The sequence below is a fragment of the Dreissena polymorpha genome, chromosome 6, assembly GCF_020536995.1.
Source record: "Dreissena polymorpha isolate Duluth1 chromosome 6, UMN_Dpol_1.0, whole genome shotgun sequence".
NCBI lineage: Eukaryota > Metazoa > Mollusca > Bivalvia > Myida > Dreissenidae > Dreissena > Dreissena polymorpha.
Genome location: NC_068360.1, coordinates 76,041,030 through 76,162,546, shown reverse-complemented (window position 1 = coordinate 76,162,546; position 121,517 = coordinate 76,041,030). Strand labels below are relative to the sequence as shown.

At 36.3% G+C, this 121,517-nt stretch overlaps 2 protein-coding genes across 6 annotated transcripts; one reads left to right on the top strand and one right to left on the bottom strand.

Moving 5' to 3' along the window:
- Window positions 1–509: 509 nt before the first annotated feature.
- On the top strand, window positions 510–82,956 carry LOC127833605 (retinoblastoma-associated protein-like). Of its 4 annotated transcripts, none has more exons than XM_052358961.1 (27): window positions 510–644; window positions 10,359–10,532; window positions 11,018–11,104; window positions 14,471–14,602; window positions 16,077–16,115; window positions 18,188–18,258; window positions 20,093–20,203; window positions 21,554–21,651; window positions 23,557–23,625; window positions 31,628–31,708; window positions 34,169–34,197; window positions 38,031–38,172; window positions 39,926–40,099; window positions 42,162–42,279; window positions 47,980–48,131; window positions 49,231–49,281; window positions 55,341–55,456; window positions 56,078–56,262; window positions 58,107–58,171; window positions 61,451–61,528; window positions 62,474–62,578; window positions 63,866–63,979; window positions 64,703–64,767; window positions 72,445–72,568; window positions 73,893–74,017; window positions 80,990–81,100; window positions 82,819–82,956. In XM_052358961.1, exons 1-27 carry the CDS (start codon window positions 622–624, stop codon window positions 82,847–82,849), a joined length of 2,670 nt encoding a protein of 889 aa, XP_052214921.1. In that variant the 5' UTR covers window positions 510–621; the 3' UTR covers window positions 82,850–82,956. The 4 variants fall into 4 exon arrangements, with proteins under 4 accessions (XP_052214921.1, XP_052214920.1, XP_052214919.1 ...); XM_052358960.1 differs by lacking the exon at window positions 31,628–31,708 and adding an exon at window positions 30,152–30,232; XM_052358959.1 differs by lacking the exon at window positions 31,628–31,708 and adding an exon at window positions 27,365–27,445.
- A 7,604-nt stretch (window positions 82,957–90,560) lies between these two features.
- Window positions 90,561–120,172, bottom strand: LOC127833604 (uncharacterized). Of its 2 annotated transcripts, XM_052358955.1 has the most exons (6): window positions 119,727–120,172; window positions 114,838–115,357; window positions 114,457–114,615; window positions 111,333–111,822; window positions 106,926–108,665; window positions 90,561–93,786 (listed from the first exon to the last, which is right to left on the bottom strand). In XM_052358955.1, exons 2-6 carry the CDS (start codon window positions 115,351–115,353, stop codon window positions 92,720–92,722), a joined length of 3,972 nt encoding a protein of 1,323 aa, XP_052214915.1. In that variant the 5' UTR covers window positions 115,354–115,357; window positions 119,727–120,172; the 3' UTR covers window positions 90,561–92,719. The 2 variants fall into 2 exon arrangements, with proteins under 2 accessions (XP_052214915.1, XP_052214916.1); XM_052358956.1 differs by lacking the exon at window positions 106,926–108,665 and having other exon boundaries at window positions 119,727–120,171.
- Between the last annotated feature and the right edge of the window lie 1,345 nt (window positions 120,173–121,517).

Genomic DNA, 121,517 nt, shown 5'->3' with positions numbered 1-121,517 from the left:
CACTGACCCCTGGAGTAAAAGTCTAACGCTCATACAATGAGTGATGTATTTTATACTTGATATAACCAATCCTCGTAGTGTCACAAAATATAACGACAACAACAGAACTCTCCAAATTATTCATTCGTTTCGCGTTGCAACGCTTTCTACTTTGCAGGTTTTTACATCGTCAAAAGATGCATATAATGGATATTTTAGAGCATGGTAAATGTTCACTACTACTGTTCCCTCACAAATATCATAACTACAACGAAAATTTGCGAATCTTAAACAATTATTTTTATTTTGTCAATTTACCAAAACGTGAAAAGGTCTCTTTAATTTAGTCCAATACTCCATCTGCAATAAATGTTGATAAAGCAAGATTCGGTCAGCATTTCACCTTGCATAGTTATTAAAAGTAGTTTTCTTAAATAATATCACTAATGAGAAAATTACATTTGCATTTTATACAACGATCTTTTAAAAGATGGTTTTCAAGGCAGATCGTTATGTTTTTTATGGTGTATCGAGAACAATCCCAAACCTTAGAGTTGCATGTAACCTTATTTTCGCGGGAACGTAATTTCCGCTTAGCTTGTTTGTAAACAAATAATTAAAAATAAATTCCACTAACAGAAAATGGGCGAAAAGGAAAAGGAAGAGTAAGTAATGTTTAGTTTGTTGTTTTAATTCTTTCAATTTATATTGTTAAACTGTTTAATTTTACAAAGTCAGAATGTAATATGTTTTCGCGAGAAAATCATTGTCTTTGTCAAACCTAGACACAATTGAGCATGATTTGGTTATTGCCATCAGCATTATTTAAGGAAAAGTAGTTTTCATGCATTCATTATTTTATTTAATCATGTATTTTCGTGGTCCTTTTTATCATATTTAGACATTATACAAATCTACAAATGCATAAACCATTTCAGTGAGTGAGTGACTCGCACTAATTTAATCAAATACTATCTATCTTTAAATACTGCCAGACTCCCCTCTGAGTACTACTGGCAGGTAATTGTGATATATAAAAAAATGTCAACAACAAAAAGTGTCATACCAACTTTAATTAATTGGGAAGACCCTTAAAAATGGTCTTTCAGCTGTTCATCTACCCAGGCAGATATTTTCTTAATGGGAAATAACGGTCCATACAATAACCAAAAAAGCACCGAAAAGCACTCAATTTCTCTCTATATATATGCAATATATCGTTTTTAGTGTGTGTTAACAAGTTTAATTAGTAATAAATGGTTACATGAGTGTATGTTTATACTACATTGTGCCCAAAATGGTAAATATCGGCAATTACCAACCGAAAAGCACTGCATGTGAAGACCAAAAAGCACTCAATTTCTCGCTATATATATGAATATTTGCGTTCCTATTGTGTGTAAACGGATTAAATTAGTTATAAATGGTCATATTTCATGCATATTTATACTACCTTGGGTTTATTATGAGGTATTAATGTCCAAAATTGGATAAATATCGGCAATATACCGACCGAAAAGCACTTCATGTGAAGACCGAAAAGCACTCAATTTCTCGCTATATATATAATATTTGCGTTCCTATTGTGTGTAAACGGTTTAAATTAGTTATAAATGGTTATATTTCATGCATATTTATACTACCTTGTGTTTATTATGAGGTATTAATGCCCAAAATTGGATTAATATCGGCAATATACCGACCAAAAAGCACTTCATGTGAAGACCAAAAAGCACTCAATTTCTCGCTATATATATATATAATATTGCGTTCCTATTGTGTGTAAACGGTTTAAATTAGTTATAAATGGTTATATTTCATGCATATTTATACTACCTTGTGTTTATTATGAGGTATTAATGCCCAAAATTGGATAAATATCGGCAATATACCGTCCAAAAAGCACTTCATGTGAAGACCGAAAAGCACTTAATTTCTCGCTATATATATATATAATATTTGCGTTCCTATTGTGTGTAAACGGTTTAAATTAGTTATAAATGGTTATATTTCATGCATATTTACACTACCTTGTGTTTATTATGAGGTATTAATGCCCAAAATTGGATAAATATCGGCAATATACCGACCGAAAAGCACTTCATGTGAAGACCGAAAAGCACTCAATTTCTCGCTATATATATAATATTTGCGTTCCTATTGTGTGTAAACGGTTTAAATTAGTTATAAATGGTTATATTTCATGCATATTTATACTACCTTGTGTTTATTATGAGGTATTAATGCCCAAAATTGGATAAATATCGGCAATATACCGACCGAAAAGCATATCATGTGAAGACCGAAAAGCACTCAATTTCTCGCTATATATATAATATTTGCGTTCCTATTGTGTGTAAACGGTGTAAATTAGTTATAAATGGTCATATTTCATGCATATTTATACTACCTTGTGTTTATAATGAGATATTAATGCCCAAAATTGGATAAATATCAGCAATATACCGACCGAAAAGCACTTCATGTGAAGACCGAAAAGCACTCCCGCGACAGCAGAGAATCACCGAAAAGCACTCAAGTTCTCTATATATACATGAAAGTTAACTATAAGGGCTGATTTTAATGGATTGAAAGATGTACATATTTATTTAGTCAATAATGACTTCATTAAATAAAAAGTTTAAATATAAAGCTCATTACTATTTTTGGTGGCCACCGAAAAGCACTCCCGCGACAGCACAGAATCACCGAAAAGCACTCAATTTCTCTATATATAAACGAAACTAAGCTATAAGTGCCGTTTATAATGGATTGAAAAGATGTACATATTAAGTTAGTCAATAATTACTTCGTTAAATATTGATTTAAGTTTTAAGATAAAGCACAAGCACTCAATTTCTCTCTATATTTAATATAATCAATGATGACTTCGTTAAATATTGATTTAAGTTTAAAAATAAAGCACTATATATATGTGAGGCGCGTTCTCATAAAAGTGGGCTTAATGCATGTGCGTAAAGTATCGTCACTGATTAGCCTGTGCAGTCCACACTGCTAATAAGAGACGACACTTTTCGCCCAAACGTGATTTTCGGTGAGGAGTGACTTCCTTGAAACTAAAAATACCATAAAAGCGGAAAGTGTCGTCCCTGATTAGCCTGTACGGACTGCGTAGGCTAATCTGGGATGACATTTTACGAACATGCATTAAGCTCCTTTTTCTTCCCAGAACACGACTCATATATACATGAGGTAGTTTGCCAACATAATGAATATGTTGCCCAGCTCTTGCCACGTGGAGGCCACCTCTTGTAAGAGCCGAATTTTGAAAAAAAAGGCTGAAATATTCCCAAATATTTATGCAAGAAATAAAAAAAAATAACCGGAAATAGTCTCATTTGTATAAACAAGAAATTAAATATTTGCAGCTGTTATTTTATATAAATAAATCAAGCACGTACACTTAAAAAAAAAATATATTTCTTTATTTAATGCTGAATTTTGCAAAATTAACGAGATTTATATATAACAATGTTATATTACTTCTTTATGGTTGAGTAAAAAAAAAACACAAAACAACATGTATAACATATAATATTTGTACATAATTTATAAAAAAGAAAAATAATGATGCACATGATATTTTATAATGTTGTTAAGTGCGCGTGCCATTGAACGTTGAGTTACGGGGGAGATGCGTATTAAATTACACATAATTAAAAGCTGATACTATTCTGTCAGCTTGATTTATAAATCATGTTCCATCACGCCAATATATCCATTGTTTCATGAAATTGTAACGCCATCAGACCCGAATGTATACACCATTTATTCCAAGCAGGTAAATAACAATTACTATAATAAAACAGGGGAAGTCTACACTGTGTATTTGCAACCTGCTGTGATGATCTTATCAGTTCAATACACAGGAACATGGCTACTGTACTGGAATTGGATTTACAGCCAAAATAACTGTTTTCATTTCAGTCTACACTGTGTATTAGCAACCTGCTGTGGTGATCTTATCTTATCATCTCAATTCACAGGAACATGGCTACTGTACTGGAAATATCGGATTTACAGCCAAAATAACTTTCATTTATTGCTGAAGTGGTGTGCACTTACAATTGATCCACCTCACCGTTGCACTTTTTTTATTAAATAAATTAATTTACTGAGTCGGCGCTAATATGTGAAGGTGGAAATTAAGAAATAAGATCTATTTTCGCATGACACTGAATACACATGATACATGGATAAAATATCAATAAGACACATTTGAATCTTTCATTTCTCCAAAAAATTAGCACGTAGTCACATATATATAAGATAGATTAAAGACCAGAAAACAATAAAAGTAAGACACATTTGCATCTTTCATATCTTAAAAAAACAACATGTAAATCTAAAGCAATACATTTATTACTGGCACTAGCTATTCTAAAAGTCGGCGGACAACATAAGTTCAAAGAAGGAACCACAATTAAATACGATCCATTTTCGAATGATACTGATTGTATAGCAAGTAGTCACATATTAATTCTAGCTTGCATTAGTTAAAATTATTTTAATTTTGTTAATTAAGTTCAAATAATCTGTTCTTTAGAGATTAAAAGGGTTTAAAGACGGCGCTAATAAAGTGTGAATGTGCCCGTGCCTTTGAACGTTGAGTTAAGCGAGAGGTGCGAATGCAATTACACATAATTAAAAACAGATACTATTGTGCCAGCACGTTGAGTGAATACTGCATAAGCGAGAGGTGTGGATTAAATCTTACAAACTGATATTATTATGTCAGCTTGAATTGTGCTGACATCTTTAACTCAACAGTATCAACTAATATAAATAAGAACAGCACAATCTAACTGGCAGAATATTTTTCTACAATGGCTAAAGTAGTATTGTTCGGCAATAGTTACATCAAACATCTATGTTGCTTTTGCGACGAGAGAAAAGGACTACACGTGCCTTATAATGTAATGTAATGTAAAATGGTACGGTCAAGGCGGTTTGAGAACGGACAGAATGAACACAGATCTGTACGGCAAGATGTTAAAGGAAAAAGGGGACATCGTCATCGTAGCTGTCGGCGGTAATGACATTACCCCTACATCACAACCCAAAGAGATAGTGAGAAGAATCACCGAAATCGTTAATGACATATCACGAAATGGATGTGAGCACGTGTACATCACAGAAATACTGACACGTGGAAATTTCTCAAAAAGTCCGGGCTTGCAGAAAATAGTCTTCGACAGACAGAGAATCAAAATAAACAAGTGCCTAGCCAAAACATTTAAGAACAATCAGGGCTTTTCATCCTTATATAACAGAGGCCGATATTCGGCTCCTTCCCAATTCTAAAAAGCCTTATTTTTTCCCAACTCTGGCTGAAAGACTTCCCAAAAAAAACGATTGAAATTCCCCTGAAAATCAAAAAAATAAACACAGCGGATAGTGTTTTGTAGCCAAGTTACTATTCGGTATAGTTTTACTGGTCTTGTAGATGATTGTAATTTCATTGAAAGCTTCCACGAGCGATAAACAAAGATGAAGGTTTATTTTGCGTAATTGTTGTCTGGTATCGATTTTTTCGCTACCAGTTCAGTTCAGGTATTTCCCCACTACCGCTAAGCCGAATTTTAATTGTATTTGTGTACCAGTCTAGAACAGAATATTGCGTAGTACGGGTTTTATTGTCGGTTTTTGCACGAGGGCCGCAAGGGAGGTCACCAGTGTCATCGCTGAATTTTAGAGATAACTTTTAGTTTACTGTTCAAAAACTGCTGTTACCTGTTGAAAAGTTTATCTGTTTGAAAATATAGCTGGCCAATCTTTGAAAAGAACATTTCCAGGTCATTAATTCATAACAAAAATAAAGTTAAAACCATTATTGTGACTGTTTAAAATTGATTAAATGATTTACCTGTGATGAAATGCTTTAAAAGTTTTTTTCCCAAAATGGCCATTTATCGCGCTTAAATTTCCCAATTTGCAAGGCTAGGGCTTCTTCCCAATTTCCAGATGAAAAGCCCTGACAATTTACTAAAATTTCCTGATATTAAATTCCCTGCCGACTATGCCAAAGATCAGGTTCATTTGGAGAGCCGTTCCCCGGGAAACAACGGCATGCGCAAATATCAGTGTCGACTACAAAGACTCTCCTAATGTAGTGTCAAACGCTAAATTCCATTACAATTTTGTTTATGTAATATTGGTGATATATGTATTATTATTATTTTTATTATAACATGTATTAAATCTTTGATCTAACGCATTGTCTTATTTTATTTTTTGTTTTGTTTTTTGAAAACAGTAATAGGAATTAACAACTTATCGTTCTAATGCACTTACCCTTGTCAGCGACCCTTCTGCATCATAATACGTTCCTCTGAATGCACAATATTTACACAAATAATTCAAATTTCTGTCTGACCAAGATTTATATTCTTCAGTATTTAAATTAGTACACTGGCGATGAAGCCAATTTTTGCAATTGCTACACTGAATAGTATCCTCATTGCACTCTAACGTGCATTCAATGCACGGAAATTCAGACATTTGTAAGCTATCCTGACCGAAAAACACAATTTACAATATCAAGTGGTGAGGACATGTTAAAATATGGGTATATATATACATTGCGTATAAGGGTCTGGCCCCATACTCAGGCGTGTTAAGTTACCAGCGTACACTCGATACTCGCGCAATGAATGGTTTTAATGGAACGATTAAAATCGCTATTATTAATACAAAGCACATTAACTAAAAGTCATGCTGCAATTTCTATTTAAGAGTTTCACGTCAAGTAGAAATACTTAAAACATATACACTAATTTACGTATAAGATGATAAACACCATGAAGTGCTTTTCGGTTGATACATTGCCGATATATTTATAACTTGCTACCAGTTTTTAGCTCACCTGAGCGATAGCTCGGGGTGAGCTATTGTGATCACTCAGCGTCCGGCGTCCGTCCGTCCGTCCATCTGTCTGTCTGTAAACAATTTGTAAACATCTTCTTCTACTAAACCATTGAGCCAATTTCAACTTAATTTCATGTGGAGCATCCCTAGGTCATGGGACAAAAGAATTGTTTAAAAAAATTTGATCACATAACCAAGATGGCCGCCATGACCATATATGGTAAAAACCTTAAAAAATCTTCTTGTCAGAAACCGCTCATCAGATTTTCAAAAAATTTCACAGGGATGACCTTTGAAGTCTCCCCTGAAAAAGTTGTTCAAAGAAATTTGATTCGTCAAAAAACATGGCCGCAGGAGCTCGTTGAACTTTGCATGTTTATTCGTTTTTGCCTATTTTGTGAAAACTTTCAAAAATCTTCCACATTTTTTGTCTGATCCTTTCCAAATGTGCACAGTGTCTTTATATCAATGAGGACACGAACCCTACAAAAAATGAGCATTATTGGTCCATGAAGTACAGAATTACCTCCCCTTGAATTGAGAAAATGGTGTTTATGCAATAAAGTCCAAATTTTTCATCCAATTCTTTCCAAACTTGTAAGGATTTAGCATGGTTCAAAATAGGGAAACAACTACGGTTTATGCATGTTCTTTTTATTACAGATTTGCCTCCCTTTAATTCATTCAAAATCTCATTTTACAGCAGAGATTCCAAATCTGATCTGTAAATGAGCCCCATATTTACTGCCAGTGCTAGGTTACCTTTTCCCATTTGATCATTCTTAAGTATTGGTCTTGTATCTGGGTTGGGATTTTATTTGGGTCATCTGGGGTCAAAAACTAGGTCACTAGGTCAAATAATAGAAAAACCTTGTGTAGACAATAGAGATCACAGTTTTCATCCAACCTTTATGAAATTTGGTCAGAATTCTTGATGAAATCTGGGTGGGATTGTATTTGGGTCATCTGGGGTAAAAATCTAGGTCAAATAAATAGAAAAACTTTGTGTTGACAATAGAGGTCACAGTTTTCATCCAATATTTATGAACTGTGGTCAGAATGTTTATCTTGATGAAATCTGGATTGGGATTGTATTTGGGTCATCTAGAGTCAGGAACTAGGTCACTAAGTCAAATCATAGAAAAACATTGTGTAGACAATAGAGGTCATAGTTTTCATCTGATCTTAATGAGTCAGGTGAGCGATTCAGGGCCATCATGGCCCTCTTGTTTATAAAAAATATATATTATATTCGATATTTAACATGACTGTCTCAGTCCTCTAAACCGAAATGATCCGTAAAATAAAATAGTGTCTTTGTGTCGTATGAACAAATCTGCACTAAAACTAAGATTAGATTCACATCGTACATCGAATAATTAATTGAGCACATGTAATTCAACAAAACTGTAAATTAATTCACACGAGCCGCACTGTTCGGACATGAATGAAAGGCGCCGATCATAACACAACTTCTCATCATTATCTGGAATATAATTAATTGAAGGTGCGAAAATCTATTTCCAAACTGCTTTGTGCTGATTAAAGAAGCGTACCGGCCGTTCGTTCACAAGTTGTTAATGATGACTTCAGACCTTAAAATTAAGTTTTAATATGAACAGACATTGACTAAATAAATATGTACATCTTTTCAATCCATTAAAATCGGCCCTTATAGTTAACTTTCATGTATATATAGAGAACTTGAGTGCTTTTCGGTGATTCTCTGCTGTCGCGGGAGTGCTTTTCGGTCAGTATATTGCCGATATTTAACCAATTTTGGGCATTAATACCTCATAATAAACACAAGGTAGTATAAATATGCATGCAATATAACCATTTATAACTAATTTAAACCGTTTACACACAATAGGAACGCAAATATTATATATATATAGCGAGAAATTGAGTGCTTTTCGGTCTTCACATGAAGTGCTTTTCGGTCGGTACATTGTTATATTGCCGATATTTATCAAATTTTGGGCATTAATACCTCATAATAAACACAAGGTAGTATAAATATGCATGAAAAATAACCATTTATAACTAATTCAATCCGTTTACACACAATAGAAACGCAAATATTCATATATATAGCGAGAAATTGAGTGCTTTTCGGTCTTCACATGAAGTGCTTTTCGGTCGGTATATTGCCGATATTTATCCAATTTCGGGCATTAATACCTCATTATAAACACAAGGTAGTATAAATATGCATGAAATATGACCATTTATAACTAATTTAAACCGTTTACACACAATAGGAACGCAAATATTATATATATAGCAAGAAATTGAGTGCTTTTTGGTCTTCACATGAAGTGCTTTTCGGTCGGTATATTGCCGATATTAATCCAATTTTGGGCATTAATACCTCATAATAAACACAAGGTAGTATAAATATGCATGAAATATAACCATTTATAACTAATTTAAACCGTTTACACACAATAGGAACGCAAATATTATATATATATATAGCGAGAAATTGAGTGCTTTTCGGTCTTCACATGAAGTGCTTTTCGGTCGGTATATTGCTGATATTTATCCAATTTTGGGCATTAATACCTCATAATAAACACAAGGTAGTATAATATGCATGAAATATGACCATTTATAACTAATTTAATCTGTTTACACACAATTGAAACGCAAATATTCATATATATAGCGAGAAATTGAGTGCTTTTCGGTCTTCACATGAAGTGCTTTTCGGTCGGTATATTGCCGATATTAATCCAATTTTGGGCATTAATACCTCATAATAAACACAAGGTAGTATAAATATGCATGAAATATAACCATTTATAACTAATTTAAACCGTTTACACACAATAGTAACGCAAATATTATATATATAGCGAGAAATTGAGTGCTTTTCGGTCTTCACATGAAGTGCTTTTCGGTCGGTATATTGCCGATATTTATCCAATTTTGGGCATTAATACCTCATAATAAACCCAAGGTTGTATAAATATGCATGAAATATAACCATTTATAACTAATTTAATCCGTTTACACACAATAGAAACGCAAATATTCATATATATAGCGAGAAATTGAGTGCTTTTCGGTCTTCACATGAAGTGCTTTTCGGTCGGTAATTGCCGATATTTACCATTTTGGGCACAATGTAGTATAAACATACAATCATATAACCATTTATTACTAATTAAACTCGTTAACACACACTATAAACGATATATTGCATATATAGAGAGAGAAATTGAGTGCTTTTCGGTGCTTTTCGGTGCTATTCGGTGCTTTTCGGTTATTGTATGGAAATAGCTAGCTCACAAACATGTATGAGATGAATTTATGCTTTAACTGATGATTTGCTAATAATTAAAGCTGAAAATAAGTCTTGTTAAGGGACGTGTGAATGTTTAGAAGAAAGTAGTGTGAATTCTAAGAAATATAAATAAACAGCAGATAGACATTAGAAATAAAGATAAAAAACCAGATAAGAACCATGTTATTTCACTTTCTAGTTCATCACTACTTGGAAAGTACTGTGTGGACCTTGATGTACCAGCGTCCATTAAATCAAAGGCGTTACAGTTGTGGAAAGAAGTAAAAGATGTTAGTAGTGAGCATGACAGTGGAAGTGTTCAAGCACTTCAATGGATCCCAGTTGTAATATATGTTGCTGCAATAGAATCCAGGTAACGCAATATGAGAAAATTGGGCTTTTAAGCAAAAGTCCAGATAAGGCGGAAAGTGTCGTCATTGATAAGCCTGTGCAGACTGCACAGGCTGATCTGGTTCAATGTTTTATGCTTATGCATTAAGCTCAGTTGTCCCATAACAAGGCTCATGTTATCAGTTGATGTTGTAAAACTGTGCCAAATACTTGTTACAACTTAAACACAGATTTAAATGACAATATAAATATATATAAGTGAACTTCATTGAAGTATAATTTAACACAATAATAACAGAGACAACACTTTTTGCGTTTATGGAATTAATAAAAAAATGTCTATTTTAAACCAAAATCCAGTCTACACGGACATTGTCTTTCCTGATTAGCCTGTGCACTCTTAGCCTGTGCAGAGTGCACAGGATAATCTGAGAGCACTTTACACCCATGAATGAAGCCCCAATATCTCAGAACTGGCTCATATACGTGTCAATGTTGTGTTTGCAGTCAGCCCTATGGCCCAGAGGATCCTCACAGTGATAAATCCAGTCCATGTTGCAGTCTTGGGGCTATACTGAAGGCCTCAGATCTCAAGTAAGTACTGAGCCCAGTATCATGAACTTTCTCTTTTTAGCTCAACTCAGATGAGAATTGAGCAGGGAAACAGATAAGATTTCTTGTCAATAAGTATTTACTACAAGCTTTTTGTAACAATTAGTTTTTTCCCTAAAAACGATTTGTCAATTAGTTGTTTTACAATTTGATAAAAACTGACATATATTTGTGGATCAGATGAGCGCTTTATTTTCGGCATTAATAATTATCAGCAATTCTTATTCGTTCATTATAAATTCACAGTGTCAATGGTTGTTAGTAAATATAAGTATTAATTATATATTGACAAATGGATGATGATGAGTCATTTTGTTTCAACCAGTTTCTACACTCCTACTTTTTAGTCTCAGAACACACTCATATTGCGAAACCCTCTTCATCAACAACAAACCAGTGGAAATCACGATGTTATCAGTTTTTCAGACACGGAATTGCCTCAGTGTTTTGAGCCGAATATTACAGTATTTCTGTCACCACCTGCACTATTAAATCTGATAGTATACTATTCACAATGTCTTTTTTCGCTGGTTCGGGTTGCATAACGAATTGCTAAATGTTGCATAACAGCAAACATTTTCCCAAACTTTTTGCGACGGAAGTAACTTTTTGTGTAGACACCACCCCGAACTGGTGTCTTTATAAACTTACTATGAACCACACGCAAGGTTAAAATATTCTAATTTAAATTATACACGGAATGGAGGATAAGGTAAAACTAAAACGACCACAAATTGAATGCAATTCGTTTGTCCATTAACATTATCATTTTCAGTACGATTGATTTTTTATGCTCCCCATATATATATGGGAAGCATATAGTTGCCAGTTTGGGGTTCCTTACTTCTGTCACACTTTTGTTACCGTTTCCAATAGCGCCTTCAATATTTTCAGGGGTTTTTTTTACTAAGAAAGTGACGCCGATATTCGGCGTCTTCCCCTACCAGAATTTTTCCCCTTAAAATACAATTTCCCCACCAAAAATATCATTTTTCACCAAAATATAATATTTTCTCTCCAAGAAATGTTTATTTTTCCTTGGGGCATTCGACAATTATCCAATTTGCACCATGTACAACGAATTCGCGCTCTCTCTCTCCAGACGAACACACAACATCTGGGAATCCCAGTTATTCTAAATATAGCTCTTAAATAACGTCATGTAAACTGGGCAACTAATTGTAATAATCATGTGACTATTTTACTGGATACGGGTCTTGCGCGAGAAGGGTGTTTCGTCAATTAATTACCGGAAACCAGTCGAATTTTCATCCGGGCTATGTGCAAGCCGAGGTATAAACGTGAAAACAGAAAAAAATGTCGCACAATTAGCGTTCTTACACAAACAAAATAAAACATTCGAACTCGGAAGATACTGAACGCATCGAGGCATTTTTTAAGAAAGAATCATCGAAAACCGTTATAACCCAGCAGGATTCCGAGGTAATCAACATCGAACATTGTGAAAGTGAAAGTAGACAATCGGCAGCTGCCGCTCCTTTCCCTTCCAATACTGTAGCAAATCAAGATCGTCAACCCATTCATCATGAAATTGAAATCACAAAATTGACATCGTCCCCCGGCCCCAGTACAAAAATATAGTTGAAAACATTTCCCATTATTAGATCTAAACCTGCAACTTTATTAAGGACTTTGACTTTAATACCTGTTAAATGTGTTTAAGAACAAAAAGGACAGAGACAAGTCTCTTTTGATGAGTTATAGACATTGAAATGAACAGTTTTTATTTTTTCCCCTAATATCTCTCTTTCGCACTCTTTTTTTCCCCTTTCACCCAGCGTCCAGCGTCTTCCCCTTTCTCTTAAAAAAACCCCTGATTTTACTGATCTCTTACATATTTGGCGTGTAGGTACCTTGCATGGACCTCTACCTTTTGACGATGTTTGAGGTCACTGGGGTCAAGGTCACTGAGGCTAATAATAGATTTTTCCGTCACAATTTTGTAACAGTTTCTCATAGCACCTTCAATATTTTTTGCGATCTCTTACATATTTGGCATGTAGGTACCTTTCATGGACCTCTACCTTTTGATTAGGTCACTGGGGTCAAGGTCACCAAGGATAATATTAGATTTTTCTGTCACAATTTTGTTACAGTTTCTCATAGTGCTTTTCATATTTTACCGTTCTCTTACATATTTGGCATGTAGGTACCTTGCATGGACAACTACCTTTTGATGAGGTTTGAGGTCATTGGGGTCAAGGTCACCAAGGCTAAAAATATATTTTTCTGTCTGCATGGACCTCTACCTTTTGATGAGGTTTGAGGTCATTGGGGTCAAGGTCACCGAGGCTAATAATAGATTTCCTCAAGGTCACAATTTGGTTACAGTTTCTCATAGCACCTTCAATATTTGATCGGTCTCTTATATATTTGGGATGTAGGTACCTTGCATGGACCTCTACCTTTTTGATGAGGCTTCAGGTCACTGGGGTCAAGGTCACTGAGGCTAATAATAGATTTTCTCAAGGCCACACTTTTTTCCACACAATTAAACCATATATCGACAAAGCATCATTGGGGAGCATCCATCAGTTTTACTGATATCCTTGTTTATTACAATTCGTCTTCTGTCAAATAAAAATCGTAAAAATGATATAACGAAGCATATCTATTGCCCTGATAGAGTTTCACTCAGCAGAGTACTGAGAACGGCGGTCAAATCTCAGCTATGAGAATATGCACATATTCTTCCTCAAGGCAGACTTAAGAATCAACACAAATTAGGTGAACACAAAATTGAGCATGATTATTTGGATGCAATACAGGACATCTCAGATGAAACCAACCTTTTGCACTTTCAAGTACATTTGCAGAGGCTAAGGTTTAACACCTAATCTGTTCTTGGAAAATACACAGACATACTTTTTTTTTCTTTTTTTTTCACATACAAAAGTGACATACTGCAGACAAATATGCTTACTAACCTTGCTAGCAATTGACTTTACACATTTTTAACATAACATACAGTAGTTTTCATTAAAATTAATAAGTGTGGTTTTAAAAAAGTCGAACCATGGCGAATTCTGGATGGGGTTGACGGTCGTGTGTCGCTTCCGTCCGTCTGTGAATCCTTTACCACTCAGATACGCATTTGGACTGGTTTGTAGTCCCTATTTTTTTTAATTAAATTAAAGACTATTCTTAATAATTTCAAGTTTTAAAGGTTGCATTTCCAATCCTTAGATGCTTACGAGTAGCAAACAGCTGAAAACTTGAACAGACCGAAGTTACTCGCAGTCTGTAGTGTTTTTCTGCTGGTTGCATATAGCTGTTTTTTCTTTGCTTCTGGGTAAGGACTTATCTGTCTTTGAAATATGTTTGCAGTTTTATAAAGTTTTCGGAGTTGATGAGGCAGTTCCGTGACCGAGTTGATCTCAGCGAGGTGGTTCGACAACACTTCAGCAGTGTTGAGAAGAGATACTGTATTATCTCTCCACTATTCCACAGGTTTGACAGGTATGATTTTAGAGATACTGCATTATCTCTCCTCTTTTCCACAGGTTTGACAGGTATGATTTTAGAGATACTGTATTAACTCTCCACTATTCCACAGGTTTGACAGGTATGATTTTAGAGATACTGTATTATCTCTCCACTAAACCACAGGTTTGACAGGTATGATTTTTGAGATACTGTATTATTAGCTATTCCACAAGTTTATATGTAATCTTTTAGAGATACTGTATTATCTCTCAACTATTTCACAAGTTGAACAGGTAATATTTCAGAGATACTGTTTTATCTCTCCATTGCTCCACTGGTTTGACAGGTATGATTTTAGAGATACTTTATTTTCTCTGAACTATTCTACAGGTTTGACAGGTATAATTTTAGAGATACTGTTTTATCTCTCCGCTATTCCACAGGTTTGAAAGGTATGATTTTAGAGATACTGTTTTATCTCTGAGCTATTCAACAGGTTTGACAGGTATGATTTTAAAGAAACTGTTTTATCTCTCAGCTATTCAACAGGTTTGACAGGTCTGATTTTAGAGATACTGTTTTATCCCTCCGCTATCAGGGATTTTTTTGCCCCAAATTAACGCTGATATTCGGCTGCAACAACGATTTTAATTTGCTGTAAATAATGTGATCCTTGCAAAAAAAGGGGAATGGTGATGCCCTGATAAGGCAGGGTGGTCCCAAGGGGTAACAGGGTCAGTGTTTCTTTTGTTTAAATTCAGCGATGTTATTCGGCCCCATTCCCAGTGGAAAAAAGTATATTTTCTGTCCAATTAAGACCTACAATGTAACAATTCCCAATTGAAGTTGTATTTTTAATTTTTTTTTTTTTAATCTAAAGGTTGAGTTCATTCCCCATCCAGCTCTACAAGTATAAGTTGAACCTTAGCAAATATAATATTGTAAACACATTTATTTTAATTTTTGAAGCATTATTACCAAAACAACAATAACACTAATTACCCAATTATAGTCAAAACGCGACAATTTTTCTCAATCCAAAGGGACCTGACCCCATCCACATTATGGTGAAAAAACACTGTTGGGGCACTCTTACATTAAGGCCTAGCGAAAACACTGGTATTGCATCAGAATTCCTCTAGTTTGGTATATTTTTTTAGTAGGATAATCTGAGTGCCATGATGTGTATGATGTTAATAGACACTGTTATGAAACACATCAGATCTAACCCAGCAAAAACATTTGTCGTTTCCATCAAAATAGTGATGGGGAAACAAGGCTTAATGCATGCACAAAGTGTCCTTTCAGATAAGCCTGTGCAGACTGCAGGGCCAACATTTTCCGCTTCGACTGGATTTTGTTTAGAAGATGCTTCTTATAGCCAAAATTTCTATAAAAGTCGAAAGGATCTTCCCTTTGGAGTTCACAGGCTTTTGGGAGACACTACGCACATGCATTGCGCCCTGTTTTCCCAGAGGCTTATTAGAATGTTGTTTTTCACTTTCAGAGAATGGGGCACTGTGTTCAGAGAAGAAGACCAGGAACAGTAGGATGAATTTATTTCCTCTTTATGTCTTAGTTGTGAACAGATTATTTTTATGCCCTCCTTCGGACGGACGGACGGATAGTGATCGGACCGTCTGTCCGTCTTTCCGTCACACTTTGCGTTTAGGTTTCGCGTTAAGGTTTCGAAAAATGCTCATAACTTCTATGTACCTTCACATAGCAACTTGATATTTGGCATGCATGTGTATTTCATGGAGCTGCCCATTTTGAGTGGTGAAAGGTCAAGGTCATCCTTCAAGGTCAAAGGTAAAAAAAACATGTATCAAAGGGGCGCAGTAGGGGGCATTGTGTTCCTGACAAACACATCTCTTGTTTTAAATGCAAACACATACATTTAGTAATCAAATTTTTTGGAACAAGTTTTACATTAATAAACTTGCAAGAAAAAAAGATAAACCTTTTGCCTTTCCCAGGATTGAGCTGGGACTTAAGGTGTGGAAAGTTTTTAATTGTTACAGCATATTTTAAACAAAATGCTTTTTTTTTCAAACTTATTGATGAAATATCTTACTTTATTTTTATTTTTTATTTTTATCATTAAATTAATGTTTATCCCATATGAACATTAATTATTTTTTTTTAGAGATTGGAGTGTTGTTTTACTTGTTTGAAAAGTTGTTTGGCAACTTATGCCTGGCGAAGTTTTTAATCATAAGGTGACGGAAGAAAAATACTAGCTTTACTAAATTTTGTTTCATGTATACATTATAATGTCAGACCTTCAAAATCCAAATCTCTGTCCCAATATAAATGAAGACTACACTGTCAAGAAAATCCAGCATTTTTTTGTAAATATTTTCTATACTCCTAAATTTGCCCATAAAAAAGTCATATTTTCCTGTAATTTGATTGAAACTGGTTGACAACCTAAAAACTAGGTCACTAACTCAAATTTAAGAGGAAGCTTGTGAACACTATAGAGGTCACATGCAGGCTTGGCGATATTGCCTGTCTGCCGGTCCTGACCGGCAGATTTCCATTTGGTCTGACAGGTTTAACAAGAATGTCGGTCCTGGAGACCGGCAAAATGCTAAATGTATGAAAACAAATCAATTTTTTTTAAAGTTGAAAATTCGAAGAGCAAACCCCTAACTACATCATGAAAATGAAATCGCTCATTGTTTTGATGTTTGCAATAAGTCTGTTACGTGCAATTAGCTTATCCAAATGGTTACACAACACCTACTTTAAACTCGGTCGCAAAATCGGCGACTGCGTTCTAACAAAAAAGATCTTGATAGCTTTGACATATTTTTCGAATAGATAAGGACATTAAAATATTAATTTCTTTATGAAGCATGGCTTTAAAAAGGTTGTTTATTATTAATTATAAACATTGTTCTAGTGATATATTTATAACATCCACTTGTCATAGGTCTCCAAAAATGTTATCATTTTACATTGTACAAGTTAGTGTCTGTTAACCGCAATTTTATTTTCAATACTTTTTCTTACTTTAGTTTATGTTGTTATCATGCCTAAATGGATATCATTGGACAGTTAAATATAGTTTGACCAATTAAATGCCCTGTTACATATTTCGTTGGATGGACAACATCCAATATGTTGTTTTTATGTTGTTTTGTTCGGTCCGGCTAAATTTTCTCCAGACCGGCACATTTTCTGAAATGCCTGTATGTATGAACGGCAGATTTTTTCCAATTTTGACAAGCCTGCACATTTATTGCACAATCTTCTTTAAACTTCATTAAACAAATTTTCTTTACGGAGCTGTATTTTTTTTATCCTGCTCAGAATTTTTTTTGCGAGTAAAGTCAAGATATAGAATGAATAGAAGTATGAAATAAACGTTCACTTTCTTGCTGATATGGCTGGAAAGTGAGCGTCATTAAAATTATTTTAAAAAGTAATAAAGGGTATGACAATTCCGAAAAATACATGTCTCAGCATGGACGTCGCCATCTTGACTATCACATGATTACCTCCTCTGATTTAGCCATTTTTACTTTGCTTCTGAGCTGGAAAGGGTTAACATGATGGCAGATAAAAATGCAGCACATTAGATTGAAAATATGTTATTATATATTTTAGGTCTGTAGATGAAACAGAAACTGTGCAGGATCCAAAGAAGCTGTGTTGGCTGCTATTCTTAAATGCAAAAGGTACATAAAATCAGTGTTCCAGCAAGGCCTAAATGGAACGGCACCCTCCCTGCCCTCCAAAATCCCGGCCATCCCTTTTGAGGACCTGCCCTTGTATTTATAAAAATAAGGGAAGTAATACATTTTTTTTGGAGACATTAGAACTTATAAATCTCTTATTACATTGTTATTAATTTATACCTCGTTGTAGACATTTTATTTGCATGGTTGAATAACAATGGAAATAATGTGTTCTAACAATTATTTATTATATAAAAATTAATATGCAACAGGTAGCATTCCAGATACAACCACATGCTGGAAAGTGCCCGCTTGACAAAAGACTGCACGCTCGAAAGTGTCCTTTTGACAAAAGACTGCACGCTCAAAAGTGCCCTTTTGACAAAAATAGCCCCCTCCCCTTTCCCCCATGCCCTTTTCAAATGCTAGCTGGAGCACTGTATAATATTAACCTGATGTTATACAAAACTACAGTAAAATGTTGTTAATAATGCGCTATCAGATTCTATGCGCCCCTAATTCTTTTTAGACAAAAATATGGAAAAAGCATGTGGTTAATAAATTTACCTTTAGGTTAAAAATCTGTTTTGTGTAGCTTTGCAGTTATTTTCATATAAGACATTTTATCAGATTGAAAAAAATCATGTCATCTTTGAAGTCATCTTTGCTCATCTGAGGACAATGTGCTCGTGGTAAGCTTTTGTGGTGCCTTCTGTCACTCATTTTTCATAACTTTTCAGGGCTATATCTCAGAATCTATGTAAGATTTCAACATGAAACTTCATGGGTTTATAGATATCAATGAGGAGAAGTGAAATGCAAGAGAACCATAACTCTACACTTTCCTAAATAAGAGTTTAAGCCCTTTTTGGTTTATTTTGTATGATGTAACTTTTCAGGGCTATATCTTAGATTATGTACGAGATTCCATCATGAAACTTCATGGGTATGTAGATATTAATGAGGATAATGGCAATCCATAAAAACAGTAACCTTAGACTTTGATATTTTACAATTTTAATCTTTTTCTGATCATTCAGTGAGGAAATGGTAGTAATACTGAAGCTTGGAAACAAATGGCTTAACCCTTTCAGTGCTGGAACCGAATTTTGAAGGCCTTTGCAAACAGTTTGGATCCAGATGAGACGCCACAGAACGTGGCGTCTCATCAGGATCCAAACTGTTTGCTATTCTGATAATATTCTTTGAAAAAAATCGAACAAAATGCTTATTTTAGAAATTCAGCAGACGACATTTTAGCACATAACAAATTTCCCAGCATGTAAAGGGTTAATGCATAAAGTGTTGTTCCAGATTAGCCTTTGTAATCCCCACATTCTAATCAGGGAAGACACTTTCCCCACATTCTAATCAGGGAAGACACTTTCCCCACATTCTAATCAGGGAAGACACTTTCCCCACATTCTAATCAAGGAAGACACTTTCCCCACATTCTTATCAGGGAAGACACTTTCCCCACATTCTAATCAGGGAAGACACTTTCCCCACATTCTAATCAGGGAAGACACTTTCCCCACATTCTAATCAGGGAAGACACTTTCCCCACATTCTAATCAGGGAAGACACTTTCCGCCTTAACAGGATTTTTGTTATGATGAGACCTTCTTTAAACGAAAATTCCATAAAAACGCAAAGTGTCGAATCTGATAAGCCTGTGCAGACGACACTTTACACTCATGGATTAAGCCCAGATTTCCCAGGCAGGGGCTCCCTAACTGTGGTCAATCCTTCCTCCCCTAGCTGTGGTCAATCCTTCCTCCTATTCCCTCAGAAAATATGTCTACTTACCTTTGACCATTGCCATCATTTTCAGATGACATACTGTCTGGAACAGAGGAGTTGATACAGACCTACCACCTGTTGTTGTGCTGTCTGGAGTTTATACTGAGAGATTCACCCGCCTTCTTGTTACACCCACCCTTTGGTAAAGAAACCTTATAGAGAAGTGTATTAAATTTGCATTTATGCCAATTGAAAGCAGCTGCATTGAGTTAATGATTTTCGTCTTTTTGTGTGCATTTAATACACATGAAAATTTAGACAAAATTCACTTTGAATAGATTTTTGTCCCTGAATTTTGTCAGCATTAATACACTAAAATGCATTACAAATGTAAAACTCCTTGTGAAAAATACACTTTACTATAAAATAAGTACGCTTCAGTGCATAATAAGTGTGTTTAAAGTATATTTTCAAGTCTATCAACACTTTTCGGTAAAAGATTTAGAAAAAGTACCAAAAAGAAAATAGACATGTGTAATGAATTTTCTGTCCATGCGCATGTTGTCTTTATTAAATATGGGGCATTGCTTTGTTTAATGCACATGTTACATACTGTTTTGGAGAAGGAAAGAGAAAGTTACTGTACACTGTACATATACTAAGTACTCTGATACTAATTGTTCAGTAAAGTGCTATCCATTTCATTTAAAAAATCTTATAAACATATTTGAATTTTTATTTGAATTAATTGAATTGTTTAAATGTAATAATTTGAAATATTTGTTACCACTTACTAATTTTTAACCTTTTACCACTTAGATACATATTTTTAACCGTTTTCCAGTTTGATACGTATTTTTAACCCTTTACCAATTAGATATGTATTTTTAGGCATTTGTAGTCCCTGAGAAAGCTAAAATTAATTAAAGACCTTTTTTACTAGATTCAAGTTTAAAAAGCTTCATTTCTAACCCTTAGATACTGATGAGCAGCTAACAGCATAAAACCTGAACAGAATGCGAGTTACATGCAAGCTGTTCTGGTTTTATGCTGTTGCACATAGCCATTTTCACTTTGCTTCTGAGTGGGAAAGGGTTAACCCTTTGCATGCTGGGAAATTTGTCGTCTGCTAAAATGTCGTCTGCTGAATTTCTAAAATTAGCATTTTCTTCAATTTTTTTTTAAAGAATACTATCAGAATGGCAAACAGTTTGGATCCTGATAAGACGCCACGTTCTGTGGCGTCTCATCTGGATCCAAACTGTTTGCAAAGGCCTTCAAAATTCTGTTCCAGCACTGAAAGGGTTAAAGTGAAAGCCCATATCAGCCTTTGCCGTCTGCACATGCTTATCAGAGACAACACTTTTGCTTAAATGGAATTTTTCTTTTTAGTTTAAAGTCTTCAAAATAAAAATCCAGTCTATTTGCAAAGTGTAGTACCAGATAAGCCTGTGCTGACTGTGCAGGTTAATTTGATATGACACTTCACGCACATCAATAAAAGCTGGTTTTCCCTGGGCGTGTCTCAAACGTGAGATAACATGTATTTCAGACTCATTGAAGCTTGAGCACAGTGCCATAGGAGGGAGCTCTCCAAGTCTCAACTTTGTGCAGAGGCTGGCAGAGAAATTCCACACAAGTTTAGACGAGGTAAGCTAGCAGTTATTAGTAAACATGCTTTTGTAAGGCATGATGTGAAACCATGCAGACACTAATTTTTTTTTACAAATCTTAGAAGAACTGCAGAAAATAATGTTTGAGTATGGTTTTAGAAAACACAGTGAATGATAGAATGTAAGCATATTTTTACAATAAAACACTGTAATAATCATATTTTTGTAGAAGTTAATTACATTAAAATGCCTGCAAGCGACAAGTTTGCTCTAATTTTAACGCGAGTATGACTATTATTAGGGGGGAAACTTTATTTGACGTCAAAATTTGAATGTTCACTATGGTTTAAAATTAGCAGTTGCATTAATGTACATGTCAATATTCACATGTGTAATTGTGTAATACACATCAGTTTTGACATGGCTGCTGACATCAGTATTCACATGATGTCTCAATCAGTTTTTATGCTCCCAAAGGAGGGCATATAGTGATCGGACTGTCCGTCCGTCTGTCCGTCACACTTTGCGTTTAGGTTTAAAAAAATGCTCATAACTTCAATGTCGCTTCAGATAGCAATTTCATATTTGGCATGCATGTGTATATGGACAAGGCCTTTCCATACGCACACAAACTTTGAACCCTGTGACCTTGACCTTGAACTTAGGGTCCGCGTTTAGGTTTCGAAATCTGCGTTTAGGTTTTGAAAAAAGCTCATAACTTCTATTTATATCTGGGCATAAGTTATCCTATGGTGACAGCTCTCGTTAAATGGGTGTTCACATTAGTAGTCACTTGGGTGTTTAGCAAACACATTTTCATTGTTTTCACACCAATACTCACACTGGTGTTCACAACAGTGTTCACATGGATCCTCACATTAATATTCACAGCACTGATGTTCACATCACTATTTTCATGGGTGTTCACATCAGTGTTTACTTGTCTGTTCACATCAGTGTTTACTTAGATGTTCACATACATGTTTACTTGCATCTTCACATTAGTGTTTACTTGGCTATTTACATCAGTGTTAAAGTTGGTGTTCACATCAGTGTTAAAGATGGTGTTCACATCAGTGTTTACTTTGCATGTTTACAACAGTGTTAACTTGGGTGTTTACATCAGTGTTTACTTGGGTGGTCACAACAGTGTTAACTTTGATATTCACATCAGTGTTCACATATAGCGTAAAATTGGATCTTCACATCAGTATTTACTGGCCAATTCACATCAGTGTTTACTTGCATGTTCACATCAGTGTTTACTTGCATGTTCACATCAGTCTTTACTTGGCTATTCACATCAGTATTACTTGGGTGTTTGCATCAGTGTTTACTTGTGTGTTCACATAATTGTTTACTGGTATGTTTACATCAGTGTTTACATGGATATTCACACCAGTATTTAATTGTGTGTTCACATCAGTGATTAACTTTAGTGTTCATATCAGTCAGTGTTTTTTTCTCCACCATTTTGGGAATGGGGCCGGGTCCCTTTGGATTGGAAAAATTTGCGGTGTTTTGACCAAAATTGGGAAATGATTGTTGTTTTGCTACAAAGTGCTTTCAAATTTATTACCAATTACGGAACCCAAATTTGAATGAAGAAAAACACACTGTCCTTGTTTTACTTGAGTGTTCACATCAGTGTTTACTTGTATGTTCACATCAGTGTTTTTTGCTTTTTCACATCAGTAATTATGTGAGTGTTCACATCAGTGATTTATTGTGTGTTCACGTCAGTGTTTACTTGAGTGTTCACATCAGTTATTACTTGAGTGTTCTCATCAGTGTTTACTTGTGTGTTCACATCACTATTTTTTATGGGTCCACATCATTTTTTACTTGCATCTTCAGATCAGTGTTTACTTGTGTGTTCACATTTGTACTCACACCTCTGATGTTTGCATCTGTGTTCATGCCAGTACGTTACATGATTCAGCTGCAGGCTATGCAGACTACCACCCAGACCTACTTTGAGAGTTTGAAGGCAGCAAATGGAAACCTGGATGTAAGTACAAGAGTGCAGTTCACTGGATACTGTAATATTGTAATTAATTTGTAGACACTGAATTAGACGTAGTCTTTTAAGCACAATAGTTTGCTTCCTAATTGCACTAATTTTTATGCTCCCCCAAAATTTTTGGGGGGAGCATATAGTCGCCGCTTCGTCTGTCCGTGCGTGTGTCAGTCCGTGCACAATTTTTGTTCGGGCTATTTCTCAGCAATTAATGACCGGAATTCAATAAAACTTCACTACCAAAAGGAGATGTGCATGTTATCAGCCGGTTCTGGTCGGATGATTTTTTCGGAGTTATGACCCTTTGAAATTTTCTATAAACTGTACATATAGTGCAATTCTTGTCCCCCCAACTACTGACTGGAATTTAATGAAGCTTTATGGGAAGCTTAACTACCTTGAGGGGATGCGCATTAGGGCTGTCACGATACGCTGTGAGCGTACCGCGGTATATCGTGGTACGGCAACACTGTATCGCGGTACGTACCGCGATATTTTACAGAATATGTATCTGTGAAGAAAACAGCAGAATAACAAGTTTTACAAACTTTATTAAAATCAATAATCAGAAAACACTGGTATCATAGTATGACTAGAAACTGTAAAAGAAACTGTAATAAACTTGATAGAAGTAGTCATTGTTATTATTCGAGTCTTTTTCTAAAATGTCCGCCATGTTGTTTACAATAGCTGTGACTACGATCTGTGTAAATCGAACGCTTCAAGGGCATGTTCAAAATGCGGAGTCAGCGGGCCCAGTATTGAAAATCCGTAGCGTTCTGACTCTTCCTCGACTTATTCAGAATCTTAAGATAACATGATTCGAAAGTGCCATGCTTTGAACGATCGATATACTAAAGTTCGAAAATGAGAAATAGAATAAACATCTTTTGGATAATAATGAACTTATTTGCAAAGGAAATCTGTCCCTAATTCCAAAAAAGGTACGGACCCATACATCGCCGTATTTTAAACGTGAAAGTTAAACATCTACAAGTGGAATCGCTTGCTTGACCTGAATATTAACGGATTATTTATTTAGCCCTTTTGAATCGCTTCTACTTTTTTCAAAATGATATCTATATCAAAATAATTATGTAATGTATTTATATCTGTGCTAATATAATAATATTAAAAAAACCGGTGCGGCAACGCCGTACCGCGGTGCGATTTTTTTCACGACATGCACCGCGATATACCGGTATACCGGTGAATCGTGACAGCCCTAATGCGCATGTTATTTGTGGGTTCTGGTTAGATGATTTATTTAGAGAGTTATGGCCCTTTGACATTTTTAAGTTGCTAAACCATCCATTGTCCAAAGTTATGCCCTTCAAGCTGTTTCCTTTTATCTGAATATGTATGGCAATATTGTGACAAAAAAAACTTTGGGGAGCATCACCCGTCTCCGACAAAACCAGTATCTCAGTCGACAGAAAGAGTCCGGCAGCCTTGATGAGTTATTGTATCTTCAGCAGGAGGCCACACTTATGCCTAACTAGTTACTGTATCATTCAATTCAGGTCACATACCTAGAGAACCAGTATTTCAGTCGACAGAAAGAGTCCGGCAGCCTGGATGAGTTATTGTATCTTCAGCACGAGGCCACACTCATACCTAACTAGTTACTGTATCATTCAATTCAGGTCACGTACCTAGAGAACCAGTATTTCAGTCGACAGAAAGAGTCCGGCAGCCTGGATGAGTTATTGTATCTTCAGCACGAGGCCACACTCATACCTAACTAGTTTCTGTATCATTCAATTCAGGTCACGTACCTAGAGAACCAGTATCTCAGTCGACAGAAAGAGTCCGGCAGCCTGGATGAGTTATTGTATCTTCAGCACGAGGCCACACTCATACCTAACTAGTTACTGTATCATTCAATTCAGGTCACGTACCTAGAGAACCAGTATCTCAGTCGACAGAAAGAGTCCGGCAGCCTGGATGAGTTATTGTATCTTCAGCACGAGGCCACACTCATACCTTACTAGTTACTGTATCATTCAATTCAGGTCACGTACCTAGAGAACCAGTATTTCAGTCAACAGAAAGAGTCCGGCAGCCTGGATGAGTTATTGTATCTTCAGCACGAGGCCACACTTATGCCTTACTAGTTACTGTATCATTCAATTCAGGTCACGTACCTAGAGAACCAGTATCTCAGTCGACAGAAAGAGTCCGGCAGCCTGCATGAGTTATTGTATCTTCAGCAGGAGGCCACACTCATGCCTAACTAGTTACTGTATCATTCAATTCAGGTCACGTACCTAGAGAACCAGTATCTCAGTCGACAGAAAGAGTCCGGCAGCCTGGATGAGTTATTGTATCTTCAGCACGAGGCCACACTCATACCTTACTAGTTACTGTATCATTCAATTCAGGTCACGTACCTAGAGAACCAGTATCTCAGTCGACAGAAAGAGTCTGGGGGCCTGGATGAGTTATTGTATCTTCAGCACGAGGCCACACTTATGCCTAACTAGTTACTGTATCATTCAATTCAGGTCACATACCTAGAGAACCAGTATCTCAGTCGACAGAAAGAGTCCGGCAGCCTTGATGAGTTATTGTATCTTCAGCACGAGGCCACACTTATGCCTAACTAGTTACTGTATCATTCAATTCAGGTCACGTACCTAGAGAACCAGTATCTCAGTCGACAGAAAGAGTCCGGCAGCCTGGATGAGTTATTGTATCTTCAGCACGAGGCCACACTCATACCTAACTAGTTACTGTATCATTCAATTCAGGTCACATACCTAGAGAACCAGTATCTCAGTCAACAGAAAGAGTCCGGCAGCCTGGATGAGTTATTGTATCTTCAGCACGAGGCCACACTCATACCTAACTAGTTACTGTATCATTCAATTCAGGTCACATACCTAGAGAACCAGTATCTCAGTCAACAGAAAGAGTCCGGCAGCCTGGATGAGTTATTGTATCTTCAGCACGAGGCCACACTCATACCTAACTAGTTACTGTATCATTCAATTCAGGTCAAGTACCTAGAGAACCAGTATCTCAGTCGACAGAAAGAGTCCGGCAGCCTGGATGAGTTATTGTATCTTCAGCACGAGGCCACACTTATGCCTAACTAGTTACTGTATCATTCAATTCAGGTCACATACCTGGAGAACCAGTATCTCAGTCGACAGAAAGAGTCCGGCAGCCTGGATGAGTTATTGTATCTTCAGCACGAGGCCACACTCATACCTTACTAGTTACTGTATCATTCAATTCAGGTCACGTATCTTGAGAACCAGTATCTCAGTTGACAGAAAGAGTCTGGCAGCCTGGATGAGTTATTGTATCTTCAGCACGAGGCCACACTTATGCCTAACTAGTTACTGTATCATTCAATTCAGGTCACATACCTAGAGAACCAGTATCTCAGTCGACAGAAAGAGTCTGGCAGCCTGGATGAGTTATTGTATCTTCAGCACGAGGCCACACTCATGCCTAACTAGTTACTGTATCATTCAATTCAGGTCACATACCTGGAGAACCAGTATCTCAGTCGACAGAAAGAGTCCGGCAGCCTGGATGAGTTATTGTATCTTCAGCACGAGGCCACACTCATACCTAACTAGTTACTGTATCATTCAATTCAGGTCACGTACCTAGAGAACCAGTATCTCAGTCGACAGAAAGAGTCCGGCAGCCTGGATGAGTTATTGTATCTTCAGCACGAGGCCACACTTACTAGTTACTGTATCATTCAATTCAGGTCACATACCTAGAGAACCAGTATCTCAGTCGACAGAAAGAGTCTGGCAGCCTGGATGAGTTATTGTATCTTCAGCACGAGGCCACACTCATACCTAACTAGTTACTGTATCATTCAATTCAGGTCACGTACCTAGAGAACCAGTATCTCAGTCAACAGAAAGAGTCCGGCAGCCTGGATGAGTTATTGTATCTTCAGCACGAGGCCACACTCAAACCTAACTAGTTACTGTATCATTCAATTCAGGTCACATACCTAGAGAACCAGTATAACACAGAGGTTGTAAAATTCCGGAATAATCCGGAAATCCGGATTTGGAGGCTCCCGGACCAGTTTTGAGATCGGCGTAAATCCGAGGAGTTTTTTTCAGGGGGTTGAGGGGGGTTTGGGTGCAAAAAAAGTCTCTGTACAAAGTATTTTGGTGACGATCCGCGAAAATCCGGGTACTTGCGATTAAGCCGGACCGTGTCGAATTCGGCAGAAACGTAAAAGTCCGGCTGCCAATCGTTTGCATCATTTACTATTCGTATGATACCGTATGTCTTAAAGCAATAAATTGATTGGCCAGTTATTTCCGGAGCTTCTTTTGTTTAAAAGTATTCTGCTAAATCAAGTGCAAAAAAGAACAACGAAAATCTTGTGTGTATGTGGTTAAATAGTACAAATAATCACGGACGATTTGCCTAATGCACGAATTTTCTCGGGGTTTGTTGTTTGCGGAAATCAAAACTAACTACGCATGGTGCGCATGGATTTCCAAACCTATTTTTAGGAACGCCGTAAATGGCTTGGGATTCCAAACATCGGCTTTCAAATGCAATTGTGTTTATCTTTTTCTTTACTTTTCAGTCACAAATAACATCGTTGGTGTTTTCAGTCACGCAGAAAACTACTAAAATTATATAGATCTAGCTTCCGTATATATATATTTTATATTTTGCAACATACATTTTCAACAATCTTTTGCTTTACGTCAATTCACATTTTTGTTACGGTTCAGGTGTTGTTTACAGTACTGTTAGCAGACGAGAAATGTCTAGTTTATTTAGCTTCGGCTTTACAAGTAACTGTAAGTCAAACATTGGCACAAATCTACATTTAGACTTAGATTAGACTTAATTTGCTGTTATCATTTTGTTAAATTAGCAAAAATAAAAAAAGGTTTTGTGGTGTATCATTTTGATCTTTATAAAAAAAGAGGTTTACAGTTAATGTGATATTTTATGTTTAGGCAAGTGGCTTTTCGTTGAGGGCAAGTAGATTTTCTAAGTACTAAGTTGGTTTTTAGGTTAATGTTGAGCCCTGTAAGTGACAACATGGAAAAAAAGGCTTCTAATGACCAAAGCAAGGTCAAGTTTTAGTCTGTCAGTCAATACATTTACCTTAACAATAAAACACAATTTGACATAACAAGGATGCACTTTTTAAGTCCTCAAAGGCTCAAAATTATTTTGCTTCGGGGGGCTACGCCACCCTGAACCCCCTACAAGGGGTTCCATCCCTAGACCCCGCCGGGGCTTGCAGCCCCTGGACCCCGGCTGATTTTCAGGATTGGGACTTCAAGTCCATTACAAACCCTGATAACAGTCGACAGAAAGAGTCCGGCAGCCTGGATGAGTTATTGTATCTTCAGCACGAGGCCACACTCATACCTAACTAGTTACTGTATCATTCAATTCAGGTCACATACCTAGAGAACCAGTATCTCAGTCGACAGAAAGAGTCCGGCAGCCTGGATGAGTTATTGTATCTTCAGCACGAGGCCACACTTATGCCTTACTAGTTACTGTATCATTCAATTCAGGTCACGTACATAGAGAACCAGTATCTCAGTCGACAGAAAGAGTCCGGCAGCCTGCATGAGTTATTGTATCTTCAGCACGAGGCCACACTCATACCTAACTAGTTACTGTATCATTCAATTCAGGTCACGTACCTAGAGAACCAGTATCTCAGTCAACAGAAAGAGTCCGGCAGCCTGGATGAGTTATTGTATCTTCAGCACGAGGCCACACTCATACCTAACTAGTTACTGTATCATTCAATTCAGGTCACGTACCTAGAGAACCAGTATTTCAGTCGACAGAAAGAGTCCGGCAGCCTGGATGAGTTATTGTATGTTCAGCACGAGGCCACACTCATACCTAACTAGTTACTGTATCATTCAATTCAGGTCACGTACCTAGAGAACCAGTATTTCAGTTGACAGAAAGAGTCCGGCAGCCTGGATGAGTTATTGTATCTTCAGCACGAGGCCACACTCATACCTAACTAGTTACTGTATCATTCAATTCAGGTCACGTACCTAGAGAACCAGTATCTCAGTCGACAGAAAGAGTCCAGCAGCCTGGATGAGTTATTGTATCTTCAGCACGAGGCCACACTCATACCTAACTAGTTACTGTATCATTCAATTCAGGTCACGTACCTAGAGAACCAGTATCTCAGTCGACAGAAAGAGTCTGGGGGCCTGGATGAGTTATTGTATCTTCAGCACGAGGCCACACTTATGCCTTACTAGTTACTGTATCATTCAATTCAGGTCACGTACCTAGAGAACCAGTATCTCAGTCGACAGAAAGAGTCCGGCAGCCTGGATGAGTTATTGTATCTTCAGCACAAGCCACACTCATACCTAACTAGTTACTGTATCATTCAATTCAGGTCACGTACCTAGAGAACCAGTATTTCAGTCGACAGAAAGAGTCCGGCAGCCTGGATGAGTTATTGTATCTTCAGCACGAGGCCACACTCATACCTAACTAGTTACTGTATCATTCAATTCAGGTCACATACCTAGAGAACCAGTATCTCAGTCGACAGAAAGAGTCTGGCAGCCTGGATGAGTTATTGTATCTTCAGCACGAGGCCACACTCATACCTAACTAGTTACTGTATCATTCAATTCAGGTCACGTACCTAGAGAACCAGTATCTCAGTCGACAGAAAGAGTCCGGCAGCCTGGATGAGTTATTGTATCTTCAGCACGAGGCCACACTCATAACTAACTAGTTACTGTATCATTCAATTCAGGTCACGTACCTAGAGAACCAGTATCTCAGTCGACAGAAAGAGTCCGGCAGCCTGGTTGAGTTATTGTATGTTCAGCACGAGGCCACACTTATGCCTTACTAGTTACTGTATCATTCAATTCAGGTCACGTACCTAGAGAACCAGTATCTCAGTCGACAGAAAGAGTCCGGCAGCCTGGATGAGTTATTGTATCTTCAGCACGAGGCCACACTCATACCTAACTAGTTACTGTATCATTCAATTCAGGTCACATACCTAGAGAACCGGTATCTCAGTCGACAGAAAGAGTCCGGGGGCCTGGATGAGTTATTGTATCTTCAGCACGAGGCCACACTCATGCCTAACTAGTTACTGTATCATTCAATTCAGGTCACATACCTAGAGAACCAGTATCTCAGTCGACAGAAAGAGTCCGGCAGCCTGGATGAGTTATTGTATCTTCAGCACGAGGCCACACTCATACCTTACTAGTTACTGTATCATTCAATTCAGGTCACATACCTAGAGAACCAGTATCTCAGTTGACAGAAAGAGTCTGGCAGCCTGGATGAGTTATTGTATCTTCAACACGAGTCCACACTCATACCTAACTAGTTACTGTATCATTCAATTCAGGTCACATACCTAGAGAACCAGTATCTCAGTCAACAGAAAGAGTCCGGCAGCCTGGATGAGTTATTGTATCTTCAGCACGAGGCCACACTCATATCTAACTAGTTACTGTATCATTCAATTCAGGTCACATACCTGGAGAACCAGTATCTCAGTCGACAGAAAGAGTCCGGCAGCCTGGATGAGTTATTGTATCTTCAGCACGAAGCCACACTTATGCCTAACTAGTTACTGTATCATTCAATTCAGGTCACATACCTGGAGAACCAGTATCTCAGTCAACAGAAAGAGTCCGGCAGCCTGGATGAGTTATTGTATCTTCAGTACGAGGCCACACTTATGCCTAACTAGTTACTGTATCATTCAATTCAGGTCACATACCTAGAGAACCGGTATCTCAGTCGACAGAAAGAGTCCGGCAGCCTGGATGAGTTATTGTATCTTCAGCACGAGGCCACACTCATACCTTACTAGTTACTGTATCATTCAATTCAGGTCACGTACCTAGAGAACCAGTATTTCAGTCGACAGAAAGAGTCCGGCAGCCTGGATGAGTTATTGTATCTTCAGCACGAGGCCACACTCATGCCTAACTAGTTACTGTATCATTCAATTCAGGTCACATACCTAGAGAACCAGTATCTCAGTCGACAGAAAGAGTCTGGCAGCCTGGATGAGTTATTGTATCTTCAGCACGAGGCCACACTCATACCTTACTAGTTACTGTATCATTCAATTCAGGTCACGTACCTAGAGAACCAGTATCTCAGTCGACAGAAAGAGTCCGGCAGCCTGGATGAGTTATTGTATCTTCAGCACGAGGCCACACTCATAACTAACTAGTTACTGTATCATTCAATTCAGGTCACGTACCTAGAGAACCAGTATCTCAGTCGACAGAAAGAGTCCGGCAGCCTGGTTGAGTTATTGTATGTTCAGCACGAGGCCACACTTATGCCTTACTAGTTACTGTATCATTCAATTCAGGTCACGTACCTAGAGAACCAGTATCTCAGTCGACAGAAAGAGTCCGGCAGCCTGGATGAGTTATTGTATCTTCAGCACGAGGCCACACTCATACCTAACTAGTTACTGTATCATTCAATTCAGGTCACATACCTAGAGAACCGGTATCTCAGTCGACAGAAAGAGTCCGGGGGCCTGGATGAGTTATTGTATCTTCAGCACGAGGCCACACTCATGCCTAACTAGTTACTGTATCATTCAATTCAGGTCACATACCTAGAGAACCAGTATCTCAGTCGACAGAAAGAGTCCGGCAGCCTGGATGAGTTATTGTATCTTCAGCACGAGGCCACACTCATACCTTACTAGTTACTGTATCATTCAATTCAGGTCACATACCTAGAGAACCAGTATCTCAGTTGACAGAAAGAGTCTGGCAGCCTGGATGAGTTATTGTATCTTCAACACGAGTCCACACTCATACCTAACTAGTTACTGTATCATTCAATTCAGGTCACATACCTAGAGAACCAGTATCTCAGTCAACAGAAAGAGTCCGGCAGCCTGGATGAGTTATTGTATCTTCAGCACGAGGCCACACTCATATCTAACTAGTTACTGTATCATTCAATTCAGGTCACATACCTGGAGAACCAGTATCTCAGTCGACAGAAAGAGTCCGGCAGCCTGGATGAGTTATTGTATCTTCAGCACGAAGCCACACTTATGCCTAACTAGTTACTGTATCATTCAATTCAGGTCACATACCTGGAGAACCAGTATCTCAGTCAACAGAAAGAGTCCGGCAGCCTGGATGAGTTATTGTATCTTCAGTACGAGGCCACACTTATGCCTAACTAGTTACTGTATCATTCAATTCAGGTCACATACCTAGAGAACCGGTATCTCAGTCGACAGAAAGAGTCCGGGGGCCTGGATGAGTTATTGTATCTTCAGCACGAGGCCACACTCATACCTTACTAGTTACTGTATCATTCAATTCAGGTCACATACCTAGAGAACCAGTATCTCAGTCGACAGAAAGAGTCCGGCAGCCTGGATGAGTTATTGTATCTTCAGCACGAGGCCACACTCATGCCTAACTAGTTACTGTATCATTCAATTCAGGTCACATACCTAGAGAACCAGTATCTCAGTCGACAGAAAGAGTCCGGCAGCCTGGATGAGTTATTGTATCTTCAGCACGAGGCCACACTCATACCTTACTAGTTACTGTATCATTCAATTCAGGTCACATACCTAGAGAACCAGTATCTCAGTTGACAGAAAGAGTCTGGCAGCCTGGATGAGTTATTGTATCTTCAACACGAGGCCACACTCATACCTTACTAGTTACTGTATCATTCAATTCAGGTCACGTATCTTGAGAACCAGTATCTCAGTTGACAGAAAGAGTCTGGCAGCCTGGATGAGTTATTGTATCTTCAGCACGAGGCCACACTTATGCCTAACTAGTTACTGTATCATTCAATTCAGGTCACATACCTAGAGAACCAGTATCTCAGTCGACAGAAAGAGTCCGGCAGCCTGGATGAGTTATTGTATCTTCAGCACGAGGCCACACTCATACCTAACTAGTTACTGTATCATTCAATTCAGGTCACGTACCTAGAGAACCAGTATCTCAGTCGACAGAAAGAGTCCGGCAGCCTGGATGAGTTATTGTATCTTCAGCACGAGGCCACACTCATACCTAACTAGTTTCTGTATCATTCAATTCAGGTCACATACCTAGAGAACCAGTATCTCAGTCAACAGAAAGAGTCCGGCAGCCTGGATGAGTTATTGTATCTTCAGCACGAGGCCACACTCAAACCTAACTAGTTACTGTATCATTCAATTCAGGTCACATACCTAGAGAACCAGTATCTCAGTCAACAGAAAGAGTCCGGGGGCCTGGATGAGTTATTGTATCTTCAGCACGAGGCCACACTCATACCTTACTAGTTACTGTATCATTCAATTCAGGTCACGTACCTAGAGAACCAGTATCTCAGTCAACAGAAAGAGTCCGGCAGCCTGGATGAGTTATTGTATCTTCAGCACGAGGCCACACTCATACCTAACTAGTTACTGTATCATTCAATTCAGGTCACGTATCTTGAGAACCAGTATCTCAGTCGACAGAAAGAGTCCGGGGGCCTGGATGAGTTATTGTATCTTCAGCACGAGGCCACACTCATGCCTAACAATTTTCAACGGTAGGGATGCCTTGTTGGTTTTGGGTATACACATTTGTTTTTCAATAAATTGTTTATTATCCTGACATAAAATATTATTATGCCCCCCTTCGAACGAAGAGGGGGTATATTGTTTTGCACATGTCTGTCCGTCCACCAGCACATGTCGGTCCGTCTGTCCACCAAAAATCCGACTTTAAGTACTGTTACGACACTTGTGTGCAGTCAGTATACAATACAATAATTGTTTCAATAATGAAGGAACTGATACAGCGTAACGGTAACGATACAGCGTGTTTACATTATATTTTATTAAGAGGAAATGTCAATGCCAAATAATTCGCGAGATACCCCTGTACTTTAGTTGAAATTCATAACGAAACTTTTAATGGAAATTAAATGATCTCCATATTGTACCCGCTAGGAAATTTTTATTTACAAATGAATACACCCACGCCAATTTTCACGCGCTTTTTTATCTGGACAAAGAAATTCATTTATTTAATGTAGAATTTGTAACCTAAAATAGCTGTACCCGACGCGTGCAAACTGTGTCAGGTGATTTACGTATGTTGCACTACAACGGTCCTGATAGGGAGCTTATTTCATCATATCTTTGAATAGAACCATATGCCGAAATTCATTTGACACTTTCGAAAATTTCAAACGTTTGTGTTTATGACTCTTATCATCTATATTACCCACCCATAATTTGGTTTTAAAAATAAAAATAAATCGGACATATATGGGATTATCGATTAACAATCGATTAATCCAATTATTAATTTACAATGCAAACTAATTAGCAGGTGTTAACCGCGTTCACACCGTTGAAATTCATATTCATTTTTGGTTTCGTTACCATTTTGAAGAATCCGCTATTGTTTTGATTTATTTAATGTTCGGCGTCCTTGGATATTTAATGACATCAAAAACGTTGTCGCTATTACTCATTGTTGCTGTTAACAAAGAATTTCAAATTGCGAAATGACGTTGCATCATGTGCGCCAACTATCCAACCGGCTCTCATTATATTATAAGCAGACGACAAATGTTGATTCTGATTGGATGATTAAAATACACTGTTACTGTTTACAATCGACATTACCGCAAGTGATCGGTGACTGATTAGATAATTGATTGCACTTTGTTATCGGATTATAAGCAATACACAGTGTACAAACACATGGTCAGCGTGTTTATTCTATGTATGTCTGTCAATAAACCGAGCTACCGCTCTTATAGATTTATAGTAGCCCGGCGGGCGTCAGCTGGAAAATTTCAGTAGCCCGATGATAAATTTCGGTAGCCCCCGGGCTCCGGTCAATGGATTTGTCGGACACTGCTGGGTATATGACGCAATCTGCAATCAACATATTGTATTGCGATACGATTTTCAGCATACCGGTACGAAAATTCTACAAAAATGCATCCACATTTTGTCCAAAAAAGACATTCGAAATAATGATATCAAGGTAAACAAAACAAATGGGGGTTTACAAAAAATAAATTGTTACATAAAAATAGCATTCTAAAAACTCTTTTATACGGAGTAGCGCTGTTAAATAAACGTCCGCAAGATCTGCTTTTGCATGTCATACTGTCAAATTTAAGATGAAGCTTGTGGAAATGTGAAAAAAAGTTGGTATCGTACACTGCAACCAGACTTTTTAGAACATTTTGGTTACTTGGCAATTTAAGTGATAACTGAATCACTGAAGCGTGCTGTGTAATGACCTATAGATGTTACGTTTCAACGTTATCGAATCGACCAGTACGGAATTGTTATTTAATAAGATGGGCGGAGTTATGGCATTGACATAGCCACTATAAACTAATTTCCCAAGAAACAACGATTTTGATTGGCCAAAAAAGTAGATAAGAGTAACTTCCCTTTACGGTCGCTATGCTACTTGAAAGACCGATTTAGAAAGTGAGTTGCAGATTCCGAGAAAAATGGATGCTTCGAACGAAAAAGGAAAGTCGAAGCAACAGAAATTAACACAATTCTTAAGAAAAGAAAGCGGACAGAAAAATGTAAGTTCAGGAAATGACCAAATGTTAGGTTCGCGATCGGAGGCTGTCTTAAAAAGTGCGAATGCAGAATCGGAAACGTCTTATCTAACCAGTGTATATTAACAGTTTAAATTAGTTTCAAAGTTCTACAGTTAACTACATTTTGGAATTTATTTCTTTAATTTTTATGAACTGACAAGTAAGGGTATCAAGTTTAAACGTTTAAACGGTCGCGTTTCGAGTTTTGCGCAAAAACGTTTACCAAAACAGTAAACGTTTAAACGACAGTCAATATCACTATAATAAATATTGGTTTGCAAATAACGTCGCCGACTAGCCGTACGAAGTTTATCGATGACGAACTGTGAAATCCGGGTACTTGCGGTAAATCCGGGCTACCGAATTCGGCAGTAATTTACTTCTTATTGGTTAGCGGATGGCACAGACATGAACGGAAAAACTAAGGGAAAATCTTCGCTACTTTCCGAAAATCTTACAACTTGGCAATGAGTGCATATGCCACCATCTTGAAATATTTTAAATGATTGATTAGCAAAGTAAAACACTGCGGTAGCATGTTAAAAAGAAATAGTTTAACCAAATTATATATTGATTACGTTTTTGCTTGTTAACTGGTTTTTCATTTTCTGCGGTCAAACGATATGCACATTGTATTTCATGTGCAAAGTACGTGCATTTTTTTCGGAGTGTCTTTTTCGGAAACAGTATTTTTCATCGCTTTTACATTCTGTTTGACGTTCTTTAAATTGTTTTTATAGAATGACGAATACACATGTGGTGATACTGATGGTCTGTTTTATAATATTGTATGGTTTTAATATGACGTCATTGCGCGAATGGGATATGCACTGAATAGTACTCCCAGAAATAATTACGATTTTCAGTTTGGAAATGCGATGTTACAGGTGCTTTTTAAACGGACATAGGGATACCGTTTAAACGGTAACGTTTCGTTTATTTCATTTCGTTTAAACGTTTAGAAAAATCTGTAAACGTGATACCCTTACTGACAAGTTCAGGGTAGTTTCAATATGAACATACGTTGAAGATATTCCTAGTTTATACAATGTTGGTTCTTAAAAGAGATTTGTGTGGGTTAATTAATCTTTTCTTTGAGTCCCCCTCTTTTAAATGTTTGAAGCGATCAAGTCCCCCTTTTCCTGAAAGATAGGGTGTTAATGTATCATTATCACTAAAAAAATCGGCTGCAAAATGCCAGCAAGTGGCTCACCAGCAAAGAAAAAAACTTCAAGCAAAAAAAGGGCTAATTTCAGAATAAAAAAGCCTTAATTTTGCTCAGGATATAGCCCCAAAATGCACCACAGACCCCCCCTAGATTTGGCTACTAAATTATTTTCCTTAGCGCCAACCTAGAGGATATAACTAGAACCTAAGCATACAATACAAAGGTTATGTTCATGTAATTAAGTTGGTTTTGGTGATTAGCTGGCAAGTTATAATTCTAGTACAAGTTAGCAATATATTGCAATAAATTGCAATACGGTTTTTGAACTGACAATATATTGCAATACGGTTTTTGGCATATTGTTGCAGCACAAGAGATTATGCATGTCTTTAAATTTTGTTCCTACATCAAGAATTCTAGTTGCTATGGCAACAAATATTTAGAAAAATAATAATTTCTGACACTGGTGGAGCCAGTAGGGGACATATATTGCTTGGCAATAGTCTTGTTCATGTGAAAAATGTGTGAGCTGTTTCTGTAAGCCTCATTAAAAAAATTAATCACTTTCATGTTATGCTAGCTTTGAATTTTAGGTATCAATTTTCTCAGTGTCTTCACTTCTGTTTGACAGTGTGCAATCAGGTAGCTCCACCCACAATGGCCTGGATACCCCAGTGACTCCAGTGCGTGCAGCCATGAACACTGTACAGCAACTGAAAAACCTCATCTCCACCAACACTGACCATCTACAGCCGCTCAGGGAACATTTCCAGGTATGGGGGTGTCTGGTGTGTAGAGTTCATAAGTTTGGAGTCCATAAGTTTGGAGCCCCTAAGTTTGGAGCCTATAAGTTTGGAGCCCATAAGTTTGGAGCCCCTAATTTTGGAGCCCATAATTTTGAAGCCCTTAAGTTTGGAGCCCATAAGTTTAGAGACCATAAGTTTGGAGCACATAAGTGTTGAGCCCATAAGTTTAGAGACCACAAGTTTGGTGCCCATGGGTTTGGAGCCCACAAGTTTGGAGCCCATAAGTTTAGAGCCCAAAAGTTTGGAGCCCATAAGTTTGGAGCCCATAAGTTTGGAGCCCATAAAATTAGAGCCCATAAGTTTAGAGCTAATTAAATGGGAGCACATAAGTTTGGAGCCCATAAGTTTGAAGCCCATAAGTTTGGAACTAATTACTTTATGTATGAGCATGGAGTGTAGAGATCAATGCCATTTTTGGTGAACATGTTATGTCATTTAGTTAGGTTTATTAATTTCCGGATATACAAGTGAACCGCTGGCCTGGTAGTCTGAATATCACCCTAATATTTGTCTTTTTATGCCCCTGAAGGAAGGCATATAGTGATCAGACCGTCCGTCCTTCCATCACACTTTGCGTTTAGGCTTCACGTTTAGGTTTCCAAAAATGCTCATAACTTCTATGTCCCTTCAGATAGCAACTTGATATTTGGCATGCATGTGCATCTCATGGAGCTGCAAATTTTGAATGCTGAAAGGTCAAGGTCATCCTTCAAGGTCAAAGGTCAAAGAAACAAAATCAAAGCGGTGCAGTAGGGTGCATTGTGTTTCTGACAAACACATCTCTTGTTTGTATACAAAAAAGGGAAAGAAAAAACAAGGTAACTTTAAAGTTTCACAAATATTTAAGAACCTGATCTTTGTCAACACGGACCGCCTACAGCTGCTCAGGAAACACTAATAGGTTTGATTAGGGCGAATTTCCCATCTTTTTGAAGCGATCTTTGACCCCCTCATTTTGGGAATGGTCCAATTACGGGACCTGATTTAGAATGAAGAAAAACACTGCTTTGTGTCTGTGTGCATAATATGTTATTCCTGAAGAAAGGTTGGTTTATTTAGATTCACTTTTAAAACCTGAACCAGAGGCTTGGTTGTCTATACATTCCACCAATATTTGTTTTTTTGTGTGTCAAAAAATGGGAAAGAAAGACCCTAAATAATATTGGCATATTATGTAACAACAAAATAATATTATGGCACCTCACTTGCTAGCAAAATGTATGACAGCTGTTATCTCTGACAACTGAAATCTGCACAAAAGAAGTTTTCCTAAATTTATCCCACTGTTTTAATTTGTCTAGGTTATATATTTTTATGCATCCGAAGGAGGGCATATAGTGATCGCACTGTCCGTCTGTCTGTCCTTCTGTCACACTTGTGCGTTTAGGTTTCGAAAAATGCTCATAACTTCTATGTCACTTCAGATGTAACCTTCATATTTGGTATGCATGTGTATGGACAAGGCCTTTCCATACGCACAAAAATGTTGACCCCTTTGACCTTGACCTTGAACTTACTGCGTTTAGGTTTTGAAAAAAGCGTTTTTCTGGGGCATATGTCTTCGGATAGAGACAGCTCTTGTTTATTCATCACATAAGATTTTATCTTGTCACTTTACTTCACTTGTGTTATTTTGTCAGTTTATGTATCTAAACATATTTAATTTTTTTATCAGGTATATGTATTCTTATAATTCAATATTACTTTCTTCCATTCCAAGAACTGTGCCAGCAACCCTGAGAGGTCAATCACAGATCGAGCTTCACAGATGAAGCTGAAGTTTCTTTCTCACTACCTGGAGACTTCCGGTAATGGTCAGGGTGCAGTTGCCGAGCAACGGTACAGGCAGGCAACCAACCTGTACTACCGGGTCATGAAGAGACTCCTCGACATTGTGAGTATAATAATTCAGGGCTTTCCTTAGACCTCCAATCTCAAGAGTCAATGACTCTTTGGACCAAATTTTCAAGAGTCAAAATCAAATTTGTATGAGTCATAATAATAACGCAGGAGAGTCAATGATCTTTTGTACTTAAAGCGAATTACTGAGATATATTATATATATATATATATATAAAGCAACAAATTTACAAATATCTAAACATTTATTTCTTAATATATTCCAGTCAATAAAAAAGATAATGCAAACATACATTGTGACCAACATTGTGAAAAATACACTCGCACTTGTAGTGACATACATGTAATATATATCAGGGGTGTCAATTGTCCCAAATTCGAAATACGGAAAATTAAGCAGAGATTCAGAGATCGTAGGATAAAGGGAATAGAGGGCAGAGCCCCTCCAGCCCTTGCTTATTGTTATTCTTTATTTTCTTTCTATGTGCAATTTCTTGCGAGTACAATGCAAAATTTTATCAATCAGACCATCCGTAACACCGCATGTGTATTTGTCATTCTATAAAAAATGTTATAAAGACCGTTGGAAATAAATTAAAATCGACGAACCATACCGTATCCGAAAACGGGTAGAGATACGTCGTTTGCGAATGAAATAAAATATGTGCTTTGTTTGTCTGCAGAAAATGAAAGCCAGTAATAAGTAACCTAGCAAATACGCAATTAATATATAATGCGGTTGACATATTGTTTTAAGTATGATATTGCAGTGCTTTACTTTGCTAATAGATAATTTATAGTTGGCGGACAACTATAGCAAGGTTCGTAGAATGGTACGGTTTTGGGAAAGTAGCGAAGATGTTTTAAAACAAAACAAAAAGATGTTTCGTCAGTTACTTCTCATGTCAGTGCCAGCCGTTTACCACCAAAATACCTCCTTAAACTAACTAATTGGATTTCCTATCATCTCAAAATCGACCCTGGACGGCTCAAATCCGGATTTAATTATTTCATGTGCCATCTTTACCGAGGACGTGCGACAAACACGCCGATTTTCTATGCCGTCTCAAATGGTCAATTATTACACCTATGTTGTAATCAATTAGCAGATGCAGCATCCAAATTTGTCACTTTGCCACACGGTCAGTTATACCAGTTCTATGGTTATTATAAGCAACTCTGATACAAAGCGTGTAAATTTACTTTGTAGACAGTACATATGCCAGCATAACTTTCGCGCGTCTTTGAATGGAGCAAACATGGAATAAAACAGGGTTGGGTACACTGTATTCAGCATTGGAAATACATTCTGACATATTGTGGAAGTATTTCTCAAAATATTGTGGATAGGGATGTTATATATTGGATATTATTAAAACTGACGCGGGTGAGTCCATTCTGTTTTGGTGGGTTGAATACATGTCGTTTCTGCAAACAGCTGATAACAAACGCTCAGATAAATAATGGAACGTTGATACATGCGTCATCGAACCAGCAGTGTTTTAATTGGTCATTATTAGATTTCTCAATGGGCAAAACTCCGCCTACTGGGCGGACTTGTGCTTCAATGTTTGGAAACGGGCGATAACGGTTAGCGTCTACCAAAAGATACTCCGCCCCAAGCCAATTATCGATTACTCTTAATAACTTTTGATCTCTTTGACGCAAGTCGGTACATTCCCCCGGGTCAAATGTGACACATGACGTAATTTTCTCAAGAGTCAAACTAGGGTATTCTGTAATTTTCAAGCGTCAAAACCCGGGAGCTCGGGTCAAAGGAAAGCGCTGATAATATTAAGGGAACCAGTCTCTAATAAAAGTAGGATAACCAGGATGAGGTCTATGGGAACCAATATGTCAACAAAACTGAAAGTATAACTGTTCTCATACTGAGTGGTTCCAGTTGATAAATTTCTTTGCTGGCTGGGCCAATGAAATACCTGATAAAAAACAATGAGTTATGTCCGATCTGAATCAATAAGCATTGAGTATTGTAGTCAACTTGTTGTAGTCAACTTGGGTTCCGATGATGAGGTACTACACTGCATATTTTATATTGATACACATGTTAATTTGTTTTTGTTCTATTCTTTCAGGAGAGGGAAAGGTTGGCGCCTCTAAAGGACTTTAGCAGCCTTCTGAACAACGATGTCTTTCATCGCTCATTGCTCGCGTGTTCAACTGAGATTGTCCTTACTACATACAATGTATCTTGTAAGTTAATATATACTTAATAATCCATGGAAATGGCTATATCCAACCAGCATAAAGCTAGAGAGCCTGTATGAAACTCACAGTCTATTCAGGTTTTATGCTGTTTGCTGCTGATAAGTACCTTATGGTTGGAAATGAAGGCTTAAAAACTTGAATGTGGTAGAAACTTCTTTAATTTAATTGAACTTTGTAAGGGAATATTAACCCGTTAACATGTGTGTCTGAGTGGGCAAGTGTTAACTAGTGTGTTCGCTTTTGATGGTTTTGAGATTTTGTTTGGCACAATGTAGATACAATACTTTCAGAATCATTGAAACAAGCACTTGTTCTACATGGCAGTTGAAATATACATGGGCACGTAATATATTTAACGTAAATAAACCGTCTTTCGTGTAATTTATTATGGTTGAGTAACAGTTACTAAAAAAATGTAAGTCTTTTTTTGTTTGATGATAAATCAAGCAAGTTGATATGCTAGAAATTGTAAAAATACAATATGAATTGTTTTGCACCTTAATTACACACACCTGTATGTGACATTAATCTTTATGCTATTTGACAGATGCACTAGACTTTAATCAATAACATTTGGTTCACATCGGCTTATATTGGGAAAACTATTAAAGTGATATTATGGGCATTTTTCACTGTTGAATTTAGCTGAAAAGAATTAACAGGTAAAAAGAGTTAGTTAAAATGTGGTTACTGACCAATTATCTGCAACTCATCTTGCTACCTGTTGTTTATAAGAAATATTTTATATTCAATATTCTTACGTGACTCACCCAGTCCTCTTAGCCGAAATGATCAGTAAAACAAAATTGTGTCTTTGTGTTGTAGGAACGAATCTGCACTAAAACTAAATTTAGGTTCACAATGTACATGCATGATCAGTAGTCAAACGAAAGTACGGTTGATATTCAAATGCATTATTTTTCTCTTTGCGGGATATTGTTTTAGTATGTTGATGGTGCATTAACAAATATAAGTGTATATGAAGTGAAAACACCACAAATAAACAACGGTTGCGATAGACACCTATAAACTGTTAGATGCCCATAATATCACTTTAAGTAGTAATTTCAAACCAGACATGCTTCTGTTTTTGTCAAAAGCAACAACTTAAAACTAAGTAATGAAATTTTAAAGGTATGTTGCTTGGCCTTTTCAACTTTAAAAACTACTTCATTTGTAAAGCAGACTGAAACAAATATCTAAGAAGGTATTTAGAAAAATTGCTTCGCTACAGTCCTTTTGAAATACGTTCGGTCATCTATTTTTTTCTGATAATAATTTGAAAAATCAATATGGCAGGACATCGTTTCCTGTTATACAAATTATGGCCAAAGTTGGAATTCCATAAACTATTTTCAGAAATATTTCAAGGCAAAAGTTAGATTTTACAGAATTATAAATGAAAATTAATAATGTGGTTCATTGGTTGCATTTCTTGAATGACGTAGGTGTATGTAGGCTATGAGAAGATTTTTGCTGCTTCCTCAAAGTGAATAACACACTAGGTCATCACTATGTGATTACATTCCTCAAATGACTCTTTGAACAGGATTGATGATTGTGAGATTCAGTTTACCATAAATGACCAGCTTTTTTTAGAAACCTTGTTAATGGAAATCAGGGGCAAAACTATCTCATTTTCATCATACAGATCTAAACAGAGGAAAGACAGGGAAGATTTTATTATAAAAAAAATTGAAATTCTAGAAAAAAATATTACTGAAAATAATATTGAAGAACTTCATTTGTTACAGCAGGAACTATCTGATATCCGTGATATTAAAATAAAAGGATCATTCATAAGATCCAAAGCAAAATGGATTGATGAAGGCAAAAAACCCACGAAATACTTTTGCAATTTGGAAAAACAAAACTCATCTAGCAAAACAATACCTTATATTATAAACAATAATGGCCACAATATATATGATCAAAATGAAATTTTAGCAGAAGCTGCCTCATATTACAAGACTTTATACTCCAAAGACGAAACAAAAGAAAGTGATAACGCTATATTTGATGAACTTAATTTGATACACAGTGCAAAATTGAATAACGAGGAAGCTCAAGCATTAGAAGGCATATTGACAATGGAAGAAATCTCAACTACCTTGAAAAATATGAAACATTTTAAAAGTCCAGGTTCAGATGGCTTCACAACAGAATTTTTTAAAGTTTTCTGGAAAGATCTTAAGTATTTCATTTTAAGGAGTCTTAATTATGCTTTTATTTCTGGAGCTATGTCAATCACTCAAAAACAAGGTATTATCACCTGTATACCAAAAAAAATAAGCCAAGAACAACCTTTAACAATCTTAGACCATTAACTCTCTTAAATGTTGTTTACAAAATAGCTTCAGGCACAATTGCAAACAGACCTAAAACAGTACTTGACAAATTAATTTCCAAAGATCAGACTGGATATATAAAAGGAAGATATATAGGTGAAAATACTAGAATATTGTATGATATACTAAAATATACAGAAGATAACAAAATCCCAGGACTCTTATTAACGTTAGACTTTGAAAAGGCGTTCGACTCATTGGCATTCAATTTCATTGAAAAAACTCTAATTTATTTTAACTTTGGTCCAATGTTCAGAAAATGGATCTCTCTTTTTTTATACAACACTATGTCAGCCATTCAAATCAATGGATTCCTGTCTGAATCATTCAAAATTGAAAAAGGCTGCCATCAAGGCGATCCGATCAGTTCTTACATTTTTATACTATGTGCAGAAACATTGGCAATCAAGATAAGAAACTCAAAACAAATTAAAGGAATAACTATTGAAAACATTGAATACAAAATTTCCCAATTTGCAGACGACACATCACTTTTATTAGACGGTTCTGAAAGTTCTCTTAACACAGCACTTGACCTATTGCATACCTTTGCCCTGGAATCTGGACTAAAAATTAACTATGACAAAACAAAACTCATATGGATAGGCTCCAAGAAATATAGTACACACTCAATAAAAACTAAATACAAACTTATATGGGGTTCAACCAATTTCAAAGTACTAGGTATCATATTTGATGTCAACCTAGAGAAAATGATTGATTATAATTATTCTAGCAAATTGACAATGTTACAAAATATCATATTTTTTTGGAAAAGGAGAAATATCTCACCTTTAGGAAAGATAACTGTAGTTAAATCCATGTTACTCCCCCTTTTCACTCATTTATTTATTGCTCTTCCCAGTCCAGGAGTACATATATTAAATCAAATACACAATTGTTTTTACAACTTCATATGGGATGGTCCTTTAAAAATCAAACACAATGTTCTTATCAAACCTTATGAAGAGGGAGGGCTGAATATGATAGATATATACTCATTTGAAAAAAGTATGAAGCTAACATGGATAAAGAAACTTGCACTATGTACAGGTAAATGCTTTGTATTAGTCTATTCACTGTTGGATGTTAAAAAAATGTTAAATATGGGTAATGCATATGTGCAAAAAACTGTTAAAAGATTAACTAACACATTTTGGAAAGATGTTCTTAATTACTATAGCATATATGTTAACAAATTTAAGATTTGTACATTTGATGATGTATTAAATATGCCATTATTTTACAATGACAACTTTAAAATTGGTATGAATTTCATTTATGATAAGAACATGTATGAAAGAGGAATTAGACTTGTTAGAGACATATTATGTATCTCTGGAGGGTTTAAGACCAAGAATGATATTGAGAATTACACTGGAAAAGTGCTAAATTTTTTATTCTATGAAGGAGTTAAAAGAACTGTATCGGATTTTATTAAAAAATCAAGTTTTGCAACTGTTAACAAGCCAAACACCACTGGAGTATTCATCTCTTCCTATCTGAATGTTATTTTTTTTAAAGCAAAACCAAATAAATCATTATATAGCACATATACATTTAATAAAGAAAAACCTACATGTCAAAATAAGTGGAATGAAATATTTAATAACATTGACTGGAAGTTTGTACATAACTTTCTTTTTGAAAACTCCAGAGATACATATATACAATGGAATCAAACTAGAATTGTACACAGAATCTTGGGTACAAAATCTCTGTTATATAAAATGAAAATTGTTAACGACAATCTGTGTTCTTTTTGTAAAAAACATGAGGAAATCTTAACTCATCTTTTCTGGGAATGTGAACACATTCAACCCATTATCAACTATATAAAATATTCAATGAATCTAAACAACATCAATTTTCCCAACATCTCTTGCCAAGATGTTCTACTTGGGATTTGTTCTGAAAAAATGACCCCCATTAATATTTTATTTCCTGAAATGAAAAGGTATGTTTTTATCTGTAAAAAACATAGTAAAATCCCAACAGTACCAGGGCTAAAAAATAGTTTTCAACTAGCATGGGAAATTCAAAAGCACACCATTTGCCAAGGCTCGGAATTTCCAGATTAGTCAGTTGTAAGATTATTAATCAATGAACCCATAACTTAAAATGTACTTGCTTTACATTGATGTGCACTGAAATGAATGCTTTCAACTATACACTGTGGGTTTTTTTCACATATTTTTTTTTGTTCAAATCTACACTTTCTTTACCTTTTACAAAAGAACACAATGATATGTGTAGTACAAATCTCCATATTAAGTATGAAGATCCCTGTGTTATATAGAAAGTATAGTTGCTACTTGTATTTTCTGTGCTTTCACAAAGTTTTTCATCTACTATGTATCTATGTATACATGCATACATTTTATATTGCTAAATATAAACTTGCATCCGCTGTTTATAAACGTGCAAATCATTTAGTTGTATACTAACACAGGCTGTATTTAATTGCTACTAACACATAATGTTTGTAAGGTATGGAGTAGGATGGCCTCGACCTACACATACCTATTGACGAGGTAAATAAAGTTTTCTTATTTAAAAAAAAAACAAAAAAACATTCCTCAAATGGATAGAATCAACCATGTGCGTTTGGTTCCCGTTATATCCTATTAATTCATAATAAGCGGGACATAAACAAAGTTTATTGTGACCTTCCCGTCAGTTCCCAAGCATTGTGACAGTGTGTTAACAACAACAAAATAAACAAACACGAAAACAAATTTATAATAAAATTATTAACTTGCTCTCAATGGAATAAATAGAGTGAAGCTCTCAGAAGTACATTATTTGATTAAAAGGAATAAAGTTTCATTTTTTTAGTGAAATTCATGAATATTAATATTAAATAGTATAGTATTATGATAATATTAAATTATTTAATTTAATATATATTTTTTTTCTTTCTAATCATTTTTATTTTTTGGGCCGGCAATGGTAAGTCCGGGCTGGCCAAAGGGTGCATGCTTATAGGACCTCCTGGCTGGCAATAAATGATAATTTTAGGGAGGACTGATGCTATATGATTGGAATTAAATGTGTTTTTTTCTCGGTTGCTTGTCTTTTTTGGACAACAATAAATTGTTTTGGGGCAGTTTTTAGTAAATGGCTTAACTTGCAAGTAATTTTTTAAGTCTTTTACGCAACTGAATTTTCAGGGTGGCCTTCCAGTTGTTGATCTGAAGCCCAGCCACTGTGGGGGCATTCTTTAGATTCCTTCCTCCCCCTGAAAGACACCAAGTACTGGTTCAAGTTAGGAAATGCACTCGAGAGGGCTTCAATGCTATCGCTCTAACATAAATAGGTTTCCATTAACTTTCAGGGTCGATGACTCACTCAGTTCTGAACAGCGGCGACAGCAAGTTCCATTTCCCCTGGGTGCTTGACGTGTTTGAGCTGTACGCCTTTGACTTCTACAAAGTACTGGAAAGCTACCTGAAAGCTGAGCCAAATCTTACTAGGGATATTATCAAGGCTAGTTTAAATTGTATATCTGTATAAATTGTTGGGAATACGTTGGTGTGTTTTGCGAAATCATGGTTTATTGTATTGAACTTTTGTATCTGATGAGTAGTTGACAGATTAACACTGGGCCTGCTAACTCAGTTGTTAAAACTCTGGACTGAAAATCAATGGATCGCGAGTACGATCCCAGGGTGCATAAACATTCATTGGGGTTTGGTTATGAAATCCTTTTCACAGCCTTTCTCTTCCTTACTCTGATTCAAGAAGAGCAGTGATCAGTTACTGGCACAAGTATGTGCAAGGAAACGGACTGGAGAGCATTTCATATAAGCCTAGGCTTGTTATGCAAGCGAGCTTTAATAAATAGGTTTAAAAAACAAACAAAAAAAACAAGTATGTGCCCTTAGTACAACCAGCTAGCTCAGGAAAAGTGAGTTTGCAATTGGACTGTTGTGATATAACTGTGAATCGTTTTATTAAGGGTTTTGACGGTACTGAATAAAAAGATTATCTTGTACAACAGGTAACCCAGGATTTGTTTTTCAATATGCTGTTGTGATATACCTAAAACTCTTATTATTTAGGGTTTTGGGGGCGGTCGATCAGGTGATGTCGCAGGCCCGCATAATCCTAAATAAAAATATCCTTAGCATTCTAATGCTTCCCTCCTCAGAAGCAAAATGAAAATGGCTTTATCATATGCAACCAGCATTAAACCAGAACTGTCTGCAAGGAACTTGCAGCTGTTCAGGTTTTATGCTGTTTGCTACTCATCAGTATCACATGTTTTTACATGAAGCCTTTAAAACTTGAATCTATAAAGAAAGTTCTTCAAATAAATTTGATTTTCCAGCTGACTACATATGGTCAACGTGTGTTTCTGATTAGTAAAGGGTTTAGTGTGCGTGGTCAAGCTTGACTATGGACAAAGCAAGTTTTCATGAAGATCTAAACTTGGATTGTATATGGGGCTGGCCAAGTAAAGTCAAGGTCATTATTCAAGTTTAGTAATAACGTTAAGTGTTGAAACCAGGTTTTGTTACATTGAGTGTTTCTTGTTTGTTTATAGAAATTAAAATATGAATTTTCTGTTTGTATATTTTTTCAGCATTTGACGTCCATAGAGAACAGAATACTTGACAGTGTTGCCTGGCAGTCAGTAAGTAGAGAGGATTTGAAGGCTAATGTGAAACAAGACTATTGCCAAGCAATATATGTCCCCTACCGGCTCCACCATTGTCAGAAATATATATAAAAAATATTTTTTTATGCCCCCGGATCGATAGATCGGGGGTATATTGTTTTTGGCCTGTCTGTCATTCTGTCATTCTGTCCCAAAACTTTAACCTTACAGTAAAGTTTTGCAATAACTTTTGGAATATTGAACATAGCAACTTGATAGTTGGCATGCATCTGTATCTCATGGAGCTGCACATTTTAAGTGGTAAAAGGTCAAGGTCATCCTTCAAGGTCAAAGGTCAAAAATTTAAAACTTTAATATAGTAAAGTTTTGCAATAACTTTTGAAATATTGAACAGAGCAACTTGATATTTAGCATGCACGTGTATCTCATGGAGCTGCACATTTTGAGTGGTGAAAGGTCAAGGTCATCCTTCAAGGTCAAAGGTCGAAAATTTAAAACTTAAATAAAGTAAAGTTTTGCAATCACTTTTAAAATATTAAAATAGCAACTTGATATTTGGAATGCATGTGTATCTCATGAAGCTGCACATTTTGAGTGGTGAAAGGTCAAGGTCAAGGTCATCCTTCAAGGTCAAAGGTCAAATATTTAAATACTGAACATAGCAACTTGATATTTGGCATGCATGTGTATCTCATGGAGCTGCACATTTTGAGTGGTGAATGGTCAAGGTCATCGTTCAGTGTCAAGGTCAAAGGTCAAATTTTGCAATATTGAAGATAGTAACTAGATATTAAAATGCATGCGTATCTCCTGGAGCTGCACATTTTGAGTGATTAAAGGTCAAGGTCATCCTTCAAGGTCAAAGGTCAAATATATCATGGCTCCAAAGCGGCGCAATAGGAAGCATTGTGTTTCTGACAAACACATCTCTTGTTTATATATTTGTTGCCATAGCAACCATAATTTTTGACGTAGAAACAAAATGAAATGACGTGCATAATGTCCATATTTGCCATCTATCCATGTTTCAAGTTTCATGAAAAAATATTAAGAACTTTTGAAGTTATCGCAGGATCCAGAAAAGTGTGACAGACTGACGGACTCACGGACACACAGACTCACGGACACACAGAGCGCAAACCGGTGAAACCGGTAGGGGACAAAATCTCACAATCCTTATATAGGAACTACCATAGAGTATGTTGCTTTTTTATCAAATCCATTCTTAATCTTCATTGTTATTTTGACGATGAGCTGTATATGCTTAAGTCGTTAATAAACTAAATGTTCTGTTGTTTCTTGATCAAATCCATTCTAATTGAATGTTGTTTCTTAAACGGTCCTCAAATTTGTGTTCGGCTGTTTGAATTGAGAAACAATTTGACTTGCCAAACTTGAGCAGTGTATTTTCACCATGTTGGGATTTGGTCAGAGTCCCTTTCGATTGGGAAAAAATCCTGGCATTTTGACAAAAATTTGGTAATGAGTGTTGTTGTTTTGCTAAGATGAACAAAATGTTGATTTTTTTTTTGGAAACTTTCAATTGAGAATTTTTAGGTCCCATTTGGGAAAAATATTTACTTTTTGCCATTTGGAATGGGGCCGAATATTGGCCCCGATTTTGAACGAAAAAAAAACACTGTTAAGTTTATAAAATTTACATGACTCTTTCCCTGCTTTGGTTGCTTATTTGTGCTCATGTAAGCAATTGTATTTTAAAAGAAATTCCATCCAAATAACTGTATTCTTTCAACCGATTTCGTGATTTTTTTTCTCCTCTCCTGTGGTACTTGCGCATACTTTCAATCAATGTCTTGCATTTTGATGTTTCACTTGTCACGTAGGACTAGCAGATTTTTTGTTAACCCTCTCCCACTCTGGAGCAAATTAAAAATGGCTATGTGCAAACTGCATAAAACCAGAACGGCTAGTGAGTAACTCGCAGTCTGTTTAGGCTTTATGCTGTTTGCTGCTCATCAGTATCTAAGTGTTGAAAATGAAGCCTTTATAACTTGAATCTAATAAGAAAGGTCTTTAATTAAAAATAACTTTCTAAGGGACTACAAATGCGTAAAAATACGTACCTAAGTGGTAAAGGGTTAAAAATACCCATCTAAGTTTTAAAGTCTTAAAAAACATATCTAAGTGGTTAAGGTTAAAAAATAAGTATCTAAGTGGTAAAGGATTAAAATACGTGCCTAAGTGGAAAAGGGTTACAAATATGTATCTAAGTGGTAAAGGTTAATTTGTCCAGACCAATCTTTAGGTTGACCTAGGTTGCCTTTAATGTCAAGCAATAGACACCATGATGTCTGTGACTTCAAAGTGTCTGTTATGCAATTCAATACTCCCCAGAATACATTTGGATTTTTTTGTTGTCCAGTTATGGTTGTCCCACACAAAAGTACTTAAGTGTCTGTGTTATATTTCAGGACTCGCCAGTATTTGATCTCCTATCCCGGTGTGGTGCCATGTCTGTGTTATATTGCAGGACTCGCCAGTATTTGATCTCCTATCCCGGTGTGGTGTCATGTCTGTGTTATATTGCAGGACTCGCCAGTATTTGATCTCCTATACCGGTGTGGTGCCATGTCTGTGTTATATTGCAGGACTCGCCAGTATTTGATCTCCTATCCCGGTGTGGTGCCATGTCTGTGTTATATTTCAGGACTCGCCAGTATTTGATCTCCTATCCCGTTGTGGTGCCATGCCTGTGTTATATTTCAGGACTCGCCAGTATTTGATCTCCTATCCCAGTGTGGTGCCATGTCTGTTATATTTCAGGACTCGCCAGTATTTGATCTCCTATCCCGGTGTGGTGCCATGTCTGTTATATTTCAGGACTTGCCAGTATTTGATCTCCTATCCCAGTGTGGTGCCATGTCTGTGTTATATTGCAGGACTCGCCAGTATTTGATCTCCTATCCCATTGTGGTGCCATGTCTGTGTTATATTACAGGACTCTCCAGTATTTGATCTCCTATCCCGGTGTGGTGCCATGTCTGTGTTATATTTCAGGACTCTCCAGTATTTGATCTCCTATCCCAGTGTGGTGCCATGTCTGTGTTATATTACAGGACTCGCCCGTATTTGATCTCCTATCCCCGTGTGGTGTCATGTCTGTGTTATATTTCAGGACTCGCCAGTATTTGATCTCCTATCCCGGTGTGGTGCCATGTCTGTGTTATATTACAGGACTCTCCAGTATTTGATCTCCTATCCCAGTGTGGTGCCATGTCTGTGTTATATTACAGGACTCGCCAGTATTTGATCTCCTATCCCGGTGTGGTGCCATGTCTGTGTTATATTGCAGGACTCGCCAGTATTTGATCTCCTATCCCGGTGTGGTGCCATGTCTGTTATATTGCAGGACTCTCCAGTATTTGATCTCCTATCCCGGTGTGGTGCCATGTCTGTGTTATATTGCAGGACTCGCCAGTATTTGATCTCCTATCCCGGTGTGGTGCCATGTCTGTGTTATATTTCAGGACTCGCCAGTATTTGATCTCCTATCCCGGTGTGGTGCCATGTCTGTGTTATATTTCAGGACTCGCCAGTATTTGATCTCCTATCCCGGTGTGGTGCCATGTCTGTGTTATATTTCAGGACTCGCCGGTATTTGATCTCCTATCCCAGTGTGGTGCCATGCCTGTGTTATATTGCAGGACTCTCCAGTATTTGATCTCCTATCCCGGTGTGGTGCCATGTCTGTGTTATATTTCAGGACTCGCCAGTAGTTGATCTCCTATCCCGGTGTGGTGTCATGTCTGTGTTATATTGCAGGACTCGCCAGTATTTGATCTCCTATCCCGGTGTGGTGCCATGTCTGTGTTATATTGCAGGACTCTCCAGTATTTGATCTCCTATCCCAGTGTGGTGTCATGTCTGTGTTATATTGCAGGACTCTCCAGTATTTGATCTCCTATCCCGGTGTGGTGCCATGTCTGTGTTATATTTCAGGACTCACCAGTATTTGATCTCCTATCCCTGTGTGGTGCCATGTCTGTTATATTGCAGGACTCTCCAGTATTTGATCTCCTATCCCGGTGTGGTGCCATGTCTGTGTTATATTTCAGGACTCTCCAGTATTTGATCTCCTATCCCGGTGTGGTGCCATGTCTGTGTTATATTACAGGACTCGCCCGTATTTGATCTCCTATCCCCGTGTGGTGTCATGTCTGTGTTATATTTCAGGACTCGCCAGTATTTGATCTCCTATCCCGGTGTGGTGCCATGTCTGTGTTATATTACAGGACTCTCCAGTATTTGATCTCCTATCCCAGTGTGGTGCCATGTCTGTGTTATATTACAGGACTCGCCAGTATTTGATCTCCTATCCCGGTGTGGTGCCATGTCTGTGTTATATTGCAGGACTCGCCAGTATTTGATCTCCTATCCCGGTGTGGTGCCATGTCTGTTATATTGCAGGACTCTCCAGTATTTGATCTCCTATCCCGGTGTGGTGCCATGTCTGTGTTATATTGCAGGACTCGCCAGTATTTGATCTCCTATCCCGGTGTGGTGCCATGTCTGTGTTATATTTCAGGACTCGCCAGTATTTGATCTCCTATCCCGGTGTGGTGCCATGTCTGTGTTATATTTCAGGACTCGCCAGTATTTGATCTCCTATCCCGGTGTGGTGCCATGTCTGTGTTATATTTCAGGACTCGCCGGTATTTGATCTCCTATCCCAGTGTGGTGCCATGCCTGTGTTATATTGCAGGACTCTCCAGTATTTGATCTCCTATCCCGGTGTGGTGCCATGTCTGTGTTATATTTCAGGACTCGCCAGTAGTTGATCTCCTATCCCGGTGTGGTGTCATGTCTGTGTTATATTGCAGGACTCGCCAGTATTTGATCTCCTATCCCGGTGTGGTGCCATGTCTGTGTTATATTGCAGGACTCTCCAGTATTTGATCTCCTATCCCAGTGTGGTGTCATGTCTGTGTTATATTGCAGGACTCTCCAGTATTTGATCTCCTATCCCGGTGTGGTGCCATGTCTGTGTTATATTTCAGGACTCACCAGTATTTGATCTCCTATCCCGGTGTGGTGCCATGTCTGTTATATTGCAGGACTCTCCAGTATTTGATCTCCTATCCCGGTGTGGTGCCATGTCTGTGTTATATTTCAGGACTCGCCAGTATTTGATCTCCTATCCCGGTGTGGTGCCATGTCTGTGTTATATTTCAGGACTCGCCAGTATTTGATCTCCTATCCCGGTGTGGTGCCATGTCTGTGTTATATTTCAGGACTCGCCAGTATTTGATCTCCTATCCCGGTGTGGTGCCATGTCTGTGTTATATTTCAGGACTCGCCGGTATTTGATCTCCTATCCCAGTGTGGTGCCATGCCTGTGTTATATTGCAGGACTCTCCAGTATTTGATCTCCTATCCCGGTGTGGTGCCATGTCTGTGTTATATTTCAGGACTCGCCAGTAGTTGATCTCCTATCCCGGTGTGGTGTCATGTCTGTGTTATATTGCAGGACTCGCCAGTATTTGATCTCCTATCCCGGTGTGGTGTCATGTCTGTGTTATATTGCAGGACTCGCCAGTATTTGATCTCCTATCCCAGTGTGGTGCCATGTCTGTTATATTTCAGGACTCGCCAGTAGTTGATCTCCTATCCCGGTGTGGTGTCATGTCTGTGTTATATTGCAGGACTCTCCAGTATTTGATCTCCTATCCCAGTGTGGTGTCATGTCTGTGTTATATTGCAGGACTCTCCAGTATTTGATCTCCTATCCCGGTGTGGTGCCATGTCTGTGTTATATTTCAGGACTCGCCAGTTTTTGATCTCCTATCCCGGTGTGGTGCCATGTCTGTGTTATATTTCAGGACTCGCCAGTATTTGATCTCCTATCCCGGTGTGGTGCCATGTCTGTGTTATATTGCAGGACTAGCCAGTATTTGATCTCCTATCCCGGTGTGGTGCCATGTCTGTGTTATATTTTAGGACTCACCAGTATTTGATCTCCTATCCCGGTGTGGTGCCATGTCTGTGTTATATTTCAGGACTCACCAGTATTTGATCTCCTATCCCGGTGTGGTGCCATGTCTGTTATATTTCAGGACTCGCCAGTATTTGATCTCCTATCCCGGTGTGGTGCCATGAGCAGTGCGTATGTGTCTCCATGCAATGACCTCATTTCTGCAGAAAACAACAACGCAGCCAAGGCAGCTGAAATGTAAATACACACTTCAATGTAAAGTGTCATCCCAGATTAACCAGTAAAGTCAACACAGGCTAATCAGGGACGACACTTTCTGCCTAGATTAGATTTTTGTTTAAAAGAGACCCTTCTGTTAAACAAAATAAACAACCTTACAAACGGAAAGTGGTGTCCCAGATTAGCCTGTGCAGACTGCACAGGCTTATCTGGGACAATGCTTTATGCATGCATTAAGCCCAGTTTTCTTAGAACAAGGCCCAATTTGTTACATTGTACAATTACCTGTTTTATTTTTTTGTCTTTTTACCTCAGAATTGTTATTTCTTTCTTTTTCAATCGTATTATTTATTAAAAAGCTTTCTAAATAAAACAAAATGTGATATTTATTATTTTATTTTGTTCTACTCAAGGTAACCATAAAGATTATGCTCAGTGTCGTACCCACTACGGGAAAAAAAATAATTGACTCACGAAATTTTTCTGTTCGTTTACTTTTATTCTACTTGATACAAAACTGTAGGAAAGAGTGACAAAAATGTCTTTATTACGACGATATCCAATTCAATACACCATTTTGTTTGTATGCCATTTGTTACTTATCATTGTTATGCTTTATAACACATTGTTCCATTCAAGCTACATGTCCCCAAGTCGAGGCCAGGCAACCAAGGGTACTAACCCTGGCCACATCGTGATAATGTCCCCTCGCAAGGGCGGGGTCACAGGTGGGGTCACGATGGCCTACAGCAAGGACAGCCCTGAGACCCGGGCCCCTGACACACCCAGACGATCTCACGCACTCACCATGTTCTTCAACAAAGGTTTGCAGTTGTCTTGTCGTAGTGTGAAACCAATATTCTTTTTTAAGTTTGATGTCTTATATATAGAAATTACAAAAATCAATGAATTTAAGTTTGAATTTAATTTGTGTAAGTGTGAAACCAATATTATAATCCCCCGCCATAGGCGGAGGGATATTGTTTTGGCGTTGTCCGTCCGTCTTTCTTTCCTTCCGTCCGTCACTTTTTTGTCCGGAACTATATCTTGGAAGTGCTTTAGCGGATTTCATTGAAACTTGATTTGAGTATATATATGGATAAGAGGATGATGCACGCCAAATGGCATTGTACACCATTGGATAATAACAGAGTTAGGGCCCTTTGTATCTTGAAAAAATGCTTTTTTGTGTCCAGGAGTATATTCGCGGGGATATCAATTCAACGAATTTGCTTGTTCTTTAAGGTGTGATGTCTTATATCAGAAATATAAAACAATCCAAGAGTTTTTGTTGTCAGGGGATATTAATCCTGTCTGCCTGGACTGAATTTTTGTTTTGAAGGGACAGATTGGTTTTCTCGCAATGATTATTTTCAATATACAGTCAATCTTGTGGATGCGACCACTTGTATTAAGCGACCTTTGTCTTATGCGACCATTTTGAAATCCCACGGAGCTTTTTCGCTATATAATGATATTGTATTAAGCGACTTTTGTCCTACGCGACCAGCGACTGCTGATTTTTGTGTATTTTGATGTCCGAATCTTGAATTAAGCGACCACTAGGAGGTAAAAGTGGTTAATCTATTGATCTTTCAGGGACAAATCCGTGTTAATTGTTTATCTAAGCCCATAAGATGTACTGTTACACCTCTGCTATGTTTTCACACCAACCATTATGATTATGCATTGTCTCGTTGACAGGTTCTGACCTGTATTGTTGTAGACTGCGTATCAATTTATTGAGTTGAATAATAGAGGAACGTATTACGCACAGTCTACAGCTTAAATAGTTTACTATGTGGAACGTTAAGAGACAACGCCGATTTTTCTTGAGTATAGATAACAGGTGCAGAAACAATGCACTGTACGCGACAAACATTTCCTGAGAAGTGCGGAAAATAAACTATTAATCGGCAACATCAGTCGAAATCCGTACATTACCAATTTGTAATTATGCTAATAAGTAGGTATTTGTTAGCCAATCACATTGTTACTTACTTAATAAATTTTCCAATCAGGTCTGTTTGCTTGTTTTCAATTGACGTGTTTTAATTTTTTCAGCTCATTATGTATCATAATCGAGTCAGATTTCCTGAAGCGTACATGCAGAAATTAAAATGTCAAAACGAAAAGTGTTAACGTTGAACGAGGAAATTCGGGTTTTGGAATTGTCAAAGAGTAAAAGTGCACGTAAAATTGGAGATGAGTTTGGAGTCAGTAAAACTCAAATTCAGAACATTCTTAAGCGTACAGCCGAGGTGCTTGAAAACGTTGAAAATAATGTGTCAGGTAAAAAAAATGCGAAAAATATTTCCTTGTCTATGTTGTTTTTGCAAATAAATATGTACACACAATTCATTTATAATAAATGATAATTTATATTAAGTGAAAAAATAAAACACATTATAAGTAAAATATTGTTTATGTATTGTGTTTATATTCATTTTATTATAAATGTTAAAATCATTGTTGACAAAAGAAATTATCCTTCATATAGATTAAAATTGAGGGTAAGCATACTTCCAGAATGGCCTTTTTATTAAAAGACCATTTTATTAAGAGACCACTTTTGATTACTCCCTTGAGTGGTTTCTTAATACAAGATTGACTGTACATTGAAACAGAACAAAGGTTAAGAGTGTCAGTCAACCTTTCTTTCTTTTAGTGTGTCGACTTGGCTACCACAGATTAAAAACCTTGGCTGATCTCTTGCGTATTACCTCGGAAACTGTAAGTTTTTATTTTCTTGTTTGAAAAGATTTGAAAATATTGATAAAACTTACTTTCTGATGTAAGATTATTGTTTTAATTTTAAGTGGCAAGTGGCTTTGGAAAGTTTAACATTTCAAACTGATCATTATGCTTAAAGGGGCCTTTTCACATATTTTGGCATTTTTAACTTATTCATTAAATGCTTTATGTTGATAAATGTAAACATTGGATCGTAAAAGCACTAGTAAAAAATCAAGAATAAAATTAAAAAAAGGAAAAGAACATTGCCCGGAGCAGGTTTCGAACCAGTGACCCCTGGAGTCCTGCCAGAGTCCTGAAGTAAAAACGCTTTATCCTACTGAGCTATTCTGCCGAGTACACATTCTTGACGTATTTTATACCTTATATAAGCAATCTTCGTAGTTTCACAAAATTTAACAAAAACAGAACTCTCCAAATTATTCAATCGTTTCGCGTTGCAACGCTTTATAATTTTTAGGTTTTAAAATCGTCAAAAGATGCATATAATGGCTATATTAGAGCATGGTAAATGTTCAGTATTACTGTTTCCTCACAAATATCAAAACTAAAACGAAAATTTGCGGATCTGAAACAACTTTTTTCAATTTTGTCAATTTACCAAAGCGTGAAAAGATCCCTTTAAAGAATTAAATGCTTTCTGGAAGTCATATTTTAGTTAGTTTTATCTATCTAAAGACTTAGATCTTCGGTACAATTAGCAATTTTGTCAGATTAAATTAACTCAGAAAATCGGCTTTTGCCTCATTCCACACAGAATGGTTTGGTTATTTATTAATAGAGTTATTGTTAAACAACACGCTTGCAATTGTAACAAGAAATGTCTTTAAAATGCATATACACTTTACACACAAGCATTAGACCCTCTTCACAGAGCACGGCTCAATTATATTACATATTATCACCGTACATCACTTTGAATGTCACAGAGCACAGCTCAATTATATTACATATTATCACCGTACATCACTTTGAATGTCACAGAGCACAGCTCAATTATATTACATATTATCGCTGAACATCACTTTGAATGGCACTGAGCACGGCTCAATTATATTACATATTATCACCGTACATCACTTTAAATGTCAGAGCACGGCTCAATTATATTACATATTATCGCCGTACATCACTTTGAATGTCACAGAGCACGGCTCAATTATATTACATATTATGGCTGTACATCACTTTGAATGTCAGAGCACGGCTCAATTATATTACATATTATCGCCGTACATCACTTTGAATGTCACAGAGCACGGCTCAATTATATTACATATTATCGCTGAACATCACTTTGAATGTCACATAGCACAGCTAAATAATATAACATATTATCGCCCTACATCGCTTTGAATGTCACTGAGCATGGCTCAATTATATTACATATTATCACGGTACATCACTTTGAATGTCACAGAGCACGGCTCAATTATATAACATATTATCACCCTACATCACTTTGAATGGCACAGAGCACGGCTCAATAATATTACATATTATCACCGTACATCACTTTGAATGTCACAGAGCATGGCTCAGTTATATTACATATTATCACCGTACATCACTTTGAATGTCACAGAGCATGGCTCAGTTATATTAAATATTATTGCTGTACATCACTTTGAATGTCACAGAGCACAGCTCAATTATATTACATATTATCGCTGTACATCACGTTGAATGTCACAGAGCATGGCTCAATTATATTACATAGTATCACCGTACATCACTTTGAATGCTACGGAGCATGGCTCAGTTATATTACATATTATCGCTGTACATCACTTTGAATGTCACAGAGCACAGCTCAATTATATTACATAGTATCACCGTACATCACTTTGAATGTCACAGAGCACAGCTCAATTATATTACATATTATCGCCGTACATCACTTTGAATGTCACAGAGCACGGCTCAATTATATTACATATAATTGCCCTACATCACTTTGAATGTCACAGAGCACGGCTCAATTATATTACATATTATTGCCCTACATCACTTTGAATGTCACAGAGCACATCTCAATTATATTACATATTATTGCCCTACATCACTTTGAATGTCACATAGCACAGCTCAATTATATAACATATAATCGCAGTACATCACTTTGAATGTCACAGAGCAAAGCTCAATTATATTACATATAATCGCCCTACATCACTTTGAATGTCACAGAGCAAGGCTCAATTATATTACATATTATTACCATACATCACTTTGAATGTCACAGAGCATGGCTTAATTATATTACATATTATCGCCTTACATCACTTTGAATGTCACAGAGCATGGCTCAATTATATTATATATTATCACTCTACATCACTTTGAATGTCACAGAGCTTAGCTCAATTATATTACATATTATCACCGTTCATCACTTTGAATGTCACCGAGCACGGCTCAATTATATTACATATTATCACCTGACATCACTTTGAATGTCACAGAGCACGACTCAATTATATTACATATTATCCCTGTACATCACTTTGAATGTCACATAGCACGGCTCAATTATATTACATATTATCACTGTACATCACTTTGAATGTCACAGAGCACGGCTCAATTATATTACATATTATCGCTGTACATAACTTTGAATGGCACTGAGCACGGCTCAATTATATTACATATTATCACGGTACATCACTTTGAATGTCACAGAGCACGGCTCAATTATATTACATATTATCACTCTACATCACTTTGAATGTCGCAGAGCACGGCTCAATTATATTACATATTATCGCTGAACATCACTTTGAATGTCACTGAGCATGGCTCAATTATATTACATATTATCACGGTACATCACTTTGAATGTCACAGAGCACGGCTCAATTATATAACATATTATCACCCTACATCACTTTGAATGCCACAGAGCACGGCTCAATTATATTACATATTATCGCCCTACATCACTTTGAATGTCACAGAGCACGGCTCAATTATATTTCATATTATCACGGTACATCACTTTGAATGTCACAGAGCACGGCTCAATTATATAACATATTATCGCAGTACATCACTTTGAATGTCACAGAGCACGGCTCATATATGCATATCATTCAAATGCAATATAGGACAACTGATCTGTTACATAAACACCAGAGTGTTCAGATAGCTTATGTACTTGGCAGGAAAGTACGCTATTGAAAAATGTACTTATTATTATTTTGAATTTTCTTACAATGTATACTTTTATGATAACTTGTTTTCCTGCTTTTACAGCAACAGAAGATTTGGACATGCTTTGAGTTCTGCATCATCAGTCGACCAGAACTTCTTAAAGACAGACATCTAGACCAGGTCAGTTTGACTTTCATCAAAGACCTGAAGCTCTGGTTAATTTAGCATTGAAAAATGCCCCATAAGTGATCAATTCAAAGTTTATCAATGGCCCATGACTTCTGGTAAGTTTGCCATTCATCAAAGGCATACAACTCTGGTTAATTTAAGATCGAAGAAGACTCCATAACTGATCAATTAGAAATTCATCAATGGTCCATGACTTCTGGTAAGTGTGACATTTATTAAAGGCACATAACTTCAGGTGATCCTTACATTAATGAGCCCCTGACCTGTTGTTCTGTCTGTTCATCCATCCATCTGCTAAATATGGTCCAGCAATTTCTCAGAAAGTACAGAAGATACTTGTATAGAGCTGGGTATACTCATAAAGAAGAATTTGAAGATTATGCCCTTTTTGCAGCAGAGGTCAAAGGTCTGGCTGCTCTTTCTAAATATAGAACTAAAATGAAAATTGCGATAACTCATAAAGAGCACAAATTTGTATACTTATTAAGTAATTGGATTCTCAAGTGTCACTTGGTCAATTTTTTTCTCTGTTCATTTTTTTCTGCCCGTCTGTCTGTCCACAAAAACTAAAATTGCTAGATAATTACATGTACATATCATTCAACTTTATAATCTGAGTGTTTAATATTTTTTTTACATAAATTTGTACTCTTAAAGGGCCATGTGTGGATAACATAAAACCTTCTGATTTTCACAAGAGATCAAAGGTCATGTCTTTATAACACAAAATATAACAACTTTTGAATTACATAACAACCTCATTAATTATGATACGAAACTTGGTGTGATCAATATATCTGTGTGCCTTTTGTCTGTCAATTCCTTCCACTGTCCACCACTAAATAAAAAGAGTACTGAGTATAATCATACGTCTTTGTAAAATATTAATTGACAAGATGATTATGCATGACCTGTCATTTATGAATATTGTTACAGATCATGATGTGCTCAGTGTATGGGATCTGCAAGGTGTCAGACTGTGAGATTCGCTTCAAAGATATCGTGAAAGAGTACAGCACCATGTCCCATGCCATGTCTGACGTAAGTTCTTGATGACATTGATGGCTGATTTGTGGCCACAATAGGACTGATGCCAACATATTCAGGCAGATTGTATAGGAGATTCTGTCATCTGTCAAAATGGTTTAAATTAATACTCACGGTACATGAAGTGGGTTATCGTCTTGCTGCTTTCAGCAACAATACTGCAGGTTTATAACTAAATTGTATGAAATCAATTGCTTTGTAGTGGATTTATGTTTAGAGGATCAGTTTAATTGTTAACATTGCTTTTGTAAAAACATAATTATTTAGACATTGATCAGGGGTGTTTCTAGCCAATTTGTGAACAGGAAACTGGTCTAATTGGGATTTTTTAAATTGATAAAATGGCAAATTTAAGAATTTTTTAACGACAAATTGGACCTATTTGGGATATTTGTATCAACAAATTTTGAAACATCAGAACAAATCATATACATTATACATGTAGTTATAAACTTTATGAAATTAGATTGAGAAAGAAAAATCATTAGAAACTTATTTCTTAAAAAAAACAAACCTTTTTTTTGGAAATTGGGATTTTTGTTTTACAATTTCGGTTTGGGATTAGGTCTGTTTGCTTTGGGATCGGGTCCATTTTATGGCCATTTTTAAAAAGCAGAAAGACCTCTTTTGAAGGTTATAGTTTCAGTTTGTATGTTTTGCATTCTTACACCTAGGCAGGATATTAGTGTTTATGCATCTTAATAACAGGTTTACATTCTATTTTGTCACATTTTTTTCAGTATGTAAAATTCAGGTTTACAATTATTAATTGTTAAACACCTATTGTTTGATGTGGCCTCCTAATTGCAAGTTAATAGTGTGTCCGAGTATTAACTTGTACATTTTGGATTTTGAAGAAGCCAGTAGTGGGCATCGATACTTACAGTTTTAATCCATACATTGCAGGTTTACAAGATATAATTTTTGGGGGCATTAATGGTTACAGTTCAGCTTATTCATTTCAAGTAATATAAATAATCAAAATTAACAAATATTTCTTACAATATGTAGAAAAAATAGTATCTATGGTAACAGATTTAAAGAGATACAAAAAGCTCATTTTTATTATTGTGTGGAGCACTTTATTCCATTTGTATTTCCTGCAACGATAACTATTTCTACGACACACAAACACAAACTTGGTACACGAACATGTGTTTAATATATTGTTCAGCAAAAAAATAAAAAGAGCATTTTGTATCTTGTTAAATCTATGTTTCCAGACCACATTTAGCATTGAAATTTTGTCTTTTGTTATAAGGAACATTGATTTTTTCGCAGGTTTACAAGCAGGCTCTGTTGGAGAACGGCACCCATGACTCCATTATCAGCTTCTACAACCGAGTGTTCATGCAGTGTATGAAGAACTATATTCTGCAGTTTGCAAAACCAGTGGTACGTTGTGAGATGTGTCCATATACCTCAGTCACATGCTCATTATCACGAAATATTTAAATGCTGTCTTTTTTTGTTAAAAAGAGCTTTAATTGAGAGGAGAATTTTACGGTTATTATAGGGTAAATGTATGTAAATTCTGAGTTAGGGAAGGGGGCCATATTTAATGTTGACCCCATTTTTATTGAAACATTGTATCACATACTGAGGTTGGCATATTTTGTATTCTGTAAATAGAAATTGGTATGCTGATCAGTGGATTATATGATCTTAATTTAATTGCCAGACTGTAGATTCATGTGTTTGTTGTGCAGTTTTATGAAACCAGTGGCAAAGCTTTCATGTAAGTTTTAAATACTATATGTAAATTTTGTAAATTTTAATTTAGCAAGTTGCTTTTGTTCCTTTGAAGTAAAATGGGGCTATCAGTCTTGTTTGCTCTATGCTTATAAAGTAGTATGCCTTTCCAGAGATAGATTTGTACGGTGTAATGTAAATCATGCAAACACCAGAAACGAAAAAATGTGTGGATTGAATTTGAAATGTTCTTTTTTTTTTCATTTTACGAATAACTGTAATTGTAAATTTTCAATTTCAGATGTATATTAGTTTACAAATATTATTAGTTTATTATAGAACAACACAATAATTGACACTTTATGATGAAAGTCAGTGATTGACAAGTAACTGAAAACATGTTAAATGTATGTTATGTTTCTATAGCAACCCAACCTGTCCCCATTGCCAAAGCCAGTAAATTCATCACTGAATTCATCCCCTGTCTATAGGTATGTATGTGATAAAATAGAAAAAGGTTATAAGTGTTTCATTTTAATGTCATAAATACTGACCTGTTATCGTATGCTTATACTTTCCAAGTGGAAATAACTCATCCGGAATTTTAACTGGGAATCCGCCACCTCAATACCGTAATACAGGCCAGGTTAAACATAGTGCAATGCAACCTAGCCAAAAATCGGTAACCAACCCTCGATATTCTTTCCGGATCAACCAGGTGTATACGTGTCTTTTACGGCTCTGAATTAAAATATTGTTTTTCACTTGGTTGATTGGGGTTTTGAATAGATAAATTGTGTTATTTATCTTTTTATTTCTCATTCGGATTAATTTGTGTGGATTTAATGGATTTTGTTTCATTTGTAAATGGTAAGCCATGGTTATCGAACAATGGTTTATTTCTACCATGCTGGGTGTTTTCAGGCGCGAACGACCACGTGCAAAACGTGCTCTTCTAATACATTGCTAGAACGTGCAAAGCATGTTCTTCTAATGTGTTACGAGATCGTGCAAAGCGTGTTCTTCTATTGGCAGATTGTTTATCATTTGCCATTGTGTGCAATAATGATTTTAACGTTCCGTATGACAATCTAATTGATCGTCATTTTATTTTTCATCTGTTTTGAATTAAACTTTTGTTTAATTTATGATCTACGGCAGTATTATTATAATTTTCATTATGGTCAAATAATAATTTTATGTGCCGTATGATAATCTGGTCTGTGACCAGTTTATGGTTGAATATGCTTTGCTCTTGTTTTTCATATATTCGACTACATGATGGTCGCAGAAACAAGAGTGGATAAATACCCGGTGACTTCGCAGATCATGGATGATAGTTGCAGTATCAGTCACCGGGTATCAGGCACGATCGCGACCGTACTATGCTAAGTCTCTTAGACAGTCGGTCAACAAAAGACCATATGGCGACACCCGTCAGCCGGTCTTTGCCCGATGGCATTGGTCAAGGACATCGACCAATGCCGGACCATTTGGCATCCGCCATACGGTCATTATCCGGTGACAACACTGGTCATGATATGACCGGGTCGTCACCGGGGACGTTGATCACGGACCTTTGATCGACGTCTGACCGGCCGGTCCGGTCACCGGTTCGGTCACCGGTCATGTCACCGGTCCGGTCATTGATCACTGGTCCGGTCATTGATCACCGGTCATGTCACCGGTCCGGTCCGGTCACCAGTCATGTCACCGGTCCGGTCATTGATCATTGGTCCGGTCACCGGTCATGTTACCGGTACGGTCCGGTCACCGGTCATGTCACCGGTCCGGTCTCCGGTCCGGTCATTGATCAACGGTCCGGTCACCGGTCATGTCACCGGTCCGGTCATGTCACGGGTCCGGTCATTGATCACCGGTCCGGTCACCGGTCAACAGTCATCAGTTAGGCCTGCCACCGATAACACCAGTCACCGGTCAAGAAGAAGAACTCGGTCTTCATTGAATTATTCTCCAATTCGTCGTCGAATACATCGTCTTCATCAAGGAGTAGACATCGGACACGCTCTTCTTCGTCGAGCAGTTCTCATCGTCGCGGCTCTCGTAAGCGATCACGTCGTCACTCACGGAAACGTTATTCTAGAAAATCTCGGTCTCATCGCAGCCGATCCACATCTCGACAGCGCAGCAGATCCAGATCTCGACATCGCAGGAAACGAGGACGTCGTCAACCTTCACGTAGACATCAGCGGACTTCATTGAGCACAACAGGATAGTTATGGAACATACCTCTCCTTCATTGAGCAGTTCTCGGCGTTGATACGCTTGTAAGCGATCACGTCAATGCTCACGGAGACAATATTGTAGAAGACAATATTTCCAGCGTAGCCGAACAATATTTCGGCATCGAAGTTATATGGATGTCGCCACTTTTCATGTAGGCGTTAATGAACCTACTGGTCATATCGACGTTCTCCATTTTATTCCTTTAGGAATATCATGTCTCCATTCCACGTGTGATGGTTTTTCTTATGGCATCCACACATGTTGCAGTCACCGAGCCGTAGTTGTATACGAACACTAGTTCGTTTAACTTTCAGGCTTCAGGATAAGCTGTTCTTTTCTCCACTACGACTACAAGGACACTTATGCCTATTAATACTGATAATCTACCGTTGTTTTCCGGTTAACATTATCAGATGACTTCGTGGATGGTCATTCTTCTGCACCAGATATTTCCATTCTGACGCAGTTATATTATACCGGTCCTGATCACCGGACATCGGTCACCATTCATCGGTCATATCACTGATCACCGGTCAGAATAAGTGATGTCTCATCGCCATCGGTTAAGATTTTTGGCACGATCTTCTTTTCCGAGCAGTGCTTGACATTGATATCAGACCATATGGATTCCACCATTTTCGGTCTTTAACTGGTAACGTCACCGGGCATATTATGACTGGTCCATTCACCTGGCTACAGTTACCGGTCATTGACCGGTCCGGTTCGGTCACCAGTTACTAATTACCGATATTCCACTGTGTTTTCGGTCAATTTTTAGTATCACGGGTATCGTCTACATTACCTAGTTGTATACCCCTGGCTATGATTGTATTGAATACTATATTTTATGGATTCAACAATCTACATGACTTTTTGTGTTTTTCAATACTGATATTCTACTGGCGACGGTTACCAAATCATGCTATATCTGTTATTTGTACTTCTATCTCAACCGGCTACATGCAGACTACTGGGCTTGCAGATAGATCGGCTGAAGTGGGCTCGGAGACTAGCATTGAGGACGAACATTACTATTTGACCTCTATTAATTTATGTTCGAGACCCGAAGGATGAATTGTTTTAACCGCCTTTACCTGTCGGCTACAGACTTTGCAGTCAGTGTCACGGAACAGTTGGGACACATTAATGACGCTAGCAGGATTAGCAAGACGACATTTGTATCGACTTCTGCTTTTCTATTGCTCCTACGGCAGTGCATATTTTCAAGCTACTGGAATCAACAAGAGTTCTGATACATAGGATTGCCTATCAGATTGACGGCTACAGTCTTGTAGATGGCTTAGGACCTATTGAACTCAGATCTTAGATCCTAGGATCTGGAGGGACCTCATCTTAAAGTTATTCTTCTATTACACTTCTGGCCATAACAGGCCGTCTTCCTATAACTGGTCGTATTCCTTTCGGAATTCGTCCCGGTTAGGAGCCTTGAAGTAAATAGATTAATCAAGTCAGAATTTAAGACTTCCATGCATTCTACCGGCAAGCGTGGACCCCCTTAAGGTAACTCCTAGGGTTTTCACCTTTTTCTGCCATCACACCTCCGATTCCGGAGGTACCACTGTCAATCATATTTCAGTACTTCGCAAATAGATGACTTCACGACCTGTATTATCCAGGATTTTAAAGGCGCCTGTTATTGGTTCAAGAAGAGGCTATATTCTGTAGATAGGTCATAAACTTATAAGTGTTAAACACTGTCCTATTCTACCAATTTTCAAGTGTGTTTGGAGTGGGAAAGTGCGGCTTGCCGTGGTTTCTTTGCCCACCCATCCTTGACAAATGGTTCCGGTCACCGGTCAGTATTTACCGGTCCGGTCACCGGTCCTTCTGCTGAGACGTCTTTTCTTACGTCCGTTCCGCTTTATTTTTAAGTTAATTGTATTAATCTCGGGATTATTCAATGACACAGATTTCCATCTTTTTGTCATTATTTACCACTATTCAGTGGTGTCTAGACTAGAAGATTATCTTGGCAAGAATATAGTTTATTCCACCACAACCTTCCTTACATCTTATACAGATGTGAGCAGAGAAGGTTATGGACGATCACATAGAACAACGTATCTTGATTTTCTCAATTATGTGGTATCCTAATGAATATCACCTGCACATCTACATCTTGAAAAGCGAAAATTGTTTTTAGCTGTTTTTCATTTACAACACATTTTCACAATTCCCTTGTGATGGTTTCAACTATCACACATCGGTCGTGGTTTACTTACAGACACGGAGGTGATCATATTATCACTCCTTGTAACTGGAAATCAGGAACTTATTCGTTCTTTGCAAGAACAACAAATTTTCTCTATCGTCTTACTCATACCAGGTCGTCTCAACGCCCTGTTGGAGGTTTTGTCCTGCAGTTCTTTCTTTCGAATTATTCTTTTCCGTTTGGTTCAAATAATGTAATTGCGCATGCGCGGCAGTGAAGTTGCATGTTGTACATAGTATATCAAAGAATGTTGTTTATCATCAAACGCTAGTAATTAGCGTTATGCGATCGTATATCGCAGTATATACCGGTATGCTGAACAACGTCAATAATGCAGTTCACAGAAATCGATCCAGCAGGGTGTGCGATTGTTATACATTCGTCCATTGACATAAACTGGAATATCTTGCCTTCTTGGTGAGTTTTTGCAATAACTGAGTTTTTGCCATAATTTCATGCAATATACTTGATGAACCATGGGATTATGGTTCTACGACCTTTTAAGTCTCCTGTACAATTATTTTCAGGAAACTTCTTCACAGGTCAAATATCATATCTCGGAGAGATATATTTTTACTGATCCAAACATGTGCCACTACATGTCTGGCCATTAATAACTTTTAGTTATCTCTACAGAAGAACGTTTTTCTGTTAGAGTTTCAATCCTTGTTACTTGTGCAAGGATAATTACATCAGAACTGTATAAGGTTCTATGGAAATTCATTTTTGACTTGGTATTCGAGAGCATAGTTATTACCTTAAACACTCTGCTAGATACATAGAGGTTTTTCTCATCTTTTTCTTGATGATAAGAAATTTGTTCTTTTCTTCATCAAAGGATAAAGATTATGCTTTCGTATACCTTGTTTTGTGTAAGTCATCGCAACTCTGTGCTGTCTTACCTATTTTGGAACTGATCCAAACTATGGAACGTCAACACTATGTTTTTCGTTCCTTTACCTTCTTAATTGGTTTTGACTTGTGTTACATGTTGGGATGCTTAATGAGCTCCCTATGAACCTTTTTCATCAGGCTTATTAACAGTTCCAATATAATTTTAAGACGGTTTTCCTTCTTATTATGGCTTTTACCATACAGAGAAGTGAAATTCATGCTTTTTCTGTTGAATACTACCAATTCCAGTTGGATCTAATGTCGTCTTCACTTTGTTGTGTCAGCCAGGATTCCTTGCTTAATATCAAGTCCTCTATATGGCTTCTACCTTCAAGTTTCCAAGTTTTTCTTAAACTGGTAGTCATGAAGATGAGGATAAACTTCTTTGGGCAATCAGGGCTTTGAAGTTCTATCTCAGCAGTGTTAGTCAGAAGTCCATTCGAGGTTCTCAAAAGACACTCTTCATTTCCCCAAAAAAGGGGGGGGGGGGGGAGATGTGTCTGCGGCTTCTATTTCTCGGGGTTAGACCTCGACTAAGGAAAGTTACTCTTATCCTATCTTAGGATTCATTCCTTTTTAGGATCTGACCGCATGAATTAAGAGCTCTGTCTGTTTTGTGGGCATATATTAATCACACCCCACTTTTTGATGTGCTCTAAGCTGTTTACTGGAGGAATCCGACCACCTTTGTCATCTTTTTATCTTCATTTTCTGAAGTGCCAACAATACAATTTGTATATGTTTGGGCTTGTTGTGGTTTCACTAACGGTAGTGTCTTCTTTACGACATAGACATATTACTCTGTCCGAGAAGTCATAATTAATACCGTTTTAACGAAGATTACTTGATATCATTAGCTGATAACCCTGTTTATGGGTTCTACTGTGTTGGGAAAATATATACGAACCTTTCCACCGCAGCTGCAAAATCAGCATACGATAACAGGTCAGTATTTATGACATTAAAACAATTTTTTTAAATAAAATTCATTTTAATTATTAAATACTTACCTGTTATCGGTTAGTCCCACCTCCCACCCCGCTATTCGATTAATATTTTTGTATATATATTGAAAGAATATTGAGGGTTGGTTACCGATTTATGGCTAGGTTGCATTGCACTATGTTTAACCTGGCCTGTATTACGGTATTACAGTAAAAATTCCGGATGAGTTATTTCCCCTTGGAAAGTATAAGCATACGATAACAGGTAAGTATTTAATAATTAAAATGAATTTTATTTAAAAAATTTGTGTTAATATTAAATGTCATTCGATGTGGCTGTGGCATAGTGGATATGATGTTTGCCAATGGGTTTGATGGCTACTGTAGGAGCTTTCTTTCAATCTCTTCTAAAACACCAAGTACTTGTTCTACATTGAAAATGGACAAGAAGGTGTGTCAATATGCCTTATGCTTTCAAGGCAATACAAATAAATAGGTTTAAACAATATGCCATAATTCTATAAAAACGACAATAATAAGCATGAAAATGACTTTGAATCTTGTGTAGTTAGTATTTTTCAGCATTAAATTGGCAGTCAGTCAATTGTCTTCAGTACAAAGTAACAATAAATGAGAACAAGTCACTCGCAATATAAAAAACATGCCAATTTGTGTTCGTATTGTGACATTTTACAATATTAATCAGCGTCTTATTATTTTGAGATATGTGAAAAACATACTTATATTTCTAAAATTAATTGATATGTTTTATGTACAAAAAAGCCTGTTGTGTGCTCTCTAAGATCTCTTAATATCATTTATAGACATATCTACCACAGTCGCACATTAGAATGAGAAGGGAGCTTACCGTGGGTTATTACCCCGCCATTGGTTATTGCGTTAATAACCAACGGTATGTCGTTCGGATGCTTGTTATCAAACCACTTGGGCTACGCCCTCGTGGTTTAATTCCTATGCATCCGAACTCCATACCGTATATGGTTACCTGTCGATTATTTCTTAAATTAGTTCATTATTTAAAACCGTGTGACTCTCCTATAAAATTATTGACATATGTAACATTCTGATTTGTCTATACTATTACCTATAAAATTACCCATCCACCTTTTTAGTATCCCTGGATGCAAGAATTTCACCCAAATAAGCTTAAACACTGTCCATGCCTTTTATAACATTCTGAATTGTGTGCTTTTATTACTTCTCCACCTTTTCATTATCCCTGGTTGAATGTTCTACTATAATAACCCACCCATCCACCATTCCATTATCCCTATTTGAATGTTCTATAATAGTTACCCGGGACACAACAATTTCTACATTTCCCGGCTGAAGGAAGGCACTTTCAGCTTTTATGGAGATTTTTATGCCCCGAAGGAGGGCATATAGTGATCGTACCGCACTTCTGTCCGTCCGTCTGTATGTTGTCCGTCTTTCCGTCACACTTTGCGTTTAGGTTTCTGCGTTTAGGTTTCGAAAAATGCTTAGGACTTCTTTGTCCCTTCAGATATTGAAGAAAGCAACTTGATATTTGGCATGCATGTGTATCTCATGGAGCTGCACATTTTAAGTGGTAAAAAGTCAAGGTCAAGGTCATCCTTTAAGGTCAACGGTCAAATATATGTATTCAAAGCGGGGCAGAAGGGGGCATTGTGTTTCTGACAAACACATCTCTTGTTTTGCTCAAAGATGTTCTCTTCCTTACAAAAATCCAGTGTTTGCGGAAAGTGTTGCAGACTTCATGGGCTTATCTTGGATAAAACTAGTTGCCCATGTATTAAGCCTAGTTTTCCCTTAGAAAGGCTCTTACTATATCCCATCCACCATTACAGTATCCCTGGACGCAAGAATTTCTACATTTCACCGCTGAAGGAGTCGCCTTTCAAGCCCCCAAGTTCTCCGAGCAACATGACACCAAGATCTCGAAAACTCTACAGCTTTGGTGAACTGCTTGGCGTGAGTATTGTGATGCATGTGCAGGGATATTTTTTCATATTAATGACAGCCTCTAACAGGCTTTTGCCCGATTGCAAAAAGTGAAAAAAGGTTGTTTCCCAAGGGCACAAAGTAACAATTTACCCAAAAATGTAACCAAAACTTCTCCCAAAATATGGCAAACATTTCTGCTAGCAGAGTACTTTAATTGGGACACTTTTGATGGGTTGTGACAAGTTTCTGCAAAAACCAAATCATGAAACAAAAATAATTAGTTTTATATTTTTAATATTTGGCTCAGTGATGAGCTTTTATCGATTTAAAAAAAAACAACTGCTTTTAACATACAATGTATTTTAAAAAGTCCTTTAATATATTCTGCACTACTGCTATAAAGTGCCTAATCCTGGACACTTTTCTACAGAATTCGATTAAAAAATAACAAATCAAAATAAACATAAACCACATTATAAGTAATCTGTTTTGCTATTCCTTGACTTATATACTATGTGATGTTTCATTGAAAAGTTTCCCACTAATGATTGATTTTTCGCTGATTCATATTTAATTTCAATCTTCTATGAATCGTCAAAGTCAACAACACAAACATAAGTAGCTTTAAGAAAACACAGTTTTGAATGACATACTTTAGTCTTTGAATTTCACATTTAGTCTTTGAATGTCACACTTAAGTTGATTAATTTCACACTGACCTCTCTGAATGTCACACTACCTCTTTGAATGTCAAATTTAAGTCTTTGAAGTCACACTTTAGTCTTTGAAGTTACACTTAAGTCTTTAAATGTCAAACTTAAGTCTTTGAGTGTCATACTAAAATCTTTGAGTGCCATTTTGTCTTTGAAGTCACACTTAAGTCTTTGAATGTCAAACTTAAGACTTTGAATGTCACACTTAAGTGTTTGAATTTCTGTTTTGAATGTCACAGTCAAGCATTTGAATGTCACAATTAAGTCTTGGAAGTCACACTTAAGTCATTGAAGTCGCATGTAAGTCTTTGAATGTCAAACTTAAGTCTTTGAATGTCACACTCAAGTGTTTGAATGTCTGTTTTGAATGTCACACTCAAGCATTTGAACGTTTTGTTTTAGTCTTTGAATGTCAAACTTAAGTCTTTGAATATCACATTTGTCCTTTGAATGTCACACTTTAATCTTTGAAAGCCTTACTGTTTTAATTTCACACATAAATACTTTAATCTCACACTTAATTCTTTGAATGTTACACTTAAGTATTTGAACATCACACTCAAGTCTTTGAATGTCACACTTTCTACTTTGTATTTCACATATTTCCACTAAGTACTTTGACTATCACACTTTTCCAGTCCGCAGAGAAGCTGAAGAGTATCAATGAGTCAATGGCTGCGTTCAAGTCGAGAGGCAACCTGCCATACGTAACAACGGTGAGGAGAACATCATCCAAGAGGCTCAGCTTTGATGAGATGCCCAGGTCAGTGATGCTCAATTTCCACATCTATGTTTGTTGTATTGTTTTTTTTTAGCTCATCTGAGCACAACGTGCTCATGGTGAGCTTTTGGGATCGCCTTTTGTCTGTCGTCCGTTGTGCGTGCGTCGTTCGTCGTCAACATGTTGCCTTGTGAACACTGTAGAGGCCACATGTCTTGTCCGATCTTCATGAAACTTGGTCAGAACATTTGTCCCAATGATAACTCGACTGAGTTCGAAACTGGGTCATGCTGGGTCAAAAACTAGGTCACTAGGTCAAAAAAAAAGAAAAACCTTGTGAACACTGTAGAAGTCACATTTGATTCCCAATCTTTATGTTACTTTGTCAAAATGTTTGTCTAAGTGATATGTTGATTGAGTTCAAAAATGGTTCGGTTAAGTTGAAAAACATGGCCGCCAGGGGGCGGGGCAGTATTCCTTATATGGCTATAGAGAAACCTTGTGAACATTCTAGGAGTCACAACTTTTGCCCAATCATCATGAAACTTGGTGAAAACATTGGTTTCACTGATATCTTGGTTGAGTTCGCAAATGGTCCAGATCGGTGAAAAAACATGGCCGCCAGGGGGCTGGTCAGTTTTCTCTATATGTATATTGTGAAAACATGTGAACACTCTAGAAGTCACATTTTTGTTCCAATCTTCATGAAATTTGGTCAGAACATTTGTTTCCTGGATCCGACGGTTGAGTTTTAATATGGTTCGGATCGGTAAAAAAACATGGCCGCCATGGGGGGGGGCCTTTTTCCTTATATTTATATAGTAAAGAAGCTTGTGAACACTCTAGAAGTCACATTTTTTGCCTAATCATCATGAAATTTGGTCAAAACATTGGTTATGTGGATATCTCGGAAGAGTTTGAAAATAGTCGTGAACATTTGAAAAACATTGTAGCCAGGGGGTGGGGCAGTTTTCTCTATAAGTATATAGTGAAAACATGTGAACACTCTTGAAGTCACATTTTTGGTCAAATCTGCATGAAATTTGGTCAAAACATTTGTTTCCTGGATACGACGGTTGAGTTTGAAAATGGTTTGGATGGGTAAAAAATCATGGCCGCCAGGGGAGGTCATTTTCCTTATATTTATATAGTAAAAAAAAGCTTGTGAACACTCTAGAAGTCACATATTTTGCCTAATCATCTTGAAATGTTCTCTAAACATCAATTTTATAGTTATCTCGGACTAGTTTCAAAATGGTCATAATTAGTGAAAAAACATGGCTGCCAGGGGGTGGGGCAGTTTTTTCTATATGTACATAGTGAAAACATGTGAACAGTTTAGAAGACACATTTTTCGCCCAGTCTTTATGGTCAGAACATTTGTTTCCTGGATATGATGGTTTTGTTCGAAAATGGTCCGGATCCGTAAAAAACGTGGCCGCCAAGGGGTGGGATCATTTTCCTTATATTTACATACTAAAAAAAGCTTTTGAACACTCTAGAAGTCACATTTTTTGCCTTATCATCATAAAATTTGGTTAAAACATTGGTTTTGTGGATATCTCGGACGAATTCGAAAATGGTTGTGATCATTTGAAAAACATGGCTGCTAGAGGGTGGGGCAGTTTTCTCTTTATGTATATAGTGAAAACATGTGAACAGTCTAGAAGACACATTTTTTGCCCAATCTGCATGAAATTTGGTCAGAAAATTTGTGTCCTGGATACGACGCTTGAGATCGAAAATGGTTCTGATTTAAAAAAAACATAGCAGCACATATTTATATTTATATAGTAAAAAAAGCTTGTGAACATTCTAGAAGTCACATTTTTTGTCCAATCATCATGAAACTTGGTCAACACATTGGTTTTATGGATATCTTGTTATGATATCTAGGCTGAGTTCCTTTTTGGTTACAGTCTGTTGAAAAACATGGTTATAAACTTATAAATGGCTTTATAGTGTAACCTTGTTTACACTCTACTAAGAAATTACCAATGTACACGTTCAATGAAATTTAAGCATATTATGATATTCATGATCTCCATGCAGTTATCTGAATATTAATTCTGCCGATAAAATATACAGTTTAATTGCCAAATTTTTTTATGTCCCCCACCCACTATATTGGGGGACATATTGTTTTTGCCCTGTCTGTTGGTTGGTTGGTTGGTCTGTTGGTTTGCGCCAACTTTAACATTTTGCATGCTATATTGAAGATAGCAACTTCATATTTGGCATGCATGTGTATTTCATGGAGCTGCACATTTTGAGTGGTAAAAGGTGAAGGTCAAGGTCATCCTTCAAGGTTAAAGGTCAAAAAAACTAAATAAAAGCGGCGCAGAAGGGGACATAGCGTTTCTGACAAACACATTTCTTGTTGTATTTATTTTTGTTCCTTTCTGAAGAGGATTATTATGATTATCCCCACGCTTTTTGAAAAAAAGGTGGGGATATTGTGGTTATCTCCGCCGTCCGTCCGTCCGTCCGTCTGTCTGTCTGTCCGTCCGTCCTGGCCGCTATCTCCTCCTACACTAAAAGCACTAGAACCTTGAAACTTACACACATGGTAGCTATGAGCATATGTGCGACCCTGCACTATTTGGAATTTTGATCTGACCCCTGGGTCAAAAGTTATAGCGGTTGGGGTGGGGCCGCGTCAGAAATTATCACTCATTTTTTTAGGTTATTTTACATTTACTTCTGTATTTCTACACCGATTCACTTCAAATTGATACTGGACCTCTCTTATGACAATACGGTCAATCTCAACCATGCATGGCCCCATTCCCAACCCTGGGGCGCCCCGCCCACATAGGCCACACCCACCAAAAATTTCCATTTACTATAATTTTTTCATTTCTACACGGATTCACTTCAAATTGATACTGAACTTTTGTTATGACATTAGGGTCAATCTCAACTATGCATGGCCCCAATCCCAACCCTGGGGCGCCCGCCCACATAGGCCACACCCACCAAAAAATTCCATTTACTATAATTTTTTCATTTCTACACGGATTCACTTCAAATTGATACTGAACTTCTCTTATGACATTAGGGTCAATCTCAACTATGCATGGCCCCATAACCAACCCTGGGGCCCCGCCCACATAGACCACACCCACCCAAAATTGCCTTTACTATAATTTCTTCATTTCTACACCGATTCACTTCAAATTGATATTGAACTTCTCTTATGACAAAACAGTCAATCTCAACTATGCATGGCCCCATTACCAACCCTGGGGCGCCCCGCCCACATAGACCACACCCACCCAAAATTGCCTTTTACTATAATTTCTTCATTTCTACACTGATTCACTTCAAATTGATACTGAACCTCTCTTATGACAATACGGTCAATCTCAACTATGCATGGCCCCATTACCAACCCTGGGGCCCCGCCCACATAGACCACACCCGCCCAAAATTGCCTTTTACTATAATTTCTTCATTTCTACACCGATTCACTTCAAATTGATACTGAACTTCTCTTATGACAATACGGTCAATCTCAACTATGCATGGCACAATTACCAACCCTGGGGCGCCCTGCCCACATATGTCACACCCACCCAAAATTGCCTTTTACTATAACTTCTTCATTTCTACACCAATTCACTTCTAATTGATGATGAACTTCTCTTATGACAATACGGTCAATCTCAGCTATGCATGGCCCCATTACCAACCCTGGGGCACACCTAGGTCAAACATTCGGCGTGGGGATACGCGTCGGCCTCTGCCGCGCCATTTCTAGTAATGATTGGTTGGGGATGAAGTGCAACAAACATATTTATGCCATCTGAAAACCTTTTATGAAATATTCTCCAAATATTAAATAGTAATATTGATTTCACAGGAAATTAATTAGGGGAGAAACAACTGTACATGACTTGAATTGTGTTTGACCTCCAATCATGATTGCTTGGCTTGTCAGGAATGCACTCTTATTACTCCAATGATCCCATTCATCCAACTGCTTATCAGCAACTAATTAATTCTCTATTGACTGCTTGAATTGTTCTGGTACAGTAGTATTCATTGATGACTTTGGAATGGTAATGTGATGTAACAGGCTTGCTGCTTAAATGCCCTTAGTCCCTAGAAATAGGCCTCAGCTGGGAATTCACATCAAAGACCTTCAGACTGATAAAAGTGGAACACAAATTGTTATAGCACACAGTTTATGGATGAGGTCGGAAGTTTTGTGTGATTATCAAAGATTTGTGTTTTAAATAGGGTTGATTGTTGTTTTAATTGGAAATATCATTGCAATGTGAGTCTGAAAATAGTTCCAGTTTATTTAAAAGCAAGGCCCTGAGGTGGGTGGCAGATTTATTTTTATTGTTATAGTGAAATATTGTGAACTCTATATGTCACATTTTAGTTCAATCTAAATGAAACATGCTGAGAACATATGTTCCTATAATATAATGATTTACTTTGAAAATGGCTCCGGTGCTCTGAAGAGCATGGTTTCCAGGGGCGAGCAAATTTCTTCTTGTGAACCTTATAATAATATTTAAGTTTCATGAAGTACTTTTATTATTTTGAACTCCACCTTTCCAAAATAGTTTAGTTCCTTCGGGTCTCAGGTGAGCGCCTTAGGGCCAATGGCCCTCTTGTTTCATATTTTTCTTACATACTTATTTAGACAGATATGTTGTGTTTTTTGTATCATTTCTTTGGTGCTTTTACTATATGTGTGTAATTATGTTGTCTTTTGATAAATAAATAAATAAATACATAAATAAATAAATAAGTATATTTACAGATGGGTTCACTCACTTTTTGTATTATATATAAAACAAGGGACAAAATTGTCACAAAACCAGGTTTTCATTGTGAAAAAAAAATCTGATAAAGGGAGAAAACTCAAACTGAACTTTTGAAATGACCAAAAAAAATTAACCCCCTTTGTAAGTTTTTTTTTTTTTTTTAAATCTATTTTTAGTCGTGGCGACCTTGACATTGGAGATATTGACGTGATTCTTTCGTGGGACACACCGTCCCATGATGGTGAACAAATGTGCCAAATGATTTTAAAATCTCACAATGAATGACATAGTTATGGCCAGGACAAGCTCATTTATGGCCATTTTTGACCTTTGAACTCAAAGTGTGACCTTGACCTTGGAGATATCGACGTAATTATTTCGCGCGACACACCGTCCAATGATGGTGAACAAATGTGCCAAATGATTTTAAAATCTGACGATGAATGACATAGTTATGGCTCGGACAAGCTCATTTATGGCCATTTTTGACCTTTGAACTCAAAGTGTGACCTTGACCTTGGAGATATCGACGTAATTATTTCGCGCGACACACCGTCCAATGATGGTAAACAAATGTGCCAAATGATTTTAAAATCTGACAATGAACGACATAGTTATGGCCCGGACAAGCTTATTCCGCCAGCCCGCCAGCCAGCCCGCCAGCCAGCCCGCCCGCATTCGCCAATCTAATAACCAGTTTTTTCCTTCGGAAAACCTGGTTAAAAATTGAATAAGCCCATCTGAAACACTCCTTTGCAGTATTTGATGTGCTCAAGTTTACAACCGCTTGTATGTGTCTGTTGGAATGGAAAGTTATGCAGCTCTTCGCTGGCATGCCATTTGTTGTACTTCTTGCAGCTCTGAAGAAATGTGAAGAAAAGGGGGCATATAGTGATCGGACTGTCTGTCTGTCTGTCCGTCTTTCCGTCACACTTTGCGTTTAGGTTTCGAAAAATGCTCATAACTTCTATATCCCTTGAGATATAACGTTCATATTTGGTATGCATGTGTATATGGACAAGGCCTTTCTGTACGCACAAAAAAATGTACCCCTGTGACCTTGAACTTATGGTCCACGTTAAGGTTTCAAAATCTGCGTTTAGGTTTCGAAAAATGCTCATAACTTCTATGTCCCTTGAGATATAGCCTTCATGTTGGTATTCATGTGTTTATGGACAAGGCCTTTCCATATGCACAAGAATTTTTACCCCTGTGACCTTGATCTTGAGCTTAGGGTCCACGTTTAGGTTTCGAAATCTGCATTTAGGTTTCGAAATGCTCATAACTTCTATGTCCCTAGAGATATAACCTTCGTATTTTGTATGCATGTGTATATGGACAAGGCCTTTCCATATGCACAAAAAATTTTACCCCTGTGACCTTGACCTTGAACTTAGGGTCCGCGTTAAGGTTTTGAAATCTGCTTTTAGGTTTCAAAAAATGCTCATAACTTCTATGTCCCTTGAGATATAACCTTCATATTTGGTATGCATGTGTATATGGACAAGGCCTTTCCATACGCACACAAATTTCTACCCCTGTGACCTTGACCTTGAACTTAGGGTCCGCATTTAGGTTTCGAAATCTGCGTTTAGGTTTCGAAAAATGCTCGTAACTTCCATGTCCCTTGAGGAATAACCTTCATATTTGGTGTGCATGTGTATATGGACAAGGCCTTTCCATACGCACAAGATTTTTTACCCCTTTGACCTTGACCCTTAAGTTAGGGTCCGTGTTTAGGTTTCCAAATCTGTGTTTAGGTTCTGAAAAATGCTCATAACTTCTAGGTCCCTTGAGATATAACCTTCATATTTGGTATGCATGTGTATATGGACAAGGCCTTTCCATACGCACACAAATTTTGACCCCTGTGACCTTGACCTTGAACATAGGGTCCGTGTTTTGGTTTCGAAATCTGCGTTTAGGTTTCGAAAAAAGCTCATAACTTCTATCAAGCGTTTATATGGGGGCTTTTGTCATCCTATGGTGACAGCTCTTGTTTTAATTATTGCACTTACATCAAGAATGGTGATTTCATCATTGGCTATACAAATCAGCTTTTACATCATGAATAGTGATTTCATTATTGAACTCTCTCTTGTTCAAGCTCTAACATCATGAATGTATAAATACACCATCCGTGGCAATGACGCCTTTTACTAGGCACCTGTTCTATTTATAGCTTGATATTGTGGTGGCTTCTCTGACCAGGCACTTGTTCAATTTATAGCTCTGACATCATCAATGGAAATGACATCACTGAGCAGGATGTGGTTGTGAAGAAGAAAAGAGTGACTCCCCCTGCAGTTGTTTCTCTATCAGCACCTGGGCAAAGGAATGGGTGAGTTTTCACATGTAGCTAGCAATTTTGTGGCCGTCTTTTTATGTCCCCCACTATAGTAGTGGGGGACATATTGTTTTTGCCCTGTCTGTTGGTCTGTTCGTCTGTTGGTTTGTTTGCACCAACTTTAACATTTTGCAATAACTTTTGCTATATTGAAGATAGCAACTTCATATTTGGCATGCATGTGTATCTCATGAAAGCTGCACATTTTGAGTGGTGAAAGGTCAAGGTCATCCTTCAAGGTCAGAGGTCAAATATATGTGGCCAAAATCGCTCATTTTATGAATACTTTTGCAATATTGAAGATAGCAACTTGATATTTGGCATGCATGTGTATCTGATAGAGCTGCACATTTTGAGTGGTAAAAGGTCAAGGTCATCCTTCAAGGTCAGAGGTCAAATATATGTGACCCAAATCGCTTATTTTATAAATACTTTTGCAATATTAAAGATAGCAACTTGATATTTGGCATGCCTGTGCATCTCATGGAGCTGCACATTTTGAGTGGTGAAAGGTCAAGGTCATCCTTTAAGGTCAGAGGTCAAATATATGTGGCCCAAATTGCTTATTTTATGAATACTTTTGCAATATTGAAGATAGCAACTTGATATTTGGCATGCATGTGTATCTCATGGAGCTGCACATTTTGAGTGGTGAAAGGTCAAGGTCATCCTTCACAAGGTCAAGGTCATCCTTCAAGGTCAAACGTCATATAGGGGGACATTGTGTTTCACAAACACATCTTGTTAATATTAGTTATTTATCAACTTTTTGTGTTTGCTTCTATTCTATGAGTCTTGTAGATAATTATATTTAAACTGATAAGGCAATTTATGGGCATTTACAACAATGGCTGAATAACATTATTTTTTTATAAAAGCCATTATTACAACTCTGGTGAAATCATAATTGAAGGTCAGCAATAGGAAAAATGAATCTACTACCCCATAGCAACCTGCTTGCCCATGGATATTGTTATGGTGTTGTCCGTCCTTCCATCTTTCCGTCTGTCTGTCCAGAGCCTTATCTTGAAAGTGCTTTGGCGGATTTCATTGAAACTTGGTATGAGTATATATAGGGATAAAAGGATGATGCACGCCAAATGGCATTGTACACCATCTGTTAATAACGGAGTTATGGCCCTTTGTATCTTGAGAAAATGCTTTTTTGAGTGTCAAATATAACACTTTTTGTCCAGAAGCTTATCGGCGGGGGATATCAATTCAATTAATTTGCTTGTTTTATTTAAGTTTGTATGGTAAATAAAAAAAATCAGTTGTATTTTTTGATGAGTTATGTTAGGATGCTTCCATATTGTATAAGATATGTCTCAGGGTGCGAAAGAATTGTATTCAACAATTTTATAAGTCACCCTTGATAATCACGAGGTTCATGATTTTGAAAATTTTAATTGACCATAACCATGTTAAGTGACGATGTTTAATGACTATGACCTAAATAAATAATTATGACCATGTTAAGTGACAAAGACAATGTTAACTGACATGGACCCTTAAATGACTATGACCATGTTTAATGAATTTAATCATGAAGTGAATCTGATATTTTAGGGACTATCAACATTCATTGCCTTTAAACATGTAAGATGACTATGACCAAGGATTTTTAACAATCAAAAGAAATATTCAATAATCCAAATATAGCATGCCTTTCTTCTACTATCATACATGTATTTGTTTGGGTCTTGTTTCAGAGATACTGACAAGGAGAGTAATAGCAAGTAATTATCTTCCCCTGCTGTGTGTAACGGAGAGAATTCGAAATCGCAGCTGATAGACAGATAGTCTTCTTTTTCTTCTGTACTTCTGATGTTGGCAATGTCTTGAATATATACTTTTGATGTTGGCAATGTCTTGAATATATCATTTATGTTCATAAAAGTTGTATTTTAAATGTAATATTCTATGTTTTTAAGATGATTAATTTTGTTCTCGGACTCTTATTATTTTACCAGTTTACATTTTGTCATAGAATTTCTTAGCTGGTTGCTTTATTTTACAGTATGATTTGAAATAAGGTGTGTTTAAATTTATGAGGGATTAACTTAAATGAATTTGTCAACTAAAAATAGTTCTCTTTATTGACTGTCAAGTGTTTTCTTTAAGTATATTTTGAAGTACTGGTGAGCGTTTGCTTGTGAAATGCAGTTATTTATTATAAAGTCATAGCTATATGTTGAGATGACTATATTTAATAAATGTTCACATACAATGATTGATGTTTTTGAACGACTGATTAATGATCAGTTTTGTGCAGAAAGGTGTTAATTTCTTTGCAATTTACTTCTTAAGATGTGATTCAGTTGCATGTTTTGTAGCATTTCTTGATGTTGGCTTTGTATTTTACATAATCAATTTGCTTAGGAGCCTTAGTTTTGATTACATTTTAAAAATGTACCCTTTGAATTGTGTTTTCTCCTTTTATTTTGAACATAAACAATATTTTATGGAAAGTCAATTTATTCACTATTATTAATGTTTGAATTAGAGAAATCCTGTTAACATTTTAATCATGTCTGTGTGATATACAATATTTGATATGTTCTCAAAATTAACATACCAACAACCATGAATATTGGTTTAAAATGAGATGATTTAAATGTGCATACATTTGTTCTGGAATTGTAACATATTCAATTTTATTGGTAGGATTTATTGAAGTAATCTTACCTGTTGGGTTTTCATGGAGACATTTTTTTGTTCAATTTACTGATATATGAAATTGATTTGCTAAGACAGTATTTGAATGTTCAGTGTTGATGATTTTAAGCTCATCTATTTAAAAAAAAAAAATTATGAGTTATTGTCATCACCTTGGCGTCGGCGTCTGCATCGGCGTCCGGTTAAGTTTTGCGTTTAGGTCCTTTTTTTGCAGAAAGTATCAATGCTATTGCATTCAAACTTGGTACACTTAATTACTATCATGAGGGGACTGGGCAGGCAAAGTTAGATAACTCTGGCGTGCACTTTGACAGAATTATGTGCCCTTTTTATACTTAGAAAATTGAAAATTTTGGTTAAGTTTTGTGTTTAGGTCCATTTTATTCCTTAAGTATCAAAGCTATTGCTTTCATACTTGCAACACTTACTAACTATCATAAGGGGACTGTGCAGGCAAAGTTATGTGACTCTGGCTGGCATTTTGACAGAATTATGTGCCCTTTTTATACTTAGAAAATTGAAAATTTGGTTAAGTTTTGTGTTTAGGTCCACTTTATTCCTACAGTATCAAAGCTTTTGCTTTCATACTTGCAACACTTATTAACTATCATAAGGGGACTGTGCAGGCAAAGTTATGTAACTCTGACTGGCATTTGGACGGAATTATGGGCCCTTTATACTTAGAAAATTGAAAATTTGGTTAAGTTTTGTGTTTTGGTCCACTTTACCCCTAAAGTATCATAGAAATTGCTTTCATACTTGGAACACTCGCAAACTATCATAAGGGGACAGTAAAAGGACAAGTTGCAAAACTCTGGTTGTCATTTTTACGGAATTAAGGCCCTTTGTTTGACTTAGTAACTTTGAATATATGGTTAAATTTTGTGTTTTGATCCACTTTACTTCTTATGTATTAAGGCTATTGCTTTCAAACTTCAAATACTTTCATGCTAACATGAGGTTACTGTACCTGGAAAGTTGAATTTTACCTTGACCTTTGAATGAACTTGACTCTCAAGGTAAAATTATTAAATTTTGCTAAAATTGCCATAACTTCTTTATTTATGATTAGATTTGATTGATACTTTGACAAAACTACTCTTACCTGACATACCACAATAGACTCCACCCAAACCATCCCCTGTGCCCTCCCCCCTAATTTTTTTTTAAGATCATCTCACAAATGACCACCACACCCTCACACTATACCCCCCCCCCACCCCCCCACCCCCCCAATTTTTTTTATTTTGAAACGGTTAAAAAACACAAATATTTATTTTTATTATTTTATTTTTGAAATACCGTTGCAACCAAGAATCCCCTCCCCCCCTAATTTTTTTTAAGATCATCTCACAAATGACCACCACACCCTCACACTATACCCCCCACCCCCCACCCCAAAATTTTTTTTTTTTTTTTTTTTTCCCCACATTTTTGGAAGATAATGATATAAATGTCCACATCCCCACACTATACACCCCTCTTCACTCCACCCCTCCCTCCTTTGTGATTGAAATTGAAAGTTCCTTCACCTTTAAAAAGAAAATAGATGAGCGGTCTGCACCCGCAAGGCGGTGCTCTTGTTTATAGTATAAAACGTCTTTATTATTGTGTTTTATTACGCGATTTTAATTGATTTCTTTATGATGTATTGTATAGACTTTATTATTTATGTTGAATATAACACTCATTAAGTTGCTAAAACAAGTCAATAAAAAAAGTTTATGGCCAATATTGTAATTGTTGTGTTCGCCTTTTGTTATTGGTTTGCATCTCTCCTTTGGTTGATTGACTATTCTTCCATGTATATTCCTGCAAATAGCCGTGAAAGTTATGTTACTTTGGAGGAAAACGTTTTTTATCTAAAAAGGTGAAAGATCAAGGGGGTTATGAAGTTACACTTATAGGTTCAAATGGTTAGTTCGTCGAACATTTTGTTACTACGAAACATATCAAAATCCGTGTGACCTGCAAATTGATTTGATGGTTACTTTGGAGATGAAATTGCTTATTGATTTAGAAGCCAACAGTTGAAAGATCAAGGTCTGATAGGGAATAATATAGGTACAAACACTACATCTCTGGCTGCAGGCATTGGAAGCCAGTAAGCCTCAATGATGCTATCAGGGACGCTGTGTAGCTTGAAGCCTTTAATCTAGCAGAAAAGAGTCGAACGAAAATGTTACTGCTGTATCAACATATTTGATACATCAACAAAGTAGATTGATGATTAGCTTCAAAATATGTTCGGAAAACCGTGGAATTCTTCAAATCTAGATGTGGAGCAGTGTCAAGTTACATTTAGCGACGGTGATATACCCGCAGTTCAATATTTTACACGAGGAGGCAGTGCCCTGATAGTCGACGTTTGCCTCCTAATGAAGAAAAGACAACGTAAGGCAGCCGCCGAGTGTCTCTGACGCAAATATCATGTTGTGGGAAAGGCCATAATTTATTCATTCAAAGGTTGCTGGAGTTGCGGTGTTTGATAGTTTCATGCAAACGATTGTTGTTAGTTTAAAAGTCATTCGAATAGTCGCCTGTGACACTAGATATTCTATTAATTTAACCAATTTCAAACTGATGTATCAGAAGAACACATGTTCTAACTAATTTTCATGTAGATTGGTATATAAATGTGACTTCGAGAGTGTTAACACGGTTTCACTACAGCAATATAAGGAAAACAGACCCGCCCTCTGGCAGACATGTTTTTCAAAGGACCAGAACCATTTTCGAACACAGCTGAGATATGAATGGGACAAATATTCTGACCAAGTTTCATGAAGATTGGACAATAAATGTGGCCTCTAAAATGTTAACAAAGTAAATGTTGACAAGATTTTACTGTCGCCATATAATGAAAACTGCCCCGCCCCGTGGAGGCCATGTTTTTTTAAAGGACCGGAACCATTTTTGAACTCAGCTGAGCTATCAAAAGAACAAATGTTGTGACCAAGTTACATGAGGATTGGACAATACATGTTACTTATAGAGTGTTAACAGGGTTTTACTATAGACATACAAGGAAAACTGACCCGCACCCTGGCGGCCATGTTTTTCAACTAACCAAAACCATTTTCCAACTCGGCTGGGACAACATTGAGAACAAATGTTCTGACCAATTTTCATGAGGATCGGACAACGGACAATACATGTGACTTTTAGAGTGTTAGCAAGCTTTTTCTTTAATTTGACCCAGTGACCTAGCTTTTGATCTCACGTGATCCAGTTTTGAACTCGAACAAGATATCATTAGGGCAAAACTTTGCACCAAGTTTCATGAAGATCAGACAATAAATGTGGCCTCTAGAGTGTTCACAAGCCAAAATGTTGATGACGCACGACGGACAAAAGGTGATCCCAAAATCTCCGGTGAGCTTAAAACCCGGCATTTATTTGATAACAGTTTATCATTCATCAAAACATTTGCCCCGTTTTTTTTTTAAATATTGCTCTTGTAATTAAAAGGTTCATGTCGATATTGGTTTCAGTTTTTAAGACGAGCACATAACACAAGAGGGAGGTTCAACCAGTAGTCAGCCCATCCGAATTGTGACTTATGTCCAACTTGACCAAACGCAGGGGCCAGTCAAGTCAGGCTGGTACCCAGCGGTAGAATCTGTTTTTTTATTATGGTGATATTGATAATACAATTTTTATTCCGTGTGTATGTTTTATAAAGGCTTTAGAAAGACGACATATATATGTCTTACCAAGAAGTGGGTGCATAAGCTAGAGTGAAAAGATATCAAATTAGTTTAAATGTGATTTAATTATTTCGTCACATTTTAAATCATTTCATGTATTATTTTCTGTTAAATACGGGCCCTTCAAATAAAGTCGAAATGCGATATCACGAATCGCGATACAACAAACTTATTGGGTGAAACGAATGGGGAAGCCGGTCCCGTCCAATTAAACTGTGTATATTTAATTAAAAAAAATATAAATATTTATGCCCCCCTTCGAAGAAGAGGGGGCATATTGCTTTGCACATGTTGGTCGGTCGGTCTGTCGGTAGGTTCGTCCACCAGGTGGTTTCCGGATGATAACTCGAGAACTCTTGGGCCTAGGATCATGAAACTTCATAGGTACATTGATCATGACTCGCAGATGACTCCTATTGATTTTGAGGTCAAAGGTCAAGGTCACGGTGACCCGAAATAGTAAAATGGTTTCCGGATGATTACTCAAGAACGCTTAGGCCTAAGATCATGAAACTTGATAGGTAGATTGATCATGACTCGCAGATGACCCCAATAGATTTTTAGGTCACTAGGTCAAAGGTCAAGGTCACAGTGACCCGAAATAGTAAAATGGTTTCCGGATGATAACTCAAGAACGCTTAGGCCTAGGATCATGAAACTTGGTAGGTAGATTGATCATGACTCGCAGATGACCCCTATTGATTTTCAGGTCACTAGGTCAAGGGTCAAGGTTACTATGACCCGAAATAGTAAAATGGTTTCCGGATGATAACTCAAGAACGCTAATGGCTACGATCATGAAACTTCATAGGTACATTGATCATGACTTGCAGATGACCCCTATTGATTTTCAGGTCACTAGGTCAAAAGTCAAGGTCACAATGACCCGAAATAGTAAAATGGTTTCCGGATGATAACTCAAGAACGCTTAGGCCTAGGATCATGAAACTTGATAGGTAGATTGATCATGACTCGCAGATGACCCTTATTGATTTTCATATCACTAGGTCAAAGGTCAAGGTCACAGTGACCCGAACATAATTGTACATTGATCATGACTGGCAGATGACCCCTATTGATTTTCAGGTCACTAGGTCAAAGGTCAAGGTCACAGTGACAACAAACATATTCACACAATGGCTGCCACTACAACGGAGAGCTCATAAGGGGGGCATGCATGTTTTGTAAACAGCCCTTGTTTGAATGAAATTGCGATCGGGTGAAAGATGCGAGATTTACTTATGTATTATTTGGTCTCTTCGTTAAATAACCAAATAGAATATGTTGCGATATTACGAACGTGTTAGGAACCGTGACGTTTTTCATCGATTCAAGAAGATATTCACGACTTACTTAAGTCGGCAAAAATTTGATAGTCATAGCTGAGTGTCAATGGAGTGGTAAACAAACAATACAATTAATGATTCCCTGTGCTCTGTTATTATAATAAGCTTTTAAGACACGAATATTGCCATATCAAGTATATAAAGTGTTTATTGAATCCCGCTTTTATTGAGTTGTTTTTTATCCAAATTTAAATTAAAAAAGCATGTATATCCTGCATAACGACTAGAAAACAAGTTAAATCAATTAGATTTGCAGTTGTATTGTTGCGTTTTGTTCTTGAAAAACACTCAGTTCTACATAAAGTGCATCGTCGACATCCAACATCTTTCCACATATACGTCGTAATCGACAACATCACCAACATTAACTTGATCACTGTCTTCTTCTTCTACGTTTTATCCTCCTTCGTATCATCAACACTCATGATTATCGTCATCATCATCGTCAACGGGTCATGCAAAAGGTACGGAAAGGTACGGTAGGGACATCGTGGTTACACATTAAAATCTAGAGGGCGACAATGCGATAGTGCGATAGTACGATGGCGACAATGCGATAGTACGATGGCGACAACGCGATAGTACGATGGCGACAATGCGATAGTACGATTGCGACAATGCGGTAGTACGATTGCGACAACGCCATAGTACGATTGCGACAATGCGATAGTACGATGGCGACAGTGCGACAATACGATGGCGACAGTGCGATAATACGATGGCGACAAAGCAATAGTGCGATTATACGATGGCGACAGTGCGACAATACGATGGCGACAGTGCGATAGTACGATTGCGACACAGCGATATTGCGATAATACGATAACGACAGTGCCACAATACAATGGCGACAGTGCGATAGTACGATGGCGACAATGCGACAATACGATGACGACAGTAAGACAACGCGATAGTACGATGGCGACAATACGATAGTACGATGGCGACAATGCTATGATACGTTGGCGACAATGCTATGATACGATGGCGACAGTACGACGTGACTTTTACATTGTCGCCATCGTATTATCGCCTTTTTGCATTGTCGCCGTCGTATTGACGCACTGTCGTCATCGTATTATCGCATTGTCGCAATCGTACTATCGCACTGTCGAATTCGTTTTGTCGCACTGTCGCCCTCTGGACTTTAATGTGTAACCACGATGGCCCTAACGGTATTCCGTAAACAGGAAATGTGTTTCGGAACTATTTTTTCAGAGCGCTTTAACCAACAATCATGCCGATTGGTATATTGGTTACATGGGAGAAACAACAAAACGAATATATATTTTGAGGTAAAATATCAAGTTCTTATGAGTATCAGTGAATTGAAATCTCTATTGTATCTATAAACTGCTTCGATAACATAAGTTTGTAGGAAGATTGGCAGGAAATATCGCTTACTCATTTTTAGGTTTACCGTACCATTAAAAAGGCCTTGCATGTTTTTCCTATAAATAAAGCAAATTGCTGCAATTCTGCGAGGGCGGCGTTCGTGTTTGGTTGTTTGCTTGCTCCATTTACTGCTTCTCATGCATTAACGTGATCATCAACATATAAGTTCATAGCCTTATTTTCATGATGATAAGAGTTCTCATCCTAATTAATTGAATTATCCTCAAAAAATAGCCATATTTATCGCAACCAAAATCATAATTATCACAATACAAATTAACTTCTACAAAATAATTACTAAAAAAGAAGAAAAATAAAAACACATTTGCACTTAATATTTTATTTACTTTTTATTTCATGTTATAGATTTGTCATCATTTTAACAAAAATCGTCAGTAGGAAAAAGAGCATAACTAGTAATGCATTTAAATATTAATACGGTCCACTGCGGCTGTACCGGGAGAAGAACATATGGCCCTTTACTTATTTCTAGGTGCCAATTGCCAAACATTGTGACAAAAACAACAATGAAAAATAGGAATAAACAAGACGCACAAATACACAACAAAACACACATAATAATAAAATATATGGCCATTGCCTTTGGACGCCAAATGCAAAGCATAGGGGTTTAAACCGGCTTCAAGGAACCCAAATCTCACACTTGACCCGAAGTTATTTCCAAAACATGTCAGATTATATAAACAATATGTTTCCGAACATATACCTAGGCGTTCTATTCATGAATAAACAAAAATGTTACATAAAAGTATAGGTCTATTTTTTGCCTGAACATAAAGCGATATTCTGTGAGAACTGTATGTGACAACTGACTTTTCGTACATGCTACCAAGTCACTTTTTCTCTGAAAATTTGTCATGTTACTGTTATGTAAAACTCAACGATCAAAATTACAAGCAAATAGCGACAGAGAAAATGAGCACAAATTCTGCAATATTTATAGACGGGCCAGTTTTTTTTAAGTAGTTGCGAAGATTGTTCGAAACGTGTACATATAAATGCACGTGTATAAACGCAAACTAGGTCAATTGCATCAATCTCATGGTATTTGTATGAAAGCAAAACTAAGAAAAAATGCATCTATAACATAGTGTACATTATGATTTACAAAAAACAAACACGAAATCGTTACATCAATTTAATGTGAATTTTAAAATAACCTACACTGAAGAAAAAAAAAACAGGACGCGATACTATTCTTTGATTTTTATCATACCACTGCATTGATATCTGCCTGATATATCGTTGCCTGATATATTTTTATATCATGGTCAACAGGAAGTTCTTATATCAGTCATGTGTGGAGGATGGTCATATTACTCGAATCAACTATAAAATAATTAGTTTAGTAAAATCGAATCAGATTTAACAAAACAAACAATTCGATACCAAGTTGTACTATATTTTAAACACAAAATGCAACACAAACAGTAAAAAACATTTTAAACAAATAAGCGCGCGTGCTCATGACGTCATTATGAACACGTCAAACCACAAGTCATATTCTTTCCCGCTCAAACTGCAACTTTTTAGCGAGTTTTTCATTATTTCTTAAAAACCGGGGACGTAGAGGTATGATAAATAGAAAAACAGGTTACTGCCTTTCTTTTTGTAATATATCAGGCAAGGCTTAGAATAATATAACGGCGAGGCTTGCTCTCTATTTATCAATGAATATGATAGAAATACTGTTTACTATTATGAAATGAGAACAACCTAATTTTGGTTGCATTGTCAGTAAATTAAACTGAAAAACTTGAGCAAATACAACCCTTAAGAATTAGGGCTCTGTTGTCGTTAGAATTAAAATAATATATTTCGATGATATTTTGCTATAGCATAACTACCGTGGGTCATTTAAGAAATAAAAGACGGCAAACCGTTGGTTATTGCGGTAATAACCAACGGTATGGAGTTCGATGCGTAGGAATTAAACCACGAGGGCGCGTTTGATAACAAGCATCGAAACGACATACCGTTGGTTATGACCGCACTAACCAATGGTTACCCGTCGATTATTTCGATTCTAACACGATTTTATTGATAAGTCATCCGCAATTTAAAGGTTATAAATGAGAATTATATTAACCGAACGTACTCCACTTGCCGCGAAAACGCGACGTCACAACAACAATAAAAAACAAATGACAAATTCATAAACAGTGCGCGGACAATCAACCTGACGTCATACTAACAACCGTTGGTATATCGGGGTAATAACCCACGGTAGTTTTCCTTCTTTGTCTAAAGAAAACAAGTCACGTGCCATGGTAGATTTACCAATACACTTCTCATAGAATTACAGTATTTATTTCCTGAATGTTTGACAGAAATAACCGCAACAATCTAATTATGATATCCAAGTGAGATAAAGCTAGTGTTCTCATTTACAACATGCGTTCAATACATACATTATGATATTTTTCATGTCATAATCATGTCGTTGAGTCGCATTCATGGATTTATGAGATCGACGCCGGGCTTATCACAATTCGCATTGAAATACGATTAATGATCCTAGCATAATCATCAATATTTGTAATGAATCTGTATGCATTATCTTGAGCGTTTCCAAAATCCTCATGATCATCGTCGGCATCACAAATACCACGTACAGACCAGGCAGAATCACCAATCCGCATTTTGGGTGGTATCCGATCAAATATTTGGAATCGTTTCACTGCAACAGTGTTCAGCTTCTTCAGTTCCTGTAGGATGGCCATGTAGTTCACCACTGGGATTTTTTCAAAAAAGCAGTCAACAGTAGATCCGGGGTTAATGCATGAACATCCGAATTCTAGCTTTCCCTCAATTTTCTGATCACATGCTGACAGTGTTTCTGCAAGTTTGCGTAAATCGGTTGGACACAATGCGTAACAGTAGATATTCACATACTTCAATGATTGTGGTAGCTGTATGTCGATATAGTTAAGTTCGCATAAGGTAAGCGTTTCCAGCTGTTTGAGCGATAATAGTGTCTGCGACAAAGACTCTACATCATTCACTCGGAAACAGTTATTCCAACAACTCAGAGTCAGACTTTTGATATTCAGACCATTGAGAGCCTTCCACAGAATGGGACTGATATACATATCAAAACTAAGCGTTTCCAGCTGTTTGAGCGATGATAGTGTCTGCGACAACGACTCTACACCATTCACTTCGAAATCATCCATCCAACCCCTCAGAGTCAGACTCTTAATATTCAGGCCATGGAGAGCCTTCCACAGACTGGGGCTGTTATATTTATTCATGTGCATGTTAAATGCATGTTTACCCGTCTGTATTTTGGATGAAACGCGCTCAGTACACGAAGTTATCTTACAGTTCAGCTCACACACCACCTTATGATCGCATGTCAACAGAGCGCTGAACAGACTATGTAGCCAGGTAGAGGAGCATGCGACATCATATAAATCAATGCGTTCTACTGAGGGCAGTACTGGGCGAGGGTCTGCACACTGGACTTGATCTGCATTGTTAAGAACAATGGAGACCGGATGCTTCGATGTGTCTGAACTGGCTGTATCTGCAAAATATTTACTAATTTCAATGTTTAACGACTGCGAAAATGTTAATAAGAGTCGCTTTGATCGTTAGCGGCACACGCTCATTTCAATATGAACGAATTATAAGGAATCGCAATAAATACATTGTTAAATTATAAAGACATACATTTTAACACGCAATTATATGAGTTGTATTGATCGAATGTTAAACATTAGTTTATTAATGTTATGATTGAAATGCTGATACTTGTATGTGTAGTTGATTGCACTATTTACAACTTGGCACGTTACTTACATTAAATACATGCATTTACACATGTCTGTGTTTTTGTTAAACACGCAAAATGTTAAATCACACTTAAAATCATCAATCAGCACACGTTCAATAAAATTAATGTTCGAATGGAGAAAACCATGTTGTTACATTTCCAAAGTTTTCGCAGCGGTTAGTTCCGCGTTATTCTAACGTCATAACGTGATCCATTTATATTTTTTATGACTCTTATATGTAACTTGTTTTTAAATTAAAGCAATTTATGTTCATCATTATAGTAAGTTTGCATATAGTTGGCCTTCACACATTAAAAAGGGATAGAACACAACTTAAAACCTTATTATTAAAATATTATGCATATGTTTCACTTTAGAATTCAGCTAAAAAGAACTAACATGTCAAAAGAGTTAGTTAAAATGTGGTAACTGACCAATTATATCTGCAACTCATCTTGCTACTAGTTGTTTATAAAATATATATATATATATTATATTCGATTTTTTACATGACTGTACAGTCCTCTAAGCTGAGCGTAACAGTCTTTTTATTAGGATCGGAGTTAATGTTCGTGTGTCGTATGAATAGATATGAACGAATCTGTACTAAAACTAAATTAAGACCCACGTCGTACATCGAATAATTTCTGTCGTCAGTTGTCAAAACGAAAGTACGGTTGATATTCAAATGCATTATTTTTCTCTTTCCGGGATATTGTTTTAGTATGTTGATGCTGCATTAACAAATATAAGTGTATATGAAGTGAAAACACCAAAAGTGTACAACGGTTGCGATAGACACCTATAAACATAGCATATACTGTTATAAGAATCAATCATCAATCATTTCATTGTGTGTAATGACAATTCGCATTTAGGAAGACCTATCAACGGAACCAGTATAATTTCAACGCGTAGGTGGTTTAATAACATGCATGATCGATTAGCATGCTCCTGAAAATGCGACGCACTGTGACAAACAGTAGAAGGCAGATTTCTTGCATTTTATATTTGTATTAAGCTATTTATTTTGCTTACAAAAAGTTTGTTTGCTTAATATTGTGTATTATGCACACTTTTTGTCAATTGTATTTGTTTTGCTTTATTATTTCAGCAATTTTAATACTCGAATTAAATATTGACTCAAACTTAGAAAACGAAGAACAATTACTGAAGCAATTCAGTTACCATCATCAACCATCAGTCGGCGTAATTTTATCGTAAATTTTGTGAACGGAATGCATTCTTTGAACTCCGCCGAACATAATACGACATGCTTACGCTTGATGCGGCCTGGGATGACATTAAAGCGCCTGGCACCGCCCGATATAAAGTATTAGGACATGAAATAATGATAGGTTTATAGGTTTTATCAATATATACAATAGACAAACTGTCCATGAGTACACGTGATCAAAACATAGTAACATATATAAAGGCATGACATGTGATCAGTATTGAATTTCATATTTGTTAAATAAAGTACTTGTATCAATACATGAAAAGGTCTATGACACATTTTTTAGATTACAACGTTTATAATCTATTTCACCATCAATGCTTTAACGGTAACATCAAAAACAACAAAGACGAAACTACTAGAGTAAAGAGCGAGAAGTTTGGGTAATGCATTAAATACAATTAATGATAATATTTATAAAGGTTTCTTTGACTAAATGCTTTATGTACATACATAGCTAAGTTTCTGTTGGTACTTGTATTATCCGATTGCATTATTTCAATAAAAGTTATCATATTTGGTATTTTCCAGTAATATTTATTTATATACAATTTCTTAATATCATCATATAAAGAGCATTCTAGTACAAAATGATATTCATCCTCAAGGACATTGCAATGTTGACATTTTCTATCTTGAAATGGTATGGCTTAAGGTTGATGCCATCTGCCTGATTCTATTTCTAATATATGGGATGAAACCCGTAATCTACAGAGATCATATATAAACTTAATTATGCTAACATTTTTTAAGTAAGGCTGGAATTAAAATTTACAAAACTGCCTGTAACTTATTGCTCTTGATGAATCATTAAGTTCTGACATCCAATTTTGGATTAATGTATCATTTAATCTAGACTTTACCAAAGACTCTTTTCATCACCTACAGCTTAATTCAGCCATGCATATTGGAAGCCTTAGATTTGCAAAAGATTACATACAGATTTTGCCCAAAAATGTTTATTTGGTTTATTTATTAAATTCTCACACATGTGGCTATTAATACACTTTACATACTTATGATCTTCTAACTGTATAATTTTCAACCAATACCGTATTACATTTATATGGCTCTTTTAGTTATCAAGGATGTTCTTCCAAGTTCCCCATATACAAAATTATTTTGTGTTTGAATTTTCACGCCAAGTAGTTCTTTTGCAAAAATTAAGGTGAACTCTTTCAAGTGCCATTGACTCAGGTAAGCCCCATATTTCTGACCCATAATTTAAAATTGGAAAAACAAGATGTGTTTGTGAAACACAATGTTCCCCTATATGACGTTTGACCTTGAAGGATGACCTTGACCTTGTGAAGGATGACCTTGACCTTTCACCACTCAAAATGTGCAGCTCCATGAGATACACATGCAAGCCAAATATCAAGTTGCAGTCTTCAATATTGCAAAAGTATTCATTAAATAAGCGATTTGGGCCACATATATTTGACCTCTGACTTTGAAGGATGACCTTGACCTTTCACCACTCAAAATGTGCAGCTCCATGAGATGCACATGCATGCCAAATATCAAGTTGCTATCTTCAATATTGCAAAAGTATTTTTAAAATAAGCGATTTGGGCCACATATATTTGACCTCTGACCTTGAAGGATGACATTGACCTTGACCTTTCACCACTCAAAATGTGCAGCTCCATGAGATACACATGCATGCCAAATATCAAGTTGCTATCTTCAATATTGCAAAAGTATTCATAAAATGAGCGATTTTGGCCACATATATTTGACTTCTGACCTTGAAGGATGACCTTGACCTTTCACCACTCAAAATGCGCAGTTTCATTAGATACACATGCATGCCAAATATGAAGTTGCTATCTTCAATATAGCAAAAGTTATTGCAAAATGTTAAAGTTGGCGCAAACAGACCAACAGACAGACAGGGCAAAAACAATATGTCCCCAACTACTATAGTGGGGGACTTAACAAGCTGATCAAACAACTCTAATTTGGTAAGTATTGAAATTGTTGGATAATTTATTAAATATGAGTTAAGCTTGAAAACAGCCTGCAAGTGTTTCAAAGGTATTTGCAAAAGATCCTCCTGTAGTGAATAAAATTCCTAAATATGTAAATGATTTAACAATTTGTAATGCTGGGTCTTTGTAAAAAAAATAATATCCCTCCTAAGTTGTCCCCTTTTTTTAAAACCAATAACCTTTGTTTTATTTGTGTTAACACATAATTTCCACCTATCACAATATTCCTCTAACAAAGACAGACCTTTAATTAGTTCATCCTCAGTTTCTGCCATAATTATAATGTCATCTGCATATAGCAACAAAAATAATTTTAGCATACCAATATCTATTCCTTTAAAACCATTTAACATATAATATTCTTCAATGTCGATCAAATAAATAGAAAATAGGAAAGGTGATAATGATTATCCCTGTTTAACTCCTAAAAAAACAGGAAAAATCTTCATTACTTATTGTATTACCTAATTTTATTTTTGATTTAACATTTGTATACATAGATTTTATGATATCAAGCATTTTTCCTCTAACGCCTAGCTTCAACAATTTATACCATATGATATCCCTAACCAAATAATCGAACGCTTTGGTGTAATCAACAAATACGGCATACAATCTTATTTGTTCATTTATTAAATAATTAATTACACCGTGTATTACAAAAATGTTATCAACAGTTCCCATATTTTGCCTGAATCCTGCTTGTGTCTCTATGTAGACATGATAGTGTTCAGCCCATTTGTTAAGTCTATTGTTAATGACTTTAGTAAATAATTTCCCAAAAGTACTTAATAATGTTATCCCTCTGTAACTATTAACATCCTGTTTATCACTAATAAACCCCTCACACCACACTTCAGGAAAATGTCCATATTTAAAGAATTTATTAAACAAATAACAAACAACTGTTAAGAAACTTTTACTTCTAATTCCAAATTTACAAAATTTATTAAGCAGATAATCAGGGCCACCTGATTTACCAGTAAGAATTTGCTTACAAGCACTTATAATTTCTTGATCAGTAAATGCTGCATTTAACTCACTAAACACTATATTTAATTCTCCATTTAAGTACTGGTCCTGATAAAACAAAACATCTTTATCAGCTTGATAAAATCTAGAGTTAGGGTCATGAATTGATTTTAAATAGTTTAAAAACTCCCTACTACTTATCTTGCTTACTATCTGTGCATGTATTATTCTTTAACATTTTCCTTTAAAGTTTTGCATTTGTATGTCTTGCATTTTCTAATTTCGTTGTTTGATTTTTATTATAAGCATATTTCTTTTTCCTAATTGTACTTTTATAAAGGCTCCTACATTCTACCATGCTTTGTCTATTTTCCTCCGAGGGATAATGTCTGTACATATTAAGATTCATAAAATAACATTTTGTTTAAATACCTACTTTCATTATCAACATGGGCAGCATAATCAATATTGTTTTTATCAACAAACTTTGTATTGTCAACAATCTTTTTTTTAAAATAATGGTGAACACATATTTTCAAATACATCACAAAATTGGGGTAAATAACTATCCAATGAGTTACTGTTTTGAGTTTGATCTATACAGCCACTAATAGTTTCAAAGGTATTTACTACATCTTCACAATTAAAAGAATTAATATAATCCAGTTTGTTTTCATTATTCCATTTATAAGTGTATGGTAGCTTTTCAGTATCATTTTCCATGTGGCAGGCTATTACTATTGGAATAAACATCTATCTCAGTTCTACACTCAATACTAATTTGTACTACACAATGATCTGATAAAATGTTAGGATCTAAAACTTCAAACTTATGAATCAATGGAAACATATTACTTTTACAGAGAACAAGACCAATGGTGCTACAACCCTGTGAACTTATAAATGTGTGTTTTCCTATATTTCTATCTAAACCTAGTCTACCATTTACTATTCTTAAACCTGACATTTTACACAAATCCAATAATAACTCCCATACTCATTTACAGTTTTATCTAGGTTACATCTTGATAAGTTTACATCTTGTACATAATCATCAGGTAACACATTTTCTACACAGACATGAACAGGGTCATTTAACACAAAATCTGGTTTTTCCCCAACTCTAGCATTAAATTCTCCACATATAAGGAATTCACAATTTTCATACTCATACTCATTTTTAAAATGAAGAATGTCATCTGAAATCAATTGAAAAGCATTATTTTCTGAAAGGTACTCTCTTCCACTGCCTTGTGGTGCATTGTAAACTAAACACATTTTTAAATTATTGTTCAAATTAAACAATTTTCCATCTAGTTTAATCCACATTATACAATCACTTGTATTATTAATAAATGTTACATATTTTTTCAGTTTATTATGAACATGATACATAATAATACTCATGTAGATTTGTATATTCCAAGTCCACATCTAACTCGGTATGCATTGGAGGCCTTATTTTAAATTGGTGATAGCCTTTCATGACGCTATCTTCAATTTCGTACCTAACCATGGCGCCAGTTCCCAATAGTTATCCAAATATTATTTCTGCAGCATATTAAGACGTTTTGCATTCCCCTAATGTACCTCTTTTAGTGATTTTGACGGGTATGTAAAAATAACGGTGAACCGTCGGAACTGAAAAGAGGCACCGGAACAGGGCAACATAGTGCGCTGTCAATATTTATAAATCTGAGAAAAAATATTTTGAACTTCAGGTTAATCTTTTGTGATAATTAAGGCAAGTAATTGGTCGACCTATCCCAGCATAAACATTCTTTATCATTGAATGTTTTGATACAATTTGGCCTGTCGATGTCAAAATCCCGTCGGAACAGGGCAACGAACTGTACTTCTTTTAGAGTTTTTTAATTTAATTTGTCTGTGTAAAGTAAAGGATGTAAAATTCTCAACATTATAATTAAAGATATCATTTGACCATGTTTCTGTCAGCAATAAAATGTCATATGAACTAAATAGTAATTTTATTTCTGTACTGTCAAGTTTGTTATATTGTTTACCAATAAGTCCATGAACATTTAGTAAACACAGGTTGATCTCGTTGTTGACCTCATTGCCGTCCTACTTATTTTTGTCGATTGGTGTCTGATTGGTCACTCCAGCTTTGCGGCCTTTCACATTGTCTTGTTTCGAATCTCCATCCGCTGTACGCTGTTTACAAGATTGGGATCCCACAGAAAGTTTCTTTCTCCCCACGCTATTTTTATCACAATGACTGCCAATGGTATGCTCGCTTATCACGTTTTGCTCGCTGTTCCTCGTATAGGGGTTGGATAATTAGAAGTCTCGTTGTTGTCATTTCTTGTTGTTTTGTTATTTTTACTTGTGCTTTTTGACGATATGTGGATTGTTGTGCACGTTCGGGTCAGTCAACAGTTTATGTACATTCTTTTAGTTCATCGCACGTGCCTGACCTATTTTCTGGATTGTTTGCATTTGTGTGGGCGGGTCTTGTCTGTAATGATGCGTTCTTGTCCTCAATAAAGACGTTGCTTTCGAGAGTATCTACTATTGTCTCATTGGAATACGCCCTTGATTTTGACTTTGTGCCTAAGTCTTCTTCTTTTGTTAACTTGGTATTAAATCCGACGAGTCTATTTGTCCCTAAGACGTTTCAAACCAATCAGGGAACATATCTTTTACGCACCTGCCGTCAATAAATAACTTGGCTGGGTAGCGTATCTGGACATTTCTTCTGTTCGATCTGGCATCCACTGCTTCTGCTGACTTGTATAGTGCCGAACTTGCTGTAGATATTTCTTTTGAGTATTGCCTATTAATCCCGAAGCCGCTGTTCTTCAGAAGATACACTTTCCTCATGATCACTTCTGTGTCATTATAGTCCCTAAACATTGCGATTAAAGGACGCTTCTGGTCACATCCATCTCTGTATGCTTGCGGGGACGTTCGCCCTAATCGATGTGCCCTCTCAATAAAGATATCTTCTGTGTTTATGTTTAACTCATTTTCCAAAAAACGAAATACTAAGTGTTCATCTCCGAATTTGTGCGTCAACTTTTCCGTTACTCCGTAAAATATTAAATTGTTTCTCATGCTCCGTGCCTCAATGTCTATTGATCTATAGCACAGTACCTTTGACATATGCTCCTGTCTCTCACACAATTGTCCCATTTTGATAATTTTGTTTTCAAGTTCGCTACAGTACTTGTTCACATTTTGGACGTCCCTCCTGCACGCGTTTTCTACATCACTTATCTTTTCAAAGTTTTTGTTTAACTGAGCGAATATACTGTTTAGTTTCTCATCAGTAGACAAGTAAGCAAAACTTTCACTGCTACTACAACTTGCCTTTTTTCTTTTCTTTGTCACGGCTTGCCATTTTCCGTCATTTTCTCAATTGTCCGAAATCACAAAGCGATTTCTAAGCGATATATCCTCACAAACGTCAAAATCCGCATAACCACTACTAACACTGATAGCAAACACAAACAGTGACTCTGCAGCTGCTCCAGGAGAGAAACCTTATTATATAATGTGGTTCTTTATATGTAGCATGACACTAATTGCCTAACCAATGAGACACAATAAAGGAACTCGACACAATAATAAGTTTTAAAAACACTCGTGCACGGATAACATTAATTATACACACAGTAAAACATTAAATTTCGTTTGTTCCAGAGGTTTTTAACAGCTTATTTATGGTCGACGTTTAAGAATAGTTAATAGTATTGCAATAATATTAACAGGAATACGCGTACTTTATAAAAGGCGCTAAAAATTTACATATGTGTTTAATGTTCCTGAAATTGGCAGTTTCTTACCTTATTACACATTGCAAAGACACTGGCTTTATATGAACACATTAATTTTAATCGAAAATATATAAAGTTGAAATGTGAAATAACTCAAACATAAGAGTAAGCAACTAAGTCTTGATTGAACATATGAATATGCATGTGGATATGCATAACTTGTTTTTTTAACAATTTAGTATAATTTTGATTTAATTGTTAAACGGAGATTTTACTAGTCCGTATTCTTACATTATTTGCGTCGCACTCATTGTAGCATAGCAAAGTAACACACTATCGGGGTGTCACAATTGTTATAGACAGTTTCGAATGGAAACAATACCTGGCAAAAATAAATGAACATCCACATATGAATGTAATACTATAGTTTATCATTAGCATTGACTTTTAAGCGACAGGTACTCATCACATATCCAGGACTTTGCTTGCAGTATAAAATGTAGATATACGTTTCACATAGTTCGTAGTGCGTATTTCAGAAGATTTTATAAAAAGCGAACATCAACGGTTAAGCAATGTTTGACTAGATTAACTGGGTTTGCCTACTAACTTTGCAATGCCACATTTTGTCAGTTTGATTTGTGCCTCACTTTCAGATTGACCTATCCAAATAAGTTTACATAAATATGAATGCGCTGAATGCGAGTAAAAACTATTTCAATGTGTGTTCGTTGATATTCGTAAATGCTCTTAAAATGTATTTTATATTTAATTGCATAAACGTATGAAACAGTACAAAACTACCCTAGGATAAGAGAGTCGTCGCGATGTATTTCACGATCATAACTGCTGGAAATCAGAGTCTGTGCTTAGAGTTGCCAGAGGCAGACACACAGAGACCGATGATGATTGTCAAGAATGTGATCAATCTAGATGGTTAGCTTTATTCATTTATTGTTTCTTCATTTGTTTCAAAAGTGTGTTTTTATATCTTAAAGAGTCATTACGAGTTCGGTCCCGACGTTAACGATCATGTGTGTTAGTTATTAGAAGGTGTGCTTACCTGTGTGGAAATTAAAACATTGTTAATATCATAATTATTACTAATTTTAAATTGTTAGTTGACATTCAAATGTAATCTTCGAATTGTTTTGATTAAATAAATATGCTATACTTGACAGGATTTAAGTGGCATATTTAAGGACTATACATGGACAATATAATAAATGTTTGCTATAGTACTTGCAAATGCCTTACGCTCTAGCAGTTTCCAATGTACGTATGAATTTGATTATACAATTATTTATTTCGGAATACAACATGAAGCAAACAAGCATCAACAATTATTAAATATGCTATGTTTACTTCATTATGTACGCATTTATGTGGTCAAAGTAGTTATGGTTGCGTCGGTTTTGGAAATCAGCATGAACTGCATACCGTAATTACTCTAAGTTTTCGGACACTTAATTATTTTTTTTCGTGACCGAAAATTTAGATACGGAAAAAACAAGGGCTGTTTGTAAAACATGCACGCCCCCCATATGGGCTGTCCATTGTAGTGGCAGCCATTGTGTGAATACGATTTTTGTCACTGTGACCTTGACCTTTGACCTAGTGACCTGAAAATCAATAGGGGTCATCTGCGGGTCACGATCAATGTACCTATGAAGTGTCATGATCCTTGGCAAAAGCGTTCTTGAGTTATCATCTGAAAATCATTTTACTATTTCGGGTCACCGTGACCTTGACCTTTGACATTGTGACCCCAAAATCAATAGGGGTCATCTGCAAGTCATGATCAATCTACCTATGAAGTTTCATGATCCTAGGCGTATGCGTTCTTGAGTTATCATCCGAAAACCATTTTACTATTTCGGGTCACCGTGACCTTGACCTTTGACCTAGTGACCTCAAAATCAATAGGGGTCTTCTGCGAATCATGATCAATCTACCCATGAAGTTTCATGATCCTAGGCGTATGCGTTCTTGAGTTATCATCCGGAAACCATTTTACTATTTCGGGTCACCGTGACCTTGACCTTTGACCTAGTGACCTCAAAATCAATAGGGGTCATCTGCAAGTCATGATCAATCTACCCATGAAGTTTCATGATCCTAGGCGTATGCGTTCTTGAGTTATCATTCAAAAACCATTTTACTATTTCTGGTCACCGTGACCTTGACCTTTGACCTAGTGTCCTCAAAATCAATAGGGGTCATCTGCGAGTCATGATCAATGTACCTATGAAGTTTCATGATCCTAGGCCCAAGCGTTCTTGAGTTATCGTCTGACAACCACCTGGTGGACGGACCGACCGACAGACCGACCGACAGACCGACATGAGCAAAGCAATATACCCCCTCTTCTTCGAAGGGGGGCATAAAAAATACAGGTGTCGGAAAATTTAGTGACAAAAATTAAATGTCCGATTTTTTAAAATTGAATTGAAATAAAAGCAATAAATCAATGCACAATAATGTTTCTGCTTTGAAATGATTTCAACTTCACAGCTTTACTAACTCTTTCCTGAAATAATACAGAACAAAAAAGGAAAAAACTTTAAAGCGAGATTATACGATTTTCTTATGTGTTAAATTACTATATATTGATAAAAATATGTTACAATAACACAAAATAGGCAAGAAAAGGTATACATTGAAGACGAATTTTATAAAATGCAGCAAAGACAAATTAGCGCCCCGAGCCGATTGTGACGAAGATATTTCAAACATATTTTCCAACAATAACCGAAGCATTCGTCTTTTTATTAGAATCAGAGTAAGTGTTCTTGTGTCGTATGAATAGATTCGTTGCAGGAATTTACAATGAACCATTAAATTAAATTTAGATTCACATCGTACATGCATGATTTACATGCTGGCGAATTCGACTGTACATACGTTTTCGATTTCAGAATTAAATATCTGGCTTATTTTGCATTTTCGACACATGTTATTCTTAACCTTTATTTTAATTTATATTGAAATATATGTTTAAGAAATTTTCTACTCATTTTATATAAATTCATAAATAGTTGACAATATCGTATAATCTCGCTTTAAACATACCGCTTCAATAATATGAAAGATATCATTTAAATTATTGTTGGGTGAAGTGATTGTTTCATACCCATATACATGGTTATTTCCCCAATGACGCAGATTTTATGGTTCATTGCCCTAAGGCATGCGTCTCCGAGGTTTTATGACATTAATTCCTTTGTACAAATCCTAGTCGAATATACACTAGATAAGCGAAAACAGTGCCGAAATATGGTAAAATAGCGCTGTAAACTGTCCGCAAATTCAGAGTCCTTAAGTATAGACGAAAACGCACTTGTCCGAGAATTAAGTCACGAAAAATAATTATTTTGGCAAAAAGGGGTGTCAGAAAACATATATTTAATATGGTATTCATGTTTAATGACCATACACACAATTAACTCATGTGATTTGCCAATAATATTATGAATGCTTAACACATGCTAGCATCTATTAAAAATGGTTTTACGATTTGTGTAAACGATCATGACATTGCAAATGGACGAAATATAAAAAACATGTATACCCAATTCTAAACACAAGAGAATTAAAATAAGAAGACGTGGAGAAAGTGTAAATACAATGATTTATTTTCAGCGTGAGCGTATTTGTTCACTAGAATGTTCATCCCTGTTTCATAAAGTCCATCGGCATTTACGAGGCAGTTTCCAAAACAACAAAGAGGCTGTAGCTACTTTTATAATTAGTTGATTTTTTAGTAGTGAATATGCTTTTGAAAATTTCATCAGCCCAATCAGGGTATTTGATCTTTTTGACTTTCAGTAATTATATTGGTTGCGTACGAAGTGTAAAATAACAAGGGCTGTTTGTAAAACATGCATGCCCCATATGGGCTGCCCGTTATAGTGGCAGCCATTGTGTGAATACGATTTTTGTCACTGTGACCTTGACCTTTGACCTAGTGACCTGAAAATCAATAGGGGTCATCTGCGGGTCACGATCAATGTACCTATGAAGTGTCATGATCCTAGGCAAAAGCGTTCTTGAGTTATCATCCGAAAATCATTTTACTATTTCGGGTCACCGTGACCTTGACCTTTGACCTTGTGACCTCAAAATCAATAGGGGTAATCTGCAAGTCATGATCAATCTACCTATGAAGTTTCATGATCCTAGGCGTTTGCGTTCTTGAGTTATCATCCGAAAACCATTTTACTATTTCGGGTCACCGTGACCTTGACCTTTGACCTAGTGACCTCAAAATCAATAGGGGTCATCTGCGAGTCATGATCAATCTACCCATGAAGTTTCATGATCCTTGGCGTATGCGTTCTTGAGTTATCATTCAAAAACCATTTTACTATTTCTGGTCACCGTGACCTTGACCTTTGACCTAGTGACCTCAAAATCAATAGGGGTCATCTGCGAGTCGATCAATGTACCTATGAAGTTTCATGATCCTAAGCCCAAGCGTTCTTGAGTTATTGTCTGACAACCACCTGGTGGACGGACCGACAGACCGACCGACCGACAGACCGACATGAGCAAAGCAATATACCCCCTCTTCTTCGAAGGGGGGCATAACAATTATTCAATAAAGTTTTACAACAACTTAAGAGAATTCTACAAATACTGCGTTTTCTGTTACATGTTTTTTCAACTTAATTTTTTTTGCCAAACATTTGTCTACTAGGTGCGATAAATCGTTCTATTATACTGACAGCGCCATTATAGGTAAAGATGATAATAGAGTTTTAAAGTGAGGTCTTATGATTTGCTGCCATTTCTATGAAAGAAAAGTACATGTGTCTATTATTAGTCATAAAACAAACGCCTATAAATATAAAATCCATGTCGACATAGAGCTTATTATTCTAATAACTTTCTTAATCAACATTTAATGCATTTATGATATATCGTATATTATAGTTGTTTACCTGTAAGCAATATGCCGTTTCCGCGTAATTCCAACCATTTCAACTTGTGGCACAATGGCAGGTTTACTTCAAAATGAGATGTTTGCTCATCACGTGAAAGTGAACTCCGATTTATATTCAAGAAATTCAATGAATTCACATTGGACGTGTTTGTAGACCATATCAAGTTTAAATCTCTCAAGTTGCTTGGAGTAATGTAAAAGTGGCTGAGCTTCAGGCGAATGTCATCCTGCTTGTTGGCTACTGCCTCTCTGATTCCAGACTCAATGACTTTCTGAAACGCACAGGCGTAATGCCCTGAAGCACCGCAATTTTCAACGCAAGATTGATTCATCAAAGCCGACAGTTTATTCGCAGCGGAAATGTTCATTCCACACACAAATATGAGAACTTGCGATATTTCTAGATGTGAATTGTTAAAGCATTGTCTTGAAATGATGTCATCAATGGCTTTTGGATTGCATGCCACATGATATGCTGCGAGGAATTCTTGTACAGTTTTGTGTATGAACGAGTTGGAGTTCTCTGACCAACTTTTCTGTTTCCTGTTTGTTATTATTCCTGCCTTAAGTGCAAACATCTTGCAACCTGTAAACTCTTCATAAGAAAAATAGTTAGACAATTGTCTATCATTGAATACAATAGTTGTTTCTCTTTCAGAGGAAAATAGCAATTCGCAAGCTGCAACAGCGAGCTTATTTAAGAGTCCAATGTTTGGCTGTAGGTATTTTGTTCTAGAAAAACATTGCACTGGTGGTGCATTGGAATCGTTAAAATAACCAGTTGCACTGTTTGCCTTTGTGCAAAGACTTTCAAGCAGTAGTGTGTACAGTGCACAAACTGACGATCCTTTCAAATGTTCTTCCTCCCCAATCGTCTCGACCCAGGTACAGATCACCAGCGCGTACAACATTGGTGAGGATGATAACGATTTGAGATTACATCTTTTTATGAATAACTCAAATTTATACACAGTTTCTTTTAGATTTGTCCTCTGGTCAATTATGCATCGAAGTATATTTGTACTAAATGAGTTTGGACAGCTTATCCCCTCGATCTCTACCAGAATGTCGATTTGCGAGTTTTTGATACTTTCAGCCAGTTTCCATGGTCGAGATGTTGTAAGTACAGTGCACTTGTCCTTAGAAAATCCAGCCATGGAAGGTTCAGCTAGGTTACTACCATCAGGAGACGTCCATTCATCTAGGCCTTCTCGTACTACGAGGCAAATTTCAGATTTCATAATATGCACGAAAAGTTTGTATACGTCGGCGCGTTCGTCTTCGGAAAAGATTTGATCAATTAGCTGTTTCTTTATCATCTGCGTTACATCCGTCTGTTTCCTAGAATCTCTTAACGCAATAAAAAATAACAACTTGAATTTCTGAATGGTAAGCTTATCTTCAAATGCTGTACTTTTTATGGAAGCTGTCGATGAAGGCTGATGTTCGTTGCACCAATCATGAACTAACTTAACTGCAAACGTAGATTTTCCTCTACCGGGTTCGCCCTGTACGTATATACGTTGATTTGATTTATCGTCAGTGTAAAATAGTTCTTTGTAAGTCAGTACTAGTGTTTCTGTTTTCACGTGTTTCCCGTCTTTTTCTATTTTGATTTGGTGTAGTTTGGGTGTTGCATATATGTCTGTTATTCGCTTATCAAGACTTTGATTTAATGTTGACAGTGGCACAAAACAAGTCTTGTCATTGTACAGCAGTATCAAACGTTGCCGAAGGTCTGAAATTATAGCACAGGATTTGCTTATGATAGGTAGGCATTCTAAACATGTGTAATGATATTAAAGAACACAATAAGTGGCCATTATTAAGTGCTCTAAAACTGTTCAAATGATATGTTACACAAGTTATATTGTAGTTGTTACAGAGCCACATGGACCGTTTTAAAGGCATGCCTTAAGTATATTACACATCTACCTTTATTTGAACATACAATGTGCCCCTAATAGAATATTCTGCTTGATTGCAGATAAGAGTTATGAGCCAGAGTATGTAGACTACTTGGTGATAGGCAGCACTAGATCTATATCAGTACATTCAGTACATGTAATTAAGTTGCACAGATATAATGGTGTTGCACGCACACCTTAACCTGTGATTCGTTTAAAAAATAACACACGAAATATACCACTATTTAAATGCAAATTCAAGATATGGGACTTATAAAAGTCCTTAAATTAAGACTGTACAGAAGTGTTGAGTTTTATTTAGATATAGTTTTAAAATACAGAGTGAGAGCATCAAGCAAAACTAAATCTATCTTGTGTCAGAACATACAAGTTTTCTGAAATTTCCTCAATAAATTTCCTGCCTTAAAACTACTTTTAACATTTGAAGTTTAAGAAGCGGCATACATGACAATAATTGCTTAGTTCTCGTGCATCGAATGATTGCTATTGTCATTCAATGCTTTACTTTCAAAGATTCCACATCTTTGATATATTAATGATTTTTAATATCATTAATTAATATATATTTCAGGTAAATGTGTTTATTAATTCCACAATGTTCGTTGTTTTAATTACATTTTGTATTGCTTGTTTTTTCATGATCACCGTCGGATCATGCATTACTTGTATTTGTCTATTATTTATATTATTGTTAGTGAGATTCGATGCTTTACTTTCAAAGATTCCACATCTTTGATATATTAATGATTTTAATATCATTAATAAATATATAGTTCAGCCAAATTGAGTTTTCTTCCACGATAGAACCCACAAAATAACCTACCGGTTATGTATCAGTGAAAAGAATAATAAACAAATGTCCTAAAATAACGCCATCGACTATTATGCTGCTAACTTATTATACTAACTACACTTTTTGTGTGCAAGGTAATATAATGTTCAATTTGTTTTATGTAAACTGCGTGTGTTAATATGTAAAATTTATATCTATTGGAATTAATAAATAAACAACTATTTTTCAACACATCTAAGATACCATTTATGACACATCTAATGACCAAGATTTATGATGATCGAAAATAGTTGTGGCCTCTAGAGTGTTAACAAGATTTTACTATAGCAACATGAGGAAAAATGCCCCGCTCCCTGGTGGCCATGTTTTTCAACAAACCCGAACAATTTTCAAACTCGTCTAAGATATCATCAGGATAAATCTTCTGATCAAGATTCATGAAGATCTGACAATAAATGTGGCCCCTAGAGTGTTAACAAGGTTTCACTAAAGCCATATATAGCCTTTTAAGAAAACATGCCCAGCCCCCTGGTGGTCCTGTTTTTCAAGCAACCAAAACCATTTTCAAACACATCCAAGATATCATTAGGACAAATCTTCTGACCAAGTTTCATAAGATCGGACAATAAATGTGGCCTCTAGAGTGTTAACAAGGTTTTACTTAAGCCATATAAAGCCATATAAGGAAAAATGCCCATCCCCCTGGTGGCCATGTTTTTAGAGTAACCAGCATTATTTTCAAACTCTTCCAAGATATTTATAGGATGAATCTTCTGACCAAGTTTCACGAAGATCGTACAATAAATGTGGCCTCTAAAGTGTTAACAAGGTTTTACTAGAGCCATATATTTAGCCATATAAGGAAAAATGCCCCGCCCCTTGGCAGCCATGTTTTTTAGGCAAACATAACCATTTTCGAACTCGTCCAAAATATCAATAAGACCAATCTTCTGACCAAATTTCATGAAGATTGGGCAATAAATGTGGCCTCTGGAGTGTTAACAAGGTAAATGTTGACGGCGCATGACGGACGAAGAATAAAAGGCGATCACAAAAGTTCACTATAAGCTCATTGTGCTCAGATGAGCTAAAAATATATAAATTGATACAGAACTTGTAAACTTTACATTCTAAATGTTACTGAAACATGTTCTTGGAAATCATTGTACAATATGGTCCTTGGTCCATGATCTTTAGCAAAGACACCTAATAAGTTTGAAGTTGCAATTCATTATTTTCATTATCAGTACACATTATCAGTACACGTACATACAAACATCGATATAAAGGCTTTGCATGATGAACAGTAAACTGTTTATCTTAGTTGAAGAAAATGATTACAATTCTGATCAATAGCAGAATAGATTGATGAGCCCTTTTCGGTTACCTTACATAAGACATATGTTAAGTTTCAAGTGAAGTAGGTTCATATAATTATATTGATGTTAAAAAGCCAAATAACAAGCTTTAATCAGACTTACACAGGGATGAATTAGGCAGACGTGTAGCTAAAACAAACGTATTAGGGCTTTAGTGTATAACAATAGGTACCAATCAACAAATGAACAATGGATTAATTTTCCAAAATTTAGCCCATCGGTTTGTTCTGTTTTTTTATGATAATGCGTTCATGCATTTACAATATTGAGACTAACATGTATTAAAAAGAAAACAATTAACAAACCTTCTACGCCTCGTTCATAGTCTTCTGCTTCAGTTTTGTTCGCTGCCTGCTGCAAGCTCACAATACCATCCTGAACATGGTATGCGATTTGTTGTGTCCCATCCTTTATTTTTCTTTCAAGGTCTTGTTCCACATCGTGTCCCTTCGTTTCAATTTGTTTTTCAGCAACAAGAACCTTGCTTTCAATTCGTTGCTCTCCAAGCTGTGTCTTGATGTCAATTCGTTGCTCTCCAAGCTGCGTCTTGCTGTCAATTCGTTGCTCTCCAAGCTGCGTCTTGCTGTCAATTCGTTGTTCCCCAGCCTGTATAAGAGTTTCTAATTTTTGCAAGGCTTCTGCTAGGTTTCTTTCAGCCTCCCTTGAAAAATGTTCGCCGGTCTCTTTTGCCTCTTCCATTAGCTCTTCACACCGCTCTTTCAACTGATCAGCCTCTTTCAACACCTCTTTTAACAGCTCGCACACTTCTTTTAGAGACATGCGATCATTCTGCAACTACAGGCAAATCCGACATGTTGTTTTGTTATATGTTGCACAAAAAAATACATTATATGCTCAATCGTAGTGCACAGTTAACTCAATTATAGATATTTTTTATATGAAGTATGATCATTTTATCATTCCATACTGGTTTTAAAGAACATATAACGGCCACCGGAAAAACTTTGCGAAACCGAAATTTCGCAAACTTAAGTAACCTTTTTCTTGAAGATTTGCTTATTTGTGATAAAGTATAAGATAAAAGTCTTACTTGTGATTAATAATTGGTTATTCTTGCTTAAATAACGCGTTTTCTTCACTATGAACTTTATTTGCAAAGTTGGGAATCCCATGGGATTTTTGAATATTCCCATGGGTTTTTTCTTTTCCCATGGGAATTTCGGTTTCACCCATGGGATTTTTCTCCAGCTTTTTTTATGGGAGAAAAAAATCCCATGGGATTTCAAAAAAATAAAACACGTGCGTTTAGGCTAAGTTATCGATTTTAAGATTTGTTTAAGCATTTGTGCTTATTTTCGTTCAATTTTCGTTGATAGAAAAAAAATCCCATTTTTTTATGGGAAAAAAAAATCCCATGGGATTTTTTCAGATTTTTAGAGATTTATTCATGTAACGTTCAGAAACACAACATTTTAACAAATGATGAACAATTCTCGCGATTTTAACGCGTTGAATCGTGTTTAAAAAAAATTAAAAAATCCCATGGGATTTTTTTCCCATGGGATTTTTCCCATGGGATTTTTTCCCATGGGATTTTTTTCCAATGGGATTTTTTTAGGTGTAAGTTTCTAAAAACTATATAATAATAATAAAAAAAATAAAAATAATAATAATTATAATTATAATAATAATGATAATAATAATAATAACAATAATAATAATAATAATAACAATAATAATCGTGCTCAATATATTATTAATATAATATATAATAACGTACATATTAATACGTGTGTATTATCATTTCATAGTGGTCATACAGAACATATGTTCATGAGTTTTGGATTTTTAGTGTATGACAACTATGAGAACTATTTAATGGCAATACGATCTGAAACCAACTTATATCACTTTTATTTCATTCTCATGCACGACTAATTTAGCAAATATTGAACAAAAACTGTTGTTTCTAGAGTTTTTACAAGCGTTTTCTTTGATTTGACTTAGTAACCTAGTTGCTTCATATAAACAAATTTCGATAACCGCCGAAATACAAATGTTCTGAAGATATTTCGTGTATGTTGGGCAATACATGTGACCTAGAGAGTTAAAGAAGGTTTTAAATAAATTTAACTTAGTTTTGACCCCACTTGAACTAGTTTCAAACTCGCGTAAAATATATTTGGACAAACGGTCTGATAAAGTTTCATGTAGATAGGGAAATGTAAGTGTCCGCTAGAGTATTCTTAAGGTTTTTAATTAAAATTAGACCTACTGGCCTTGTTATTGACTTCTACAGACCCGAATTGCAACTAAACGGCCAATACCATAAGGACCAATATTCTGATCTAGTAGTATGAAGAAATAAATGTGGCCTCTTAAGTGTGTATACGCTTGTTCATTAATTTGAATTGTAACCTTAATTTTCTCAACATGCGACAAAGTTTTGAAGTCAGTTGATAAGTAATGAGGACATAATGTTGTGAGCAAAATTCATGAAGATTGAGCAATACGTGCGAACTTAGGAGTGTTTTCAAGCTTCACCTTAGATTAATCCTTATAATGAATACAGCCCTGCTCCATGGCGGGCATGATTTTCAACGGCCAAGAACAATATATGAATTCATATCAAAAGTCAAAGGTTCTGACCAAATTCAGTGAAAAAAGGGCAATAAAGGTCTCCAGAGTTGTCACAATATTGCTCTCGGCCGAGATATAACCAAGACAAATGTTCTTAGCTAGTTTTGTAAAGAATGGGCTACACATGAGGCTTCGCAATTGATCTCTGGGCAAATGTTGACAGCAGACGACGGACAATGGGCCATTAGAAAAGCTTACGACGAGCACGTTACGCATTATGAAAAAAACAAGATTTGGTTCTAGGCAAAAGTTAAATTTTTCACACGGTATCATTTCCCTTTAGGTAAAATAAAAAAACAACACTTACCATCACTAAGTTTTTTCACTTAATAAAATTAACATCTTCATTGGAAAATATTATTATTAAAATTTGTAAATAATGAGGCCGTGTCCAAGATATTAGATTAAACCAGTATGTATATATCAAAGATATTAATATAAAAATAATAAATACACATCCATTTTAGTGTTGCTCACGTTTTGTGCAACGTCCGATTATTTTCTGGTAATGTTCATGTTTGTATAATATATTTCTCCACCAGAACATTGTTTAACAAATAATAACGTCCGCACAACCTCTTTATGTTCTTATGTTAATACGTACAGGCAAGTTCAATGCCTCCCACTTTGTGAGGAAATTAAATGCTGTGTATGCTATTTCCTACAATTATAAACAATCCTTTTCATAACTCATTTTTATTGACTTAGTATTATTTTCGTCGCTTATGATAGTGTGCCATAAAAAATACTTTGCTGTGATTTTTTTTTTAATTTTACAAACTGTTTTGAACAAATACGTAAACAGGTCCTTGTTATTCATGGACTTACATCATTAAGTCTAGTAAGCGCTATCGTGGCTGAATGGTCATGTAATAAGCACTTTGGATCAGCCAGTAGCGTGGACAGTCTCTGGAAATAACCCTGGAGATCAGCGTCTGTGACCTTGCAGTCGGAAGTGTGACGCACATCTCGGCCTATCTGACGGACCTAAGCAACAATTATGGAAGCATTGTGGAAAATGATCAAGTGCTATGTTTATCTAATCTCAAATATTACTTTAGGTAGTGTTTAAGAACCCATATTATATAAAATAATAATATAAATTATACCACAACAATTTAAAATGACTCATCGCAAATAAATTTAGTTACCAGTAAAATTAATAAACATAATATTTTGTATGCATTAAACCTCTTGCTTGAAAAATACCATTTCGAGCGGAGATTGCTTATTTGGTGGTGGAGGAGATAGACTTGAAGGGGAGAGACAGTTCTGGAAATGTGTGCAGTTCAACAGGATGCTTATCACGCCATTGAAGTCCGATTCTTGGACCGATAAAACGCTGCTATATCCGTCTGGAGGGAGGAAACATTTGCCTATTTCCCAATAATCGCTTGCCCATTTTTTCGCATCTGTGTTCCGCCAGGACGGGTTATTGTATCTGTGATTTGATGTTATATTCTTTTTTACTTTATCACACGTAAAGCATTGCTGCGGTTTCTGTGATTTGTGGAAAGGGCAATAAGACTTTATCCGCTTGCTACAATACGGTTGCGTTGGACACGGGATGAGTGTTTCAATGCAGCAGTTACCACAACTACTACCAACGGTTACGTGAACTTTCTGTAATTCTGAGACCAGAAAGTTAGCTAGTCCTTCCTTCGTTATATTGAGTGCTAAGCATGCCTTGAACCAGTTATTGGTCTCATTGTCGGTGGCGGCCATCTCGCTGAAATAAAAATCACCGCTCAAACGTAAGTTTTCGGATGTTTTACAATACTTTGTTCCTGTGCCGAAATTTAGTTGCACACAATTATTGCCAAAATACAATGTCCGAAAATAGGAAATTATACGTATTGCATGGTCTTTATTGCATGGATATATTTGTGGATAAAGTCACATTTCCATTTGTACGCATTGAATCATCGTCGGTTACCCACGACTAATTCATTCCGTTACTCTCAAGCATTAGCCGTGAGACAATATAAGCAATGCACGCCGTTTTGACATTTACTGTAACCTTTCGGAAGACCAATGAAATCGCAGTTTACAAAATAATACTCTTCGCTTTGGAAGTGTAATTGCTTCGCCTGGATAATGGCGGTCGCCATATAAAGTAAATGTGTGTTTTGTTGTAGCATTATTAAAGGGAACAATTATACTCTGAAAGTCGTCTAAATTGTCAATTTTAAAGTATTCGCATGCACGAAGTAATAACATTTCTACAGACGACGCTATTTTGACAACAAACCCGAAGTCTCTATAGAACGCGTTGTATCATTAGTAAAAAAATCCTCATGAAATCGTGAGGGAACCAATGAAATTACTGGATTTGACACACCCTAAAACGGTGAAGAGTTCGTAATGTCCCACGGTCGATAAATGAAGAGCAGCAGAATGGTTCAAACGTGGGTTTTAGACGATGGCATTGAATATGAATTGTACATTCTTGGCCTAAAAAAAACTTGTCACACACATTTTTTTAACAAGGCATTATTCCATAAAGAACTTTATTGTAAAATAGCATTACGTAACAAAACACTTATTTTCAAAATATAATCGGATTGATTTTCTAAATTATAACGTCGTATAAATCTGTCCAATAAAGCACAGTGAATTCTTAATGATTAAATAATGCGACACCTTTGTAGGGTGTAGCTCTGAATACATTATGATGTGAAACTATGCCTGATTTATAAGGTTTATAAACAGAGTTCTTTATTTTGAGATAGATTTCCAACCCATGAGAGGTCTAGTTACAAATACTTGCTGAATCTGGCCATTTATTCGTTAAGTCTTCTTTTGTAAAACATGTGAAAATAAGACTTAAATATCAAAACATATCATGTATCTGTATTGAATTATTTTTATAAACGATGTTTTTTTATTTATCTTAATTTGATAAAGTTATATTATGTTATTTGTGATATGTTCTTTTTTCTTTAAATCATGTTCAAGTAAAATATAAATGCGATTACTTTCTATGGATGTTTGGTTTTATCATAAACAAAATAATACAATTGTGTTCTTTATTTTTAAACAAATTTTAACAACAAGGTTCATGCAAATTGTGTATGCTTTACAAATAGTAATGGTATTGGATACATAATTTTGGAAAAAATCCTTTTTTTGTGTTTACATTGTATTAATTATGTACAATTATGAATATTTCATATGTTTCCTTGTTCATTTTCTTAATGAAATTCAATTAAATAATAATGCAAAATATGCGCTATATATAATCTGTCAGGCATTCAGTTCTTAAAGGATGCGGATTATCAAGATGTACATAACGCTACTTCTGATGGGGGTTACCTATAGATAAGGCTGTAGTCATGAATGAAAAATAAGGGTAAGTATGGGAGTTACTTATCGAAGCATGTTATTAATCATCAACATGAGTATTTAATCCCGAATATTTTTCAAGTTTCAGTGTGAAGTACTGTAATAAGTTGTTTGTATGAGCAGGTAATATTCACAAGCTTTAACTATAGACAAATAGATTTCAAAATCAACTAAGGCATCATTAGAACAAATATTTCGACCACGTTCCATTAATGTTTGGCAATTATTGTGACTTCAATTGTGTTCACAAGCATTTTTTCTTAAATGTGACGCCCTGCAAATTTTGTCAACCTACGTGGCCGTGATTAAAGCTCTGTAGATTTATTGGAAATAACGATTTGACAAAGTTTTATAAAGCTGTGGCTTTCAATGTGACATCTTGTATGTTTACACGCGTTTCCTTTAAATTGACCCAGTTAATTACATGTTAGTGAATTGACCAAATTGCTAATCAATCATTTACAATATCCCTTACATTCACTAAGTTGTTATTTACACACAGTGTTGTGTTGTTTTTGTTTTATTTGTATTATCAAATTACGTTTAGAATATACATTGACTTGAATTATATATTTATACAGATGAATATTAATATTAATACAATACTAATCAAAGCAGCGTATTCTGTTTTTTACCGACACTGTCCCGCCTTCCCAGTAGGCATCAAACGTTTTGCGAACGTTGCTGCAACGTAATATTTAGGTCGCAACGTCGGCAACAATTACCGAACGTTGCCACAACGTTGCATACAAAACATTACCCGGACGTTTCATCAAACGTTGCAGTATGGTTGTCACAATGGTGTATATGAAAGTTTTCCCAACTTTTTTTCCAACGTTGCTGCAACGTTGTATTTAGGTTGCATTCGAACGTTGCAGTTTGGTTGTCACAATGGTGTATATGAAAGTTTTCCCGACGTTTTTTCCAACGTTGCTGCAATGTTGTATTTAGGTTGCATTCAAACGTTGCAGTTTGGTGTCACAATGGTGTATATGAAAGTTTTCCCGACGTTTTTTTCCAACGTTGCTGCAACGTTGTATTAAGGTTGCATTCAAACGTAGTATTTTTTAATTCTTTTTTTTAAATAATATACAAATAAAAACTATTTACTGCCAACCGCCCTTTCGAGTGTTATCGGCAGATATGCACACTGGCGAGTCCATTTCCTAGAAAGAACAAGTACTTGGTGTCTACAGAGGTGACAATGAAACGCTCCCCGAGTAGGATCGTACTTTATAATAATACAGTTCATGCAAAGCATCAATGAAGATATGATTTCTTGTAAATTTTAGAAATTCAATTTTTTTAATTTTACAATTCAGTTGCTTAAACTTAAAGATGCTAAAGATGCACTTTAACTCAAAATCGCCGGATAAAATATATTGTTTAAGTTGTGTTATCCATTAAAATGGTAGAATCTAGTTTCAAAGTTTCAATCAAAAATGAATATTCAACATTTTTGTCAATTAGAACAGTCCCCGGGGGGTAGTGGATGAGGTGTCCGCCTAGCGATCGGGAGTTGGTGGGTTCGAATCCCACACACTGAGCATTTTTTTATATTATTTTATTTATATATTTATATACATGTATATATATATATATATATATATATATATATATATATATATATCTATATATATATATATATATATATATATATATATATATATATATATATATATATATATATATATATTATTTTAAATAGAATTTAATGCGACCTAAATACAACGTTGAAGCAACGTTTGGAAAAAACGTCGGGAAAACTTTCATATACACCATTGGTACAACCAAACTGCAACGTTTGACTGCAACCTAAATACAACGTTGCAGCAACGTTTGGGTGCCCACTGGGTTTGTCCTCAAACTACAAGACGATGTGCTATTATGAAAGACGAACGATAAAATATAAGGTAAATGGTGATTGATTATCTCAATGATAAATGGTGAATGATAAACTCATGAACCATTATCTACGTGATAAAGGATGAGCACTTTACTTCACAAGGAATGATGACTTATTAACCCTATGACGACTGATTGAATCATTAACCCTATGATGACCGAATAATCTAATGATTAACTTTATGATAAATGATGAACGATTAAAACTATGAATAATGGTGACAATATAAACTATATGATTAATGATTTAACATTAACTATGTCATGAATGAGAAACAATTTAATATATGATGATTGATGTACGATTAACTCAATGATAAATAATGAACAATTAATGCTTTGAAAAAAAATATTATTGAACGAAAACTCTATGATGAACGGATACCTCCATGAATAATGATGAACAAATAACTCATTAGTAAATGATGGATAATTACTTATATGATGAATGATGAAATCCATGCTGAATGATGAACCAATAAGTATATGTTTGATGATGAACCATAAACTCCGTGATAAAGGATGAACGATTTACTCCATGCTGAACGATTAATCTTTAAATCTATGATTCATTACGAACCATTTACTCCCTAATGAATGATTAACCATTAACTTAATGATGAATGATAAGAGTCTACCTACATGATGAGCGATTGACTCCATGATGAAATTATTTACCATAAACTCTGACAAAGATGAAAAATAAACTCTTTGATGAATGATGAACGACAAATTCAACATTAACTCCATGATACAAGTTTTCGTCATAACAATAGTATCGGCACGCATTCACATTAGAATATGCAATTTAATGTTCATAATTGTAATTGCGAGCTTATAGTACTTACCTAGAGCACACGCTATCACTTTTATTTGTGCCTATCCTTATTATTCATGGATCCCATAATATATCGATCGGTTTTCCGAAAGTCCAAACATAGATCATAAGTATTTCAAGAAATCACATACTTTTATATCTAAACGTCTACTTCCATCATCGTCCTGACGACTTAAACTTCCCAGTATTGCATTGCGTTGGCTGTTATTCATCCTTACATAGAAATAACTATGTGTCAGCTATTTGCTGATGTTTAAATATATTTTAAAAGATACGCACCGAACATTATCAGAAACTAAGAAAACATATGCGGTCACATAATTTGATTCATCTTAAACTATCAATTAATAAAAAGATAAACTTTAATTGTTATTGTAAATAAACAGTAAACACTAAATATTTAAAGACTGCGAGACAATAGTATTCATTCAGCTTTTAATACTAATGTACACGACTAGTTATTGACTTCCCTATCGTCGTTCGAATGACCGTGTGCAAAATAGTTTAATTGTAGCGTGTGCAAAACCGGATTCCGTCTGACGTCATCTCAATGACCCTCGTGAAGAGAAGCATCTTTATTAAAAGCGGAAGCCGTAGATCGCGGTTACTATTTACAAACGATATAAAGTACAGCGTACTTGTCTTCAAACAATAACTTTAGAAAGTTTTATCCCAGACATACTAATAGAAAGGCAAATATATCATTTACAGATTATGTATTTAAATACAAAAGTGAAAAAATACACACGCATCAAAAACAACCGAAACAAATCTTTTAACAATTTAGCCTCAACTGTTGTCGATGTAGACCGAAATGCTGTCCGATTGCTATAAGGATGTAACTTTTTAAGAATTGAGCCTGCTTAACTGAATGTTTCGTCTCAAGTTATTTATGACATACAGCTCAGAGTTGTTAATGCAAGCATAATGTATTATTAACAAGGTCACTTTCAAGATATCGATATGTTTTATGACATAGCTAGACGCTTGTCTGCAATATTTTGAGACCATGTTCAGTTATGCTTGTTAATATATAATAAGCTGAACAACGAATGTTCCTTAACTGTGAAATTTGGTGTAACATTGGCCTTTGCTCAAAGGGTTCGGGTTCGTTGATTGTACACTGTATATTCTTCTAACTTCTGTTTAGAGTAAAATCATCCATGCTTAACATGTTAATAATCCAGACAATTCATTGCCTTGGACCTTTAAAAAGGGACATGGTTCTTGTGAAAGTCACCCTGTCTCACAATGCTGGCAGCTTGTGGAAAATAAGTTGAAACTCTATTTATGGATAGATTGTTTCTCCATGCAAAGGGATTAGTGTTCATTACATTTGACCCTTGACCTTTAAATGTGATTTTGGAAATAGGGGCCTACTTTTGCAAGATTCACAATTTCTTCTTAAGCTTGTTACTTAAGCTTAGTTATTTGAAGACACATTCATGCTGGGTAAAATTAAACAAACACGTATTCAACAGCCCACGCGCCCACGCATAATACACTAGCAAGAGCGCTGTCATAGTATGCCACATTTTCCGAACGCCATTTATAAATCTTTATCCTAAACGGATTTACAAACATGCCCAGTTTTCAACTGCTTATTAAAATAGAATTATCATTATAGTACTATTCTGTCAAAAATTAAACTAGATTATGAAACGTCTGTTTTAATTTAGCCTTATACAGAGTAAGCTGTCAGCAACGAAATCATTGCCTTCACTTGACCTGTACTGTCACTGAGATCCACTTAGCCTCGCTGTGTGTGCCACAGGAAGTTGTGAGTCACGTTAAAGCACAC

What these genes read in the sequence shown, in the direction of transcription:
- LOC127833604 (XM_052358955.1), bottom strand. Translation starts at nt 115,353, where the DNA reads ATGGCCGCCACCGACAATGAGACCAATAACTGGTTCAAGGCATGCTTA. An exon ending in CGCTTACTAGACTTAATGAT is followed by an intron (nt 111,823 to 114,456) that starts GTAAGTCCATGA and finishes ATTTGCCTGTAG; the next exon opens with TTGCAGAATGATCGCATGTC. An exon ending in CTATGAACGAGGCGTAGAAG is followed by an intron (nt 108,666 to 111,332) that starts GTTTGTTAATTG and finishes CTATAATTTCAG; the next exon opens with ACCTTCGGCAACGTTTGATA.
- LOC127833605 (XM_052358958.1), top strand. Translation starts at nt 622, where the DNA reads ATGGGCGAAAAGGAAAAGGAAGA. An exon ending in CTGAAGGCCTCAGATCTCAA is followed by an intron (nt 11,105 to 14,470) that starts GTAAGTACTGAG and finishes ATATGTTTGCAG; the next exon opens with TTTTATAAAGTTTTCGGAGT. An exon ending in TGAAGAGACTCCTCGACATT is followed by an intron (nt 40,100 to 42,161) that starts GTGAGTATAATA and finishes CTATTCTTTCAG; the next exon opens with GAGAGGGAAAGGTTGGCGCC.